Here is a 144179-nt window from a genome sequence, read left to right as displayed (position 1 = left end):
TATCCACACAGTACTGAAGGTGTGCGAGGCCGTTTTGTGATATTTACATAACATGTCTTTTAGCTAAACTGTAAAGAGATGCAAAAGTACAATCAAATCCACATCATTCACTTCAAAAATCCAAAGCAAACTAACTCCACTCCTGATGAATTTTATGTGGCACGTATCAGAGAAGACCAAGTAAGGTAACAATTCATTTTTTGTGTTTTTAATCTTTGATTTTAGGCCATTTATAGTCTGTCGCCGACTCACAGCGAGTGTATATTATATACAAAAGCTTGTGGAAATTTAATCATCTGCAGAAGCTTTAAGACAGAAATTTAAAACTGAGGACTGAGCAGGATGAAAGAATAACGTCAACAGTACAGACAGGAAAACATTTAACTGTGCTAAAGGAGCAACCAACAGCAGATCTTGTGATTGGTGATGTACCAAAAAGTTGTCCGTTTTGAGAAGGGGGTGGGAGGGAATTCAATAGGATTAAGGAAATACATTGAATGCCTTACAATTTTTTTTTTCAAACAATGCTCCACATTAGAGCGCATCATCATCAGGGATTGTCGCACGTTTTGGAATAACAAGTGAGCAATTAAGTGCAATCTGACACAAATTCACAACTGGAAGGCCAAAAAAAAAAAAAAAAAAAAAAAAAAAAAAAATGAATGAAACAAGAATACAGCACTCAGAAATAAAATGGGGAGTAAAAAGTTTCAAATCTAACACCACAGTCTCCCGTCACACTCCTTGATCGTGTCACTTGTTATGATACGTCAAATCCTGAGCATCGTTTGAAAAGCCGAGGCTTCATTTGCTTATTTCTGCTTTGGTGTGTTTACCTTTATATAAACATTATCCTCAAAAAAATTTTTCTGTGTACTTTCGACACAGATCTAATCCCATAGAACATCACTCATTACCTGCTGCTAACTGGGCACGAAAAACTCTGGGAACATCCGTGTCTGAAGGATAAACTGACTGAATGAAAAAAGCGAAGGGCAGCTTGTGGGACCTAAAAACAACAACGGGGATGAACGTTCATTCTGAGTGTTCCTTCACAATATTGTATATTTTTGACAATTTGAAACCCTTACATTCACCTCATAATCTCAATAAATGTTGAATAAGTGAGAACCGTTTCAATCTTCTCAGTAAGAGCGGATGGCAGGAGGGACGTGTGCACAATCCTTGCTCATCCAGAGAGCTGTCAATCACAGGACGGTATTCCAAAGTCACCTGTGTTCGGGCAACAGTAAAAGTATATCAGTTATTGAGAAACTACAAACAAAAACCCTACAATTTATAAAACGTCCACTACAGGTAACATGCCGTTTAGGTTCCAGTAACAGGTGACTAATGAGACGAGTTCAGAACCAGAACAACAAACCTTTCCAGTTTTATGGTCCATGTAGGACAGAGTGTGTTTCCTCCAATGCTGATCGAACTGCTTCTCTCCTGACCCTGCAGAGAGACCCTGAGATACTTAAACTCCTCCACTTGAGGCAACGACACTCCACCTACCTGAAGAGGGCAAAGCACCTTTTTCCGGTCAAGAACCATGGCCTCGGATTTGGAGGTGCTGATTTTCATCCCGGACGCTTCACACTCAGCTGCAAACCACCCCAGTGCACGTTGAAGGTCCAGATTTGACGAAGCCAACAGAACCACATCGTCCGCAAGCAGCAAAGACGAGATTCTGTGGTTCCTAAACCAGACCCCTCTACACCCTGGCTGCGCCTAGAAATTCTGTCCATAAAAATAATGAACAGAACCGGTGACAAAGGGCAGCCCTGGTGGAGGCCAATGTGCACTGGAAAAGGTTTGACTCACTACACAATGGCATTGTACCAAGCTCCTGCTGCGGTCGTACAGGGACCGGATAGCCCTTAGCAAAGGACCCCGTACTCCCGGAGAACTCCCCACAGGGTGCCCCGAGGGACATGGACAAACGCCTTCTCCAGAGCCACAAACACATGTGGACTGGTTGGGCGAACGCCCATGAACCCTCGAGCACCCGATGGAGCGTGTAGAGCTGGTCCAGTGTGACGCGACCAGGACAAAAACCACACTGCTCCTCCTGAATCCGAGGTTCGACCATCAAACGAATTCTCCTCTCCAGTACTCTGGAATAGACCTTACCGGGGAGGCTGAGGAGTGTGATCCCCCTATAGTTGGAACACACCCTCCGGTCCCCCTTCTTAAACAGAGGGACCACCACCCCAGTTTGCCAATCCAGAGGCACTGTCCCCGATCGCCACGCGATGTTGCAGAGGCGTGTCAGCCAAGACAGTCCCACAACATCCAGAGACTTAAGGTACTCAGGACGGATTTCATCTACCCCAGGAGCCTTGCCACCGAGGAGCTTTCTAACCACCTCGGTTACTTCGGCCTGGGTATTTGAGTACGCCTCTGAGTCCCCAGTCTCTGCTTCCTCTTCGTAAGACGTGACAATGGGATTGAGGAGATCCTCGAAGTACTCCTTCCACCGCCCGACAACATCCCCAGTCAGGGTCAACAGCTCCCCCCCCCCGTAAACAGTGCTGATGGAGAGCTGCTTCCGCCTCCTGAGGCGTCGGACAGTTTGCCAGAATCTCTTCGAGGCCGAACGATAGTCCTCCTCCATAGCCTCCCTGAACTCCTCCCAGACCCGTGTTTTTGCCTCTGCGACCGCACGAGCTGCGGCACGCTTGGCCTGCCGGTACCTGTCAGCTGCCTCTGGGGTCCCACCTACCAACAAAGATAAGTAGGACTCCTTCTTCAGCTTGACGGCATCCCTTACTTCCGGTGTCCACCACCGGGTTCGGGGATTGCCGCTGCGACAGGCACCAGAGACCTTGCGACCACAGCTATGAGCGGCCGCATCGACAATGGAGGGGGAGAACATGGTCCACTCGGACTCCATGTCTCCAACCTCCCCCAGGATCTGGGAGAAGCTCTCCCGGAGGTGGGAGTTGAAGACCTCGCTGATAGAGGGTTCCACCAGTCATTCCCAGCAGACCCTCATGATACGTTTGGGCCTCACAGGTCTGACCGGCTTCCTCCCCTCCCAGCAGATCCAACTCACCACCAGGTGGTGATCGGTCGACAGCTCTGCCCCTCTCTTCACTCGAGTGTCCGAGACACTTGGCCGAAGGTCAGATGATATGACTACAAAGTCGAGCATCGACCTCCGGCTCAGGGTGTCCTGGTGCCACTTATGGACACCCTTGTGCTCGAACATGATGTTTGTGATGGACAAACGGTGACTAGCACAGAAGTCCAACAACTGAACACCACTCAGGTTCAGATCGGGGAGGCCGTGCTTCCCGATCACCCCCCTCCAGGTCTCACTGTCACCGCCCATGTGGTTGTTGAAATCCCCCAGGAGAACAATGGAGTCCCCGGCCGGAGCGCTATCTAGTACCCCTCCCAGGGACTCCAGGAAGGTCGGGTACTCTGCACTGCTGCTTGGCCCATAGGCCGAGACAACGGTGAGAGACCTGTCCCCGACCCGAAGGCGTAGGGACACGAATCTCTCGTTCACCGGAGTGAACTCCAACACATGGCGACTGAGCTGGGGAGCAATAAGCAATGCAACCCCAATCCTCCGCCTCTCCCCGTGGGCAACGCCAGAAAAATGAAGCATCCAGCCCCTCTCCAGGAGTTGGGTACCAGAGCCCAAGCTGTGCGTGAAGGTGAGCCCGACTATCTCTAGTCGGTATCTCTCAACCTCCCGCACAAGCTCAGGCTCCTTCCCCCCTAGCGAGGTGACATTCCACGTCGCAACAGCCAGGGGCTGTGAGCATGGACCAGGCCGCCGGGCCACCCGCCCTCGACCGCCACCCAATCCTCTCTGCACCCAACCCCCATGGCCCCCTCTGCAGGTGGTGAACCCACAGGAGTGTGTTTTACTTCACATTATGAATTAAGAGCACCCACAATATTGTTTTAAACACACCCAGTGTTCACCTGCTAAATTTTCAACAAAAAATGCCAAACAAATGAAGGATAATGAAAACTCAGGTGGTGGGTGGATGAATTTGTAATTAAAAGTGGCAGAACAATATACAAAACAAACAAAAATTCTGCTACTTTGTTCAGTAAACATAAAATTATCTTACTTTAGTCTTTCACATGGCATTCGCACCATGTTTAATATATCAGTCCACTTATGGAACTTTCAAAATAAGACCAAAAGCATAATGAAAACCATTAAGTAAATCCTGTCAGTAAGGAGGCGTGGTCGTCATTTTAATTCCGGGCAAGTTAGTGATTTGCGTGCATAGAAGTTCAAGAAACAGGTGGAATATGCCGCAAAGCTGCGCCTGTTGGCAAAGCCACAAATGGAGGAACAAGGGAGACAATATTTCCTTCCATAAGTAAGTGGTTTTGGTTATTCTTGTCACTTTGTCCGTGATATTTGAATGATAAACAGCTGTATGTTTCCTGCCGTACCTGTGTCGCCCAATGACACGGACCATTAACTCTTCACTTATGTCTAGTTGATATTTTCCACTGCTAGACCAATGTCTAGTTAAAACTTGTCGTTAGTTATTAAAATTGCTCGACAAGACTGGGGATTTTTTTTTAATTTTTTTTTAATTTTATTTTTTTTTTAAATGGCACCTTAAAATAATGAGATTATAATGACCCGCACTGTGCCGCTCACAGTCACACCCACACATAGAGATGTGTTCCCACACCACTGACTTCATGAATGAAACTCGGTCAATAAAGGATAATTGTGTAAAAAAAAATAAAATAAATAAATATATATATATATATATATATATATTGTAATGGTTTTAGGAGCTGTGTTTAACAGCAGCTGCAGCAGGACGCCTCAGCTCAGCAGCTTGAACAGCGCAGATCCGTATAAATATCAACACTAATATTTGGGAATATGAGTGTGTCAGAGTAAGTTTAATACTTTCCTGACATAATTTAATGTCATTTAATTTTACTGGCTCGATAACCAGGTCAAAATGGCATTTTTTTTTTAACACGTATTTTGCGAGCATTTTTATGAGTGTGTTCAGTCACAAATCTCCATTGAAAATGCATTAACATCCGGGTACTTCATCAATATTTTGCCCAGTTAGGAGACGTCATGCTGTCCACGTTTTCGTTTCAAAGAAAAAAAAATATATACAGATATCAGGGTTCGAGCTAGGATAAAATTTTAGCGTAGTGGTAATGTCGAGGGAGTGAAGCGGCCGGGGTGCGGAAGGGGGGGAAGCTTTTGAAAATTCAAGGTAAAAATTGGCCATTCTAGGGGTACCCAAAGGGGAAAAGCCAGGTACGACAGCCCACGTCCCTTCATCATGTCCATAAGGCTGGGTAAGTTTGTTGAGTGGGCAATCTGATTCTGGGTTAGCCAGTACATGGCCCTCAGTGAGGCAGCCGGAGTCCGTGGACATTTTTAAGTCAAGACTTAAAACCTATTTTTAATTAGGTATTTGAATTTTTACGAGGGCTGTCCATAAAGTATAGGTCCTTTTTATTTTTTTCAAAAACTATATGGATTTTATTCATATGTTGTTACGTCAGACATGCTTGAACCCTCGTGCGCATGCGTGAGTTTTTCCACGCCTGTCGGTGACGTCATTCACCTGTGAGCACTCCTTGTGGGAGGAGTCGTCCAGCCCCTCGTCGGAATTCCTTTGTCTGAGAAGTTGCTGAGAGACTGGTGCTTTGTTTGATCAAAATTTTTTCTAAACCTGTGAGACACATCGAAGTGGACACGGTTCGAAAAATTAAGCTGGTTTTCGGTAAAACTTTTAACAGCTGATGAGAGATTTTGAGGTGATACTGTCACTTTAAGGACTTCCCACGGTGCGAGACGTCGTGCAGCGCTCTCAGGCGCCATCATCAGCCTGTTTCAAGCTGAAAACCTCCACATTTCAGGCTCTATTGATCCAGGACGTCGTGCGAGAACAGAGAAGTTTCAGAAGAAGTCGGTTTCAGCATTTTATCCGGATATTCCACTGTTAAAGGAGATTTTTTTAATGAAAGACGTGCAGGTGGATTGCAGCGTCGGCTCGCAGCCGCCGCGACACTCCGCCACAGGAAAAACACCTCCGTTGGAAGCCTTAAGGACAAGTTGGAACATGTCCAGCTGTTAAACAATTTCTCATATACTCACTCCACTGAAAGCCATCAAAAGCCGCCTGGATTTTACAAATGGTTATCAACACGGAGGTGTTTTTCCTGTGCTGCCGCACCGCGCCGGCTGTGTCCCGACGCGCGGACCCGTCCGTACGTCTTTCATTAGAAAAATCTCCTTTAACAGTGGAATATCCGGATAAAATGCTGAAACCGACTTCTTCTGAAACTTCTCTGTTCTCTCACGACGTCCTGGATCAATAGAGCTTGAAATGTGGAAACAGGCTGACCACGGCACCTGAGAGCGCTGCGCGATGTCTCGCACCGTGGGAAGTCCTTAAAGCGACAGTATCACCTCAAAATCTCTCATCAGCTGTTAAAATTTTTACCGAAAACCAGCTTAATTTTTCGAACCGTGTCCACTTCGATGTGTCTCACAGGTTTAGAAAAAAATTTGATCAAACAAAGGGCCAGTCTCTCAGCAACTTCTCAGACAAAGGAATTCCGACGAGGGGCTGGACGACTCCTCCCACAAGGAGTGCTCACAGGCGAATGACGTCACCGACAGGCATGGAAAAACTCACGCATGCACACGAGGGTTCAAGCATGTCTGATGTAAAAACATATGAATGAAATCCATATAGTTTTTGAAAAAAATAAAAAGGACCTATACTTTATGGACAGACCTCGTATTTTTATTTATTTATTTTAATTTGTTTATGTTGAACTGTTCTGTGTGAGGCAACTTGAGACGGCTTTTGTTGTAATTTGGCACTTTATAAGCTGATTAAATTGAAATTGAACAACATTTTATTGAGTCTTAAAGTAAATAAATATGAAATTGGTTACTGGATCCTTAAACTCTGGACATAATAAACTCTACATGGTGGATCCTTGATCTCTGGACATAAACAGAAATAAAATCTGTTAGTTTTTGTCAAAACATTTCCTTTCAGACATTATTATTGGCATGAATGTCTTTCCATACCTATGAGCTGAGCTCTTGCAGATGTGCTGCAGGTCAGGTTTATAAAGAATGCAAGACGTCTCATTTTGGGAGGAAAAAACGTTTTAGTCGATTGTAGTTTATCGTCTGTACTGGAACGTTTGTAAGAGGTGTCATTTTATTTAAAGCGATGATTCGTTTTGAAGTTATTAATTCTGAGCGTTATTAATTCAGAGAGCAGCGCAGCGTTTGAAGCTGTGACAAAACGGAGGACGATTCTCGTTTCTCGACTGCAACAACACCAGAGTCCCAGTTAGTGACTTTAATCCACACAAAAGTGACTCATGATATTTTAATGGCTTTCAGAGGGGTTAAGAACCGGACTTGCCGCTTCTGAAGAGCAGCAAATCAAAGAGCCACGAGCCACTGAATTTTCACACTTCAAACTGGAGTCGCGCTGCAGAAACGGTTGATTACAGACGGTGTATTGAAAATTGTAACGGTCCAAAATTATAGTGTAACGGAATGTAACGCAAGTTTGCACTAGCTAGAACCCTGGATAATATAAATGCATTAAAATTGTAATCCTGCGAAGTAATCCCCATTTTTACTAAATATACCTGTAATCTGAATACGTCTTTTCTGTAACTGTAGCGGAATAGTTACCTTTTTTTTGTTCAATTACGTAACTCCGTTACATGTATTCCGTTACTCCCCACGTCTGTGTGTGTATACATTATAAATTATATATATATATATATATATATATATATATATATATAAATTAGGGCTGGGCAACGTTAACGCGCTAACGTTGCGTTAATTATTGAGGTCATTATCGCCGACAATTTTGTTCCTCCCCTTAACACTCCGTTTTTTTTTTTTTTTAGCTTTCTATGACTGTTGCGCGTTGCCTTTTTTTTGAAAGCGTCAGTCGGGGGCGAGCTTATGCTGCTGCTTCCTGCTGATAGCTGAGTTCACACAGAAAACGACACGAGGATCGAGAAAAGTACAGGCTATGCAATGCACAACAAAACAAAATGCAGAAAGATGCCGAACTTTTGAATGGACATTTTCGGTATAAAGTTCTACAGGATCAGGCCCGGATCCAGACCGGTTTGGACCGATGCAGCTGCATCGATCAAATTTTTTTTTTTTTTTTTACGCATCGTTCGTCATCGGTAAAAAAAAAAAAAAAATCTTGAATAATCTCGAATAGCCGAACGTGTCCCCGCGGTGAACACAGCTTTTCGGTGGTTTTCATGTCAACCTATAGTCCGTAAATGATACGGATTTTTCCTAGTTTCAGAGTCATACGGACGTACAAATAAAGTCGGATATTCAGGGTTTGGTCTGTAATAAACTATTTCTGCAGCGCGGCTCCACTTTGAAACCATGAACCATTGAAGTAATGCTTCGATCCAGTAGCTCATTGGTTCTTTGATTCACTGCTCTTCAGAAACGGCAAGCCGCTTAACCCCTCGCAAAGCCATTAAAATATCGTCAGTCACTTTTGTGTGGATTAAAGTCACTAACTGGGACTCTTGTCTTGTTGCTGTCAAGAAACGAGAATCGTCCTCCGTTCCGTTCACACAGCTCGAAACGCTGCGCGGCTGAGACAGAGTCCGGTCGGAATTAATACTTCAAAATTAATCGCCGCTTTAAATAAAATGACACCTCTTTCCAAATGTAATACAGACACGAAACTACAATCGACTAAAACTTTTTTTTTTCCCTCCCAAAATGAAACGTGCTGTGTTTTCTTTTCAAATTACATCCTGAAGTGAAACACAGCAGCTGTAAGCTCAGCTCAGATATATATGGAAACACATTCATGCCAATAATGTCTGAAAGGAAATGCTTTTGACAAAAACTACAGATTTTGTTTATTCCTATTTATGTCCAGAGATCAAGGAGTCACCATGTAGAGTTCATTATGTACAAAGTTTAAGGATCCAGTGACCAAATTCATATTTATTTACTTTAAGACTCAATAAAATGTTCAATTCAATTTAATCGGCTTATAAAGTGCCAAATCACAACAAAATCTAAATATACTAAAACAATACATCACAACTGTACACATATCAAATTGTGGTAAGTGTACAATTGTGACATATTTGTTTTAGTACATTTAGTCATGGACATGAATATTGTTATTTTGACATGAAACAGGATAACAAATGGACCTGCCAGCGGTTTTATATTTGATTTCATTAGTGTTTCAGTTGAAATTTACATTTTCAAATTTATGCAATGTTCATTTACATTTTCAAATAAAACTGTGCTTTCTAAGCGGCTTTTGAATTCATTTTTGGGTTTCACATATACCATGCGATTAATCATGATTAATCACAGAAAGTCACTGAGTTAATGCGATTAAGATTTTTATGTTTGCCCACCCCTAATATAAATATATAAAACATACATACATACGAGGTCTGTCCATAAAGTAACGGTCCTTTTTATTTTTTTCAAAAACTATATGGCTTTCATTCATATGTTTTTACGTCAGACATGCTTGAACCCTCGTGCGCATGCGTGAGTTTTTCCACGCACCCGACCGTCCCTTAAAGGGGTCCTTAAAGCTGTAGTTAAAGTCCTTATTCTCTGTGAAGCCCGTAAAATTTTCACCGAAAGCCAGATAAATTTTTCGAATGGTTTCCAGGTGCCAGTCTCTAACAGCTTCTGAAAAATTCTGATGGAAAAAAAAGTCCTTTTCATTCCGCCATTTCCAAACAACGAAAATCCGATGAGGGGGGCAGGACCACTCCTCCCAAGGCGTGCTCACAGGCGAATGACGTCACCGACAGGCGTGGAAAAACTCACGCATGCGCACGAGGGTTCAACCATGTCTGGCGTAAAAATATATGCATGAAATCCATATAGTTTTGGAAAAAAAAATGTACGTTCGAGGAATTAAGTTTATGAATTAAGTTCGAGGAATGTGCTGGAGCATTGTCGTGGTGGATGTGCCAATTTCCTGTGGCCCACAACTCCAGTCTCTTGCGCCGCACAGCATTACGTAGGCGACGGAGGACATCCCTGTTGTACTCCTTCGTGATTGTTTGACCCTGTGGTGCGTACTCATGGTGTACCACACCGCAGGAGTCAAAGAAAACAGCATCACCTTAACGTTGCTGTGCACTTGGTGAGCCTTCTTTGGTCTTGGTGACGTGGAATGCTTCCACTGTGAGGACTGGAATTTGGTTTCCGGGTCGTACCCCTGCACCCAGGACTCACACCAGTGATGATGGTGTTCATGAAGTCAGCGTCACTTTTTGTGGAGTCCAGCTTGTCCTGTGAGACTTTAACATGAAGTTGCTTTTGCTCCGCAATTAGCAGCTTCGGCACGAATTTCGCCGCCACTCTCTTCATGCCCAAATCTTCTGTCACAATGGAATGTGCCGAAAAAGTGCTGATGTCCACCTCTTCCCCAATTTCTCGGACAGTCCACACGACGGTCCCGCATCACCACAGCGATCACTTTGGCAATGATCGTCATTTCGGCATGTTGATGGCCGACCTGAGCACGGCGCGCTCTCCACTGTTACGTGGCCGTCTTTAACCAGTTGTACCGCTCCTTAATCTGTGTGACGCCCATAGCATCATCACCGAAAGCCGTCTGAATCTTCTGATTGGTTCCACCTGGCTGTCGCCCAGTTTCTGGCAAATTGATGCAGTAGCGCTGCTCCACTCGTTCCGCCATTTTCCTTGGAATGAAAAAAACGGCGAGCGCACGACACACACCTCACACAAAGGCTTGCTTACCAGAAAATGATGCAATCGACAGGAGTGGCAAAGTTCACAGCATGCGCACAAAGGTTCAAGGTTTGCTCATGCAGCACACATGATTCAAATCCATCAGGTTTTTGAAAGAAAAAAAAAAGGTTGGAAACTTTTCGAACAGACCTCGTATACACAGACATATACACAGACACACACACACAAAATCGAGAGAGAAAGTATATTGAGTGTGGTTTACGGCAATGAGTGAAGTTGGAAACTGAATGGGTGATGATGAATGTCATCAGCGCATATGCCACAGGTAGGTTGTGAAGTAAAAGTGAAAGATGATTTCTGAAGTCAGCTAGATGCGGTGGTGGAGAGTGAACCCAAGCAGGAAAGAGTGGTGATTGGAGCAAACTTCAATGAGGATGTTGGTGAAGGGAATAGAGGCAATGAGGAAGTAATGAGTAGATTGTATCAAGGACAGGAATGTGGAAGGGCAGATGGTAGTTTTTGCAAAAAGGTTGGAAATGGCTCTGGTGAACACCTACTTCAAGAAAAGGGAGGAGCACAGCGTGACGTATAAAAGTGGAGGAAGGTGCACACAAGTGGACTACATTCTATGTAGGAGATGCAAGCTAAAAGAAATTACAGACAGTAAGGTGGTGGCAGGAGCGAGTATAGCTAGACAGCATAGGATGGTGATTTGTAGGATGACTTTGGAAATGGAGAAGAAGAGTGTGAGAACAAAGATGTTTTTTTTTTTCAATTTATTTTCATTATATAGCGCCAAATCACAAGTGTTGCCTCAAAACGCTTCACACAGGTAAGGTCTAACCTTACCAACCCCCAGAGCAACAGTGGCAAGGAAAAAACTCCCTCTGAGGAAGAACCCTCAAGCAGACCAGACTCAAAGGGGTGACCCTCTGCTTGGGCCATGCTACAAACATAAATTACAGAACAATTCACAGACAAATATACAAGAAATACTATTGTCGTACAGGATAGGAGGATCGCCAACACGAACACAACTCCCATCTCTGGATGGAGCTGCACCTTACACAGAGAGAAAAAACAGAATCAGGCATCAGAAAGACATAAAATACTGTATAATTTTGCCAGCATTAAACAAGAAAAACAGAAATACTAAGGTGATCGCCGGCCACTAACCCTAAACTTCACTAAAAGACCCAGAATTTAGGTAAAGTTGAGGCCGCAGCCCGCTCCAATTACTAATCAATCAATCAATCAATCAACTTTTTTCTTATATAGCGCCAAATCACAACAAACAGTTGCCCCAAGGCGCTCTATATTGTAAGGCAAGGAAATACAATAATTATGAAAAACCCCAACGGTCAAAACGACCCCCTATGAGCAAGCACTTGGCTACAGTGGGAAGGAAAAACTCCCTTTTAACAGGAAGAAACCTCCAGCAGAACCAGGCTCAGGGAGGGGCAGTCTTCTGCTGAGACTGGTTGGGGCTGAGGGAAAGAACCAGGAAAAAGACATGCTGTGAAGGGGGGCAGAGATCGATCACTAATGATTAAATGCAGAGTGATGCATACAGAGCAAAAAGAGAAAGAACAGTGCATCATGGTAACCCCCCCACAGTCTACGTCTAAAGCAGCATAACCAAGGCATGGTCCAGGGTCACCTAATCCAGCCCTAACTATAAGCCTTAGCGAAAAGGAAAGTTTTAAGCCTAATCTTAAAAGTAGAGAGGGTATCTGTCTCCCTGATCTGAATTGGGAGCTGGTTCCACAGGAGAGGAGCCTGAAAGCTGAAGGCTCTGCCTCCCATTCTACTCTTACAAACCCTAGGAACTACAAGTAAGCCTGCAGTCTGAGAGCGAAGCGCTCTAATGGGGTAATATGGTACTACGAGGTCCCTAAGATAAGATGGGACCTGATTATTCAAACCTTATAAGTAAGAAGAAGAATTTTAAATTATATTCTAGAATTAACAGGAAGCCAATGAAGAGAGGCCAACACGGGTGAGATATGCTCTCTCCTGCCAGTCCCCGTCAGTACTCTAGCTGCAGCATTCTGAACCAACTGAAGGCTTTTTAGGGAACTTTTAGGACAACCTGATAATAATGAATTACAATAGTCCAGCCTAGAGGAAATAAATGCATGAATTAATTTTTCAGCATCACTCTGAGACAAGACCTTTCTGATTTTAGAGATATTGCGTAAATGCAAAAAGGCAGTCCTACATATTTGTTTAATATGCGCTTTGAATGACATATCCTGATCAAAAATGACTCCAAGATTTCTCACAGTATTACTAGAGATCAGGGAAATGCCATCCAGAGTAACGATCTGGTTAGACACCATGCTTCTAAGATTTGTGGGGGCCAAGTACAATAACTTCAGTTTTATCTGAGTTTAAAAGCAGGAAATTAGAGGTCATCCATGTCTTTATGTCTGTAAGACAATCCTGCAGTTTAGCTAATTGGTGTGTATCCTCTGGCTTCATGGATAGATAAAGCTGGTATCATCTGCGTAACAATGAAAATTTAAGCAATACCGTCTAATAATACTGCCTAAGGGAAGCATGTATAAAGTGAATAAAATTGGTCCTAGCACAGAACCTTGTGGAACTCCATAATTAACTTTAGTCTGTGAAGAAGATTCCCCATTTACATGAACAAACTGTAATCTATTAGACAAATATGATTAAAACCACCGCAGCGCAGTGCCTTTAATACCTATCAACCATCAATCAATCAACTTTTTTCTTGTATAGCGCCAAATCACAACAAACAGTTGCCCCAAGGCGCTCCACATTGCAAGGCAGGCCATGCTCTAATCTCTGTAATAAAATTTTATGGTCAACAGTATCAAAAGCAGCACTGAGGTCCAACAAAACAAGCACAGAGATAAGTCCACTGTCCGAAGCCATAAGAAGATCATTTGTAACCTTCACTAATGCTGTTTCTGTACTATGATGAATTCTAAAACCTGACTGAAACTCTTCAAATAGACCATTCCTCTGCAGGTGATCAGTTAGCTGTTTTACAACTACCCTCTCAAGAATCTTTGAGAGAAAAGGAAGGTTGGAGATTGGCCTATAATTAGCTAAGATAGCTGGGTCAAGTGATGGCTTTTTAAGTAATGGTTTAATTACTGCCACCTTAAAGGCCTGTGGTACATAACCAACTAACAAAGATAGATTGATCATATTTAAGATTGAAGCATTGAATAATGGTAGGACTTCCTTGAGCAGCCTGGCAGGAATGGGGTCTAATAACATGTTGATGGTTTGGATGAAGTAACTAATGAAAATAACTCAGACAGAACAATCGGAGAGAAAGAGTCTAACCAAATACCGGCATCACTGAAAGCAGCCAAAGATAACGATACGTCTTTGGGATGGTTATGAGTAATTTTTTCTCTAATAGTCAAAATTTTGTTAGCAAAGAAAGTCATGAAGTCATTACTAGTTAAAGTTAATGGAATACTCAGCTCAATAGACTCAATAGACTAATAAATGAATTGAAAGAGTAAAACAAAACTGTACCAGTGTGCTTGCTATATGAAAGGGAAAATAAGTGCGTCTTAAGTCTGGACTTGAAAATCTCCACAGAATCTGACTGATTTATTGACACAGGGAGATCATTCCACAGAACAGGGGCACGATAAGAGAAAGCTCTGTGAACCGCAGACTTCTTATTCACCTTAAGGACACAAAGTAGTCCTGCACCCTGAGAACGTAAAGCCTGGGCCGGTACGTAAGGTTTAATTAGGTCAGCTTGGTAGGGAGGTGCCAGTCCATGAATAATTTTATAGGTTAGCAGCAGAACCTTAAAATCTGATCTCACTGGGACAGGAAGCCAGTGAAGGGATGCCAAAATAGGTGTAATGTGGTTGTACTTTCTGCTTCATGTCAAAAGTCTGGCTGTAGCATTTTGAACCAATTGGAGACCCCTAATGCTAGACTGCAGTAAACCAGAAAATACATCTAGAAGAGAATAAATGCATGGATCAGGGTCTCAGCATCAGCCATAGACAGGATGGGATGAATCTTCGCTATATTTCGCAGGTGGAAGAAAGCAGTCCTAATAATATTTCTAATGTGGAGGCCAAAAGACAACGAAGGATCAAAAATGACCCCAAGGTTCCTCACTTTGTCAGTGTGATGTATGACACACGAGCCAAGGCTGAGCATTAACTGGTGAAATTGATGCCGATGTCTCACTGGACCAAGAACCATCATTTCAGTCTTAGTGTTTAAAAGTAGGACGTTTCTAGACATCCAACTTCTCACTGCTGCAAGGCAATCTTCTAAGGATTTTATGTGAACGAGATTACCAGCAGTTATCGGCATGTATAACTGAGTATCATCTGCATAGCAGTGAAATGTAATCCCAAAATACTGCAATATGTGCCCAAGGGGTGCTATATAAAGGGAGAAAAGCAGGGGGCCTAAGACAGACCCCTGTGGAACCCCAAATTTCATGTCACTAAGTTTAGAGGTAGTGTTACTGTACAAAACAAAGTGAGAACGACTGGTCAAGTATGACGTCAGCCATGCAAGGGCACTCCCAGTAATCCCAAAATGATTTGCCAGCCTATCACGTAGAATATGATGATCCACTATCAAATGCAGCACTGAGATCTAACAGCAACAGAACCGTAGTGGTGTCCGAATCCATTGTAAGCAGAAGATCATTCACCACTTTAGTGAGAGCTGTCTCTGTGGAATGATATTTTCTAAAAGCAGACTGCAGTGGTTCAAAGAGATTATTCTCAGTAAGATAGTCTACGAGCTGCTATGACACCACGTTTTCCAGAATTTTAGAGAAAAATGATAGATTTGATATCGGCCGATAGTTTTTCAATACACTAGGGTCAAGATTAGGTTTCTTAAGTAATGGTTTAAATCACTGCAGATTTGAAACATTTAGGAACAGATCCAGAAGTTAAAGAAAGATTAATCATTTCCAGCACAGTCGGCCCAAGAGTGGGCCACAGGTCCTTGTTTTGTTGGTATAGAATCAAATAAACAGGTTGTGCTTTTTGTTGACATTACGAGTTTTGTCAGCATGCCTAGTGAGATACTATCAAATTCTTTAAACCTAGGTAATACCTCAGTAGTGGCGCCCACCTCAATAGCAGGGTGTAGTGGCTGGGTTAAGGCATGCTAGGATGTGTTTAACCTAATGTCTTCTATTTTCTTCCCAAAGTAATCCAGGAAATCTTGTGCTGTAAAAGGAGAGGTTGTCCATGCATAAGTGTTGCCACCGTGTCCAACAAGAACTTTGAGTTATGCTTGTTTTTGTTGATCAAATCAGAGTAGTAGGTCTGCTTTGTAGCCAATAATGCATGCTTATAGTCTAAGATGGCATCACGCCACGCAAGATGAAATACTTCTAATTTTGAAGGACGCCATTTCCGTTCTAGACCTCTTGATTTATGCTTGAGATCACGCAGATAATCACTGACTGTGATTTGAGGGAGCGTGGTTTTAACACAGGTGGTGCCATCATGCCGAGTGTAGTTTTGAGCACTGAGTTTAAACTATCCACAAGTCTGTCTACTGACTGGGTATTTGTCAAATGTGAAGCTAAGACATCAGGCAGTCTAGCTTCGAGTTCAGTCTTAGTTGAGGAGTTGATGCATCGTCGTAATGATATAAGGTTGTTGTTCCACTAAACACGGCAGCGTAACTGTAAACTAAATAAGTGAGTGATCAGACACCACTGATGTAAGAGGCATGATGTCATATTCGTGACAGCAATACCACGTGCGAGAACCAGATCCAGGGTATTTCCACTAATGTGCGTCGAATCCCGAATGCATTGCCGAAATCCTAATGCATCCACAATTTCCATAAATGATTTGCAGAGGGGATCAGAAGGCTTATTTATATAAATGTTAAAGTCACCAATGATCAGAATTTTATCTGCACTAGTTGACAAGTTAGAGATCACAAATTCATCTAAGAATTCAGAATATGGGCCAGGAGGCCTATATACAGTGACAAAGTAATATGACTGATTTTTATTCTTCTGACCTTGGCAATGTGTAATATCCTGAACAGAGCGGAGAATCAGATGCTCAAACGAGTTATATTTGTGACCCCCAACAGCTAATAAGCTAAACCGAGATTTATAAATAAGACGTGACTAAATGTATATGCTGGTGGGCAGGCCTCATTTAAGGGGAGGACAGCTGTAGGTTTAAAGTGGATATGACACCTAAAAAATTAGGTAAAACTGAAATAAATATCAAAATATACATACAGTATAGTAAGTTGAAAGTGGTTTTAATTATCATCACTGAGAAATATAGTTTGTACAGTTTCTCAAAAGTGTGTTTCTTGAAAAGCGCGCTGGTAGCGTTCCATCAGCAGTCACGTGATGCCATGACATCACAGCGTGAAGAGTCCTGTCTATCTGTTAGATTAACAACAGGAACAGATGGACCTCAGCATGGCCAGTCACGAGATCAAGAAATTTTCTGACTCCTCTTCAAGTGTGGATGATTATTTCTGACGGATCCTGAGGATGTCGCAGCAGTGATTAGACCCTACAGATTGGAGCCGTATCTTTCGGGCGAACATTCAAACCAGCATTCTGGCAGCGAAAATAATGCCGACGGTGTTTATGGCGGAGCCGAAGCAGAGGCAAGAGACGTGCCAATTCCGGTGGATTTTGAAAGGCTGCAGAATATGGAATGGTAAGGTAGGCTTTGATTTTTGTTGCTGCAGTTTATAACACTATAATTACAGTGGGATTACGCGGGAGTTACGTTCTAAAAATAACCCGCGATAAGCGAAATCCGTGAAGTAGTCAGCGCTATTTTTTGCAATTATTATAGATGTTTTAAGGCTGTAAAACCCCTCACTACACACTTTATACGCCAGATTTGGTGCAGTTCTGCACAGCAGACAGGAGGGCGGTGTGAGTGGCCCGGAGGCAGTGAGAGCAGTCGCGGTGATGTCAACTGGTGCCGCGACCAGCCCGCCTGATAAAGACACAGACCACAATGCGCTGTTAAAAAAAAAAAAAAAGCATGCAAAATTGCACAAAAAAATCCGCAAAACTGCGAGGCCGCAAAAGAACCGCGTTATAGCAAGGGACCACTGTATAGCATTTTCGATTCGAGCGTCTGTTTACTGCCTTTGTTATTGTTCCGGAGCCGTGATAGTGTAGCTATTACTTGCGGACCACCGTCATTACCTTCGGGTTTTTGCCGTTTTCAAGTGCCCGGCATTGCATTCATCCGTGTTTAGTTACGTTATTTTCACGAAGGAATAGGAAATAAACGGCGAAAGTTTCGAAAAAGATCACCGAAAACAACAGTGAACATGCCGCCGTGTTTACTACGCAAGTTCCTTGACCATTTCAAGATTATTGTGAACATATTTGGGGTTGACATTTTATGTGTTCCTGTGAGTGGTGCGAGAACATGGAGACGGTAAAGTGTCTGCTGTCGGGAGCAAATGCGTGTGTGCGAGCGGCAGCCTGAAATTTCGTGCATCGCACAACACCGCTGCTTTCTATCAATCTGCATGGACTTGAAAAGGCTAAAACCTTTCGCCCTTTTGTTTGTGCAATATGCTGTGACACACTGGTCAGGCATATCGACAAACAAGTCCCTGAGAGCTGTGTTTAATCAACGTTTCTGCTGCTGAAAAAAGTGTAAACAACGGCCGCCAGGCGCGCAAGCCGATACGGTCTACACGTAATGACATATTTTAGGCTGGTCACGGGGAATGCACATTTTCAGTGGCGGGACATTCAAATGTTATATATAATGGGAGAATCGCGTCCATTTTCCCAAAACGCTTAGGTTGACCGAATTATATAACCTTTGTTACATGTAATAAGACTATGTCTTTAAGTGTCATATCCACTTTAAGCCAGGTTTCACATAGCTCAATCATATCTAAGTGATGATCAATAATTATCATTGATCAGTGATTTTGAGGACAGTGATCTTATGTTAATGAGACCTAGTCTAAGGACCTCAGTGGGGTACAGTTGAACTGTTTGGGTTTTGGGGTGGTTTCAGAGTAGCATATATAAGATGCCTAGAAGTAGGTTTAGGTTTGAGACATTCCACGCACGTAGGTAGCAGACACAAAATCTTTGCTATTGCTGGAACAACCACTGGGCCATCCTCAATTTCAACATCATCCAATATAGTAATGGGTATTAAGTTTGGAAAGCATATCCCTCTATGATTTTTATGGGCACAACTAAGGAAGCAGGCCACAGTCGCAACTTGTTGAAATTCCCTCCCTGGCAAATAAACTATCACCATAGTGGATTTTCTGCACTAAATTCCCCACTAAGCTAATGGATTCCACACCCACATTTGTTATAAGCCTTGCAGGGTCTCTAATCACCTGCTCCGTGGCCTGCTAAAGATTTCTAATGTTACCCTCCCTGTAGAGCTCTATCTGTGTTCGCAGACAAGATGGCGGCACCTTCCTCAGTAGGGTGGAGGCCGTCCGGCATCAGCAAACCACGGCGGCCCCAGAACGAAGGCCAGTTATCAATAAAGCTAAAGCCTTGCTGTCTACAAAACTGCGCCAGCCACCTATTTAACGATGTCAGCCTACTAAACACCTCATCAGTACCCCGGGAGGGGACCAGAGACTATTAATCGATGCCGACACATCTTTCTGACAAGGTCACAAGTCCTCTCTATGTCCATTTTTGTGACCTCTGAGTGCTTCATCCTGATATCATTGATGCCAACGTGAATAACTATGTGACTATATCTCATGTCATCTTCCTTCGTCTGTCTTCCCTTCTGCAGCGTCAGCACCCTAAGATGAGATGCAATGTCGGGAGCTCTGGCCCCAGAAATACATTTAACATCAGCCGGCGTCTGTAACCTGACTTTGCGGGTGATAGAATCCCCCATCACTAAAGTCCAGTGTTTCGGCCTGGAGACAGGAGTGGAAGTCACTTGTGGGCTCAGAATTTACATCAGCCAAATCCAAGGGGGAGAACCGATTCACAGTTCGCACTGGTGAGTGTGATCGGTGTGCCACAACCGGGCACCAAGCCCTACGGGGCTTCCTCCGCCTAGCCACAGTCCGAGAGCCGTACTCCACAGCTGATGCTAATGGGCTCGTTAGCCGGCCCAACACTAACCTCACCTGGAGTGCCCGTAACATCTAACTCCACTGTGCTAAGAAGCTGCTCTAACTTATGGACGTGGCTCTCTAAGAGAGCCACCCTATCTTCCAGCATCACGCAGGATTTACGGAGGGTGTAAAGTAGGATTTGTAGTGTACTTTTGCACTAAGAAATTCAAGAATGTAGCCAAGCAAACACGAGCTAATCAATAATGGATAAGCTAACCACTCCTAAGGCTCACAGATGCAAATAAATTAAAATTCACAGCAGTTACACTGAAAAACTAACAGAAGTATTAAACAGGTAAAAAAGCAGCAGCTATAAATAACTAACAGAAGTATAAAAAAATGAAATGAAAAATGATGATGGGGGTCTGAAATAGCTAGCAAGTCGCAAGCTAACCGCTAGCGAAAATGCTAGCCTCTCCTAAGATTTTACACAGGAGTAAAATAATTACATAAAATTCACAGCAGTTCGACTGAAAAACGAACACAAGTAATAAACGGGTAAAAAAGAAGCAGCTACAAAAAATGACAATGGGGGGAGGGGAGGAGTTGACCTAGCTAGCGAAAGCTAACTTCTAGCGATTCACAACAGGACTGTTGTTAACGTTCAGAGTAGATAATTACAATTAATAACCAGAAGAGTGCTAAACAGAAATAAAAGAAACATATACAACTGTGTTCCGTGAAATGATGTTCAGAAAAGTATAAGGAGGAAGTGGCTGGCAAAAAATAATTTGGACTCTCAGAAAGATGAGTGCTGATGAAGAAGTATAGAGGAAGCCAAAACAAGTTACATTGTGTTTGTGGATTTAGAGAAAGCTTATGACAGGGTGACAAGAGAAGACTGCATAAGGAAGCCTGGAGTGGCAGGGAAGTGTGTGAGGGTGGTGTAGGACATGTACAAGGATAATGTAACAGCAGTTAGATACACAGCAGCAATTACATTGAAGTTGAAGGCGGGATTACACCAGGGATCAGCTCTGAACCTTTTCTTATTTGCAATGATGATGGACAGTTTGAGGAACAAGATCAGTCTACTGATTAAGATGTTTGCAGATGACATTGTAATCTGTAGTGAGAGTAGAAAACAGATTGAGATGAGTCTGGAGGGGTGGAGATAAACTCTGGAGAGAAGGGGAATGAAAGGGAATAGGAGCAAGACTGGTGGAGTAGTGAAATTACAAGAAGTGGAGGTGGTGAAGGTAAATTAGTTTAAATACTCAGGGTACAACTATGCAAAGTAATGGGAAGTGGTAGAGAGGTGAAGAAGAGAGTGCAGGCAGTGTGGAGAAGGGTGGCAGGAGTGATCCATGACTGAAAAATATCTGCAAGAGTGAAGGGGATGAGACCAGCTATGTTGTACAGCTCAGAGATGGTGGTGCTCACAAAAAGACAGGAGGCAGAGCTGGAGGTGCCACAACTTTCCTTGGGAGTGATGAGAATGGACATGATTGCAGGGACAGCAGAGGCAGGACTGTTTGGCGACAAAGTCAGAGGTGAGACTGAAATGGTTTGGACATGTGCAGAGGAGAGATCCAGGGTATATAGGGAGGATGCTGAGGATGGAGTCACCAGGCAGGAGGGGGATGAGGGCAAAGAGGAGGTTTATGGATGAGCTGAGGGAGATCATGCAGGTGGTCGGTGTGACAGAGGAAGATACAGAGGACAGGGTGAGATAGGAAGAAAAAAAAAAAAAAAAAATCAATCTACTGTGGCACCCCCTAATGGAAGCAGCTGAGAAGACTACTTTTATTTGTAACAAAATTTCAACCATGTGGTATTGTTGCTTCTTTTACTTTAGTAAAATATCAGAGTACTTTTTCCACACCAGCTAAAACATGCGCTGAACTGAAGTCATCACAGCTTTTTCTCTCTCGTGTTTGCTCTCTTCTTATCTGGTTAAATGCAGCTGCACAGAATGTGCAGGTCATGTTACTCATTTCTGATATCAGCTACAGAGCAGCTGCAGCTCAACATAACCACAGAAATCCTGCCCTCTGTCAGGTAAGAGGTAAAGCTGTGGGGGGAGAAAAAGTAGAAACAGGGGGGGGGGGGGGGGGGGGGGGGAGTGAGAGAAATAAAAGTTGCCCGTGCTACTGCTGCCCCCTGTTGTTTCACAAAGGGAACGCAAGAAAGACGTTTATAAGGGGGAGGTGATGGTCTAGTGGTTAAGGTGTTGGGCTTGAGTCCAGAAGATCATGGGTTCAAATCCCCGCCTGACTGGAAAATCACTAAGGGCCCTTGGGCAAGGCCTTTAATCCCCTATTGCTCCCGGTGTGTAGCGCGCGCCTTGTACGGCAGCACCCTGACATCGGGGTGAATGTGAGGCATAACTAAAGCGCTTTGAGCGTCTGATGCAGTCCATTTACCATTTATAAAAAACTGCTAAATATCTAAATATAGTCTATACTTCCCACCTTTAAAAATAGATGAGTACTTTGACATACTAAAATTATATACTTGTTTTGCTTTTTTCCATTTTTTTTTCTTTATAGTTGACAACTCTGCCATGTATCAAACAGTAGACAATAATGAAATTAATGCAGAGAATATTTGATCATTTTGTCTTATGCAATAAAAAAACCCCTCTAATTTTTAGTTTAATACAAATTATAAAAATTCTATCAAAATTCTTGGATGCCTAGAACTATTACACAGTATGGATCTCATGCAGACCTGGTTCTGTACAGGTGGGAAAGTTATGTCCACTAGGGCTGCTACTAATTGTTTATATATATATATATATACACTCAACAAAAATATAAACGCAACACTTTTGGTTTTGCTCCCATTTTGTATGAGATGAACTCAAAGATCTAAAACTTTTTCCACATACACAATATCACCATTTCTCTCAAGTATTGTTCACAAACCAGTCTAAATCTGTGATAGTGAGCACTTCTCCTTTGCTGAGATAATCCATCCCACCTCACAGGTGTGCCATACCAAGATGCTGATTAGACACCATGATTAGTGCACAGGTGTGCCTTAGACTGCCCACAATAAAAGGCCACTCTGAAAGGTGCAGTTTTATCACACAGCACAATGCCACAGATGTCGCAAGATTTGAGGGAGCGTGCAATTGGCATGCTGACAGCAGGAATGTCAACCAGAGCTGTTGCTTGTGTATTGAATGTTCATTTCTCTACCATAAGCCGTCTCCAAAGGCATTTCAGAGAATTTGGCAGTACATCCAACCAGCCTCACAACTGCAGACCACGTGTAACCACACCAGCCCAGGACCTCCACATCCAGCATGTTCACCTCCAAGATCGTCTGAGACCAGCCACTCGGACAGCTGCTGGAACAATCGGTTTGCATAACCAAAGAATTTCTGCACAAACTGTCAGAAACTGTCTCAGGGAAGCTTATCTGCATGCTCGTCGTCCACATCGGGGTCTCGACCTGACTCCAGTTCGTCGTCGTAACCGATTTGAGTGGGCAAATGCTCACATTCGCTGCCATTTGGCACGTTGGAGAGGTGTTCTCTTCACAGATGATGCGAAGGAGATGTGTTGCACTGCATGAGGCAAATGGTGGTCACACCAGATACTGACTGGTATCCCCCCCCCCATGAAACAAAACTGCACCTTTCAGAGTGGCCTTTTATTGTGGGCAGTCTAAGGCACACCTGTGCACTAATCATGGTGTCTAATCAGCATCTTGGTATGGCACACCTGTGAGGTGGGATGGATTATCTCAGCAAAGGAGAAGTGCTCACTATCACAGATTTAGAATGGTTTGTGAACAATATTTAAAGGGAAATGGTGATATTGTGTATGTGGAAAAAGTTTTAGATCTTTGAGTTAATCTCATACAAAATGGGAGCAAAATCAAAAGTGTTGCGTTTATATTTTTGTTGAGTATATATATATATATATATATATATATATATATAATGAGTCAATTTAGAAAAAAAAAAAAAGTTATCAGTTTTTAGTGTATTAAATTAAACTAATACCATTAGGTTTCATTTTAAGATCTTGTCAAAATTGGTTTTGAAGTGTATAAAACAATAATAATAAAAAAAAAATCTAGAATAAAACTGCAATTGCAAAACAATTTACAACTACCACATTTAAAACACTATCATTGTTTTAGAGCAGTTTACAGCAACCAATTATAAAAACTACTCAAACAATTCAAAAGCAGTTTTAAACCAAAGTCCTGTTCTTGATGTAGTGCAAACAAATATTTTTAGTTAAAAAGCTGGAGCAAGTCAACTTTTTTTTTTTTTTTTTTTTAAAACACACTTTTGACTTTTTCTATTGATTAGTTGTTTTTAAATTGTAGGCTCTGTGCATGACACAAAAAAATAAAATCTGATTCTGATACATAAACACTTTATTGAACACTTAACTGATAGAAAACACCAAAGCCATCGGAAATTTTACTTTAAGAGGTAAATTTAACTACCACTGTGGAGATTCAAATAAATGAAATCATTGTACATTGTTTTTTTTTTTCTGCTATATCTATGGTATAGCTGCTGATTAAATCACACGCAATAATGTACAAGTTTCTTTTTGAGTATCGAGACAATAAAACGGTTTGTGCGCTTCACTCTGAGTAATTATTTTCAGGCTCAGGAAACAGAAGGTTCAGGAACTGGAACAGCTTTTGCAGGAGATTCAAGCAACATGTTTTTACACCTGCAAGATGACAACCACGAGATGTTGCACACGATCGTGGTTAGAGTTTGTTCGACTATCCACACAGTACTGAAGGTGTGCGAGGCCGTTTTGTGATATTTACATAACATGTCTTTTAGCTAAACTGTAAAGAGATGCAAAAGTACAATCAAATCCACATCATTCACTTCAAAAATCCAAAGCAAACTAACTCCACTCCTGATGAATTTTATGTGGCACGTATCAGAGAAGACCAAGTAAGGTAACAATTCATTTTTTGTGTTTTTAATCTTTGATTTTAGGCCATTTATAGTCTGTCGCCGACTCACAGCGAGTGTATATTATATACAAAAGCTTGTGGAAATTTAATCATCTGCAGAAGCTTTAAGACAGAAATTTAAAACTGAGGACTGAGCAGGATGAAAGAATAACGTCAACAGTACAGACAGGAAAACATTTAACTGTGCTAAAGGAGCAACCAACAGCAGATCTTGTGATTGGTGATGTACCAAAAAGTTGTCCGTTTTGAGAAGGGGGTGGGAGGGAATTCAATAGGATTAAGGAAATACATTGAATGCCTTACAATTTTTTTTTTCAAACAATGCTCCACATTAGAGCGCATCATCATCAGGGATTGTCGCACGTTTTGGAATAACAAGTGAGCAATTAAGTGCAATCTGACTTTTCTTTGCAGTGGCTGAATGAGTCAAAACATACAGACACAAATTCACAACTGGAAGGCCAAAAAAAAAAAAAAAAAAAAAAAAAAAAAAAGATGAATGAAACAAGAATACAGCACTCAGAAATAAAATGGGGAGTAAAAAGTTTCAAATCTAACACCACAGTCTCCCGTCACACTCCTTGATCGTGTCACTTGTTATGATACGTCAAATCCTGAGCATCGTTTGAAAAGCCGAGGCTTCATTTGCTTATTTCTGCTTTGGTGTGTTTACCTTTATATAAACATTATCCTCAAAAAAATTTTTCTGTGTACTTTCGACACAGATCTAATCCCATAGAACATCACTCATTACCTGCTGCTAACTGGGCACGAAAAACTCTGGGAACATCCGTGTCTGAAGGATAAACTGACTGAATGAAAGAAAAGCGAAGGGCAGCTTGTGGGACCTAAAAACAACAACGGGGATGAACGTTCATTCTGAGTGTTCCTTCACAATATTGTATATTTTTGACAATTTGAAACCCTTACATTCACCTCATAATCTCAATAAATGTTGAATAAGTGAGAACCGTTTCAATCTTCTCAGTAAGAGCGGATGGCAGGAGGGACGTGTGCACAATCCTGCTCATCCAGAGAGCTGTCAATCACAGGACGGTATTCCAAAGTCACCTGTGTTCGGGCAACAGTAAAAGTATATCAGTTATTAGAGAAACTACAAACAAAAACCCTACAATTTATAAAACGTCCACTACAGGTAACATGCCGTTTAGGTTCCAGTAACAGGTGACTAATGAGACGAGTTCAGAACCAGAACAACAAACCTTTCCAGTTTTATGGTCCATGTAGGACAGAGTGTGTTTCCTCCAATGCTGATCGAACTGCTTCTTCTCCTGACCCTGCAGAGGTTTAGAGTAGTCATACTCATCGATACGATCCTGAGAAAAAAAAACATAAAACAAAAAGGGCAAATAAATAAGTGCAGAGTGAGAGAAAAGAAAATAACTGAAATGCGAGATTCCAAAAAAGTCCATAATGGACATTTTCAGAGATTAAGGCCGACCTTGATGTCCTCTCGTGCGTGGGCTCCTCGGCTCTCCTTTCGCTGCTCAGCAGCATGGATGGTCTGGACGGCGTTCAGCATCAAATTCTGCAGCTCCAGAGTTTCCACCAGGTCAGAGTTCCACACAACACCTGCAGGAGAGGAGAGGATGACTCGTATTAAAAGGAGGAACCTCATCCAACATCGGTCTGTTTTTGTTTCATAAGACAACAAATACTGGAGAAGAACACATGAGGTAAATGGAACTAAAAACAACAATGTAACAAGTTCACCAGCAGCAGTGTATCAGAGGCTGATTTTATGAATTGTACCAGAACACTCCAAACCTTCATGTTTCTGTTATAATTACTGTTTTCTTCTGATGCCACCTGAGAACTTGACCCATCTCTTGTCTTGTCCCCATATAGCAGTGTTTTTCATGGGTCCCTGCTTTAGTCCTTTGATAAAGAGTCAGTTTTACCTCAACAACATGCAATAAGTTTTCTATTTTAAAATGAGCAACATTAAAAAAAATGCATTGTATTACAAGGCTTGGATCACTGTATATATATATATATATACACATATATATATATATATATACACATATATATATACACACATATATATATACATATACATACATATATATATACATATATATATATACATATATATATACATATATATATATATATATATATATATATATACATATATATATATATATATATATATATATATACATATACACATACATACATACATACACACACACAAGTTTGGGAGGCCATGGGACTTATACTCCAGTGCCACTTGCATACCAAAAAAAAAAAAAATCACAAGTTTAGTATTAATAATAGTAATTATAATGACAATTTATATAGAAGTTTCCCAAAAATCAAAGCACTAAACAAAATAAAACTCCAATACTTTAAAAAATGGCAGTAAAAAAAAAAAAAAAATCCCAAATTAAAAAGCTCATAACAGAAAAAGGTACGATTATAGTCCACTGTGGCTTATACTTCAGAAAACACAGTAATCAGGACATCCACAGTGCAAACAGAGAAATAAAACATACATGATTTGGACTGCAATAACTGACGGAACATAAATGACATCATTCAGTATGTTTATGTTGGCTGTTTCTCTTATGACAACGATGCCTCGGCTATCTTCTTTGTTTCTGCTGTGTACATGTTTGAGTATACTGTCAGGTGTAATGATTTCTATCAGACGATGAGGCTTGACAAGCTGTATATCATGTAATCCTATCAAAGAAAAACATTCCCCCCCCCCCCCCCCACTAAAGTACCTCTGTCAAAGGTCTTGATGTCGTTCAGGGACTGATAAATGTCGTCCATCTTGTCACAGCCTTCCTTCAGAATGGATCCTGTCCGAAACACTGCAGCGTGCGTCTGCATCGTCTGGAAGATCAAAGCAGTGAAGAATCCTGGTTAGTTTACCTTCAGGCAAAGTGTGTGATGGCAACATAATGATCACATGACCGATGTCGCTCACCTTTTCAAAGAGACCCAACGTTCCCACATCATTCCCACAGTTTTCTGACACCGCCACACGCTAATGATTACCTTCTGCATGCTGAGTCTGATCTCAGACGTTCTCAAGCTTCCGTTGGCAAACCTCAACTTGTCCAGATTGGCTACAGACTCCTCTCCTGCGGTGGCCTTCAGAGGAGACAGTTTCTCTCCTGAAGAGAGAGAGAGCGAGAGAAAAAGGTATAAACTTATAACGGGCGATGAGAACAATGCCGAGTGGAACGCAGCGCTCTGATGAACATTCAGAGGTGCTCACCGGGTTTGTGCTGCTCGGCGATGGTGAGCGCGCAGGCTCTGCCGAACACCACCAGGTCCAGCAGGGAGTTGGCACCAAGCCGGTTAGCGCCGTGCACACTGGCACAGCCCGCCTCGCCGCAGGCATACAATCCTGGAACTACCTTGTCCTCGCCGTTGATGTGAGTGATGGCCTGGAAACATTGCAGTCAGTATGTTAGATACAGAGGGACTCACTTGCATGGTAAAGTCTTCCTACACTGACGTCAACATCACGGACACAGAATCAGAGTGTGAACAGTATACGTGTGTTTGAGGTACAGTCAGGTCAGTTAGTATTTGACCACTCACATAACGTCTGTATTTATACTGCTGGACGCCACCACAGTAGGGATGAAAGATAAAATGGTGCAGTCAGGACGTGCTTGTAGTGTAGCTGTTCAGCGATCACATTAACCATTTAGCAATCACAGCCATTTATACACACAACCCCTCCATTTTCAGAGGTCGTAAGTCGTTGGACAACTGACTGGCAAGCATGTGCATGGAAGAGTGTGGCCTGCTCCCTCATTATACCATGGCAAATTAATCAGACAAAATGTCTGAAGTTGATTCCACATGTTGTAATTGGATTTGGTAGCTGTTCTTTGGAACGTTCAATGTTAAATGTTATCAGGAGAAACTTTAGGAGTGATGAAATAAACATTTTGGCACATTCTTTAAAAAGACAGCATTTGATGGTGAACTAACCAATACCACAAGACTAAAAGACCACCAAAGACTAAACCAAGATGATCATGGCGGAATAATTTCCTTGGTGAAGAAAACGCTTTTACATCTATCCAATTCAAAACCACCCGAGAAGAGGTAGACAACTGCCAAAACTTACCATCAAGAGGCATCTTCATGAATGTAAATAGAGTTTATGACAAGGTGCAAACACCTGGTAACATTCAAGAACAGACTTTGCCAGAAAAACCTGCATAGTTCTGGAACAAGATGCCTTCAACAGGTAAAATGAAGATTAACTTGCATCAGAATGATGGGAAAAGTCTTGAGAAGGAAAGGAACAGGTCACGATCCAAAGTAGTGGTAAAGTGCACCATCTCTCAAACATGGTGGATGCAGTGCTGTGGTATCAGTATGTATGACTGTCACTACTACTGGATCACTGATGTTTCCTGCTGACGGAAGTCGCATCATGGCTTCTGAAGTGTATAGGGCTACTTTATCTCCTCAGATTCAAACAAATGCTGCCACAACAACAGGCTGACGCCTCAGTCTGGATGAATAATCATCCAAAACATACTGGCAAAGAAACCAAAGGACTTATGAAAGTAATAAGCGAAGACACGGAAAATTATTCAATTATTCAAAGTCAATCACCTGACATCAACCCCTTAGAGCATGCTTTCGCTTTCTGAAGACAAAACTGATGGCAGAAAGACCCTGAAACACAAAACAACTGAAGGAGGCTGCACTAAAAGCCTGGTAGAATTCAGCATTTGGTTATGTCCATGAGTTCCAGATAGTCATTAACAACAAAGGATTTTCATCCATGTATGAACAATAATCCTTCTATTTATAAATTCTGTTAATTTGGCCAATTTCTTATGGCCTCTGAGAATGGAAGGACCGCCTACACATGGTTCATGTGCTATTTTTGCTAAACCCTTTGAGCTAAAGCCAAAGGTCTACACTTTAATCACATCTTCATCATTTGGTTTCAATTCCACTGTGCTGGTAAACAGAGGCAAAATTCCAAAACCTGTGTCCAAATACTCATGCAACCGACTGTATGTTCATGACCAACCTGTCCCTTGTAGTTGGTGGGAACACCGCCCATATTGTAGTGAACAGTAGGCAGGACAGGAATCGGCTCTTTAGTGACGTCGACACCAGCAAATATCATGGCCGTCTCTGAGATACCAGGTAATCGTGTGGCCAACTGCTGTGGAGGCAGGTGATGTAACTGCAGGTACACGTGGTCTTTGTCTGGACCAACACCCCTGAGGAAGAGAGGTTGCTGAGAAAATTTTAAATGATTAAAAAGCAAAAATGTTGTTTGACCTCTTGCTGTTTAAGACTTTCAGACAATAAAACCCTGAAATAAAAAGTCCACTTCTGACTTTTACCTTCCCTCTCTTATCTCAATGGTCATGGAGCGAGACACTACATCTCTGGAGGCGAGATCTTTGGCGTTGGGTGCGTAGCGCTCCATGAAACGCTCCCCTTCGCTGTTGATCAGGATCCCACCCTCACCACGGCAACCCTCTGTGATCAGACAGCCGGCTCCGTAGATCCCTATAGGCAATCACAGATCAAAGGCATATCTGTCACATGACTTGTGTCTCAAGCTGCTCAATGTAAAAGATGAACATCCTCCAACATTTACAAATACAGCAACAAAATAATAATAAAAATTAAGAGTGCAACTGATTTCCATCAACAATATGTTAATTACTTTAGAATGAATGGTCTTATCTATAAAACGTCAAATATATATATATATATAAAAAAAAAAAAAAAAAAAACTAAAAATTGTATTCATCCAAAAGCCAAAAATGTTCAACAAAAAAGTTAAATCCTGCACTTCTAAAAGCTGTAACCAAAGTCTGACATTTTCAGAGAACATTAATCAATTGTATTCAAAACGGAATTATTTTTCTGCCAATCAGCTGACCACATAGTAGTTTGACATTTACTGTCACCCAAGAATTCATAAGGTGACTTTAAAACTAGCCAATAAAATCTAAGGAGTAAATTCATATTTGTGTAACAGCTTCAACCAAATGGCTAATAATTAGTTATCAAGGGTTCTTTGTTAAATAAGATGTGTGATTAGGTTATAAGGGCCCGGTCCCACTGGGGAGAGGATTAATTGCGCATGAATTGAGTAGACAAATTATGGGCGTTCATTGTCATCCGCAACAAAAGTGGCCAAAAATGACAAATATCCCAGGATGAATCATGGATATATTCATAATGTACAGCGAATATATGACAAACAATCATGGATGTATAATGCATGCATTGAGGAAACGGATCGGAAGCTTTGCGATTATCACGGCATTATTACGGATGTGTTGTGAATGCGTCATGCACGCGCAACTGCATTGCGGGCATAAAAGAAGCGCACTCAGGCCTTTCAGCATTACTATTCACACCAACACCACAGCCTCTGGAGCAATTGCTGGACTTGAACAAGTTTATTGTTAATGTAATGATCATAGAGTTGATGTTCATGTTGTCATGCAATTGTTAACTGTTGGTGAGTTTGGGGAGCGGGAGGGGGTAAGCCACTCTGGGTTGTGAGACGGTGTTCTTTTTTGACAGAGTCATGGAAAAAGAGTGAGTTGCGGCTGTAACAGCAACTCTTCCTTTTGTTGGTGTTAAATAAAAGTCCTGAAGAAAGGGAACCGAGGTCCACGGCTGACGTCTCTGCAGCTTGGATTTACAGTATGTTGTTGGATGACAGCAGCTATTACATCTTTGGGGCTCTCCACAGCTGGACTGGCACTGACTGGCAGGTATGTCGACTTCTGCCACATATAGTACTTTTGGTTTACGTGACGTGTTTGTTACGCATTCGCAGATTATCCGTAAATCAGAGGTAATAGAAACATTTTATTCGTGGCCACTCTGTATGCATTCGCCACAACTTATTTTAGTTCATGATGTGGACATGATAGGCATGCAATATATCTGTTTTACACACTGTCCCAGTCCGCTGGCAAGCTGCAAATCCCCATCAGTTGCAGATAAACAGCGCATAGCTTGAGTATGTAAGGCAGATGTCATCCGCAACCAAAGTTTTATGCAGCTCAAAAATCCTGGCAACGGACAAACATGCCTCTGTGGATAATCACACACGTGTGTGGGTGTCGGCCGACTCATACAAGCATATTTCACAGATATCGCGGCTGTTTAGCGAATGAGCCAATTTTGTGCGCAATCCATACACAAATCTTCCTAAATGCCAGTGGGACCGGGTCTTAAAAATGACCTTTTTCTCCGCTGCCCAACAGCTGTTGAAGTATTTTGTTTACCAAGTTAGCCCCTCCCTGTTCTTTTCCTCACCAGTGGGATGGAACTGAACAAATTCCAAATCCTGGCAGGGCAGACCAGCTCTGGTCACCATCGCATTTCCATCGCCTGTGCTGGTATGAGCAGATGTGCAACTGAAGTAAACCCGCCCATAACCCCTGGAGCGAAACACATGTAAGAAATTTATACAATCGTTTATTAAAAACAACAAAAGTCAAAGAATGCATCAGAAGTATCAAATCTCATTACAGCAATTAAATGAAAAGTGTCAAAATAGCTGCCCCCCCGCCCGCTCTTTCGCCTTCTGTTGCCTACCCAGTAGCAATGACAGTGTTCTGGGCTCGGAAGCGGTGAATAGATCCGTCTTCCATGCAGAGAGCAATCACTCCTTTACACTCTCCATTTTCCATCAACAGGTCCAGGGCAAAGTACTCCACAAAGTAACTGGTGTCATAGCGAAGTGACTGAAGAGAAGAAAGCACGACACACATGAAATTTAAAGTATGAATTTTGTTTCTGTGCGGTCAAAAGAGAGGCCCAAAAGATGATGTGTGGAGAAGAAAAAAAAACTAAACAAAACAAAAAAAACAGCATGAGTTTACCCTTCCATAAAGCGTATGAAGCAGTGAGTGTCCTGTCCTGTCGGCTACGCAGCAACAACGGTGGGCCTGACCGCCTTTCCCATACTTTAGACTCTGACCTCCAAATGCCCTCTGGTAGATCCTCCCATCGTCAGTGCGACTGAAGGGCATGCCAAAGTTCTCCAACTGAGAAAGACATGAAGCAACAGGAATTCACAACTTATTAAACCAAGAAAAACAAAATTACCCTTAACTGGAATAAGCAGGTTTTGAAAATGAACGAATGAATGAATATCCAGTCATAAGAAATTAACTCAACAAATGAATTACATTTATTTTGAACATAGGAAAAAAATAACAACAATGCTCTGGCGTGCAACTGGGGTTTTGTTTCCAAGCCACTGATGACCAGGTCGTTCGTTCTGGAATATAGTTCCAAATCAGGATTTTTTTTTTTGTAATCCCTCTCGTCAGGATACTGCAGACCTTCACCCCTGCTGTTTGGTCCGTTCTAAACTGGGTTTCCCCCACTTAAAGTTAGGTCTATTTTCAACATTTACCTCTCTTTTTCTGCCAGATGTGGTTTCTTACCTCCACCACTGCTGCAGGTGCCTGCTCTGTCATATAATGGATAGCGTCCTGGTCTCCCAACCAATCAGATCCCTTCACCGTGTCGTAGAAATGCCACCTCCAATCATCCTCCTCCATGTTACCCAATGCGGCATTGATCCCACCCTGTGAGCAAAAGTGAACAGTCAGTTGAAGCCAGCCTCTGATAGGCCAAAAGCTGCTCTCAGTCCTGCCCCCCCAGGTCCCACCACCACAGCATCAAACTCATGATCCACAACCAGGTACTTCAACAAAACTCAATGGAAAGGTTGCGATTGCTATTTATCTTTACATTATTTAACTGATATGTTAAACCGGGCGTTCCACAAATTACACGAGGTGGCAATTTGAAATTAGCAGGTGACAGCAGGCACGGTGAAATTGCAGCAAATTTAGAGGGGCATGCATGCCCCGCCCACCGCCACCCCATGGAAAATTATGGAGAAAAAAAAAAGTGATATTTAGAGGCTTGTGGTGCATTTATAGTTTTATTTTTGTCATCTTTATGTGCACATTACTTTAGCTGCACTTATACTTTAAACAACAATTCTTCTCATCTTCAAACACATTAACAATCTCATCTGTTGGATGAAACTAATAATTATTGTATTTGACGATCACCATGTAGAACTGCGATAACCTGCTCAGGCTGCCCTTTAGCGTGTTATGTTACTCTGTTAGGCTAATAGGTAAACCATGGAAATGCTTTAAAATTCACTGTTTGATGAAGTTGATAAAGCAAAGATGTCTGCTAAAACAGTGGATTACCAAACATTATCTTGATATCTACCGTTATCAATCAATAACTTGGTATTCTACTTTATTCAGCATGCGAGAGCCGCTTCGGATCAAAGCTTGGAAGATGGCTTCATGCTACAATCACCCTAGAACAGGGGTGGGGAATCATGTGCCATGAAGGGCCAAAACACTGCAGGTTTTCCTTTCTACCAATCACCTCAGCAGGTGATTTCATTGACTATCAGGTGTTTATGTTCAGAGGAGAATCTCATCAGCACCCACCTGCTGAGGTGACTGGTTGCAAGGAAAACCTGCGCTGTCTCGGCCCTCGTTGCCCACCCCTGCCCTAGAAGGTTAGCAGCAAAGTTTAAAGCACGGATGTATGCTAACAGTGGATTAGCTAAGGTGACCCTGATAACCAAAGTTATCAACCAACAACTTTATCGTAACTTAGCTAGTCCATGAAGCATCAATTCAAAGCTTTGGGGTACAATCTTTGTGTTGAATTATGTGACAGTGTGCAGCGTTTGCAAAAGTACACAGACAAAATAAGACAAAAGGAGCTGGAACATAAGCGCACAATCATTTTTTTCAGGGCGTTACAGCCAGAAAGGGGCAACAGTAGCCATGAGAGTGCAGTCACAGAAACACAGAAAGGGTGCTATGTGGACACGCACAGGACAAAAATCACAAACCTTTTTAAATGCTAGCTGTAATAGCCACGGGGTTTACATAGTGACTAAGTCAGCCGCTGCCATTAGGGAACACAGTGGTTAAATTTGTATTTACAACAATTTCAGTCTTTGAATAGCAAACCCTGAAGAATACGTCTGATATTCAGTTAGATGAGATGTAGAGGCATGATTGATTCTCACTTCAAGAAAACAGATTGTGTTGTTGCACCTGTGCAGCGACTGTGTGCGATCTGGTGGGAAAGAGCTTGGTGACACAAGCAGTGTTGAAGCCAGCCTCTGATAGGCCAAAAGCTGCTCTCAGTCCTGCCCCACCAGCTCCCACCACCACAGCATCAAACTCATGATCCACAACCGGATACTGAGTCGAAATCTGAAAACAGATTAAATGTACAACAAAACATTAACAATGAAAATTGAAAGACAGCAAATCTTCACAACGAAGAATGTTTTTTTCTTGTATCATTTAACAAAAACTCTCTTGTAACAATTACCAGACAGACAGACAGACAAATTCCACAATAGTAGGGCAGGTTGGTCATTGGATAAGGAGTGGGGCTACCCATACGCAGAGGTGGGAAAACCCCAGCTTTAGTGAGTAAAAGTCAAAACATATATGTGTTCCATTCACCTACTAAACCAGCTGATTCTAATTAATTCAACTCTTCAGGCAGGTAGGTGAAATAATTACCTATGTTAGGCGCATGGGTCGAAGCAATACATGGTAGGCTTTTTACTCACTGAAGCCCGGGTTTTCCACCTCTGCCAATACGTAGACCTGGTTGGATTCCCGCTCACCAGCTGTCTACGTCCTTGGCACCTCAGGGCCAATATACTGCAGGACGTTATACAAAATGGATGTAAAGTCTAAAAATGAAAGTACAACTCACGTCATTTGATACTTTGGCACTGTTCCTATTTCCATAGACTGAGAAATGCAAGTTCCTGCTACCCTGAACTGCTGCAACAGGTACCTGGAAAGAAAAATACATTTAAAAAAATAAAACCACTGATTACTCGTAGGTTCTTTCATTTGGTCCATTTTTTGCTTGGGGTCGCCACACCACCGATAATCATCATATGTACTATGTACTTATTGATGAATCACACCATTAACAACACACACTGACTGGTGGCACTTCAGCTGTAATGCACATGAACAGTAAGCAAAAGCAAAGGAAAATATATATATAATAGCCAAGTGGCCTCTGTGTGCATGCGTGTGTATGGCTTCGATCAAAGAGAAACTAGGGAGAGCTGACATTTGACGTTTGGTATGCTTATGTACAATGAGGCAAATAAGTATTTGAACCACTGTCAATTTTACAAGTTTCCCACCTACAAAGAATGGACAGGTCTGTAATTTATATCATAGGTACACCTCAACTGTGAGAGACAGAATCAGAGAAAAGAAAAAAAAAAAAAAAAAAAAAAAAAACAGCAAATCATATTGTATGATTTTTTTTAGTACCAAATATGGATTTTATTGTATGGAATAAGTATTTGATCACCTACCAACCATCAAGAAGTCTGGCTCTCACAGACCTATTAGTTTTCCTTTAAGAAGTCCTCTTATTCTGCACTCTTGACCATTATTAACTGCACCTGTTTGAACTTGTTACCTGTATTAAAGACACCTGTCCACACACTCAATCACACTCCAACCTGTCCACCATAGCCAAGACCAAAGAGCTGTCTAAGGACACCAGGGACAAAATTGTAGACCTGCACAAGGCTGGGATGGACTACAGGACAACAGACAAGCAGCTTGGGGAGAAGACAGCAACAGTTAGTGTAATTATTAAGAAACGGAAGAAAAACAAGATGACTGAGTCTTCCTCAGTCTGGGGCTCCATGCAAGATCCTGCCTCATGGGCTAAGGATGATTCTGACAAAGGTCGGGAATCAGCCCAGAACTACAAGGGAGGACCTGGTCAGTGATCTTAAGAGTTGGGACCACAGACGCAAAGATTACATTAGTAACACACTACTCAAGCCAGCACATGTCCAGGCCCATTTGAAGTTTACCAGTGACCATCTGGACTATGCAGAGGAGGCATGGGAGAAGGTCATGTGGTCAGATGAGACCAAAATACAGCTTTTTAGTATCAACTTCACTCACCCTGTTTGGAGGATGAGAACAACCCCAAGAACACCATCCCAACTGTAAAGCATGGGGTGGAAACACCATTTTTGGGGGTCCTTTTCTGAAAAGGAGAAAGGGCAACTGCACCACATTGAAGGGAGGATGGATGGGTTTGTGTATTGTGACATTTTGGCAGACAACCTCAGTCCCTCAGTACAAGCATTGTAGATGGGTCATGGCTGGGTCTTCCAGCATGACAATGACCCCAAACACACAGCCAGGGCAACTGAGGAGTGGATCCATAAGAAGCATTTCAAGGTCCTGGAGTGGCCGTGCCAGTCTCCAGACTGGAACTCAATAGAAAAATCTTTGGAGGGATCTGAAACTCTAAACCTGAAAGATCTGGAAGGATCTGTATGGAGGAGTGGACCAATCGCTCCCGCAGTGTGCAAAGTCTGTCAAGAACTACAGGAAACGTCTGACCTCTGTAATTGCAACCAAAGGTTTCTGTTTTACTTTTGTATTAAATACTTATTTCATGCAATAAAATGCAAATTCATTATTTAAAAATCATACAATATGATTTTCTGATTTCTGTTTCTACTGCGGTGTTCTGTTTTTTTAAATAATCACTTTGAAATTAGTTTAATAAGGCTGCCACAGCTAGCTGTCATATGCTGTTTCATATTAGCAAAAGCATTTCTTTAATCTTTTGTTTAAATCTTAGTTTTTTGTGCATATTATTTTAATAAATAATTTGGGTGTCGTTTCACTTCCCCATTGTATTTTTTTGACTAAACTGGTGTAAATTCAAATCAAACGTCCCTCTGCGGGCTAGCCCTACTAGCATAACTTTGCTTCCACAACCGCAAATAAACTACGTGTTCAGCCTAAATCTTGAAATGGGTTCTAATTGTTTAAAACTTCATGATAGTATTATAATATTTGCTTATTTTCCAGTCAATAAAGACTATGGCCAATTTTACCTTCAAGGTGTCACTTCCAACATGCTACGCTAAATGCTACATAGCACTTAAAGTGACACTGCAAAAAAAAAAAAAAAACCCGCGAACATGTCAACATACATACATATGTATATACATGACAAAGAGGGTAAGTGTTGCAGCTCACCGTTTTAATTTTGGAAAATATCCTTTTGGAAAGGAGTCGAGAAGCTACGCAGACACTCGCCATGACGTCATACAAGAACGGCGGCGGAGCAGAAACGCTGCTGCACCGGACCGAACCACTTTACAAACACGGGGGTGACACCACTGATCTCTATATAACACAGTTTTTTAAACAAACTTTATTGCAATTTACAAGACAACCAAGGGAAAACGCCAAAACAGCAGCCACACCGAAAACAAAGACCACAATGGCAGAATGAAACAAGCATACAAAATGCAAAAAAAAAAACAAAAAAAAAAAACACGCATTCAAAACCTTAGATAAGCGCACACTCAAGCCAATGCAAGATACATTAAAACAGCAACAATGTTGATACAGGGTTATACATATTTTTAGCCTTTTGATTCAATTTATTTACACATTTCAAAGATTTAAAGTAGTGGGTAAAATCACAGATGAAGGCAGAGAAAGAGGATCTGCAGCTCTTCCATTTACAAGTATAGATATGATATTTAGCCAGAATAACAAGGTTTACCAAGTCTGAAATATCAGTGTTTAAATTATCCATAAAATGAATTATGTTGTTACAGGTGAACGAGGGAATGCAGTCGATTTTCAAAGACAGCCAACTGTGGACATCAGACCAGAACAAGTTTGAGGACAGTGAAATAATAAATGATCAATAGTTTCTATCGCTAAAGAACAGAATGAACAGGGTTCCACCTCAAAGTTAATCTTTTGTTTCACCAGAGCTTTAACAGGGTAAACTGCAGAGGCAATCTTAAAGTATATAGCACTGGATCGCTCATTGGCCAATATTTTTGAAGCAAACCGGCCGCCATATTACCACTCCAATGTAAACGCTCCTCAACGCTCTATTTTTCTATTGATCTTTAATGAGGCGCACGCAACTTTATTCGTTGTAATTCTGTTTAAAAAATACCTTCATGTGCAGCTATAAACTGCGCAAATCGCCAGAACAAAGGCTGGGGACGAACAGTATGACTGAAGTGGTAAGTAATGAACAATAATTTGAAGAGTTCTATCCCTTATTCCACCATATATAGGCACAGATAATAATAATAATAAAAAGTAACTTACTAACTCAACATGTGTAGACACGTTTTGTGATGGACAAACTATTTTAAGACATTTATTAGGTCTACTTGTGCATAGTTTTAGGTTTTAGTTTTAGGTTTTAGGTGTTGTTGCTACGAGCTTTATTATTTATATTAGGCTGAAGCTCATAAAGCTGTGTGTAATAAATGTTGTCATTGCAGGGAAAACTAACTCTCCTGTAGCTAGTTAAGTGGTGTTTTATTCTATTGGTGCAACTATTTAAAAAATCCACTGTTTCTGTATCATGATATGGTACAGCACACACACACACACACACACACACACACACACACACATATATATATATATATATATATATATATATATATATATATATATATATATATATATATATATATATATATATATATAGGAAGGGAAGAAAGTGTCAAAGTAATAAAAGAAAAAAAAAAATCAAATAGCTAATCATGGCAGGCATAGATTAGAAGGGATCAATCTTACATTATCCGAAGGAAAAACAGGTAAATGAGAGAATCAGCTCAGTTACTATTTGAAATTGTTGACGTTCTAATAAGCTATGTGCGGTCTGCGTAAGTTGGGAGTGGTAAGATGGCCGCCAGTTTGCTTCAGCGGATTGTAAACGGGGAACACCATGAAACAGGGAACACCATGCCTTTAATTTTCCTGTAATAGTTAAGGTGCGCACAAATGTTAAAGTCAGCATTTTTAAAAAAATAGCTTGTTAAGAAATCTGTTCCATGAGACGTCCCCCGTATCAGCAGAGGTAATACTAAAGTTAGAAATTATGTCATCCGCATACAGCAGGAACAAATGTTTGCGTCATATACACATCTGGTGGAGGTAATGCTCCGTATATGTTGGTTGACAACCGCCATTAAACACACAGAAGAAGAAGAAGAAGAAGAAGAAGAAGAAGAAATGTTTACGTGACCCAGCCAAGGTGAGAACGTTAGAGTTTATATCGCACAAATATCCACCCCTACCCGAAATTGCGCTGTGTTATCTGAAATGCTCATAGAAGGCGAGCTAAGGTGTTAGCTGACAGCTGAGCCGTCAAACTCAAATCTCGTTCGGTTGCTGCTGTTATCGCAAAACTTTGTGAAACGCTAACAAGCTAATTGCTAGCAAACTTTCACGTATAATGTGTATTCGCAAAAACATATTTCAGCAGGTTTTTCATTGGTTCTTTCTTTAAGGATTCAGCTGTCTACTGTAGAGTGATTTACCGTAGCGTACAATACGTGGTTGATGTAAACGAAGTTCAAGAAAATGTTCATTAAATGATCATTTTCGCTTTTCCATCTGCATCAGACGCTCAAAACGCTTTACAATAATGCCTCACATTTACCCCGATGCCAGGGTGCTGCCATACAAGGTGCCCACTACACACCGGGAGCAACTAGGGGATTAAGGACCTTGCCCAAGGGCAGTAAATCCTTATAATTATTTTGTCCAATTACTTATGGCTTCTGAAATTAGAGGGGTTGTGTATACAAATGGCTCCTAAATTCCTAAATTGTTTGTGTAGTATTTGTTTGGTGTAGAGAAGCAAAAATACAAAAATTTTCTAACTGTCCAAATACTAACTTTGCCATTCATTCATGTGTTGGCAGCCCCCATGAACAACTTGAATGACCCCCCCAGATGGAACATACAACCGGACCCCAGAGGAAGGCGGGCAGGAGCCGGTGATGGGAACCAGTGGAATTATGCCTTGCTTGTCCCTATGCTTGGACTGGCTGCTTTTCGTAAGTTAACACAAGAACGCTTCTTTGAGTGCGTTTGTGGTTGAAGACATAATCAGTGGGTGATACCATTGAGTTATTAGCTCTGCTAAGGAGATTGTGTTGGCCCCCTACTTGGTATCCTGACCTGTTATGAGCAAGTTAACTCAAAAAGTCAGAAACTATTTATGAAACATGATGGAAATAATGGATGGATTTGTATTTTCAAAAAAAGGCATCAGAGGATTGATGCAATCCCTGCACACTGAACTTATATCAATCAATCACAAATCCCTTGCTGATCAATATAAACTTTAGATCATCTCTCTAGCTCTACTGGTTGCAGAGATACAGTAGAAAGTATTTTTTCCACCGTGTTTTTGTTAAATCGCGATCAGCTGATTTTGTTTAACGATTTTGTCAAATTGTTCTTGTGTGACATCATGGTGAGTGTCCGTGCAGCCTCTCCCAACTTCTTTCCAAAAGTATTCTTTCGAAATTAAAGGGCGAGAAGCTCGACTATCCGGTGTCGGGGACTCGGCGGTCTCCAAGTCTGATGATTCCTGTACACTAGTCTGCACATGCATGAAAATTGAGTGACCGCTGGGACTGTGGTATGTCACAGAAGTCCCTCCTGCTTAGGGATGGATATCAAGAACCGGTTCCTTTCGGATATCGTTAAGAAATGATTCGATCCACCGACATCAATAAGCTTTGTGCTTAACGATTCTGTTATCGGTCCTTCAGAGTGGCCGTTGTTTTGGCGGGTGTTTGTCAGGAAAATGATATTTTCTCTACATTGATTACAGACCCTGCAGCGGGTCCTTAATCAACTTTTCTGCAGCGCGACTTTGCTTTGAACCTTGAACCAATCGAAGTGTGGTTCGCAGATGGAAGCAATGCTTCGGTCGATTGCTTCGTTTATTTCTTTCTTTCGCTTAATTTTCCCCCGCTAAAACCCTAAAGAGCATACGTCTGTGAGTATTATTTACCTTTTCTATGTTAAACCGACCTGTTATGGTCTTCTGAAACAGTTGATAGATGTATTTTATAACTTAAAAACGGGAGCGATGCTAACGCGTTAGCATGTCTATGGCATTTTCAATGTTAAAAGTTAGCATTTAGCAATTGCAGCCGTCATCACGTTCGGGTGCATTTGTTTTCAAATTGTAATATTCCTTAAATTTATTTTTGCTTATATATTAATAATCCGATTATTATATACAATTTTAGAGAAAGAGACAAAAATAACCTGAATAGAAACACAACAGAAAATATATAATATCAACTAACATAAATAAATACAGAAATAAATGTTTCCTGTGAACACCTAGTGACTCTTACACCTCCATTTCATCCCTGTCTTATTTAAGTTTAATGACAGTTTGTTTCGGTCAAACCATATTTTCAGTTTGTTAATTTCTTCAGTGATTTCCTCCAGAACTATCTGCCAAACTAGAAAACTGCTGCATCCTAGTAAGAGCAGAATACTACTGGAATGAATTTGAATAAGGAAAGTTGTATTTTCTTTTTCTCACCTAAATGGATTCAGCACTCACTCCAGTTTATTGTCTGGAATAGTCCCAGATTGCATTTCAGAGCTTCTAGAATTCAAATATTTTCGTGCAGGTGGTGTTGGGGGGTAATTTTGGGTTTCAGCTTTTTTTGTTTTTCACCACTTTCATCCCTGAATATGAGTTGTGATTCACTTTTGTGCGGATTAAATTTACTAACTGGGACTCCTGTCTTGTTGCGAGAAAGAAATGAGAATCATCCTCCGTTGTGTTCACACAGCTCCAAACGTTGCGCGGCTCTCTGACAAGTCAAGATAGAATGATAGAATTCAGTCTGAATTAATAACTTCAAAGTGAAACACAGTTTTGTTTATTTTTATTTATGTCCAGAGATCAAGGATACAGTGACTGATTTCATATTTATTTACTTTAAGACTCAAGGAAATACATAGAAAACCTGTAAAGCCTACTTTTAGTACAAAATTAATGAGGTATCGATAAGGGAATCAATAAGGAATCGGATCGATAAGCAGAATCGATAATCAATCAATCAATTTTATTTATATAGCGCCAAATCACAACAAACAGTTGCCCCAAGGCGCTTTATATTGTAAGGCAAGGCCATACAATAATTACATAAAAACCCCAACGGTCAAAACGACCCCCTGTGAGCAAGCACTTGGCGACAGTGGGAAGGAAAAACTCCCTTTTAACAGGAAGAAACCTCCAGCAGAACCAGGCTCAGGGAGGGGCAGTCTTCTGCTGGGACTGGTTGGGGCTGAGGGAGAGAACCAGGAAAAAGACATGCTGTGGAGGGGAGCAGAGATCAATCACTAATGATTTAAGGATAGGTTTAAGGATATGATTCCTTCTTTATGTTCTCTAATGCCATATACCAACACAGTGCAGAGTAGCTACCTAAACTCTGTAAGTGAGATAGAGTATCTCGTCAGTAGTTTTACATCCTCATTGAAGACAACTTTGGATGCTGTAGCTCCTCTGAAAAAGAGAGCTTTAAATCAGAAGTGCCTGACTCCGTGGTATAACTCACAAACTCGTAGCTTAAAGCAGATAACCCGTAAGTTGGAGAGGAAATGGCGTCTCACTAATTTAGAAGATCTTCACTTAGCCTGGAAAAAGAGTCTGTTGCTCTATAAAAAAGCCCTCCGTAAAGCTAGGACATCTTTCTACTCATCACTAATTGAAGAACATAAGAACAACCCCAGGTTTCTTTTCAGCACTGTAGCCAGGCTGACAAAGAGTCAGAGCTCCATTGAGCTGAGTATTCCATTAACTTTAACTAGTAATGACTTCATGACTTTCTTTGCTAACAAAATTTTAACTATTAGAGAAAAAATTACTCATAACCATCCCAAAGACGTATCGTTATCTTTGGCTGCTTTCAGTGATGCCGGTATTTGGTTAGACTCTTTCTCTCCGATTGTTCTGTCTGAGTTATTTTCATTAGTTACTTCATCCAAACCATCAACATGTTTATTAGACCCCATTCCTACCAGGCTGCTCAAGGAAGCCCTACCATTATTTAATGCTTCGATCTTAAATATGATCAATCTATCTATATTAGTTGGCTATGTACCACAGGCTTTTAAGGTGGCAGTAATTAAACCATTACTTAAAAAGCCATCACTTGACCCAGCTATCTTTGCTAATTATAGGCCAATCTCCAACCTTCCTTTTCTCTCAAAAATTCTTGAAAGGGTAGTTGTAAAACAGCTAACTGATCATCTGCAGAGGAATGGTCTATTTGAAGAGTTTCAGTCAGGTTTTAGAATTCATCATAGTACAGAAACAGCATTAGTGAAGGTTACAAATGATCTTCTTATGGCCTCGGACAGTGGACTCATCTCTGTGCTTGTTCTGTTAGACCTCAGTGCTGCTTTTGATACTGTTGACCATAAAATTTTATTACAGAGATTAGAGCATGCCGTAGGTATTAAAGGCACTGCGCTGCGGTGGTTTGAATCATATTTGTCTAATAGATTACAATTTGTTCATGTAAATGGGGAATCTTCTTCACAGACTAAAGTTAATTATGGAGTTCCACAAGGTTCTGTGCTAGGACCAATTTTATTCACTTTATACATGCTTCCCTTAGGTAGTATTATTAGACGGTATTGCTTAAATTTTCATTGTTATGCAGATGATACCCAGCTTTATCTATCCATGAAGCCAGAGGACACACACCAATTAGTTAAACTGCAGGATTGTCTTATAGACATAAAGACATGGATGACCTCTAATTTCCTGCTCCCTGGGCCTGGTTCTGCTGGAGGTTTCTTCCTGTTAGGGGGGAGTTTTTCCTTCCCACTGTCGCCAAGTGCTTGCTCACAGGGGGTCGTTTTGACCGTTGGGGTTTTTACGTAATTATTGTATGGCCTTGCCTTACAATATAAAGCGCCTTGGGGCAACTGTTTGTTGTGATTTGGCGCTATATAAATTAAATTGATTGAATTGATTGATTGACTGTCTGAGGCCATAAGAAGATCATTTGTAACCTTCACTAATGCTGTTTCTGTACTATGATGAATTCTAAAACCTGACTGAAACTCTTCAAATAGACCATTCCTCTGCAGATGATCAGTTAGCTGTTTTACAACTACCCTTTCAAGAATTTTTGAGAGAAAAGGAAGGTTGGAGATTGGCCTATAATTAGCTAAGATAGCTGGGTCAAGTGATGGCTTTTTAAGTAATGGTTTAATTACTGCCACCTTAAAAGCCTGTGGTACATAGCCAACTAATAAAGATAGATTGATCATATTTAATATCGAAGCATTAATTAATGGTAGGGCTTCCTTGAGCAGCCTGGTAGGAATGGGGTCTAATAGACATGTGATGGTTTGGATGAAGTAACTAATGAAAATAACTCAGACAGAGCAATCGGAGAGAAAGAGTCTAACCAAATACCAGCATTACTGAAAGCAGCCAAAGATAACGATATGTCTTTGGGATGGTTATGAGTAATTTTTTCTCTAATAGTTAAAATTTTATTAGCAAAGAAAGTCATGAAGTCATTACTAGATAAAGGAATACTCGGCTCAGTAGAGCTCTGACTCTTTGTCAGCCTGGCTACAGTGCTGAAAAGAAACCTGGGGTTGTTCTTATTTTCTTCAATTAATGATGAGTAGTAAGATGTCCTAGCTTTACGGAGGGCTTTTTTATAGAGCAACAGACTATTTTTCCAGGCTAAGTGTTGATCTTCTAAATTAGTGAGACGCCATTTCCTCTCCAACTTACAGGTTATCTGCTTTAAGCTGCGAGTTTGTGAGTTATACCATGGAGTCAGGCACTTCTGATTTAAAGCTCTCGTTTTCAGAGGCGCTACAGCATCCAAAGTTGTCTTCAATGAGGATGTAAAACTATTGACGAGATACTCTATCTCACTTACAGAGTTTAGGTAGCTACCCTGCACTGTGTTGGTATATGGCATTAGAGAACATAAAGAAGGAATCATATCCTTAAACCTAGTTACAGCGCTTTCTGAAAGACTTCTAGTGTAATGAAACTTATTCCCCACTGCTGGGTAGTCCATCAGAGTAAATGTAAATGTTATTAAGAAATGATCAGACAGAAGGGAGTTTTCAGGGAATACTGTTAAGTCTTCAATTTCCATACCATAAGTCAGAACAAGATCTAAGATATGATTAAAGTGGTGGGTGGACTCAGTTACATTTTGAGCAAAGCCAATTGAGTCTAATAATAGATTAAATGCAGTGTTGAGGCTGTCATTCTCAGCATCTGTGTGGATGTTAAAATCGCCCACTATAATTATCTTATCTGAGCTAAGCACTAAGTCAGACAAAAGGTCAGAAAATTCACAGAGAAACTCACAGTAACGACCAGGTGGACGATAGATAATAACAAATAAAACTGGTTTTTGGGACTTCCAATTTGGATGGACAAGACTAAGAGTCAAGCTTTCAAATGAATTAAAGCTCTGTTTGGGTTTTTGATTAATTAATAAGCTGGAATGGAAGATTGCTGCTAATCCTCCGCCTCGGCCCGTGCTACGAGCATTCTGACAGTTAGTGTGACTCGGGGGTGTTGACTCATTTAAACTAACATATTCATCCTTATCATCATCATCATTCAACCTTATCAATACCCATCCCTACTCCTGCTTGAAGCTCCCATATCTGACTTGAATGATCACCAGCAGCACCAACAAGGAAAATACATGTAGTTGAGACACGAATTGTTACAAAACCTACCATACCTGTTTCATTTCAGAAAATATGAGCAGCAGCAATGAGGAAAGTATGTGTAGTTGAGACATGAATTGTGTAACAAAACCTGCCTTACCGGTGTCATTTCAGAAAATGGATTGCTAATTTCCATTTAAAAAAAAAAAAAAACATTAGGCCGCATAAAAAACAGTTTTATCATCCCTGCTTTCATGCTGAAATCGGCCCACGTCAAATTTTTGGGGGAGCAAATGTCATTGATGGCGGAACAGCTGGTGCACGAACCAGCACATCTGCTAGGTGGTGATAGAAAGGGGAGCTGCAAGTCCGGCCGAAGTTTATATACTGACCCACACATGCGCACTTGTAAATGGGAGCACTCAGACGTGGGGAGTGCAGATCTCATTAAACCAGCAGGGAGTCAGATTAGAGCCGCTGCTTCTTTGCATCAAAAGAGCCAATTGGGGTGGTAGTTCAGGCACCTGTTGAGGATGAATCCTGGTTGTCTCCTTAGGGAGGTCTTCCAGGCACGTCCAACTGGGAGGAGGCTCCCGGGGAAGACCCAGGACACACTGGAGGGATTAAATTTCCCAGCTGGCTTGGGAACACTTTGGGTTCCCCGGGAAGAACTACAGGACTTGGCCGAGGATAGGGAAGTGTGGGAGGGGCCGTTTGCAAGCGCTTGAAAATTAATTGAATGAATGTTTTGGTTTACCTTGTCTATAACTATTTTCTGATCCTCTCCTAAAGTTAATCATCTCAAGATATCAACCCAAGTAATATTCCCACCAAGTTTGGTGAAAATCTGTCCAGCCATTTTTTTTTTTTAACTTATCTTGTTTCGGTCCAGATGCTTGCCCAAGAGCTGATGGCAGTTTTCTGTAATCTTTCAGATATTTTGTTGTCAGTGAGTCAAAAATAAATGTAGAAGTCATTATATGTGTGGTAGGACTGTGATTCCCTAAACAGTGTGGTCTACATCTGGTTAAGGACCCGGCCATTAAAATGTTTGTCCCAATGTAGTACTGTATATAAATGGTTTTTAATATTCCAGGGTATAGATGGACTGTTGGGTCAGTTTCCTGCTGTATGTGTGTTAGAGTATGTACTGTATACACAGCGGGTAAAATAAGTATTAAACACATCACCATTTTTCCTCAGAAATGCAAAAGGTGCTATTGGCATGAAATTTTCACCAGATGTCAGTAACAACCAAAGTAATGCACAAATAAGTATAGAAATTAAGTTATGTGTAATAATGTGAAATGACAGGAAAAAATGTTGAACACATGATAAAAGGAAGGTGCAAAAAGGCATGGAAAGCCAAGACACCAGCTGAAATCTATCGATAATTAGAAAGCAATTCTGCCCCTTGTTAGCTGGTTCAGTCCCAAATGATGGCCTATAAAAAAGCCTCATTACTAAGATGTCACACAAGAAACATCTCCTGATGGGGGGGAAGCAAAGAGCTCTCAAGATCTTTGCAACCTTATTGTTGCAAAACATACTTAAGGAATTGGTTGCAGAAGGACTTCTAAACTTCTGAATGGTCTAATGATCACTGTTGGGGCCATAATCTGGAAGTGGAAAGTTAATCAATGGATAAATTATGTAGTAGTGGCGTGCTCAATATTTTTTCCATGTGTCATTCCATTTTATTTTTCATAATTTAATTTCCGCCCTTAATTGCTTTGATTTCTTTGTATGTGTGGATTACTGACATCTGATGAAAATTTAATGTCAGCAACACCTTGAGAAATAAATTTACTGATAAAAATATTGATGTGTTAAATACTTATCTTACATGCTGTATGATTTGCATCACTCATCAGGTAGCATGATGGACAGTCGTGGAACCTGACCCGGGTTTATATGGGTGTAGTCCATCTCATCCTACAGAGCCATCTGCTTTGCAAAAAAAAGATGGATCATTTGTTTTATTTTTAGCAGCTGCCAGTGCTGCGTTAAATGCATTATGTGGAAGACAAATGGGAGTTGCAGGTGGTGTGACCGTCAGAAAACCCAAATGATTGCTTTGATCTCGTTTCTCACCATTCCTTCCTTCAGGTTGGATCTGGACCAGAGAGTCTCAGAGGGAGATAGAGAAAGCCAAAGCCCAATATGACAAGGATATGGTCATAATCAAAAGTGAAATGGAGGCAAAGTACCGGGAGACCCTGACAGACAGGAGCAGGACAGCTGCAACCCTGGAACTGGAGCTAGAGAAGGAGAGGCAGCGGGTCACAGGCTACAAGCAAGCTCTGGTTTCACAGACTCAGAGGCTGGTAGAAGAACGGAAACAGTTACAACAGGTAACATTACAGTAGGCACTACTGGTGGCTCATCTTCTCGTCTCTCTTTCTTCTGTCCAAAGGAAAAACCTGAGTGTATTTTTTATTATTTTTTTCAAAGGAGCGTGAAGCTTTAGAGAACGAGAAGCAATGGCTGGTGGAGTCTGGCGCCGCAGGTGCAGCTCTCCATCATGCGCTGGAGCGAGAGAACGACTGGTACCAGCGAGCTACAGCCACTCTGAAGGAGCTGGAAGGTCAGCTTGTGGAGCGACAGAATGCCTACTGTTCCGCCATTCACCCTAAAAAGTATCGTCAAGAGATGGAGAATAACATCCTGCTTAAAGCTGTCAAAGAACCGATCGCGCAAGACCTGGATCTAGAGGCAGGTCTCAAGGACATTTTTAAGCGAGATAAACATTGTGCGGACTTGCTAAACATGGACAAGAGGAAGAACGGAAGTCTCATGTGGGTGTATCTCAAATACTGGCAGCTGCAGGTCACGGTCCAGAAACATAAGCGAGCAGAAGAAGCTATTTTAGGAGGGAAGATTCAGTCTCACACACACCGACCATAAACAGAGAAATTCTACTTTCCCCATGTGGAAAATGAGCTGTACTTGCTGTATGTAGTGCAGGAGCTAAGGCTAGCCCGGTACTAAGATCGTGCGTTTTTGGGTTAAAAGCATGAATCTTGGCACAGTTATTGTGTGACCCCAGGTGAATATTTCTGGATATGGATACATTCTGGCAGAGCCCCCTGGTGGCCACAGCTGGAACTAATATTTAAAGAAATAGGCGATGCCATAGAAATTGTCAGATTTCTGATTGTGATGCTACAACCCCTGGCAAAAATTATGGAATCACTGGCTTCGGAGGATGTTCATTCAGTTGTTTAATTTTGTAGAAAAAAAGCAGATCACAGACATGACACAAAACTAAAGTCATTTCAAATGGCAACTTTCTGGCTTTAAGAAACACTATAAGAAATCAGGAAAAAAAATTGTGGCAGTCAGTAACACTTACTTTTTTAGACCAAGCAGAAGGAAAAAATTATGGAATCATGAAAAACAAAAGAATGCTCCAACACATCACTAGTATTTTGTTGCACCACCTCTGGCTTTTATAACAGCTTGCAGTCTCTGAGGCATGGACTTAATGAGTGACAAACAGTACTCGTCATCAATCTGGCTCCAACTTTGTCTAATTGCTGTTGCCAGATCAGCTTTGCAGGTTGGAGCCTTGTCATTGGACCATTTTCTTCAACTTCCACCAAAGATTTTCAATTGGATTAAGATCTGGACTATTTGCAGGCCATGACATTGACCCTATGTGTCTTTTTGCAAGGGATGTTTTCACAGTTTTTGCTCTATGGCAAGATGCATTATCATCTTGAAAAATGATTTCATCATCCCCAAACATCCTTTCAATTGATGGGATAAGAAAAGTGTCCAAAATATCAACGTAAACTTGTGCATTTATTGATGATGTAATGACAGCCATCTCCCCAGTGCCTTTACCTGACATGCAGCCCCATATCATCAATGACTGTGGAAATTTACATGTTCTCTTCAGGCAGTCATCTTTATAAATCTCATTGGAACGGCACCAAACAAAAGTTCCAGCATCATCACCTTGCCCAATGCAGATTCGAGATTCATCACTGAATATGACTTTCATTCAGTCATCCACAGTCCATGATTGCTTTTCCTTAGCCCATTGTAACCTTGTTTTTTTCTGTTTAGGTGTTAATGATGGCTATCATTTAGCTTTTCTGTATGTAAATCCCATTTCCTTTAGGTGGTTTCTTACAGTTCAGTCACAGACGTTGACTCCAGTTTCCTCCCATTCGTTCCTCATTTGTTTTGTTGTGCATTTTCGATTTTTGAGACATATTGCTTTAAGTTTTCTGTCTTGACGCTTTGATGTCTTCCTTGGTCTACCAGTATGTTTGCCTTTAACAACCTTCCCATGTTGTTTGTATTTGGTCCAGAGTTTAGACAGCTGACTGTGAACAACCAACATCTTTTGCAACATTGCGTGATGATTTACCCTGTTTTAAGAGTTTGATAATCCTCTCCTTTGTTTCAATTGACATCTCTCGTGTTGGAGCCATGATTCATGTCAGTCCACTTGGTGCATCAGCTCTCCAAGGTGTGATCACTCCTTTTTAGATGCAGACTAAGGAGCAGATCTGATTTGATGCAGGTGTTAGTTTTGGGGATGAAAATTTACAGGGTGATTCCATAATTTATTCCTCAGAATTGAGCGAGTCCATATTTTTTTTCCTTCTGCTTGGTCTAAAAAAGTAACCGTTACTGACTGCCACAATTATTTTCTTGATTTCTTATAGTGTTTCTTAAAGCCAGAAAGTTGACATTTGAAATGACTTTAGTTTTGTGTCATGTCTGTGATCTGCTTTTTTCCTACAAAATTAAACAACTGAATGAACATCCTCCGAGGCCGGTGATTCCATAATTGTTGCCAAGGGTTGTAGTTTAGGTTTTGCATTTACTATATTTACAGAGGAAACAGTGACTACAATAGTTGTTTATAATATTTAGGCCCTGGTGGCCACTGTTTGATTTTTTATTTTTTTTTTGTTTATTAATGTTTTAATGATAGCCAACAAATACCAACAGTAACTGTATTTTGTTTAATATTAACAATCATGATATTACATATTTTATTATAATACAACTTGGTAATATTATATGCAGATATAAAAAAAAACACATTGAGAGACATTATAGAATAAATACTGGTGAATTGCTGCGATTTCCACTGTGGGGTGTCGCCAGTGGTTTCATGTTTTCAGTAACTCTCACCAGGGAAATGCACTTGGCCATCATTTTATGGTTGGATGTCTTGTCAGCTGTTTGATAGGTGTTATTAGTAGCTACATCTATAGTGTTCATTCCAGTTTAGTAACATTTATTGTCAAATGTAGGCCTATATAGAGCTATATAGTTACAACATTAAGGAGGTTGAAGTTTCATTATGTCATTTAAGATAATTGATGATCCAATCCCAGGTCCTTCTGGTCCAACTGAGCCCACACCAGTGGGTCAGCAACAGTATGAGGCATATGTTGTTGAGCGGTTAGTTCCTCAGTCCAAGTCTATAATGCAGCCAATCAAGAAAAACAAGTTGTCCTTCTCGGGATCTCAAGTCACAAACAAAGCAGAAAAGCCAGGTCTCTGCTCTGAAAGATGACTGTACTTTGTTTTCAAGACTATACATAGCATGTCAGTCTAGAGAGGGAAACGTAGAAGAGTTTTTCAAGTATGAAAACCAACCATGGCCACCTTCACTCCCAAAAACTGGAGAAATGAGATCAGGAAAGAAGGCTGATTTGTTGTCTCCCTTGGAAGCTTTACTTGAGTCGCACAACGCAGCACCTGCGGTGACTTCAATTGTACTGGATGGTGCCATGGTAGTCCATAGTCTAAGAACCATCACATCCAAGACATTTGCTGACTACATTGCAGAGGTTTTTTTCCCTCACATTGAGAAAATCTTGCAGAATGTGGACAGAGTTGATGTGTTTGATGTCTATGATGCAAAAAGTCTAAAGGCCTCAACCAGAGAGAAAAGAGGTACTGGCGTGCGTCGAAGGGTCACTCTCTCAACTCAGATTCCTGGTAACTGGCAAAGCTTTCTGAGGAACAATGGGAACAAAACAGAATTGTTCACCCTCCTTGCTGAACAGGCAGCAAGCATTAAAAAAGACAAGCAGATTCTCTGCACAGTGAACAAAAATGTGATCTGCAATTCAGCAATAACAGATAAGAGAATGTTAGAGCCATCTTCACATGTATTGGATGCTGCCACAAAAGGTCATGCAAGTATCATGATCAGAACAGCTGACACTGACGTTGTCATTCTTGCAGTAGCTTTCTTCCACAGATTTGGAGTTCCTGAATTGTGGATCTCCTTTGGCACAAGGAAAACTCAGAGGTACATAGCAATCCATGAGATTGCTGGTGCTCTTTCTGTATCCAAAGCACAGGCATTATTTTTCCATGCATTTAGTGGCTGTGACATGACATCATTCTTTGCTGGAAAGGGCAAGAAGAGTGCATGGGATACATGGAATGCCTATCCTGATGTTACAAAAGCGTTCTTGTCTCCGGCATCTGCAGAGGAGCTGACTGAAGCCTCTCTGTGTCTAATCGAGAGATTTGTTGTACTCTAGTATGATCGCACAAGTGAGCTTTCCAGTGTCAATGATGCAAGGCAGCATATGTTCTCTAGGAAATCTAAATCTCTTGAAGGCATTCCTCCAACACAAACAGCATTAAAGCAGCACATTCTGAGAGCAGCTTTCGTAGCAGGACATATATGGGGTCAGTCATTAAAGAAAGAACCACAGCTGCCAAGTCCATCACTGTATGGCTGGGAATGGAATGAAACTAATAGAAAGTGGATACCAAGAGGGACCACCCTTCAACAGGCACATGAAATGTGCTATGAGCTAATACACTGCAAGTGCAAGAAATCTTGCAGGGGTCTATGCAAATGCAGCAAAGCCCAGCTGAAGTGGACTGCACTTTGCAACTGTGAAGGAAACTGCTTTCAAACATAGGTTAGCCCCCCCAGTCAAATGGTGCCTTATGCCGGTTTAGTGTGTGTGTATATATATATATATATATATATATATATATTGTTTGTTTGTTTGTTTTGGCAGTCAACAAAGAGAGGTGTTTGGATTTATAAGTAGTTTATTAGGTTTAAAAATAGATTAACCTCAGGAGCAACTCATGCTCCCTCGTATGGCGTCTACGAGGCCGCCCCAAAGGACTGGATCGATTTGTGATTCATTACCTAAACTTACTCTGATATACTTAGTATTATTAAACTAGTCTTATGCATTTTAGTATATAATTTACATATATATAAAACGTGATTTATTTACTGAAGTAGTGTTATTTCGATGGGCACACTTAGTTCCAGCTGTGGCCGCCAGGGGGCTCTGCCAGAATGTATCCATATCCAGAAATATTCACCTGGGGTCACTCTATAACTGTGCCAAGGTTCATGCTTTTAACCCAAAAACGCACAATCTTAGCCTTAGCTCCAGCACTAATGTTAGAGAACTTCTAAAAGCACTGCAGAAGTAACGAAAACAAGTTCAAACTCTGAACTAAAAACAAAGTTTAAATTAATATAAAAATATATAATGATAAATCTGTAAGAAGATGCAGGTTGTATCTATGCTGGATACGCAACCAATGTTCACTGAGAGACCATTTGCTTCATTTAGCCTGTAACGCTTACTAGTGCCATGATTTTATTTTTTTTTATTTTTTTTTCTGGAGCTGTGCAGTTTTGTTTGGCTCTGGTATGAATGGGTTCTTTGCATTTTTTTAATCTGGCCATGCAGTAGTACCCACAGGAACAATAGCACGAAGAGCTGTGATGTCTACGTCGGACAAAAGTAACACCAATGTGTTCACCTTGTTTAGGATAGAGTTTCCTGGTCTTGATGGTTCAACCCATCTGTGCCTGGGTTGAAGCAGGTATAGCAATTGTGAAATGGTGAGGCCACCATCTTGCTCTTACTCTGACCATCAGGCACTGATTGCTTGCGAGCTCCTACAATTGCCATCATTTCAGTTATTGCACAAGCACAGCAACAACAGAAGAGAAAATTATTTGGGATGTTAATGGAGATAGACTATCATCGAGTACCATGCAATTTAAAATTAAAATGTTTTTGTTGTGCAACTCCATCACAATTTCCAGTAGAGTGCCCATATACAGAAAGTGGTAACAAGTAGCAATTTGATGCCATGCTGTTTCCTTGCTCATTCCATTGAACACTGCATTGACTATTTGTACAGGGCCTATATTACAACTTGGCCAAGGATAGGGAAGTGTGGGATGAGCTGCATGTTCTGCTGCAACTGTGCCCTGGCAGAAAATGAATATATTTCAACTCTATAGTCATCACACCTGTTTTATCATCTCCAAGTAGGGTTCATTTAGATCTGGAAAACACATTTGTTAGTTTGTTGTTTGAGGTCAGCAACTGCGTTTAATTAACGATTGTTTAAGGCCTAATGAGCATTTCACCGTAAAACTCTACTTAGCACATGCGCACACACAAAAGCCCACATTATAGACCTCCTTATGACATTTATTAAAGCAAGTTACTTCAACAAGAAAAGCAATTAACAGATGTTTGACTTGTATGCACAGCAGAGCAACAAATAATTAGAACATAGCTGTTTATCCCGCACCTTTCTGCCAATGCACTGAAGTCAATGATTTCCAGAATAATGACATTTGGTGGTTGTTTTTCATTGGTGCCATTAAAAATACGTACTTCTGGCCCGGCACTGATGAGATTAATTGAATTATAATTTTTTGACGTGATAGACTAAATAAGTAATCTAAATTACATTATTTTGATAGCCATAATTATGATCTAAAAGCCTGAAGGGCTGGGTCTACGCATTGTAGAAGCTTGATCATGGACTTGCCTGACAGAGACATGAGCTGAACGTTGCTTTCCATCCAATTCTCTTGACCATGTTTTCCCATATTTTTCTCCTTTCTGCAGTTGCAGGGTATGTATACATCTTATATCTGTTTTTGGTTTAATTTTTGTATTATATGCACAGCATCCTGTCATTGTGAAACCTGCTGTAGAGTAAAACCACACATCCAACTCCCCCTCTGAGGTGTGTGTGTGATGTGTGGTACAATCAGTGTGCGATCACTCTCGAAACAATATGGCACCTGTCAGTTAAAACAATGGGATGCCAAAGGTGCCACTCGGTATCTACCAATATAAGCAACAGGTTGGTTGTCATCATGTCCCACAATAGGATTTTGCAAGGAGCTCTAGTATTAGCTACCAATCAAACAGTTGGACAAATGGGAAAGTGTGTCCAAACCTCTGGTACTCCAGGCACTCTGAGTTCCCATAGATTGCAGTTCTCTTTGATCATCACCAGATTTCTGTGTGTGAGTCCATCACAGACTGTGGAAATTTGACCTTTGACTTGAATGATCTTGACCTGAATCTCTAATCTTTGGTTGACCTTAAGAAAGCCATTTTGGAGTCCACCTACATTTGAGACATTTGGTCCAAATTAGGAGGAAAATCTAATTCCATGACTTTGACCACATTGACATTTGCTGAAATGAACCCTTTGAGGGCAATTCCAGAGTCTGCAAACAACCAGACATGACCTGGACCCCAGTGATTGACCTTTGTCAAATTTGACATCCCCTGGGCAGTTCAGGAAACCACATACATGTTTGGTGGAAATTGTGACCTTTAATCCCAATGACCTTTACCAAAAACAAACCATTTAAGGGTAATTCCTGTGTTGACCCTTGACTACAGAGCAAGTTTGGTGGAAATCAGCCAAAACACTTGGGAGGAATGTACCAACAAAAATGACAAGCTGTACTAGATGATGCACATCTGGTATCAGCATCTGCTGATAAGTAAATTTCCTTCATAATAATCGGACAAAACCACTGTGCTGAACACAGCAGCCATGAAATAAAAACACCTTGTCAGAAACACTTTTTTTATGTGAATTTGGTGATGGGAGTATTTGGTATGATTATGTTTGGGGGGGTCTTTTTGTTCAGTGTTTTGTGTACTGCTGCTTACAATATGTATTGAAAGCAGTAGAATGTTTGTGGTCTTTGTTGACTTTATTCTGTACTGTCCCGTCTAGTTTTCAATGAAAGTTAACAGGAGCTTTGTAATGAATAAGGAAACATGAATGTATGAATACTTTGCATGTGTGCTAAAGTCAGTGGTGGGACACTTCCGATAATCCGATAACAGATAATTATCGAAGATAATGTTTTCATTACCGGATTATCTTTTTAGATAAATTTAAAAACCATCATTGGAGTAATTATCTTCCGATGAATTACCGTCCGATAACTTTTAGACCGATAACCGTACTAAACTAAGATGAACAGTGAAAAACGTTTTTAAAACTGTTAAAACCTACCTGTTTAAAGTTTCTTAACAGGCAGGTTGTTCTACCCTCTGCAAATAGAACCCAATCTGTTTGTAATCAAAGGAGAACTAGTAACAAAAAAAAAGTTATTTCCTTTAACACCATAATACAATCGCAATGTCACCAAGTCATCCAGCGGCATACATGTTTAACTTATGGTTCAAATTTTAACCACTCATTTTAGACAAGTTATTTAAAATTGTCATGTCTGAAGTTTATAAAGTGAAACTATCACATATATGTTTTCGTTTTAAAGTAATGTGCTTATTTTTAAGGTTGTGAGCACATGCTGTGCCAGGCAGCAATGCATTATGGGTAGCATAAGGTAATCTCAGACGTTCACGACAGGACAAATGCATTTCAGACACTCTGAATGAACATCCTCCGAGGCCGGTGATTCCATAATTTTTGCCAGGGGTTGTACATTTATAGAGTGGAAAAATGTCATCAGGTGATGTGAGCTCAGCATTGGTCCCGTTACACAGTTATTCCTAAAACATGAGTGTGTGTGTATATATAACTCAGCTTATCATCTCCAGTTAATAGTCTATGAGCCAGTCACCAATTTGGACCTAATCAGTACCACATAAGGTGACGAAACGACACTTAGAATCCAGCCTCAGTGTACCATAGCCTACACAAAAAATGTACAATAACCACCCCAGGGTGGTAGCTGTAGCCAGGGAGGGGGCAATGAAGAATTAGACAGAGGTCAAAATGGAAAAATGCTTCAACCGTGTTGAAAAATATACTACATTATTTGTCTGATTGTAACTATTCCAAAAAGGTATAGTTTGGATTATCTACGACTGAATGTTATAGAGTTATGGGGTAAAAACAGCAAAAATGGTGACAGAGGTCAGTTTCAGTTTGGACAGGGGTCAAAAGTTAATTTCAGTAAAAAATGATGCAAGTTATTGGTTGAAATAAAACAAATAAATGAAATAGTTTTGACTGTGTTGAATGTTTGGTCTCCAAAGTAAAGGTCAAACAAGGTCGACATCCATTGGATTCTATGACGTGACATTATGTTGCCCTGTAACATGACAACTAAGCATGACACAAGACACAAACCTCAACCTCCAGTTACCATGTGAACAGGAGATGGTCTTCATCTCACTTCTTCTGGAATAAGTGGGTTCAGAAAACAGATGGCAGGAGGATTCCCTAGGAGGTGGGTGTATACATTTATTAATAAAACTATGTGTGTGGGTCATAGATTTCTATTTACTCAGTAGATGGAGGATCAGGGTGAACCGCTCATTTGCTGGTTGTTGCCAGAATGCTGCCATCTTGGTTAGTGTCTTACAGCCACACATAAATAGAAATCAATCAATATAGAAATTTGCTCTGACAGAATATTGCTGTTACAGGGCCCTTAGTGATTTTCCAGTCAGGCTGGGATTTGAACCAAGGATCCTCTGGTCTCAAGCCCAACGCTTTAACCACTAGACCAGCATCACCTCCCCTAAACGCTGCACAAAACTGCATTTAATCTAAAGCCTGACGATGAGGAATAACGAACGCTAAGCAAGATGGCAGCTGCTGGCAACAGCTTGCAAGCTGCATCCACCATGTAGTGGATTAAATAGAAATCAATGGTGTGGGCCCCAGCCTCCTGGTGGACCACAAAGGGACTGCAGGTGGACCATAAGAGGTCATAATAAAAATAGACATTACTGTTGCAATAAAATTTTGAATTTCCTCAAAATTATAATAAACTAACCCTAAATGATCATTCATCCATCCATCCTACTATTCTTATTTATACCCATGGTTTAAAATCCTGCAAAATCTGACAGCCGGGCAATATGCTTTGAGATGATTAACATGGTAAACAAGGAAAACATTGGGAGAGGGGGGAAAAAAAAATATCAGCTTCATGAAACCACAACCGGTTCTGGCAAATGATGACTTGAGATAAGTGCAGGTTGCTGCTCTTTAAAACCAGATTAAAGACGCAAATACAGGATTCTCGTGGGCCATAACCCACACAACCAGGTGGAAAGGATTCTTAGTAATAATTACTTGGATTTATTGAGCACTTTTCAAGACATGCAAAGCGCTTTACAAGTTGCATTATTCATTCATTCACACACATTGGTGGTGTTAAGCTAGTAGTGTAGCCATAGCTGCCCCAGTGCAAACTGACAGAAGCGTGGCTGCCATTCTACGCCTACGGCCCCTCCAACCACCACCTCATTCATACACAGGCAAGGTGGGTTAAGTGTCTTGCCAAAGGACAAAACGGCAATATGCAGATTTTTTGACTGGTTGGGAGCCGAATTCGAACCGCCAACTCTTCGGTCATAAAACAGCTCCATCTACCAACTGAGCTATTGCTGCCCCACATGTTCCATTAATTTAGCCAACCCCCCCAAAAAAGTAGGGGGAGTCAGTTGAGACATCATTTATGCACAGAAATCAAATAAATCAGACAAATAATTATTTATTTTCTGTGTAAAAAATGTTTACATTGTCAAACTCAAATTCACACAACCCTGATTCAGCCGAAGGAGACACTTCATTCTCTAACCGCATGGTTTTGAAGTTACACGCAGCTTGAAATGAGCTCGTATATGGACAAAATTACCCAAGTCAATGTCTTACTAATATGTAGTAGTTCTTTTAAGTTTAGGGGTTAAAAAAACCGAGACATATTGCTACAGTGGAGGAAAAAAAAAGTTTATTTTTCCAACAGATATAATTTTAGCCTCAATTAAATGTTATTTATTTACCTTAAACAGAAAGGTGTGTTCAGAGATAACTGACCTGTAGCACGTTTCCACTGACAACTGATGCATCGTTCCTTCCTGTACTGAATTCTCGACTTTTACTACAATATGTTTGCGCAACAACACATCCAGCTGTTGTAAGCAGTCAGTGGAACCAGATGGGACGTTTCCTGGGTCTCTCCACTATCCTCTTGTCTTTGTCTTTCTCGCTCGGAGTTTCGCCCTCGTACATGATGACAGTCTCGACCGTTGGCGCTCTCAGAGGGCCGCCTTCCATCTCGGCGATCTTCTTACGGATTAAACCCGTCTCGATACGCACTTTTTCGTAGCAGAAGCTACACAGGATGTGCTTCTGTTTCAGGTGGCCACACTGTGGACACACCTCAATGTTGGTCTGAGAGAGAGAGAGAGAGAGAGAGAAATGGATGCAAAGAAATATAGAGCTGTTTTGTGGACAGTCAGAGATGCAACACATTAGTACCAAAGACACAGAGGGAATATGCAGAGGTTTTTTTCACCTTTGGTAGTTTAAGCCACTGAGGAGCGAGTTTGATGCATCAACTTAAAAGGTTAAATATGTGGTAAGTAAGTCCCTTCGGCTGCTCCCTTGTTTGCACTCGGGGTCGCGACAGCAAATCTAAGGTGGATCTGCATGTTGAATTGGCACAGGTTTTACACCAGATGCCCTTCCTGATGCAAATCCACATTACATGGAGAAATGTGACAGGGGTAGGATTTGAACCTGGAACAATTGACATTTCCCAGCTCAGCAAACAGCTTTCTGTAGAATGGATATGCAAATTAATCCTGTGGATTGCACCTACGCTTGGAATGGCAAATTATCCATAACACAGTAATGTACCTCCCAATATTGTATTAATAGAATACAAAAATCGGTCCGAATAGATGGCATCATCTTGTACCGTCTCCAGCGTCAAAAGACAAACAACGGCGGATAAACCGCTTAAAATGTGGTGAACTTTGATACATGAGATCAATCAGAAAAATCCACTTTGTTTAGTCGATAGTAATAACATTACATAGGTAATGTCCCATAAACATGTCTGACACCCGCTGGTTGCAGTGCACGCCATCACATGTGCCAACAACCGTGCAGAGAAACACAATATTTTCTATGCAGCTGAATACAGAATGAAATAAACAGGAAAATAAAACCCAAAATTAAGTGTTGGGTAGTTTGTGAGAATGAGGACGATACAATTTTTTCATCAGTACTACAAATTAGTTATGGTAAGGCAGTCTGCTCTGTGTAAGCCTGAGCCCATCAGATCTCAGAAGCTAAGCAGTGTGGGGCCTAGTTGGTACATGGAAAGGAGACATCTTTGGAACACCAGGGGCTGTGTGTGTTTCTGCAGATAAAACTGGAGTTGGGTCAGGAAGGGCATTCGGTGTAAAACTTGTGCCAAATACTACTGATGTTATGCTTGAAGCAGACGGCTCAACATTATTGATCTTTAAAAGCAGAACTGTTGCTATAAAATGTTTCGATGCCTCGCTTCACCCTGCAAAAAATGATGCGACCCCCTCAAATGAAGCTTTGTTACGCCACACGCGTATCTGCGATGCGTCACACCCATTTGAATTCAAGGCGGGACTTGTCAAATTCTCGCAGTGCTTACAAATGGGCACAATCCCTCTATTCTTAATGGGTTATTTGAGAGGAGCGTTCTGACGTGCATTATTACTATAGTTTCCACAAGTGACAACAAGACAGCGAGAGCGATATTTAGGTCAGATTAGCATTTCATTAGATAAATCATTATACATTTATACACTCACTTTAGCACATAGATATTCAGACATTATACATACTGATTTACACACTTACACATATTAAGTACAAATACAAGGAAAGATTAGTAGGTTAATTAGTGGATAAGTGTAAAGTAAGCGCAAGAAAATTAGAAAGAGTTTGTGTGATAGTCTGTATAGTGAATGTCTGAGAGTGTGTGGAAAGGAGAGATAGGGAGGGTGGAGGCAGCTGTTTATCCAACTCTTTACAAGCTGCCCAAAATCTATCTTTATATGCCACCAACTTCTGTGCCATGTGAGAGGGTCTTCTCCAAAACTGGAGATGTAGTAACAGAGAAAAGGAACAGACTTGAGCCAAATACCACTGAAATTACCTTGTTTTTAAATAAAAGTCTTTGAAGTGCCCAAATCCCCATCATTTTGTACAACTATTGTCATAACAGTCTCTAGTTGCACAAGGATTTCCAAATTTATCTCTCTGTTACATACAGTAGAAACAAACCAAACAAACTGAAAGGCATGTCATCATATAGTTGACACACTCCTTTAAGATGATGCATCAGGGGCCCGCTACAGTACCTTGACTTTAATGAGTTTGGACTCAGATCTCCTCCTGGTACGGTTGACCTCTATACTGCGCCTCGATTTGGGTGCTGCCATCCACATGAAGCCATCCAGAATGCCAGGGGGGTGCTCGGGACTCTCCTGCTCTTCTTGATGCTGAGGATGGATCTGAGGTTGGAGACCGGGACCATTCACTGCCAGTGACGGGACTGAACACAAGAAAGTATTTTCACCTCATAAGGGCTGCAAGTAATTATTATTATTTATTAATTAATGGGTTGATTATAATTCCACAAAACAATAATCAGTCTGTAAAATGTAGAAGAACTAACAGCCCTTCTTATTTCCCAGAGCCAAAGGTGGCAGACAGTCTAAAACCCTAGAGACAACTAATTTCCAAAGATACAAGACAGACAAGAAGTTAAAGTTCTCCCTTCTGGAAATGACAGGTTGTGGAGTGCAAAAGCTTGTCCATATTCTAATTACTACACAGAACACTCACTCATCAATCGCTTCTCCAATGAAGGGTCGCCAGGGGGGCGGAGCCTATCCCAGCAGTCACAGAACGTGAGGTGGGGTTCACCCTGGACAGGGTTGCAGGGCCACATATAGACAAACAAACACATTCACACCCACATGCACACCTACGGACAATTTAAAGTTTCCAGTCCACCTAACCTACATGTCTTTGGATGTGGGAGGAAGCCGAAGCACCAAGCGGAAACCCACACAAACACGGAGAGAACACGCCAACTCCACAAAGAAAGGCCACAGGTGGGAATCCCATGACCTTCTCGCTGTGAGGCAACAGTGCTAACCACTAAGCCACCGTGCTGCCGATACACAGAACACATTATTCAAAAAATATTTAAATTCTGCTTGAGAGGTTCTGAGTGAAGTCAATAATCAAAATACTTGTCAATTTTTCAAAAATCAAAAGGATTCTTTCAGCTCCAGTTTAAAGATTGTTTTGTTTGATGTTTCCGACACATTTACAGGCTGCATCCCAAAAACACCAACATGACGGCCAGCAGCTCCTCCAGCAGATAAATATCAATGTGCCTGCTGTCACCATGAGATACTGGAGATTAAACTGTATCAATAAAACGTAGTGTATTAATAATAAAAAAAAAGTCAAATGTTTCAAGAATTTTATACACTTGTCTGTATTTATTATTGGTCTTGAACTACATTTGATCCAACCTCGTTGTGACTTATTAATATTATTGTTTGCCATGCCAATAAAGCTTTTTTGAAAAATTGAAGAGAAAAGCAGTACGTTGAGCATTTTTTCTAAATAATAACTTGACAGTTATTTAGTTAAGAAATTTCAAAATAATTAAAAATAACTAATTTCAGGGGATCCAAACAATGTATGAATCAGAGACGAAAAAAGGAGTGCTGTGGAAGTGTTTAAAAACAAACAAACAAAAAAAACGTCTGCTCGTGTTAGCATCGTTTAGCTAGCCGCTAACTCACCCGGATGTGGCTCAAGCGCCGCTGCCTGCAGAATCCGCCTTTGAGTCCGCAGAAGCCAACATCTCACACCCTGCACTAAAACAACCAAATTCGCCATTTTTTTTAAAGCCTTTTTCACGTTACTTTTAAAGCAGCATGTCAAGCTGTTCACGGTCACTGAAGTCGGCTCTATGATGTCATCGCACTGCGACAGCAGTCAACCTCACCCACACTCACGAGCGCCACTAGCTTAGTTTATGGCAAGCTAAAAATGGACACTCTCGTTTTGGCCGAACAACTAGCCAGTTTCTGGGTATGCTGTGTTAGTACGCGCCCGCGGCCGACGTACTTGATGAATTCCTGCGCAATGTAACACGTGCAGAATGTGGCTTGGCATTGTCTTGCTGAAATAAGCAGGGACGTCCCTGAAAAAGACGTTGCTTGGATGGCAGCATGTGTTGCTCCAAAACCTGGATGTACCTTTCAGCACTGATGGTGCCATCACAGATGTGTAAGTTGTCCATGCCATGGGCACTAACACACCCCCCATACCATCACAGATGCTGGCTTTTGAACTTTGCGCTGGTAACAATCTGGATGGTCTTTTTCCTCTTTTGTCTGGAGGACATGATGTTCATGATTTCCAAAAACAATTTGAAATGTGGACTCATCAGACCATAGCACACTTTTCTACTTTGCATCTGTCCATTTCAAATGAGCTCGGGCCCAGAGAAGGTGGCAGCGTTTCTGGATGTTGATGTTTGGCTTTTGCTTTGCATGGTAGAGTTTTAAGTTGCACTTGTAGATGTAGCAACGAACTGTGTTAACTGACAATGGTTTTCTGAAGTGTTCCTGAGCCCATGTGGTAAGATCCTTTACAGAATGATGTTGGTTTTTAATGCAGTGCCGCCTGAGGGATCGAAGGTCACGGGCATTCAATGTTGGTTTTCGACCTTGCCGCTTACGTGTAGAAAGTTCTCCAGATTCTCTGAATCTTATTATATTGTGGACTGTAGATGGGGGAATCCCTAAATTCTTTGCAACTGAACATTGAGAAACATTGTTTTTAAACTGTTGGATTATTTTTTTCATGCAGTTGTTCACAAAGTGGTGATCCTCACCCCATCTTTGCTTGTGAACAGCTGAGACTTTTGGGGATGCTCCTTTTATACCCAATCATGACACTCAGAATTAGTGTCCTCAGTTTTCAAACGCTTATTAAGCGTTGTTAGAAGGAAAGGTGATGTAACACAGTGGTAAACATACCACTGTCCCAGCTTTTTTGAAATGTGTTGCAGGCATCCATTTCAAAATGAGCAAATATTTGCACAGAAACAAAAACGTCTATCAGGTTGAACATTAAATATCTTTGTGGTGTATTCAATTGAATATAGGTTGAAGAGGATTTGCAAATCACTGTATTCTGTTTTTATTTACATTTCACACAATGTCCCAACTTCATTGGAATTGGGGTTGTACTTTCTTAACTGACTGCCCATAAAGATTAATTGGAATTGGTGGATAATTACACATTTTGGAGAAACACATAGCCTGTGTTTTATCCACAGAAAAACGGAAACTCCACTTATTGCCCCACTGTGCTGAGAGCTGCCTGAAGCTTTTTCCCAATAAATGCAGCATTTTGACCCTTAATCCACAATGCACCATCATCTGCATACACAGACCTTCCAGGACTAACATCTACAGTAGTGTTCAGAATAATAGTAGTGCTATGTGACTAAAAAGATTAATCCAGGTTTTGAGTATATTTCTTATTGTTACATGGGAAACAAGGTACCAATAGATTCAGTAGATTCTCACAAATCCAACAAGACTAAGCATTCATGATATGCACACTCTTAAGGCTATGAAATCGGGCTATTAGTAAAAAAAAAAAAAAAAAGTAGAAAAGGGGTGTTCACAATAATAGTAGTGTGGCATTCAGTCAGTGAGTTTGTCAATTTTGTGGAACAAACAGGTGTGAATCAGGTGTCCCCTATTTAAGGATGAAGCCACCACCTGTTGAACATGATTTTCTCTTTGAAAGCCTGAGGAAAATGGGACGTTCAAGACATTGTTCAGAAGAACAGCATAGTTTGATTAAAAAGTTGATTGGAGAGGGGAAAACTTATACGCAGGTGCAAAAAATTATAGGCTGTTCATCTACAATGATCTCCAATGCTTTAAAATGGACAAAAAACCAGAGACGCGTGGAAGAAAATGGAAAACAACGATCAAAATAGATAGAAGAATAACCAGAATGGCAAAGGCTCACCCATTGATCAGCTCCAGGTTGATCAAAGACAGTCTGGAGTTACCTGTAAGTGCTGTAACAGTTAGAAGACACCTGTGTGAAACTAATTTATTTGCAAGAATCCCCCGCAAAGTCCCTCTGTTAAATAAAAGACTCATGCAGAAGAGGTTACAATTTGCCAAAGAACACATCAACTTGCCTAAAGAGAAATTGAGGAATATTTTGTGGACTGATGAGAGTAAAATTGTTCTTTCTGGGTCCAAGGGCCACAGATAGTTTGTGAGACAACCCCCAAACTCTGAATTCAAGCCACAGTTCACAGTGAAGCATGATGGTGAAAGCATCATGATATGGGCATGTTTCTCCTACTATGGTGTTGGGCCTATATATCGCATACCAGGTATCATGGATCAGTTTGGATATGTCAAAATACTTGAAGAGGTCATGTTGTCTTATGCTGAAGAGGACATGTCCTTGAAATGGGTGTTTCAACAAGACAATGACCCCAAGCACACTAGTAAACATACAAAATCTTGGTTCCAAACCAACAAAATTAATGCCTCGCAGATGTGAAGAAATCATGAAAAACTGTGGTTATACAACTAAATACTGGTTTAGTGATTCACAGGATTGCTAAAAAAGCAGTTTGAACATAATAGTTTTGAGTTTGTAGCGTCAACAGCAGATGTTACTATTATTGTGAACACCCCCTTTTCTACTTTTGTTTACTAATAGCCCAATTCCATAGCCTTAAGAGTGTGCATATCATGAATGCTTGGTCTTGTTGGATTTGTGAGACTCTACTGAATCTACTGGTACCTTGTTTCCCATGTAACAATAAGAAATATACTCAAAACCACATGCCCATATCATGATGCTTGCACCATCATGCATGCTTCACTGTCTTCACTGTGAACTGTGGCTTGAATTCAGAGTTTGGGGTCGTCTCACAAACTGTCTGCGGCCCTTGGACCCAAAAAGAACAGTTATACTCTCATCAGTCCACAAAATATTTCTCCATTTCTCTTTAGGCCAGTTGATGTGTTCTTTGGCAAACTGTAACCTCTTCTGCACGTCTTCAACAGAGGAACTTTGCGGGCGATTCTTGCAAATAAATTAGCTTCACACAGGCGTCTTCTGTCACAGCACTTACAGGTAACTCCAGACTGTCTTTGATCATCCTGGAGCTGATCAGTGGGTGAGCCTTTGCCATTCTGGTTATTCTTCTATCCATTTTGATGGTTGTTTTCTATTTTCTTCCACGCATCTCTGTTTTTTTGTTCATTTTAAAGCATTGGAGATCATTGTAGATGAACAGCCTATAATTTTTTGCATCTGCATATAAGTTTTCCCCTCTCCAATCACCTTTTTAATCAAACTATGCTGTTCTTCTGAACAATGTCTTGAACATCCCATTTTCCTCAGGCTTTCAAAGAGCACCCCCTTTTCTACTTTGTTTTTTTTACTAATAGCCCAATTTCATAGCCTTAAGAGTGTGCATATCATGAATGGTTGGTCTTGTTGGATTTGTGAGAATCTACTGAATCCCATGTAACAGTAAGAAATATACTTAAAACCTGGACTAATCTTTTTGGTCACACAGCACTATTGTTATTCTGAACACTACTGTACCTGTGAGAAAATATTACTCATGCCCACAATTTCATAAGATTCTCTTGAAAGTTTTTATTTTATTTTATTTTTATTTTTGTATATGATACATCTAATAGTAAAAATAAATAAATAAAAATCCTAAGTTTAACATACATTGCACTGCACCTTGTGGCAAAAATTTATTAATATCCTTCATAGATTTTTCGATATCACATACACAAAAAATATTTCTGACAGATTGAATACCTTGGTAGTATTCTACCACACACACACTGAATGTCACTTTAAACAGACCTGTTTGCTGACAAATACCATATTTGTGTATTTGCACAAAAAGAAGCTCCACACTATCACTGAAGGAATCAAAAACCCACTGTATGAACAACTGCATTTATTATGGAATTACAATCAAGAACAAAGCACAACAAAAGCTAGAGAAACACTCAGAGTACAAACTTGCGCCAAAGAAATGTGCTTAACGTTTTGTTTGCTTTTTCCGGGGAAAGGGGGGGCACATTAAATAAAATGGTTTAATACAGTGTTTCCATGTGCTCCTGAATATTAACAGTTACTTCTCTTACAACAACAAGCATTTCCACCAAGTGTCACCACAAAAATAGTTTTGGGGTTATCCTGTTTAAATAAACACAAAGTCTTCTTGGCAGAGGTAATAATCCACAAAGTTGGCACAAGCAACTTTAACTTTTTATGTACAAAACAAAATATTAGTGCATTAAGACATTACTGGTCACATTAAAAAGTGTAATGTGTGAGGAAACAACAGAATTGAAACAAAAAGCAGATATTATCTAAAGAAATGTGCGTCCACGTGGTCACAGTATCGTTCTGTACTCATCAAAAATGAAACTGGGCACATGAGCTTCAACCACCTGAGGAATACAGAAGAGGAGAAAAACTAAAAATAAATGTAGTAATTAAACACCAATTGAACAAATGTAATAAAATGTCTTCATAAACTCAACATTTAAAGAAGATTAACCCATTTCTGTTATTCAAAATGTGCACAGTATATGTCATAAAACAAGAGCTAAATTAGTAAGTCCCTTCAGCTGCTCCCTTGTTTCCATTCAGGGTCACCACAGCAAATCCGAGATGAAGCTGCATGTTGAATTGGCACAAGTTTTACACCGGATGCCCTTCCTGACACAACTCCACATTACATGGAGAAATGTGGCAGGGGTGGGGTTTGAACCGGGAACCTTCCGCACTGAAACCAAGCATACTAACCACTTGGCCACCACCCCTACACAAGAGAGCTAAATTATTGATTAAAAATACAAACACTACCAGATTAACCACATTCCGACAAAATAATGTGACTGTGGTTTGTCAACCTACCTTGCGTGACAGTTTGGTGTACTTCACATAATCTTCCAAAAACATCAGTGCTGCCACCACATCAGACGGCATGTCAGGGATCTTCTGACTATAATGGAGGCAAGTGTTCCAAAAAAAAAAAAAAAAAAAAAAAATGCACAGATTCAAACAGCCATAACTGATGACACCAACTTCAGACAGGATTAGTTTCCTATGGAGAGGTGGAGTAATGTGAATTTACCACAGAAGAGTCTTTGTATATTGATGTACCAGTATAAATGACAGAGATGGGAGTGTCTACTCAATAAACAGTCCTGACACACTGCCATCACTTCTCCAAATAAATAAATAAATAAAACAAAAGTTAAAAAAAGGAAGGAAGAAAATTACTAGGCTGAATAGAATGGATTCATCTTTGAAGTAATTTTCTATCATCTAGTTTCTGTCTTGTCTTACAGCGGTGTGCGCTTAACCTCTCATACAAACACAAAACAAACATGTCACATGCCACAGAAGAATGACAGAAATAGTGCATTTGGACTGGATAAAACTCTCAGATGAAGTCTGGTAATGATAATCTAATTCCACCTGAACCATATAAAATGAATCCCGTCTGAATGTGGCTAAACTGAAAAACTGGAGATAAAAGGAATTTTAAGTTTTTTAAATGTGTGGAACATCGTGTCTGTTTCTGTCACCTGGTACACTGCTCCATGATGGAGCGGATGAACTGCCCAATGAGATCCAAGAACTGGTGTGTGTATCTGGAGTGGAACTGCTTGAGAAGCGTGAGCAGCCCGAGCACCAGCGGCGGCCAGTCAATCGGGTCGGTGGCTTTTCTGCAGGTCATACCTGAGGAAACATCAGCTGTGTGGTGACGACACGTGGATACAGCTGAGCACAAAACAGCAACTAAAATGTCTGTGTGCTCCAAATAGACTAACTACATTCTGAGCTACAGATGAGTGTTTACATCACTGAAAAGTACATTTTATTGTCTTATGGAAAATACAGATTACAAAAAAAGGAAAAAAGTCACTATGTTGTAGCTTCTGAAGACTAAACGGGAAGCCTAGTTACATTTCCTAGGCTTTTAATGCTGTAAGTGAATGAGTGAGTGTGGAGGTAGATAGACAAATGAATCAATACCCTCTAGTTTGTTAATGAAAAAGCAATACATGATATCATCTTGCACATCTCCAAATTAAAAGGCCACATAATGACGAAAAATTCATTAAAACCCGGTGGACTTTGATGCATGACATCAATCTAAAAAGCAACTTTGTTTTGCTTGTGTTTTGGCTGCCACATGCTGAACACTGCCACCTGCTGGATAGCTGGTGATGAAATTAGGAGTAGGTGTGGTTCACAGTCTACTTTTTTTTTTTTTTAGACCGCCATTTACTTTATCCTTAAGCTGCACAGTCACTGTTTGGTGTACTTGTATTTTCCAGAGTATAAGTTGCTGTATTTGTTTATTTACTTATTACTAGTTAGAGGAGGTCCTACAACTTATACACTGAAAAATCACATTTTTTATTATTATTAATAATAGTACTAATAATAACAACTTCCTCTCTCTCTCTCTCTTCAGAAGGCATGTTTTGACCGATGCGACTTATAGTCTGGAAAATACGATACTGTGATTTTTATTGACCTAAATCCTTTTTTACAACATTAACACTCAGTGCAGCAGTCCAGATATTGTCTTCAGATGTTGGTTGTATTTAGGTCAACTCCCTATTAGTAGTAATATTTACATATAGTTCGTCTGCCCCCTGCTGGACAAATCTGGGCTTGTTGCATGGAATGGGCATTAGGAGCTGATGTGGTTGAAAATGCACATATTTTGGAATGAGCTTGTTTGTCAGTTTTGGTCTGGTGGCTGCTTGTGAATAAACATCTAAATATTTCCTACCTGGATGAATTTCATTTTTGTTTCTCAACAGACAGAAAATCTCTCATACAGTCAGAAGGGAAAAAAAAAAACACTTGCCTTGGTTTCTGTTGTACTGAAGTTTAGGAAGCTGAGCAATAAAGAAGAGGAAGCTGACGGTGGGAAAGTAAGGCAGGCGCTTTGTGGTGATGTAGATCTGTGAGATGTGGGGGGAAAAGTTCACATCTGCTAATTTATAACAACATAAAAGTAAAAAAAAAAGTTAAACAACCAAGGGTCCAAACCTTGTTGAGCGGGTTGTGGATACCAGCAGCCTCCAGATAGGCCGTGATCTCATAGAGAAGTGTGTTTTCCTCTTTAGGGTACGGCAGAGACGGGTCCTGGTAGTGGGCTTCAATGTCTGCCAGCAAAGACCTGAGAGTGGACACAGAAAAACACAGAGGGTGAGTGAGTGAGTGAGTGAGTGAGTGAGTGAGTGAGTGAGTGAGTGAGTGAGTGAGTGAGTAAATGAGTGAGTGAGTGAGTTAGTTCATCCCAGGCAGGTTGCATAAGATCTCAAAAACAGCAAAAGCTATCATCATCTAACTCACCAAATTAAAAACGAATAAACAATGAAGATGAACTGGTTAGTTTGTGGTTTTGTTTGATCCATCAAATGAATCCCAAAAGGAACTTTGTTTTCCTTATACAATATCCCATAGACATGTCTGCCACCTGCTGGATTGTTAGTGGATGTGCTGGAAGGATTACGAAAAATTTCCAACTGAGTATGTTGTGTGCGCCACACTTCATGTTAGCATCAGTTGACAAGCTATAAATATAGGCCAAAATACACAACAGAAAGGGAACATGAAACTGGAATTAAAGAATAAGTAGAAAGTTTGGCTGAAGACGGCAGCGTTAACACCTTTTTTTGTATGCTGCAAATTAGTGATGGCTAATTCCAAACACTGCTTCGAATCATTTTGATCATTTTGAAATCACATGCGGTGCTGCTCCCCAGTGAACACTGACACTCACTGCACACTCCAGGAATGTGGATCCATATCAACATAAGTTTATATTTAAAGGCTACAGTCAGTACATGGTTTGTCCGTGTACCAGCACAAAGTGTATGTTGCTCGTCTGTCACTGGCATTTAATTTGTGTTAAATCAGGTGCATTTTCTATCTTTGCATCACACAATAATAAGGCAATAATCTCTGAAAATTCCAATTAGTTATTAAAGCTACAGTGTGTATGATTTGGTGCCATCTTGTGGTTAGTTTGCAGATTGGATTATGCAGTCACTGGTCATGATTTTGTTTTATTTCATGTTTTCACACTGTTGTTGATGGGAATTCATGCTTCCTTGTATTTATTCTCTTGTGATAAGCAATATGCTCTAATCCTCCACTTCATACACCCCTAAATCCTGCACACTGAAACTTTAAATTCCAACCCAGTTTCTGAGGTATTGGTGAAGCTGTACACCCTCTATTCACTAGAAGAGAGTTAAGACTGACTTGTTGAGGTTATCAAGAGCAGCAGCCAGGTGTTTGGAGTCAAACTTGCAGGAGTAGTTGAGCTCATTGGCAATCTGCTGTCTGAGAATCTGCATCTGGCCGACCTATGACAAACACACACACACACACACACAATCAACGTTAGTGAGAAGTCCAACTTGGACTGGGTTTCAAAGCCCACACTTAGTCTTCTGTTGGATCCATACCTTCATGATGGCCTCCAGGTATGTGCCCCAGATCTTCTGGGTTTTGGTCACAACACTGGTGTACACTTTGTTTGCATTAGCTAATACAGGGGGAACCACATGTATTTTACTCAATGGACAGAATTATTTTGGCAGTAAATGTGATTTTTTTTTTTTTTTTTGCACAGTGAATACTTACCCACAATGCCCTGGATTGGATGGACAGCAGCCAGCAAACCTTTGAAGACATCTACCACCGCTTTGTCTTTTAGGATGTTCTTCTGAAGCAGCATGAGGAAGTTCTGATGATGAAAGAATTTGGCTCAAGTATCTCATTTGGCTAAATTTAAAGAAATTAAATATGTCACAATTAAATTTAAGTTTTTTTTACCGTTATGTTATGACTTGCAGCTCAGAAAATGAGCATCAATCTTGAAATCATTTCAGGCATTAATATGTGATAACACAGTTCTGATTGTAGCTTGTCTCAATCTGTATTACTGTATTTTCTGCATAATAAATCACTTTTATTTAATTCTGTATTTTTTGGGGGGGGGGGGGGGGGGGGGGGTTGCTGCACCTGTAACTTACATGTTGATCTGAACAGACTTACATGGGAAAAAAATGCATCATCATCTATGGCCACAAGATGGCACCATCTACATGCATCACAAGTTGATCCTACTGATCTGAAAGAGGTACTGTGATTCACACTCCTGAATCAAAAGTAGCGTAATGCCGTTAAGCTGAATGCAATCTGCTGTGTGGAAAAAAGTTCTGAATGAGGTGTACGTACATGGTGGGTCTTACAGAACAAGTGAAATTAATAAGTCGTACTTTCAAACTGAAAGATCATGGTCTTGAATAAAGAGGGAAAATAAGATTCATACTACTTGGCACTCCACTCGTGCCACTTTGTGGGACATACACAAGATCAACAAGGAGAACAGACAGGCTAAAGTAAGGCTAACTATAATGTTTTTAAAAAATGTATAGGAGTTTTAAAATGTTTCATTGTATTTAGTGAGGTGAGCATGCACACGTTTAGCTCTAAATAGATGCTTCAGTCTGTTCCGTGATGACAAGGAGCAGTTTTCTTAAGTTCTTTGTCTCATACTATAACATTAATTAGTCCGTTAGCTTGTTTGTCTTATAAATAAATAAACAATGCGCCAGTGTCTTTGCTTCTTGTTGCATGATATATAAACATGAGCAACTCTGAGCAACCAAAAGTAGGAATTTATAAATTCCACAGCGCACGCACGCACGCACGCACGCACGCACGCACACACACACACACACACACACACACACACACACACACACACAGAGTTCTTGTAGCTTTCTTTCATACCCTGCTAGATTTAAGTTTTTGCTGACTTATTAACCTGTAGCTCTTTGACAATCATGAAGCAGAGCAGACGGTCCAGACCGTTGAGGCCAAAGGTGCCCAGAGTGTTCTTGATCTCAGAAAACAGCATGTTGTTGGTCACCTCCTGATGATTCTTCAGGTCGTACCAGGTGTTCATCTGGTCGATGTAGCTTGTTACCCTGAAGATGTTCAAAAGAACCAACGTTTGTCAGAAAGCTAATAGAAGAGACATGATTTGGTCAATACAACGATAACAAGCTACAATACTGTTACATACAAAAACACTACGGCTAATTCGTGCTCTAGTGTGACGGGGGGTCACACTAGAGCACGAATGCCGTACGAATCACACAAATTAAAAACACAAAAGTCGAGATGCATTTATTCGTACGAGACAGACAATTAAGGAAATTCAAACGGCAGTCGTACAGCTGTGTACAAATGTTCGATTACCCAGAATGTGGTTCAAAGCAGGCTCAAGTGATTTGTGCAGGTCGCATGCGGCACAGCACGAAAAATGAAACATGCCAACATAACAAAATAAAAGGAAGGCTGAAAATAATGAACCCAGGAGGAAACCCCACATTGCCGGCAGTATGCAGCAAGCATACGCTGGAAGCTCGCTCTCTCGTCCTCTGTCAGTCCCTCTCTGGGAATCAGCTGTTTGGGGGGGTGTCGCAGGCGATCACTGTGCTCTGCTGTGTGTGTCACTCCCTCACTCTCTTTCTCACAATTTCAGTTTCCATTTTCTATTACAATGGAGCTTTACTGACATGGGAAATATATGTTTACATTGTCACAGCAAGTGAGCAATAACTGAAATTGAGCAATTAATAAACAACCTCTCTCTCTCTCTCTCTCTCCCTCTCTCTCTCGTGCGGCTCTGACACACACAGACTCCCTGATGCAGCACCTGTTATCGCGGCATAATGTCCAGGATGAGAATGTACTCACACATCCATTGTCAGTCCACCTCATGTGTCAGACAATTCATCTGTATTATCATGTCATCATGGCTGTCAGACCCCGTCCACACAGCCGCAGTGTGCAACAGCGCGTCACAGAGACGTGCAGATTCGCTGTGACACACGTTGTATTCCATGTGATTGCGCAATGTTCACGTCTCATGCACATGCACTACATGTGAACGTGACTGCATGCCACAGACTTTGCACATCACAATATTTCCTTTGTGCACAAACACGATGCGGGGGGGGTCTGGCTCGTGCCGACGTGATCAGGCTGCTCTGAATACTGGTGGGTTGCCATTTCGGATGCCAGTTTGAATGCCATTTGAGCTAGCAGTCGCACAGCAGTACGACCGCCGTATGAATATTCCACAGTTCGACGGCAGTCTGACAGTAGTATGCATGCTCTCTACATTTGTGCTGGCCTGCCAATTTGGTGTATTTTCCCAAGCGCCACATGAATGCTGTCCAAGAAATTCGAATGCAGCACGACTTGCACAACTGTCGAATGTTAATTCGTACAGCATTCACGCAATTCATGCTGCAGGTCGAATTGCACAAATGACGTCTGAATGTCCATTCTTACAGCAGTACGACTGATTCCACCGCAGTTCGGATGTTTTCCAGCACGAGCGACACACGACTGTGCCGACTGCTGTTGGAATGCTGTATGAGGCGTTCAAGTACAGTATGAATAAGGCACAAATTTGTGCTCTCATGTGATGGGGGTGTAAGAGCTTCACTCCTCTAGGAAAAAAAAAAAAAATCCTTTTTCTTACCAACCGACCAACGAACAAATGTCAACAGAAAACGTAACATTAGTAAAAATCACTACATATAATCAAGTTTTGATTTCACTACAATGTAATTACACATTTTACTTTCAAACAATTAACTGTATAATCCCAAGTTTTTTATAATGCTATAATACTACAGTTATACTGACAGTACTGTTAGACGACACTGTGAGCAAACTGACTTGGGATCAGTGATCCGAAGGATCTCTCTGCAAAGCCGACCAATGAAAGTGGCAGATTCATCTACTGCAGGGAACTTTGGGATGGGGATGTGAGTTGACTGGTAAACACTCTCCCAGTCCTGAATCTGGTTAGAAAGAAGGAAAAACTAATCAGTCAGTAGCTGTTAACTGACAAAGAAGCAACAATCCAAACATTTAGAATACTGGAAGTAATGAGAAAGAACCTTGGTCCTGAGGAAGCTGTTACACTCCTGTTCGACGTTGTAATTGACAATTCTTGATACTTCCTCCTGCCAGATTTTAAGGCCATAAATGCTGACGTAGTCCTGGATGTACTCAAAAGACCTGTAGAAACCGTCCATGGTGGCTCCCATGTCCTTCAACTTTGGCATGAGCTCACTCGACTAAGAGAGTGAAAGATCAGTCTTGTTTAATTCTAGCTGAATTCATACTATTACAAGAACATGTGCCTGTTCATAACATCTTATATAATGAAAACATAATGAACAAGAGTACTCTGAGAGCACAATATGCCCCACCAGCAAATGCTGCTTTGGTACAAGTGGTTGCTACATTCTAATAATATTTCCAGAACTTCTACTGAATTTCACAAAATTCATCCTAAATATGTGATAGCTGATTTCAGAATGCAGGCACCAACTCATGAAACTGGCAGTGTCTAGATTTGTTCATCAAGGACTATAATTCTGCCAAAATGTGTCAATCTTGTACAATATTACAATATGTGTATTATCAACCCGTAATAAAGATTTCTACCAAGTTACATGAAATTCTATCTGAAGGAGTTGATTTCAGAATGCAAGCATCCAAGCATGAAACTGATGGAGTCTAGCTTTGTTAATCAAGGTCCATAACTCTGGTAAAACAACCCAACTCAAATGATATTAAAATATGTGTACTACCAATTTATAACAAGGACTTGTACCAAGTTTCAAGAAATTCCTCCCAAAAATGTGAGAGGAGTTGATTTCAGAATGCTTCTACCCTTTTTTAGACAGACGAACGGGCGGGCGACAGACAGAAATCGTCACGACATACAAGTAATCCCCCTTTGATCCTTCAGCCAGCAGGGGATAAAAATGGTATTCTATGGGTAAATCTCTCAATTAGTAAACTCATAGTTTTTAAAAAATAATAGTCTATTTCACTCATGGAAACATTATAACCCATAAATACATTATCAAGATGTAACAGTTCTTTTTCTCCTCAACAAGACAATGAAGAAAATTGATGTTTTGGGATAATTGCTATCCAGAGATTAGTAGCCAAGGCATTATTTGTCCACTATTCAAAGAACGTAGGCGACAATTCTGTGCCTTGAAATGAATTGTCATTCGATTCCCGTAACAGCAGCAAGACCATAAGAAATTAAATACTTCACAATTCACTGTACAACAGAAATGTAAAAAATGTACAGCTATCAAATTTAAAGATATCTCCTCTACTATTTCTGGATTTAGCAGTATGACAAAAACAAAGACTCTCAGGAGGTGTACAGTCTGACCTTAGCTTTGGGGTTGAAGATCAGTCCTTTGTGGAGAGCATAAGCTACCCTTTTTACCAGCTCTTTCCTGATGCCATCCTCCAGAAGCTGCTTAGGATCCACCTGAAGCATGGCAACAATGGTAACAGCTCAACAGAATGATAAATGTGCTTTAAATACATGCTGGAAAGCAAGTAACAGACTAATGATGTACAGCTTTGACAAAGTGTTTGAATGTCAAGACAAGTCCTTTATCACATCATCTACCTTAATAATTCCAACCAGAGTGGTCTTCATCATTAGGATGCCCTCAGTAAAGATGGAGATGTCGTGAGTGAGTTTAGCCACCTATAAATAAATTAAAGATAAGGCACAAAAAAAAAAAACACATTTTCACGAGTCTTGTAAACACGGTGCTCAGTTATTATAGAGAATCAGTATAAACTGTTCTGGACAGAAAAGAAGAGATTCATGTCAGCAGTGGTTGTCTGTGACACACAAAGTCAGCTGTCAAATGTTCTGATCTCTACCATGAGGATTGTGTTGTTGCCTTCTTCTGCTTGTTGGATTATTTGCAACATTACTCAAAATTAAGTACATTTATTGAGTGCACTAATCTACAAACGAACACTGAAGTAAAAGATTTGACCTGGATTAGGTTTATGCTGTACTACTTTTTTTCCTGGTTATAGTGTGAATGATCAAATATCTGTCTATCATACATCAATTTTAACTTCAAATCTTTGGGTTCTTGTTGGATCAGTCTGAATTTCTACCATGGAACATAATCACATGGGGCCACAAACATTTGGAGCTGTAATTTTGAATTTTTATCTATAATTTACACAGGAAGTGGGAATAGTGGAAATTAAATCTAAATTTCAAATCGCTACTCCTCCAATGATTCCTACTGATTCCTCCAGGATTCCTACTGGATCAGAAAAATAGGCTTGTAGGGCCACAAACCAAGAGGAAACATTCAAAATTTGGTCAAAACTTCATATTGCTGTTCCTCCATTGGTTCTTATTCAATCAGTCTGATTTATTTATTTATTTATGTAAAATAGGTCTATAATGCTACAAACTAAAAGTAAGAATTTTGAATTTACAGCCATATTCACCAGTCAGCAGAACTTGATAAACTGAGCCAAAAATACAAAATGTTACTTCTCCTATGGTTCCTTGTAGGATTCCTACTAGAACCATCTGAGTTTTATAACATGCAAAATAGGCCTGTAGGGTCACAGACAGACCTGGAATTTCAAATGTGTTAATTTGAGCAGGAAGAGGAAATATCAGAAATCCAGTCAAACTGTTAAATTGTCCACCAATGGTTCTTATGGGACCCCTCTGATTTTTTTTTTTTTTTTAACCATGCAAAATAGGCCCATAAGGTCTTAAGTGAATTAGAAATGTTTTTTCCATCCCCATTTTCCACAGAAAGTATAACTTGATGAATTCAGCCAAAATTGCAAAATGCTACTCCACCAACAGTTTTCACTGGGGTTGGTTTGGTTCATAACCAGACATAAACATAAAACCCCATTTATCCTTTTGAGCAGTCAAAGAAGAACATGGTGCATTACTATATATTGTACAGGCATTTACAAAGATCACCGGTAGCTTTTTATTAAACTGAACAAAAGAGATAAAAAAAAAAATCAAATAAAAAAAATCTGAAATTGAAATTCAACCTAAATGTTAAAAGGCTATCACTCTATAAATCACATTTCCTTTTTAGACTTTCATGGAATTTCATGGCTGACAAATTCCAAATCTACATTTTGATTTCATTTTCAATATCAAGAAGCAAATTTTCTCTGCGAGAATAATGTATTTATCTGCATCAATTGTTGCACATTAATTATGATTGTAAAATTCCAAAATAATATTTTACTTATAACTGAAATACATGACTATATGAAACCTAATAACTCAGCCGCATCTCTTGCAGCAACTGTAATTTGATATACTGCACTAATCTCTGAAAATCTGTATCTTTAGTTTTGCAACATTATGAAATCAAATCTAACACCAGACAGTTGCTTTACTTCATAGCGAGCCCCCAGCTGGGAGTAGTCCTTCAGTTTGTCCTTGTCCAGCCGTGTGGGCACCTCCATGATGTCGTGGATCTGCAGCTTGATGATCTTGGCCAGAGAGGTGAACATGCTCTCTGGGATGATTTGCAGCACCTACAAAACAGGATGATGAAATTCTAAAAAAAAATGAGCACAGACATCAGTCATCACTTGACAGATTTTAAGATGGAAAAGTCAAGGTTCATCTCCCAAAGCAGATGCTACACAGCGTTCTGGATGAAGAATCTGGTGTGCAGCCAGCAAGAACAAATTCTCTAAAGGGACACAGCATGTGGCAGCTGACAGCAGAAGGTAACAGCATCTTAAAGTTCACATCCACAAAGCAGCTCTTTCGGGGATCGATGTGCTCCACAGATGGCTGCGGAAACATTAATTACGGCTGCAGCTGTTGCAGTGACTGGAAATCATTTGCAGCATGCAGAGCTCATTTGTTAATGTTGGAAACTAGGCTGAAAATGTGCCTGGGCACTGTGGGAAGTTTCAGAAAGTCTGATTTATCAGCTGCAAACATGGAAAAATGAAAGAGACTTTTCAATGTACCTTCCTGACGTAAGACACCAGCTCCCCAGAGTAGAACTGTGAGACACTCAGCAGGTCAGCGCTGTTGGCCTGGTTGATACGCAGCAACGGAAGATCCAAAGCAGATGCCAGCTGGTCACATATTAAAAAAAAAATGAACATGAGTTTACCATCACAGGTTTTAATTCTTGAAAGCAACGCTCTCAGAGCTCAGCATGCGCACGTGTTTATATGCGTGTGGGGCTCAAGTGGTCCTCACTTTGAGAAAAGTTGCTCTCAGTTTGGTTACCATGGATGGGTTGACTCGGATGCTTTCTTGCATAATTGATGTGAAACTGGACAAAACAGAAAACAATGTTAATCATGAGTCAGTAAGTCATAAGATACATATGATAATTAACTTAACGGTGTTCTCCTTTGGCTTCATTTGTATATAAATATCAATAAGTACCTGTCAATTATCTGCCATGCATATGACAGATCTCCAACTATCTGCATAGTGATGAGGACTTCTTCTTTGATGTTGATGGTGCGGATCATTTGATGAAGGAACTTCCTGGTGTCCTGCAGAAACTGACACACCTGCAGGTTTGACTCCAGCTGGTGGAACTCCTGCACCTGAAGACAAAGACAGAACATTTTATATACATATGTACCTGCACAGAATACACACAGAGCTACATTCTAATGCCTGTCCAGGGATTATGTGAAATCAAGAGCAGGTCTGGTCTGGAAGGATGTCCTAGTGCTGCACATCACTGCATCCCTATGAAATCTCCCTAGGTCCTGGTTGGCAACCACCCAAGCAGACAATCCATCTATCCCCACCTCCAGAAAGTAACCATGTGTCTGCTGCAGCCAGGTGATATGTGGGCATCACCTTGGCCTTTTCCTCAATGCTGGGTTCCTCAGCACTGAGGCACCTGCATGCTGGATGATGCAGAGAAGTGTGCCACATGGTCATAGATTCATAGCAGATGTTCCCTTACAATATAAAGTGTATGCCTCATCTGACCTAGTCTTCCTTGACTTTACTGGGCTATGAATTGCTGGATCCTAGTTTCAGCATGCAGTGTTGCACCATTGGACTTTGGATTCAAAAAACAGTTGTGTCATGAAGATACCAATCATGTTGTCAATGAAAGACACTGCAGACACCTAAATATATAGGTATATAGGAGTGCCTAGTATGTCAACTCTGTCCACAGACGTGTAGCCTTCCTAATAATTCAGTTATCAGTAAGTTCCACAGAGTACCTTTGCTTTGGTTTCCCAGATTTAATGTTTGACTTCTTCCCAGTCTGGCTAATACTGAAGAAAATGTTAGCTGATTTTGACTTTGCAGAAGATGATGTAATGTTTTTGTAATCAATGCTTGCCTGTTTGCAGCACTTGAAAAGCTTGGTAAAGTGTCAGAGAGTCTAAATTTGCGAATTGTTCTGGATCAAAATTAAATCCAGGCTTTCAATTACTTTCTGGATGCAGATCTCAGAAGCATATGCGTGTGTTTGTGGCAAAAGTATTGAACATGTGAGAAAGATGAATGTATCTCAGTAGTGACAGTCATGTGTCAGAAACCTTGGACTTTCAGACTGAGAGTCATTTGGGAAAAACCTATAGAGTCATGACGTTGCTGGACACAGGTGTTTAGTCATGCCAATCCTCTCTGTACTGTGAGGAAATGTTAACTACTTTATTTTTGCCCTATGGCGCGCTTCTCTGAGCCTGCTCTAACACACAGATGCCTCAAAACCCCCAGCAACTGGGAAAGGCCAAGAGGACACCCATGTTTCACCTGGCTGCAGCACGCAGGAAATTTTATGAGGTGGAGATGACCAGCTGTCTTCTTGGGTGGTTGGTGATCAGGACCCAGGGTGGTTCCATTGTGTGATGATGCCACAATGTGTGGCACCAACACATGCTCCCAGACCTGACATGATGTCATGAGACTGAACCCACGCTATCCCATGACAGCTGATCAACACTGTCAGTTCACTGTAATGTTAAAATGGAAAGTCAGGATGAGTCTTCATTCTGACACTCACCTCAACGAGTGCCTGGATGAGCTGGACAGTCTTCCTACCAGCTGCTGTCGAGTCCTCATAGTTCAATGACTCAATCTGTTTGGAGATTTCTCTAAACCAGGCCTGTAGGTTCTCTGTGAAAAGTGTTTGGAAACACTTGGTATGACTGATGTCATGTTAATCCACCTCTCTTCATACGCTTTATTTTTCCTGCGAGTCCACATTTTTAACTTAGCACAAACATTCTGTGACATCCATGTGTGACACCAGCATTAACACACCATTCTTCTCCACCCTGGTGAGGGGTTTGACCCCAGAGAAGACTTCAGCTAGCTCTGTCATTCTCTCCGATCCCTCTGTCTTGTAGCTCTCCCATTTGATCTGCTTCTCTGACAGCATCTGCTTGAACATCTGTTTGAGGGACAACACAGACGTTGAATCAGGGAGGAAGGATTAGTCAGATGAAATTTGTAATGACAGCATTAAATATGTGTCCTTTCTAATGATAGACTGAGCAGCCAGATGTTGCTTCACGAGATGCTATTAAACAGATCAGACACATCGAACATAGACCACAGTCGGCTGCAACAACACAGAAATCATTATCAACTTTGTTGTTCAACTGGAGTAAATGGCTGCAACTCCTGCACTCGCAAAAACATTTTTCAGTTATTAATTAAAGACTCGTACCTCTTTGAATGTGAACTCAAACTGAGCCGTATCGAGTAGCAGCTGGAACAAGATCTTTGGGTTGAATCTGGAGTCGTTTAACACCTGATCCTTATCTGACGCAGCCGTTTGTTGTTTGGGTCATAAGCTAAAAGACAGAAGATGAAACCATTTGAATACACAACAACTAATAAGTTATGCTAAAACAGTCATTTTCCTTAACACATCCTGAAAAAGCCAAATAAATAATGAATTTGGAAGTCACAACTACAGTTAGGGGTCATTCATTATTTTCAAGTTAGTACAAAAAGTACAATGAAGATGGAGTCAGTCATAATGTACATCATTTAAAGTGCAAAATGATGATTTGTTCATTCATTCATGTGTGTCCGGTTTTTACATTTTATACATTGCAACTGAACATCTGGAGATAAGTTTTTAAAGGTATTCCTACTCATGCCAAATGTTCATGTATTTTACGTAATGACGTTTTACTGAAGTGAAATATAAAATTAATAGAATTATGATTGGATGGATTCAAATATTAATTATCACAATAATTATTATTGTTATCTCCCCCTCTAGCTGCCACTTTATCGTGGTGGGGGAGTCTGCGTACCCGGATGATCCTAGGAGCTATGTTGTCAGGGGCTTTGTGCCCCTTGTAGGGTCTCCCAAGGCAAACAGGTCCTAGGTGACGGGTCAGACTAAGGGCAGTTCAGAAGCTCCCATGACCAGAAAAAAATCAAGGACCGAGACGTTGCCCGGTATGGCGGAGCCGGGGCCCCACCCCGGAGCCAGGCCCAGGGTTGGGGCTTGCGTGCGAACACCTGGTGGTCGGGCCTTAGCCCATGGGTCCCGGCCAGGCTCAGCCCGAAAGAGCAACGTGGGCCCGCCCTCCTGTGGGTTCACCACCTCCGGAGGGGGCCATGGGGGTCGGGTGCAGAGAGGACCGGGTGGCGGTCGAGGGTGGGTGGCCCGGGGGCCCGGTCCGTGCTCACAGCCTCTGGCTGTTGGGACGTGGAATGTCACCTCACTGGGGGGGAAGGAGCCTGAGCTTGTGCAGGAGGTTGAGAGATACCGACTAGAGGGAGTCGGGCTCACCTCCATGCACAGCTTGGGCTCTGATACCCAACTCCTGGAGAGGGGCTGGACGCTCCATTTTTCTGGCGTTGCCCACGGGGAGAGGCGGAGAGCTGGGGTCGCATTGCTTATTGCTCCCCAGCTCAGTCGCCATGTGTTGGAGTTCACTCCGGTGAATGAGAGGGTCGCATCCCTACACCTTTGGCTTGGGGACAGGTCTCTCACTGTTGTCTCAGCCTACGGGCCGAGTGGCAGTGCAGAGTACCCGACCTTCTTGGAGTCCCTGGAAGGGGTACTGGATAGTGCTCCGACTGGGGACTCCATTGTTCTCCTGGGGGATTTTCAACCCCCCCGTGGGCTGCGACAGTGAGACCTGGAGGGGGTGATCAGGAAGAACGGCCTCCCCCGATCTGAACCCGAGTGGTGTTCAGTTGTTAGACTTCTGTGCTAGTCACAGTTTGTCCATCACGAACACCATGTTCGAGCACAAGGGTGTCCATAAGTGCACGTGGCACCAGGACACCCTGAACTGGAGGTCGATGATCGACTTTGTAGTCGTATCATCTGACCTTCTGCCACGTGTCTCGGACACTCAAGTGAAGAGAGGGGCTGAGCTGTTGACCGATCACCACCTGGTGGTGAGTTGGATCCGCTGGGAGGGGAGGAAGCCAGTCAGACCTGGCAGGCCCAAACGTATCGTGAGGGTCTGCTGGGAACGACTGGCGGAACCCTCTTGTCATCGAGGTCTTCAACTCCAACCTCCGGGAGAGCTTCTCTCCCAGATCCCGGGGGAGGTTGGAGACATGTCTGAGTCTGAGTGGACCATGTTCTCCACCTCCATTGTCGATGCGGCCGCTCGCAGCTGTGGTCGCAAGGTCTCTGATGCCTGCTGCGGCAGCAATCCCAGAACCTGGTGGTGGACGCTGGAAGTAAGGGATGCTGTCAAGCTGAAGAAGGAGTCCTACTTGTCTTTGTTGGTAGGTGGGACCGCGGAGGCAGCTGACAGGTACCGGCAGGCCAAGCGTGCCGCAGCCCGTGCGGTCGTTACAGGCAAAAACTCGGGTCTGGGAGGAGTTCGGGGAGGCCATGGAGGAGGACTATTGGTCGGCCTCAAAGAAATTCTGGCAAACCGTCCGACGCCCTCAGAGGTGAAGCAGCTCTCCACCAGCACTGTCTACGGTGCGGGTGGGGAGCTGTTGACCCTGACTGGGGATGTTGTCAGGCGGGTGGAAGGATACTTTGAGGATCTCCTCAATCCCATCGTCACATCTTCCGAAGAGGGAAGCAGAGACTGGGGACTCAGAGGCAGACTCATCCACTACCCAGGCCGAAGTCACCGAGGTGGTTAGAAAGCTCCTCGGTGGCAAGGATCCTGGGGTGGATGAAATCCGTCCTGAGTACCTTAAATCGCTGGATGTTGTGGGACTGTCTTGGCTGACATGCCTCTGCAACATCGCATGGCGGTTGGGGACAGTGCCTCTGGATTGGCAGACCGGGGTGATGGTCCCTCTGTTTAAGAAGGGGGGACCGGAGGGTGTGTTCCAACTACAGGGGGATCACACTCCTCAGCCTCCCCGTGGTAAGGTCTATTCCAGAGTACTGGAGAGGAGAATTCGACCGATAGTCAAACCTCAGATTCAGAAGGAGCAGTGTAGATTTCGTCCTGGTCGCAGCACACTGGACCTGCTCTACACGCTCCATCGGGTGCTCGAGGGTTCATGGGAGTTCGCCCAACCAGTCCACATGTGCTTTGTGGATCTGGAGAAGGCGTTTGACCATGTCCCTCAGGGCACCCTGTGGGGGGTGCTCCGGGAGTACAGGGTCCGGGGTCCTTTGCTAAGGGCTATCCGGTCCCTGTACGACCGCAGCAGGAGCTTGGTTCGCATTGCCGGTAGTACGTCAACCTGTTTCCAGTGCACGTTGGCCTCCACCAGGGTTGCCCTTTGTCACCGGTTCTGTTCATTGTCTTTATGGACAGACATTTCTAGGCGCAGCCAGGGTGTAGAGGGGGTCTGGTTTGGGAACCACAGAATCTCGTCTCTGCTGTTGTGGACGATGTGGTTCTGTTGGCTTCGTCAAATCAGGACCTTCAGCGTGCACTGGGGCAGTTTGCAGCCAAGTGTGAAGCGTCCGGGATGAAAATCAGCACCTCCAAATCCGAGGCCCTGGTTCTCAACCGGAAAAGGTTGCCTTTGCCCTCTCAGGTCGGTGGAGTGTCCTTGCCTCAAGTGGAGGAGTTTTAAGTATCTCGGGGTCTTGTTCACGATGTGAGGGACGGATGGAGCGTGAGATCGACAGACGGATCGGTGCAGCATCTGCAGTGATGCGGTCGCTGTATCGGACCGTCGTGGTGAAGAGAGAGCTGAGGTAGGGGCGCAAGCTCTCGATTTACCGATCGATCTATGTCCCGATCTTCACCTATGTTATGAGATTTGCTCATGACCGAAAGAATGAGATCGGAGTACAAGCGGCCGAGATGAGTTTCCTCTGCAGGGTGGCTATGCGTTCACCTTAGAGATAGGGTGAGGAGTCGGAAGTCGAGCGCTGCTCCTCCACATCGAAAGGAGCCAGTTGAGGTGGCTCGGGCATCTTTTTCGGATGCCCCCTGGACGCCTCGTGGAGAGGTGTTCTGGGCATGTCCATCGGGAGGGAGGCCCCGGGGAAGACCCAGGACACACTGGAGGGACGAAATCCCTCGGCTGGCTGGGAACGCCTTGGGGTTCCCCGAGGAGCTGGGGGAGGTGTGTGTGATCGGAAGTATGGGCGGCTTTGCTTGAGGCTGCTGCCCCCACGACCCGACTCCAGATAAAGCGGAAGAAAATGGATGGAGGATATTATAATTATACAATATTATTGTATGATAATATTATATGTTCCAAAGTTTTCATTTATCCATTAGCATGTTTATTAGTTAATCCGTGTTAGAATGTGACAGCTTTATGACATGCCATACATGGTTCGCTCAGCAGGGCCGGTCATAAGGGAATTATTCCCAAATAAGCAGTCACTGTTTTTTTTTTACCCTTATCTGTGATGAACTTGTGCGATGTTGAACTTGCGTCATTTGAACAAACCTTGATGCTGCCGTTTATGAAGTGCAGTTTCTGATCAGTTATATTATCATTGGTACAGTTATACTTGTTAGCATGTGTTACAACACCTTTTATAATTTCACAGTATGGGTATAGACTTTTAGAATTTTTTTTTTTTCATTTCCTTTTTACATTATTTTCCCATTTTATATTTCAAAAGTATTGAGGTTTTTTACTGACATAGTGTGGAATGTTTCTGGCTTTGAGCCGGAAAAGGGGGGAATATGTCAGGATTTGGATTCCTGATTAAGCTGCTCTCCTTCACAAGGACAGAGTGAATGACGACAGTTAGTAACGCCACATAGTAGATAGTGTGTCTCTAGTCACATAGAGCAAGGCCCTAGTGCTATACTATAAAAATCAGAGCACGTTATCAGCTCATGTCTTCATTTCTGTCCACCTGGGGTGCTCACTCCCATGGCTGAATAACTGTGGACCCGCTTGATGCCCTATTTTCTGTCTCTTGCTGTATTTAAAATACAACATAATTGCTTGAATTCGGTCTGGAAAAAGTGTATGCCACCTGGATTTCACATGGCAACATACTCAATTGAGTAGATTGAGTAGTAGGTAAATTATACAGTATTTTTTGTCTTTCTGGTGCCCTGATTGTTTTTTTCTCTGTTTAAGGTGCAGCTCCATCCAGAGATGGGAGTGTGTTTGTGCTGGTGACCCTCCTGTAGGTGTTTGGAGTCAAACTTGCAGGAGTAGTTGAGCTCATTGGCAATCTGCTGTCTGAGAATCTGCATCTGGCCGACCTATGACAAACACACACACACACACACAACAACGTTAGTGAGAAGTCCAACTTGGACTGGGTTTCAAAGCCCACACTTAGTCTTCTGTTGGATCCATACCTTCATGATGGCCTCCAGGTAGTGCCCCAGATCTTCTGGGTTTTGGTCACAACACTGGTGTACACTTTGTTTGCATTAGCTAATACAGGGGGAACCACATGTATTTTACTCAATGGACAGAATTATTTTGTGCAGTAAATGTGATTTTTTTTTTTTTTTTTTTTGCACAGTGAATACTTACCCACAATGCCCTGGATTGGATGGACAGCAGCCAGCAAACCTTTGAAGACATCTACCACCGCTTTGTCTTTTAGGATGTTCTTCTGAAGCAGCATGAGGAAGTTCTGATGATGAAAGAATTTGGCTCAAGTATCTCATTTGGCTAAATTTAAAGAAATTAAATATGTCACAATTAAATTTAAGTTTTTTTTACCGTTATGTATGACTTGCAGCTCAGAAAATGAGCATCAATCTTGAATCATTTCAGGCATTAATATGTGATAACACAGTTCTGATTGTAGCTTGTCTCAATCTGTATTACTGTATTTCTGCATAATAATCACTTTTATTTAATTCTGTATTTTTTGGGGGGGGGGGGGGGGGGGGGTTGCTGCACCTGTAACTTACATGTTGATCTGAACAGACTTACATGGGAAAAAAATGCATCATCATCTATGGCCACAAGATGGCACCATCTACATGCATCACAAGTTGATCCTACTGATCTGAAAGAGGTACTGTGATTTCACACTCCTGAATCAAAAGTAGCGTAATGCGTTAAGCTGAATGCAATCTGCTGTGTGGAAAAAGTTCTGAATGAGGTGTACGTACATGGTGGGTTCTTACAGAACAAGTGAATTAATAAGTCGTACTTTCAAACTGAAAGATCATGGTCTTGATAAAGAGGGAAAATAAGCTTCATACTACTTGGCACTCCACTCGTGCCACTTTGTGGGACATACACAAGATCAACAAGGAGAACAGACAGGCTAAAGTAAGGCTAACTATAATGTTTTTAAAAATGTATAGGAGTTTTAAAATGTTTCATTGTATTTAGTGAGGTGAGCATGCACACGTTTAGCTCTAAATAGATGCTTCAGTCTGTTCCGTGATGACAAGGAGCAGTTTTCTTAAGTTCTTTGTCTCATACTATAACATTAATTAGTCCGTTAGCTTGTTTGTCTTATAAATAAATAAACCAATGCGCCAGTGTCTTTGCTTCTTGTTGCATGATATATAAACATGAGCAACTCTGAGCAACCAAAAAGTAGGAATTTATAAATTCCACAGCGCACGCACGCACGCACGCACGCACGCACACACACACACACACACACACACCACACCACACACACACACACAGAGTTCTTGTAGCTTTCTTTCATACCCTGCTAGATTTAAGTTTTTGCTGACTTATTAACCTGTAGCTCTTTGACAATCATGAAGCAGAGCAGACGGTCCAGGACCGTTGAGGCCAAAGGTGCCCAGAGTGTTCTTGATCTCAGAAAACAGCATGTTGTTGGTCACCTCCTGATGATTCTTCAGGTCGTACCAGGTGTTCATCTGGTCGATGTAGCTTGTTACCCTGAAGATGTTCAAAAGAACCAACGTTTGTCAGAAAGCTAATAGAAGAGACATGATTTGGTCAATACAACGATAACAAGCTACAATACTGTTACATACAAAAACACTACGGCTAATTCGTGCTCTAGTGTGACGGGGGGTCACACTAGAGCACGAATGCCGTACGAATCACACAAATTAAAAACACAACAAAAAGTCGAGATGCATTATTCGTACGAGACAGACAATTAAGGAAATTCAAACGGCAGTCGTACAGCTGTGTACAAATGTTCGATTACCCAGAATGTGGTTCAAAGCAGGCTCAAGTGATTTGTGCAGGTCGCATGCGGCACAGCACGAAAAATGAAACATGCCAACATAACAAAATAAAAGGAAGGCTGAAAATAATGAACCCAGGAGAAACCCCACATTGCCGGCAGTATGCAGCAAGCATACGCTGGAAGCTCGCTCTCTCGTCCTCTGTCAGTCCCTCTCTGGGAATCAGCTGTTTGGGGGGGTGTCGCAGGCGATCACTGTGCTCTGCTGTGTGTGTCACTCCCTCACTCTCTTTCTCACAATTTCAGTTTCCATTTTCTATTACAATGGAGCTTTACTGACATGGGAAATATATGTTTACATTGTCACAGCAAGTGAGCAATAACTGAAATTGAGCAATTAATAAACAACCTCTCTCTCTCTCTCTCTCTCCCTCTCTCTCTCGTGCGGCTCTGACACACACAGACTCCCTGATGCAGCACCTGTTATCGCGGCATAATGTCCAGGATGAGAATGTACTCACACATCCATTGTCAGTCCACCTCATGTGTCAGACAATTCATCTGTATTATCATGTCATCATGGCTGTCAGACCCCGTCCACACAGCCGCAGTGTGCAACAGCGCGTCACAGAGACGTGCAGATTCGCTGTGACACACGTTGTATTCCATGTGATTGCGCAATGTTCACGTCTCATGCACATGCACTACATGTGAACGTGACTGCATGCCACAGACTTTGCACATCACAATATTTCCTTTGTGCACAAACACGATGCGGGGGGGGGTCTGGCTCGTGCCGACGTGATCAGGCTGCTCTGAATACTGGTGGGTTGCCATTTCGGATGCCAGTTTGAATGCCATTTGAGCTAGCAGTCGCACAGCAGTACGACCGCCGTATGAATATTCCACAGTTCGACGGCAGTCTGACAGTAGTATGCATGCTCTCTACATTTGTGCTGGCCTGCCAATTTGGTGTATTTTCCCAAGCGCCACATGAATGCTGTCCAAGAAATTCGAATGCAGCACGACTTGCACAACTGTCGAATGTTAATTCGTACAGCATTCACGCAATTCATGCTGCAGGTCGAATTGCACAAATGACGTCTGAATGTCCATTCTTACAGCAGTACGACTGATTCCACCGCAGTTCGGATGTTTTCCAGCACGAGCGACACACGACTGTGCCGACTGCTGTTGGAATGCTGTATGAGGCGTTCAAGTACAGTATGAATAAGGCACAATTTGTGCTCTCATGTGATGGGGGTGTAAGAGCTTCACTCCTCTAGGAAAAAAAAAAAAAAATCCTTTTTCTTACCAACCGACCAACGAACAAATGTCAACAGAAAACGTAACATTAGTAAAAATCACTACATATAATCAAGTTTTGATTTCACTACAATGTAATTACACATTTTACTTTCAACAATTAACTGTATAATCCCAAGTTTTTTATAATGCTATAATACTACAGTTATACTGACAGTACTGTTAGACGACACTGTGAGCAAACTGACTTGGGATCAGTGATCCGAAGGATCTCTCTGCAAAGCCGACCAATGAAAGTGGCAGATTCATCTACTGCAGGGAACTTTGGGATGGGGATGTGAGTTGACTGGTAAACACTCTCCCAGTCCTGAATCTGGTTAGAAAGAAGGAAAAACTAATCAGTCAGTAGCTGTTAACTGACAAAGAAGCACAATCCAAACATTTAGAATACTGGAAGTAATGAGAAAGAACCTTGGTCCTGAGGAAGCTGTTACACTCCTGTTCGACGTTGTAATTGACAATTCTTGATACTTCCTCCTGCCAGATTTTAAGGCCATAAATGCTGACGTAGTCCTGGATGTACTCAAAAGACCTGTAGAAAACCGTCCATGGTGGCTCCCATGTCCTTCAACTTTGGCATGAGCTCACTCGACTAAGAGAGTGAAAGATCAGTCTTGTTTAATTCTAGCTGAATTCATACTATTACAAGAACATGTGCCTGTTCATAACATCTTATATAATGAAAACATAATGAACAAGAGTACTCTGAGAGCACAATATGCCCCACCAGCAAATGCTGCTTTGGTACAAGTGGTTGCTACATTCTAATAATATTTCCAGAACTTCTACTGAATTTCACAAAATTCATCCTAATATGTGATAGCTGATTTCAGAATGCAGGCACCAACTCATGAAACTGGCAGTGTCTAGATTTGTTCATCAAGGACTATAATTCTGCCAAAATGTGTCAATCTTGTACAATATTACAATATGTGTATTATCAACCCGTAATAAAGATTTCTACCAAGTTACATGAAATTCTATCTGAAGGAGTTGATTTCAGAATGCAAGCATCCAAGCATGAAACTGATGGAGTCTAGCTTTGTTAATCAAGGTCCATAACTCTGGTAAAACAACCCAACTCAAATGATATTAAAATATGTGTACTACCAATTTATAACAAGGACTTGTACCAAGTTTCAAGAAATTCCTCCCAAAAATGTGAGAGGAGTTGATTTCAGAATGCTTCTACCCTTTTTTAGACAGACGAACGGGCGGGCGACAGACAGAAATCGTCACGACATACAAGTAATCCCCCTTTGATCCTTCAGCCAGCAGGGGATAAAAATGGTATTCTATGGGTAAATCTCTCAATTAGTAAACTCATAGTTTTTAAAAAATAATAGTCTATTTCACTCATGGAAACATTATAACCCATAAATACATTATCAAGATGTAACAGTTCTTTTTCTCCTCAACAAGACAATGAAGAAAATTGATGTTTTGGGATAATTGCTATCCAGAGATTAGTAGCCAAGGCATTATTTGTCCACTATTCAAAGAACGTAGGCGACAATTCTGTGCCTTGAAATGAATTGTCATTCGATTCCCGTAACAGCAGCAAGACCATAAGAAATTAATACTTCACAATTCACTGTACAACAGAAATGTAAAAAATGTACAGCTATCAAATTTAAAGATATCTCCTCTACTATTTCTGGATTTAGCAGTATGACAAAAACAAAGACTCTCAGGAGGTGTACAGTCTGACCTTAGCTTTGGGGTTGAAGATCAGTCCTTTGTGGAGAGCATAAGCTACCCTTTTTACCAGCTCTTTCCTGATGCCATCCTCCAGAAGCTGCTTAGGATCCACCTGAAGCATGGCAACAATGGTAACAGCTCAACAGAATGATAAATGTGCTTTAAATACATGCTGGAAAGCAAGTAACAGACTAATGATGTACAGCTTTGACAAAGTGTTTGAATGTCAAGACAAGTCCTTTATCACATCATCTACCTTAATAATTCCAACCAGAGTGGTCTTCATCATTAGGATGCCCTCAGTAAAGATGGAGATGTCGTGAGTGAGTTTAGCCACCTATAAATAAATTAAAGATAAGGCACAAAAAAAAAAAAACACATTTTCACGAGTCTTGTAAACACGGTGCTCAGTTATTATAGAGAATCAGTATAAACTGTTCTGGACAGAAAAGAAGAGATTCATGTCAGCAGTGGTTGTCTGTGACACACAAAGTCAGCTGTCAAATGTTCTGATCTCTACCATGAGGATTGTGTTGTTGCCTTCTTCTGCTTGTTGGATTATTTGCAACATTACTCAAAATTAAGTACATTTATTGAGTGCACTAATCTACAAACGAACACTGAAGTAAAAGATTTGACCTGGATTAGGTTTATGCTGTACTACTTTTTTTCCTGGTTATAGTGTGAATGATCAAATATCTGTCTATCATACATCAATTTTAACTTCAAATCTTTGGGTTCTTGTTGGATCAGTCTGAATTTCTACCATGGAACATAATCACATGGGGCCACAAACATTTGGAGCTGTAATTTTGAATTTTTATCTATAATTTACACAGGAAGTGGGAATAGTGGAAATTAAATCTAAATTTCAAATCGCTACTCCTCCAATGATTCCTACTGATTCCTCCAGGATTCCTACTGGATCAGAAAAATAGGCTTGTAGGGCCACAAACCAAGAGGAAACATTCAAAATTTGGTCAAAACTTCATATTGCTGTTCCTCCATTGGTTCTTATTCAATCAGTCTGATTTATTTATTTATTTATGTAAAATAGGCCTATAATGCTACAAACTAAAAGTAAGAATTTTGAATTTACAGCCATATTCACCAGTCAGCAGAACTTGATAAACTGAGCCAAAAATACAAAATGTTACTTCTCCTATGGTTCCTTGTAGGATTCCTACTAGAACCGTCTGAGTTTTATAACATGCAAAATAGGCCTGTAGGGTCACAGACAGACCTGGAATTTCAAATGTGTTAATTTGAGCAGGAAGAGGAAATATCAGAAATCCAGTCAAACTGTTAAATTGTCCACCAATGGTTCTTATGGGACCCCTCTGATTTTTTTTTTTTTTTTAACCATGCAAAATAGGCCCATAAGGTCTTAAGTGAATTAGAAATGTTTTTTCCATCCCCATTTTCCACAGAAAGTATAACTTGATGAATTCAGCCAAATTGCAAAATGCTACTCCACCAACAGTTTTCACTGGGGTTGGTTTGGTTCATAACCAGACATAAACATAAAACCCCATTTATCCTTTTGAGCAGTCAAAGAAGAACATGGTGCATTACTATATATTGTACAGGCATTTACAAAGATCACCGGTAGCTTTTTATTAAACTGAACAAAAGAGATAAAAAAAAAAAATCAAATAAAAAAAATCTGAAATTGAAATTCAACCTAAATGTTAAAAGGCTATCACTCTATAAATCACATTTCCTTTTTAGACTTTCATGGAATTTCATGGCTGACAAATTCCAAATCTACATTTTGATTTCATTTTCAATATCAAGAAGCAAATTTTCTCTGCGAGAATAATGTATTTATCTGCATCAATTGTTGCACATTAATTATGATTGTAAAATTCCAAAATAATATTTTACTTATAACTGAAATACATGACTATATGAAACCTAATAACTCAGCCGCATCTCTTGCAGCAACTGTAATTTGATATACTGCACTAATCTCTGAAAATCTGTATCTTTAGTTTTGCAACATTATGAAATCAAATCTAACACCAGACAGTTGCTTTACTTCATAGCGAGCCCCCAGCTGGGAGTAGTCCTTCAGTTTGTCCTTGTCCAGCCGTGTGGGCACCTCCATGATGTCGTGGATCTGCAGCTTGATGATCTTGGCCAGAGAGGTGAACATGCTCTCTGGGATGATTTGCAGCACCTACAAACAGGATGATGAAATTCTAAAAAAAAATGAGCACAGACATCAGTCATCACTTGACAGATTTTAAGATGGAAAAGTCAAGGTTCATCTCCCAAAGCAGATGCTACACAGCGTTCTGGATGAAGAATCTGGTGTGCAGCCAGCAAGAACAAATTCTCTAAAGGGACACAGCATGTGGCAGCTGACAGCAGAAGGTAACAGCATCTTAAGTTCACATCCACAAAGCAGCTCTTTCGGGGATCGATGTGCTCCACAGATGGCTGCGGAAACATTAATTACGGCTGCAGCTGTTGCAGTGACTGGAAATCATTTGCAGCATGCAGAGCTCATTTGTTAATGTTGGAAACTAGGCTGAAAATGTGCCTGGGCACTGTGGGAAGTTTCAGAAAGTCTGATTTATCAGCTGCAAACATGGAAAAATGAAAGAGACTTTTCAATGTACCTTCCTGACGTAAGACACCAGCTCCCCAGAGTAGAACTGTGAGACACTCAGCAGGTCAGCGCTGTTGGCCTGGTTGATACGCAGCAACGGAAGATCCAAAGCAGATGCCAGCTGGTCACATATTTAAAAAAAAAATGAACATGAGTTTACCATCACAGGTTTTAATTCTTGAAAGCAACGCTCTCAGAGCTCAGCATGCGCACGTGTTTATATGCGTGTGGGGCTCAAGTGGTCCTCACTTTGAGAAAAGTTGCTCTCAGTTTGGTTACCATGGATGGGTTGACTCGGATGCTTTCTTGCATAATTGATGTGAAACTGGACAAAACAGAAAAGAATGTTAATCATGAGTCAGTAAGTCATAAGATACATATGATAATTAACTTAACGGTGTTCTCCTTTGGCTTCATTTGTATATAAATATCAATAAGTACCTGTCAATTATCTGCCATGCATATGACAGATCTCCAACTATCTGCATAGTGATGAGGACTTCTTCTTTGATGTTGATGGTGCGGATCATTTGATGAAGGAACTTCCTGGTGTCCTGCAGAAACTGACACACCTGCAGGTTTGACTCCAGCTGGTGGAACTCCTGCACCTGAAGACAAAGACAGAACATTTTATATACATATGTACCTGCACAGAATACACACAGAGCTACATTCTAATGCCTGTCCAGGGATTATGTGAAATCAAGAGCAGGTCTGGTCTGGAAGGATGTCCTAGTGCTGCACATCACTGCATCCCTATGAAATCTCCCTAGGTCCTGGTTGGCAACCACCCAAGCAGACAATCCATCTATCCCCACCTCCAGAAAGTAACCATGTGTCTGCTGCAGCCAGGTGATATGTGGGCATCACCTTGGCCTTTTCCTCAATGCTGGGTTCCTCAGCACTGAGGCACCTGCATGCTGGATGATGCAGAGAAGTGTGCCACATGGTCATAGATTCATAGCAGATGTTCCCTTACAATATAAAGTGTATGCCTCATCTGACCTAGTCTTCCTTGACTTTACTGGGCTATGAATTGCTGGATCCTAGTTTCAGCATGCAGTGTTGCACCATTGGACTTTGGATTCAAAAAACAGTTGTGTCATGAAAGATACCAATCATGTTGTCAATGAAAGACACTGCAGACACCTAAATATATAGGTATATAGGAGTGCCTAGTATGTCAACTCTGTCCACAGACGTGTAGCCTTCCTAATAATTCAGTTATCAGTAAGTTCCACAGAGTACCTTTGCTTTGGTTTCCCAGATTTAATGTTTGACTTCTTCCCAGTCTGGCTAATACTGAAGAAAATGTTAGCTGATTTTGACTTTGCAGAAGATGATGTAATGTTTTTGTAATCAATGCTTGCCTGTTTGCAGCACTTGAAAAGCTTGGTAAAGTGTCAGAGAGTCTAAATTTGCGAATTGTTCTGGATCAAAATTAAATCCAGGCTTTCAATTACTTTCTGGATGCAGATCTCAGAAGCATATGCGTGTGTTTGTGGCAAAAGTATTGAACATGTGAGAAAGATGAATGTATCTCAGTAGTGACAGTCATGTGTCAGAAACCTTGGACTTTCAGACTGAGAGTCATTTGGGAAAAACCTATAGAGTCATGACGTTGCTGGACACAGGTGTTTAGTCATGCCAATCCTCTCTGTACTGTGAGGAAATGTTAACTACTTTATTTTTGCCCTATGGCGCGCTTCTCTGAGCCTGCTCTAACACACAGATGCCTCAAAACCCCCAGCAACTGGGAAAGGCCAAGAGGACACCCATGTTTCACCTGGCTGCAGCACGCAGGAAATTTTATGAGGTGGAGATGACCAGCTGTCTTCTTGGGTGGTTGGTGATCAGGACCCAGGGTGGTTCCATTGTGTGATGATGCCACAATGTGTGGCACCAACACATGCTCCCAGACCTGACATGATGTCATGAGACTGAACCCACGCTATCCCATGACAGCTGATCAACACTGTCAGTTCACTGTAATGTTAAAATGGAAAGTCAGGATGAGTCTTCATTCTGACACTCACCTCAACGAGTGCCTGGATGAGCTGGACAGTCTTCCTACCAGCTGCTGTCGAGTCCTCATAGTTCAATGACTCAATCTGTTTGGAGATTTCTCTAAACCAGGCCTGTAGGTTCTCTGTGAAAAGTGTTTGGAAACACTTGGTATGACTGATGTCATGTTAATCCACCTCTCTTCATACGCTTTATTTTTCCTGCGAGTCCACATTTTTAACTTAGCACAAACATTCTGTGACATCCATGTGTGACACCAGCATTAACACACCATTCTTCTCCACCCTGGTGAGGGGTTTGACCCCAGAGAAGACTTCAGCTAGCTCTGTCATTCTCTCCGATCCCTCTGTCTTGTAGCTCTCCCATTTGATCTGCTTCTCTGACAGCATCTGCTTGAACATCTGTTTGAGGGACAACACAGACGTTGAATCAGGGAGGAAGGATTAGTCAGATGAAATTTGTAATGACAGCATTAAATATGTGTCCTTTCTAATGATAGACTGAGCAGCCAGATGTTGCTTCACGAGATGCTATTAAACAGATCAGACACATCGAACATAGACCACAGTCGGCTGCAACAACACAGAAATCATTTATCAACTTTGTTGTTCAACTGGAGTAAATGGCTGCAACTCCTGCACTCGCAAAAACATTTTTCAGTTATTAATTAAAGACTCGTACCTCTTTGAATGTGAACTCAAACTGAGCCGTATCGAGTAGCAGCTGGAACAAGATCTTTGGGTTGAATCTGGAGTCGTTTAACACCTGATCCTTTATCTGACGCAGCCGTTTGTTGTTTGGGTCATAAGCTAAAAGACAGAAGATGAACCATTTGAATACACAACAACTAATAAGTTATGCTAAAAACAGTCATTTTCCTTAACACATCCTGAAAAAGCCAAATAAATAAATGAATTTGGAAGTCACAACTACAGTTAGGGGTCATTCATTATTTTCAAGTTAGTACAAAAAGTACAATGAAGATGGAGTCAGTCATAATGTACATCATTTAAAAGTGCAAAAATGATGATTTGTTCATTCATTCATGTGTGTCCGGTTTTTACATTTTATACATTGCAACTGAACATCTGGAGATAAGTTTTTAAAGGTATTCCTACTCATGCCAAATGTTCATGTATTTTACGTAATGACGTTTTACTGAAGTGAAATATAAAATTAATAGAATTATGATTGGATGGATTCAAATATTAATTATCACAATAATTATTATTGTTATCTCCCCCTCTAGCTGCCACTTTATCGTGGTGGGGGAGTCTGCGTACCCGGATGATCCTAGGAGCTATGTTGTCAGGGGCTTTGTGCCCCTTGTAGGGTCTCCCAAGGCAAACAGGTCCTAGGTGACGGGTCAGACTAAGGGCAGTTCAGAAGCTCCCATGACCAGAAAAAAATCAAGGACCGAGACGTTGCCCGGTATGGCGGAGCCGGGGCCCCACCCCGGAGCCAGGCCCAGGGTTGGGGCTTGCGTGCGAACACCTGGTGGTCGGGCCTTAGCCCATGGGTCCCGGCCAGGCTCAGCCCGAAAGAGCAACGTGGGCCCGCCCTCCTGTGGGTTCACCACCTCCGGAGGGGGCCATGGGGGTCGGGTGCAGAGAGGACCGGGTGGCGGTCGAGGGTGGGTGGCCCGGGGGCCCGGTCCGTGCTCACAGCCTCTGGCTGTTGGGACGTGGAATGTCACCTCACTGGGGGGGAAGGAGCCTGAGCTTGTGCAGGAGGTTGAGAGATACCGACTAGAGGGAGTCGGGCTCACCTCCATGCACAGCTTGGGCTCTGATACCCAACTCCTGGAGAGGGGCTGGACGCTCCATTTTTCTGGCGTTGCCCACGGGGAGAGGCGGAGAGCTGGGGTCGCATTGCTTATTGCTCCCCAGCTCAGTCGCCATGTGTTGGAGTTCACTCCGGTGAATGAGAGGGTCGCATCCCTACACCTTTGGCTTGGGGACAGGTCTCTCACTGTTGTCTCAGCCTACGGGCCGAGTGGCAGTGCAGAGTACCCGACCTTCTTGGAGTCCCTGGAAGGGGTACTGGATAGTGCTCCGACTGGGGACTCCATTGTTCTCCTGGGGGATTTCAACCCCCCCGTGGGCTGCGACAGTGAGACCTGGAGGGGGTGATCAGGAAGAACGGCCTCCCCGATCTGAACCCGAGTGGTGTTCAGTTGTTAGACTTCTGTGCTAGTCACAGTTTGTCCATCACGAACACCATGTTCGAGCACAAGGGTGTCCATAAGTGCACGTGGCACCAGGACACCCTGAACTGGAGGTCGATGATCGACTTTGTAGTCGTATCATCTGACCTTCTGCCACGTGTCTCGGACACTCAAGTGAAGAGAGGGGCTGAGCTGTTGACCGATCACCACCTGGTGGTGAGTTGGATCCGCTGGGAGGGGAGGAAGCCAGTCAGACCTGGCAGGCCCAAACGTATCGTGAGGGTCTGCTGGGAACGACTGGCGGAACCCTCTGTCATCGAGGTCTTCAACTCCAACCTCCGGGAGAGCTTCTCCCAGATCCCGGGGGAGGTTGGAGACATGTCTGAGTCTGAGTGGACCATGTTCTCCACCTCCATTGTCGATGCGGCCGCTCGCAGCTGTGGTCGCAAGGTCTCTGATGCCTGCTGCGGCAGCAATCCCAGAACCTGGTGGTGGACGCTGGAAGTAAGGGATGCTGTCAAGCTGAAGAAGGAGTCCTACTTGTCTTTGTTGGTAGGTGGGACCGCGGAGGCAGCTGACAGGTACCGGCAGGCCAAGCGTGCCGCAGCCCGTGCGGTCGTACAGGCAAAAACTCGGGTCTGGGAGGAGTTCGGGGAGGCCATGGAGGAGGACTATTGGTCGGCCTCAAAGAAATTCTGGCAAACCGTCCGACGCCTCAGAAGGTGGAAGCAGCTCTCCACCAGCACTGTCTACGGTGCGGGTGGGGAGCTGTTGACCCTGACTGGGGATGTTGTCAGGCGGTGGAAGGAATACTTTGAGGATCTCCTCAATCCCATCGTCACATCTTCCGAAGAGGAAGCAGAGACTGGGGACTCAGAGGCAGACTCATCCACTACCCAGGCCGAAGTCACCGAGGTGGTTAGAAAGCTCCTCGGTGGCAAGGATCCTGGGGTGGATGAAATCCGTCCTGAGTACCTTAAATCGCTGGATGTTGTGGGACTGTCTTGGCTGACATGCCTCTGCAACATCGCATGGCGGTTGGGGACAGTGCCTCTGGATTGGCAGACCGGGGTGATGGTCCCTCTGTTTAAGAAGGGGGACCGGAGGGTGTGTTCCAACTACAGGGGGATCACACTCCTCAGCCTCCCCGGTAAGGTCTATTCCAGAGTACTGGAGAGGAGAATTCGACCGATAGTCAAACCTCAGATTCAGAAGGAGCAGTGTAGATTTCGTCCTGGTCGCAGCACACTGGACCTGCTCTACACGCTCCATCGGGTGCTCGAGGGTTCATGGGAGTTCGCCCAACCAGTCCACATGTGCTTTGTGGATCTGGAGAAGGCGTTTGACCATGTCCCTCAGGGCACCCTGTGGGGGGTGCTCCGGGAGTACAGGGTCCGGGGTCCTTTGCTAAGGGCTATCCGGTCCCTGTACGACCGCAGCAGGAGCTTGGTTCGCATTGCCGGTAGTACGTCAAACCTGTTTCCAGTGCACGTTGGCCTCCACCAGGGTTGCCCTTTGTCACCGGTTCTGTTCATTGTCTTTATGGACAGAATTTCTAGGCGCAGCCAGGGTGTAGAGGGGGTCTGGTTTGGGAACCACAGAATCTCGTCTCTGCTGTTTGTGGACGATGTGGTTCTGTTGGCTTCGTCAAATCAGGACCTTCAGCGTGCACTGGGGCAGTTTGCAGCCAAGTGTGAAGCGTCCGGGATGAAAATCAGCACCTCCAAATCCGAGGCCATGGTTCTCAACCGGAAAAAGGTGCTTTGCCCTCTTCAGGTCGGTGGAGTGTCCTTGCCTCAAGTGGAGGAGTTTAAGTATCTCGGGGTCTTGTTCACGAGTGAGGGACGGATGGAGCGTGAGATCGACAGACGGATCGGTGCAGCATCTGCAGTGATGCGGTCGCTGTATCGGACCGTCGTGGTGAAGAGAGAGCTGAGTAGGGGCGCAAAGCTCTCGATTTACCGATCGATCTATGTCCCGATCTTCACCTATGGTTATGAGATTTGGCTCATGACCGAAAGAATGAGATCGCGAGTACAAGCGGCCGAGATGAGTTTCCTCTGCAGGGTGGCTAGGCGCTCCCTTAGAGATAGGGTGAGGAGCTCGGAGTCGAGCCGCTGCTCCTCCACATCGAAAGGAGCCAGTTGAGGTGGCTCGGGCATCTTTTTCGGATGCCCCCTGGACGCCTCGCTGGAGAGGTGTTCTGGGCATGTCCCATCGGGAGGAGGCCCCGGGGAAGACCCAGGACACACTGGAGGGACGACATCCCTCGGCTGGCTTGGGAACGCCTTGGGGTTCCCCCGGAGGAGCTGGGGGAGGTGTGTGTGGATCGGAAGGTCTGGGCGGCTTTGCTTGAGCTGCTGCCCCCACGACCCGACTCCAGATAAAGCGGAAGAAAATGGATGGATGGATATTATAATTATACAATATTATTGTATGATAATATTATTATGTTCCAAAGTTTTCATTTATCCATTAGCATGTTTTATTAGTTAATCCGTGTTTAGAATGTGACAGCTTTATGACATGCCATACATGGTCGCTCAGCAGGGACGGTCATAAGGGAATTATTCCCAAATAAGCAGTCACTGTTTTTTTTTTACCCTTATATGTGATGAACTTGTGCGATGTTGAACTTGCGTAATTTGAACAAACCTTGATGCTGCCGTTTATGAAGTGCAGTTTCTGATCAGTTATATTATCATTGGTACAGTTATACTTTGTTAGCATGTGTTACAACACCTTTTATAATTTCACAGTATGGGTATAGACTTTTAGAATTTTTTTTTTTTCATTTCCTTTTTACATTTATTTTCCCATTTTTATATTTCAAAAGTATTGAGGTTTTTTACATGACATAGTGTGGAATGTTTCTGGCTTTGAGCCGGAAAAGGGGGGAATATGTCAGGATTTGGATTCCTGATTAAGCTGCTCTCCTTCACAAGGACAGAGTGAATGACGACAGTTAGTAACGCCACATAGTAGATAGTGTGTCTCTAGTCACATAGAGCAAGGCCCTAGTGTATATACTATAAAAATCAGAGCACGTTATCAGCTCATGTCTTCATTCTGTCCACCTGGGGGTGCTCACATCCCATGGCTGAATAAACTGTGGACCCGCTTGACTGCCCTATTTTCTGTCTCTTGCTGTATTTAAAATACAACATAATTGCTTGAATTCTGGTCTGGAAAAAGTGTATGCCCCCTGGATTTCACATGGCAACATACTCAATTGAGTAGATTGAGTAGTAGGTAAATTATACAGTATTTTTTGTCTTTCTGGTGCCTGATTGTTTTTTTCTCTGTTTAAGGTGCAGCTCCATCCAGAGATGGGAGTTGTGTTTGTGCTGGTGACCCTCCTGTCCTGTGCACCAACAGCAATTCTTGTATATTCGTCCGTGAATTGTTCATTGAATTATTTCTGTAATTTATTTTTGTAGCATGGCCCAAGCAGAGGTTCACCCCTTTGAGTCTGGTGTGCTTGATGTTTCTTCTTCAGAGGGAGTTTTTCCTTACCACTGTTGCTCTGGGGGTTGGTAAGGTTAGACCTTACCTGTGTGAAGCGCCTTGAGGCAACTCTGTTGTGATTTGGCGCTATATAAAGGAAAATAAATTGAAAAATAAATTGAGTAGATATTGACTCAATCATTTTGAAAAAAAGGTTGACTTCTGCCCATGAGCTATTTTATTTAATGAGGCATGCAAAGTAATGTACAGTAACAACTGAAAGCAACTGCAGACCTTTAATTTGCTGGCCTCTGAATGAAAGAATGAACAAATAACACACACCTGGCTCAGTAGCCAATTCTCCAAATACTTTTGCACTTTTAATATTTATTCACCCACTGTGGATGTAATCACCATCAAATTAAAGCTGGTAGTCTACACAACAAGGTGATATAGAGGATTTGCTTTAAACTACTATTTTAAAAAATCCTAAATAACAAAAACTTAAGTCAGTGTCTCTGTATGGCTGTAACTGTAGCTGAGGCAGTGGAGGACAACAATGAATTTCCTGCTTCCAAAATAACAGCTCTCATTCTTCACCAAAGCTATACATCAACTCTGAAACTCTGCTCTCTCTCAGCCGCTCTCACCTGACTCTGCAGTGTGGAGCATCAGCCAGCGGATAGCAACGTTGCAGTCCCTCAGACAGTTGAGCAATTTGGGAATGTTGTCGAGAATGATCTCATCTCTGAGGAAACCCTCCTTCAGCAGCTGCTGCACCTGAGGCCGAAGACTCTCCATGCTAGCTGCACACCGACTCGCCTAAACACACGAGGACAGAGGTAGTGTGGGAGGAGACGTGGTTAGAAGCATCTTTTATCATTGACCATTAAATATTCAGTCATTCATAACCACGAGTTGCCACTACTGCAGAAAGAGTTACAAGAAATGGGGACAAAATGCAAATTCTAGATCAGTCTGTCGTTGCCATCATCATCGGCCTGTGATAATAATCCTAATAATTATCATTTGGAAGAGTATGGCTATTTAAGAGGGAATTTCATGAGTGATTTTCCCCAGAAAGGCACCTGGAGGAAACCTCAAGTTTATCTTAGATTAATGAAGGATGAAGAGCATTCCGTCATATGATGGGCCACTAGCGTGCCTTTCTCCCCTCATGCCCTTTAAACAGCCTGAGCCCAGCGCTCTAAGTTCTTTTCTTGTGTTTCAGTTACATGTTGAGCTTGTGCCTCACTGATGAATTGACAATTCCTCACCGAAGCCAATCAATAATAAGACTAAATCTGATATCCTGGTACCTGTTCTTTGATGTTGGCAGAGTCCAGGGTGTAGTTGAGAGCGGTCTTGGCAGCTTTATATGGTTCCCAGGCCTCCATAAGGTTGACAGTGATACCCATGTAGATACTGATAACCTGCAAACAGATAAGTCATAAATGTCTGAAGACAGCGACACCTCAAAAAAAGAAGAGGTACACTAAAGCACAACGAAAATAAACTGTTTATTTCAAAGCAGCACGTCATCTCACCCAGTTGTCAGGGAAATATTTGTCCACTATCTCCCTCATCTTGGCCTGCTGAGTGTACAGTATGGGGGGGCTGAAGTAGAGACAGACATACAGCATGGCCGCCTGGTTAGCCAGAGCTGTACTTCGATGCTCTGGTAGCGGGTAAGCAGACACCTGATGGACAGGAGGAGAAATTCTTGACCATCTTAAAAATATGACTACACACAAAATGAGGAGTTTGTTTAACAACAGTTTCTGTGTGGGAACAGGCTGGAGGGTTAACCACAGACATAAGCACTGAGTTGAAGCACAACAGAAAATCTGTCCGCAAGGCAAAAATGTCAATGTGGGAAAACAGCAATCGCATTAAGCAGCAAATCAAACAGAAGTGTGAAATCAGGCATGGAAGCTAGACAATCTGGCACTAGAGTGAGAGGCTGTGAATCTCTATATACTGCATGACTCCATTAAAAAACACAGGAATGTACGTGTATGTAAACTGGAGACCCGAGTGCCGATAGAAAGGAAGTAAAGCAGAGGAAAAGAACAAGGAATAAATGTGTCAAAATAAAAGCTAACCAAAAGTAAAGCCACGATAACAAAAAACAGAAGTAAAGCAAACATGCCAAAAACATATTTAAAATATATCAAGACAAACTTAAAAAAAAAAAAATGTGTGTGTGTATATATATATATATATATATATATATATATATATATACACGTATATATATATATATATATATATATATATATATACACGTATATATATATATATATATATATATATATATACACGTATATATACATATATATATATATATATACACACGTATATATACACACTTTTTTTTTTTTTTAAGTTTGTCTTGATATATTTTAAATATGTTTTTGGCATGTTTGCTTTACTTCTGTTTTCTGAATATATATATATATATATTCAGAAAAATACTGTACTAGCAAATATTTTAAGTACTTGTAAATATTTTATTTGGCAGGAGGAGTAATCATGAAATATGCCTCAATATTTTTCAAGGAACAATTTCAGATATTTTGCCTCCAGGAATGATCAAAACTATTATAACTGAGAAGACCTTTTAAGAGTTCCTTGCTCAAACAGTATGTTTAGTGTTACATGTAATTTATTGCATAACATGCCATGTGTTTGCAGTAAAAATATTTAGTGCTGTTAATAATTTACAATAAATTTTAAAACAGGTGCTTTATACTTCTCTCCAGCAATGACAAAATCTGTAATTCTATTTAATTATAACTTTAAATTTGTGCTCAACATGTTTCTCACTTGGTTGTAGATGTCGTCTGAGCGAAGCCTCCCAATGACCATGCTGACGAAAGTAGAACTGATGGGAACCCTCTGGAAGTAGCTTTCCGGGTAGTTGGGCGGCCGTTTGGCTCCAGGCTGACTGGAGTAGCCAGTGCTACGGAGGAGCTTGCAGATATCATCTAAGTTTGAATCAGCTGACGAACGGGCCGCACTAAAGAAAATGTGAAACAATACAGGAGGCATTTTTGATGCATATCCTTTTTGCCAAAAAGGTAATAACACATTAAGAATGATATGAGTTTGAAGACTGAGGCATATAAGCATAAAGTGCTGCCAACACACTATTTCCTGGTATATGCTGCAGTCCAGACCACCTAAACCAAGACGCAAGTCGAGATCAAGACCAGAGTGTACAGAGACTGAAACAAGGCCACGGGCTAATCCCAATACTCCCCCTTTACCCTACCACTTCACTTACAAAAATGAAGGTTAAAGGGCGAAGTGGTCAGGGGAAGGGAGCGTACTGGGATTTCACTCAATAATTTGAGGAGCTGAGACCAAGTTAAGACCCTGACCAGACCAGTGCAAGTCCCACACTGCATGACACAATTAAAATAAAAAGCGGAACAAGCAAACCAGAAACATAACTAATCTAAAAGATCCAGATTCCAAGAAAAACACCCGCATACAAACAAAGACTAAGAGCTAAAATCAATTACGTGATCTTTATTCAACACTAATTTTCCATGTCTTACCCTACAATAAAAAAGGACACTTGTTTCAGTTGAAGCAGGGTGTTTTGCATCCAACTGCGATGATGAGGTTAACAAATAAATCAGACAATGCATAGGAACTTTAGCCATATCCTAGCCAATGTGGTCTTGATAAGTGCTGAAATAAAAATCCTGAGCCCTCTACGTCGGAGGCAAGAGCGAGTAAAAATGCAGCTGATTCTGAGCAAAGACCTACAAAAGGTGTTGTTGAGCCTGGTCTCGAGTTCCACAATGCTAGTATTATGCAATTAAATACATGTTGACATACAGAAGTGTTCAGAATAATAGTAGTGCTATGTGACTAAAAAGATTAATCCAGGTTTTGAGTATATTTCTTATTGTTACATGGGAAACAAGGAACCAGTAGATTCTCACAAATCCAAGAAGACCAAGCATTCATGATATGCACACTCTTAAGGCTATGAAATTGGGCTATTAGTAAAAAAAAGTAGAAAAGGAGGTGTTCACAATAATACAACCCCTGGCAAAAATTATGGAATCACCGGCCTCGGAGGATCTTCATTCAGTTGTTTAATTTTGTAGAAAAAAGCAGATCACAGACATGACACAAAACTAAAGTCATTTCAAATGGCAACTTTCTGGCTTTAAGAAACACTTTAAGAAAGAAATCAGGAAAAACAATTGTGGCAGTCAGTAACGGTTACTTTTTTAGACCAAGCAGAGGGAAAAACATATGGACTCACTCAATTCTGAGGAATAAATTATGGAATTTATTCCTCTAAATTCCAAACCCTGTAAATTTTCATCCCCAAAACTAACACCTGCATCAAATCAGATCTGCTCGTTAGTCTGCATCTAAAAAGGAGTGATCACACCTTGGAGAGCTGTTGCACCAAGTGGACTGACATGAATCATGGCTCCAACACGAGAGATGTCAATTGAAACAAAGGAGAGGATTATCAAAATCATCACGCAATGTTGCAAAAGATGTTGGTTGTTCACAGTCAGCTGTGTCTAAACTCTGGACCAAATACAAAAAACATGGGAAGGTTGTTAAAGGCAAACATACTGGTAGATCAAGGAAGACATCAAAGCATCAAGACAGAAAACTTAAAGCAATATGTCTCAAAAATTGAAAATGCACAACAAAACAAATGAGGAACGAATGGGAGGAAACTGGAGTCAACGTCTGTGACCGAATTGTAAGAAACTGCCTAAAAGAAATGGGATTTACATACAGAAAAGCTAAACAAAAGCCATCATTAACACCTAAACAGAAAAAAACAAGGTTACAATGGGCTAAGGAAAAGCAATCGTGGACTGTGGATGACTGGATGAAAGTCATATTCAGTGATGAATCTCGAATCTGCATTGGGCTGGAACTTCTGTTTGGTGCCGTTCCAATGAGATTTATAAAGATGACTGCCTGAAGAGAACATGTAAATTTCCACAGTCATCGATGATATGGGGCTGCATGTCAGGTAAAGGCACTGGGGAGATGGCTGTCATTACATCATCAATAAATGCACAAGTTTACAGTGATATTTTGGACACTTTTCTTAACCCATCAATTGAAAGGATGTTTGGGGATGATGAAATCATTTTTCAAGATGACAATGCATCTTGCCATAGAGCAAAAACTGTGAAAACATTCCTTGCAAAAAGACACATATGGTCAATGTCATGGCCTGCAAATAGTCCGGATCTTAATCCAATTGAAAATCTTTGGTGGAAGTTGAAGAAAATGGTCCATGACAAGGCTCCAACCTGCAAAGCTGATCTGGCAACAGCAATCAGAGAAAGTTGGAGCCAGATTGATGAAGAGTACTGTTTGTCACTCATTAAGTCCATGCCTCAGAGACTGCAAGCTGTTATAAAATAAAATAATAAAATACTATATAAATAATACTTATATAAAATACTAGTGATGTGTTGGAGCATTCTTTTGTTTTTCATGATTCCATAATTTTTTCCTCAGAATTGAGTGAGTCCATATTTTTTTCCCTCTGCTTGGTCTAAAAAAGTAACCATTACTGACTGCCACAATTTTTTTTCCTGATTTCTTAGTGTTTCTTAAAGCCAGAAAGTTGCCATTTGAAATGACTTTAGTTTTGTGTCATGTCTGTGATCTGCTTTTTTTCTACAAAAGTAAACAACTGAATGAACATCCTCCGAGGCCGGTGATTCCATAATTTTTGCCAGGGGTTGTAGTAGTGTAGCATTCAGTCAGAGAGTTTGTCAATTTTGTAGAACAAACAGGTGTGAATCAGGTGTCCCTTATTTAAGGACGAAGCCAGCACCTGTTGAACATGCTTTTCTCTTTGAAAGCCTGAGGAAAATGGGACATCCAACACACTGTTTAGAAGAACAGCGTAGTTTGATTAAAAAGTTGATTGGAGAGGGGAAAACCTATACGCAGGTGCAAAACATTATAGGCTGTTCATCTACAATTATCTCCAGTGCTTTAAAATGGACAAAAAAACCAGAGACGCATGGAAGAAAATGGAAAACAACCATCAATATGGATAGAAGAATAACCAGAATGGCAAAGGCTCACCCATTGATCAGCTCCAGGATGATCAAAGACAGTTTGGAGTTACCTGTAAGTGCTGTGACAGTTAGAAGACGCCTGTGTGAAGCTAATTTATGTGCAAGAATCCCCCGTAAAGTCCCTCTGTTAAATAAAAGACATGTGCAGAAGAGGTTACAATTTGCCAAAGAACACATCAGCTGGCCTAAAGAGAAATTGAGGAATATTTTGTGGACTGATGAGAGTAAAATTGTTCTTTCTGGGTCCAAGGGCCACAGATAGTTTGTGAGACGACCCCCAAACTCTGAATTCAAGCCACAGTTCACAGTGAAGACAGTGAAGCATGGTGGTGCAAGCATCATGATATGGGCATGTTTCTCCTACTATGGTGTTGGGCCCATATATATCGCATACCAGGTATCATGGATCAGTTTGGATATGTCAAAATACTTGAAGAGGTCATGTTGCCTTATGCTGAAGAGGACATGCCCTTGAAATGGGTGTTTCAACAAGACAATGACCCCAAGCACACTAGTAAACGAGCAAAATCTTGGTTCCAAACCAACAAAATTAATGCCTCGCAGATGTGAAGAAATCATGAAAAACTGTGGTTATACAACTAAATACTAGTTAGTGATTCACAGGATTGCTAAAAAAGCAGTTTGAACATAATAGTTTTGAGTTTGTAGCGTCAACAGCAGATGCTACTATTATTGTGAACACCCCTTTTCTACTTTTTTACTAATAGCCCAATTTCATAGCCGTAAGAGTGTGCATACCATGAATGCTTGGTCTTGTTGGATTTGTGAGAATCTACTGAATCTACTGGTACCTTGTTTCCCATGTAACAATATGAAATATACTCAAAACCTGGATTAATCTTTTTAGTCACATAGCAATACTATTATTCTGAACACTACTGTATAGTAACATCTACATGTAGCTAAATGTTTCACAGCAGTGGAAAAAAGATCAACAGAAAATAAGTTATATCTAACTGAAGCTCCCCTACATTTAAATGTTTACAAGACTAGTGGTTGTACTAAAAATAAGAAAGGGAAAGATGTGCAAGAAAGCAGGTACCTTAGCTTAATGACTAAGCGCACTTGCTAACAGAACGTACAGCGTGCAAGTGAGAAATGTGATTATTCTACATGGCACAAACTCACCTGTATCTATAGTAGGAAACAAGCATCCTCTCTCTGACCTCACCTTCAATTTTCTGGTCAATAACCAGCAACATGACTCCGTACAAATACAGAGCTTCACACTGGGTAACAGATTAAACACATACAATCAGTTTGACTGCAGACTGTAATCCAGCAGTTAAAAACAGGGGAGGATATATCGACACATTGACTGTGCACCGGAAAAAGAAGCTTAAAATACAGTGCTTTACCCATTCTAAGCACTGATTCCAGAATCTATTTTGTATTAAAATGTGACAACAAAATGAGAAATAAAACTGAAATAATTAAACAAATTAATAAAATTGCTTTAGCAGTATTTCATGTGGAATTTTAAAGGTTCCATCTTGAACACACAACAGACACAGTAAATTCTCATATAAATTCAACAACAATAATGAACACTTTTTATGCTCTTTCCTGTAGCTACTGCTACAAATCTTCAACTGATTTACGTTTGCGTTACTTACGAGAAGCTGTTTTCCGTCCTCACTGAGAAGCACAGTCTCCAAAGTCTGCTGAATATAAACACCCTCATGTAGGTCATCCAAATATCTACAGATAAAACAATGAGAATAATGTTGCAATGCAGAGATTTTATCACGATTTTTGAGGTCTAGAACAGTAAAACAGGGATGGCTGACATAACATAAGATCAGGAACAATCTTTGAACCAGCTCATTTTAAATTTATTCAGACAGTTACATTTTGTTTCAACAGGTTAAAATTGTGATTTTTTGGGGTTTTTTTTTGTATGGGTCAGTACCCATTTTACAGCTGGGACAATGTAGGTGAAATGTCTTGTCCAAGGCTACAGACTGGTAGCTGATCAGGAATCGATAGCAGAGCTAGTAAGTTCAGCTCCTATCCCACTGAACTACCTACTTTGCTTGACAATGTGGGCTGATAGTGAAATCATTCTAACAGCCACTGAACAGCCTCGTCGAGTTTTACCTGTTAAGATCCACTATGTATTTGTGGACACTCTCAAAGGCCAGATAGAAACGTGATAAAATTTCAATGTTGTTTTCTCTAAACTCTTCATCCAGGTCCTGTAGGTCAGGTTTGGCTTCCAGCTTCCCTTCATAATACTCTTGACCCTGGAAAAGAAAGAGTATAACAGTAAAAGTAAAAGAGTAAAGCAATGGAAGCATAATCTGTACCTCCAATAAAATAAATAGACTTCTGGGTCTATACAACAAAACAAGAATGTATAATTCTGCTCATTTCCTCAAGTCTAAAGAATAAAAAAATGACATTTGGTAGCATGAGCATGTCACTGTAAGATTCAGAATAAGTGTAAGAGACTGAAACCCTTATCTAACTCATACCTTAAAGTAACTGAAATCACATATAATATCTCCATATTTCTGTTGGTCATTTTTGTCCTTCAACCTGAAAACTGCAGGGATGAAATCAGAGAGGCGCAAGAGCTCTGCAATGATGGCGTTTCCCCTGGAAACAATCCTGAGGATGGCCTGGCCACACAGATTGTTCTCCGCTAGGAAATCGACCATTGTGGCCAGAAGAAGCGGAGATGAAGGTTGTGTAACAGAGCCACACTGTGACCTTGTAAATTTGCAGTGATCACAGTGTTTGGATAGTCCTGTTAAAAAGAAAGAAAAAGAAAAAAGAATGTTATTGTAAGCTTTATGCTTGTGCAATGAAGCATTCAGTATTGTGAAGTGTATCTGAGCAAACACAACACCTGCCAGCTCCTGAACTGCTAATACATTCTCCTTTAGGCTTCTCCTGTGTTGCTCGGGATTGGCATTGCAGATCCAGTAGGAACATTGATTTGGCTCAAAATTTTATGCTAGATGCCCTTCCTAATGTGTAACAGAAAAGTCAGTCAAGTATTCCCCCCGCCAGGCAGCAGTGTATCACTGTGGAGACAGCGATACATCACATTTGTATTTTTCCCTGAAATAATTTTACATTCTCTTAGAAAGTATTTGTGCAGACACGCAGTGGGTTTTACTCATTCATATCCCTGGAAAAATAATATTTTCTTCAGTAATATGATCTGCATTCATAATCATCCACTGAACGGGGCAGTTGTTAAGCACAAAAGAAAATCAACTTCATTCTGCAGATAAATTCTTTATAGAAAGTCTCTGTGCAAAGCTGAGCATAATCAAACTGATTACATTTCCACGCTTGGAAAGCAACTTCAAGAAACTCCAAGCTGCAAAGTGGGGGACGTTCTATAAAGACCCTGAGGCCCGTTGGGGCCAGTGCTCATCTCCGGATTCCATAGCGTGAAGCAGGTGAGAGTTTACAACTTCCCCTGGACGGGACACCTGTCCAATGCAGGTTACGTCCCCAGCCAAGGCTGGTACCCACTTACAGCTGGGTGGACTGAGACAATGCAGATGAAGCGTGTTGTCCAAAAACACAGATAGGTATCATGAGCAGGATTCAAATCCAGGTCTACATATTGGCAGGCCAGCTTCTGACCCACTAATCCATCTGCTCTACCGAAGCTGAAAGAACTAAACAAATTAATCAACAAACATCAAGAAAAGTGCTAAACTGACTGATTGTAGCTGCAGGAATTATTCTGTTACCTGTTTTAAAACATTACAATCAAACATGAACTATTAAACACATTATACACAGCTTAATCGGAAAAAAATGAATTGTCAGTTGCAGACCTCAAAATCTAGTGTCTCACATGAAATAAAATAAATGAATAAAAACTTTAATCTGTCTGACATATGTTGTGGCGTGCAGGTGATTTCTGGCTTGCTAAGGGAATAAACACACCTGTGACACTGAACTGAAAGACAAACAAAAATAGTCCTTTACCTTTGTCTTAATGCAGACTCTACTATACTGTTGTACATCATTACTAAGCTAATGTTAGCATGCAGCTTGCTAGCATGCTTTAATAAACCTTGACGCCGTACACAGTAGCTTGTGTGGAGGCAAAACATCAAACAAGACATGGAGAAGTAACTGCTAAAATTTAATGTTTAACTTCAAAAGAAGAAGAAACGTTTAAAGTTCAACGTTACACTAAAGTACTTGCCTCTTTGAATCTTCCACTTTCCGTCGCTGTTTACTTCCTCATGACAAACCACCTGACTGCTGCCGGATGAGTTTGATTCAAGAAACTCTGCACGCCGGAGGAGGGCGGTGTTATCCCCAAAAAAGCCCACAAACAACAGCAACAATAATAAGAATAACCTACTTATTTTAATGTTATTTTAAAATTGTAAGTGTTGCTATGAGTTTTCTGTGTGTTTTATGTATGGTCTGTGTTTGTTGTGATTTGGACCCTGTGTCTGGCAAATAAAGTGATGCTGATACTGAATAATAATAATAATAATAATAATAATAATAATAATAATAATAATAATAATAATAATAATAATAATAATAATAATAATAATAATCAAGGGCGCAATTTAGAAGTAGAAATTGGGGGGACAAAGTGTGAGGCCCACAGGGCCAAAGCCCATAGGGCGGGGGTCTGGGGGCCGCTTTAGGCCCCCAGAAGCCAGCGGTTTCTAGATAAGCTCAGATGCATTCTGAGCATCCAGAACAGTAATTTTAATGTTTTGAGAAGACCATAAAGTGGTCACCATTTGACTTATGCAATTTGAAACTGTGGATATAAGTACTTTATTCTGAGAATAGCCAGCATTGATTTTATTAACATCCTGGTGTAAATAAGGTATCACCACATGTGTAGAACTCAAAAAGAATGATAGGTTGAGTTTTCATTAAAAAAAAAAACAACTGCAATGTGGTAAAATGTATTCATAAATATGAAATAACAGGCTCTTAATAATTATTAACTATCGCATACTGTATTTTTTTCTCAAGATTTGTTTTTGCATAAGTTTGAAAAACCAACAGATCATAAGTTTAGGATAAATTACTTATCATGAATTTAATTTTCAAAGTGGCACTAATGACAACACTCATACTGAACATAATTTCGCTTGCATAGACTGATTTTGGAGATCAAGCAATAACTGCAGATGGGCTTTCTGAGGTCCCAGATAGCTTTTCTGATTTCCTTTTGTAACTTTCAGAATTTAGTAAATTAGCATATGGTCCATTGATACTTATGTGTAGACACTAGTCCCTCGAGGCAACTATTTTTGGTTTCAAATCTGGACAAATGCAGTCCCAGAAAATTCCAAATGTGACAAACAAGAAACAGGTGTTGTAAACAAGTCAATGCTGCTAAAAATACAAACTTGCAGAAACAAAGATACTATTCTGACATGGTTTGCACATAAGACTGGCATAGCATGTTTCAAGTACACACATATATGTCAGAAGGTGGGGGGGACATACCATTTTCTGTCCCCCCGGTTGAAAAGGTGGGGGGACATGTCCCCCATCCCCCCTATCCCCCACCAAATTGCGCCCATGATAATAATAATAATAATAATAATAATAATAATAATAATATGAGCGAAAGCTCACTCATGGTACAGGGTGTCCTAAACAGGAAGTGCCAATTTTCAAATCCACAGTAAAACAGGAGATGTTCAAATGTCAAACACTTCCTGGATTGACAGATGAGCTCCCATGGAATCTCGCGGGAACTCAGGGCCAAGATCACACTCAAACAGGAAGTGCCAATTTATCAGTCACAGTGAAACAGGAAATGTTCAAATGTCAAACACTTCCTGGCATGGGAGGAGCTAGAGCGGAGGCTGGGGTTTCACTGGACTCTGAAATCTGATTGGACACAGATGATTGACATGTCACGGCACCACACGTCTGGTTGAAAGACCTGCATTTTCAAATCAGTGAGTCACATTGACTGCTAGGTTCCTCCTGCCCAGTAGTTTGCGCTGTGTACCACAAAAGTTTTAATCAACCTTAGTAGAAGAAGAAAAATGTTTGCTTCAGATTTGAATTGAGCACGTAGTTTGAACTATGGACTTCTAATCACACCAAACGTATGGTGAGTAAATGACTGTATTTTATGCCAGAAACGAGGTCCGGGTTATTAAAAGCAGCATTTCTCCTTTAATTTGGGTTGCCTTACATACACATGTTTAAGCTAACAGGCAGCAGCTGGTTCATGCTCTGTTGGCTTATTAGTGCAGCAGATAACTGAAACAATCCTTCAAATGGTGATACAAGCATCAAATTCAGCACAAATACAGCTAGAGCAAAATTAATGCAGCAACTTTAACTTTTGACCCCTGTACAAACTGAAACTGACCTTTGTCACCATTTTTGCTGCTTTTACCTCATACCTCAATAACATTCAGTCACAGATTGTCCAAACAATACCTTTTTTGGAATCTTTATGATCAGGCAAATAATGTGGTGTAGTTTTCTATATGATTGTAGCATCTTTTAATTTTGACCCCTGTGTAATTCTTCAATTGACCCCTACCTGGCTGTCTATTGAAAATTCAAGTGGCCAATCAGTTTAATCAATCAGCCAATCAAGAGTTAATGGCTATGGATTATTTGTGCCAGATTTGATGCTTGTATCACCATTTGCAGGATTCCACTCTAAATATTCTCTTATCTGCTGCACTATATATGAGATGTAAGATGCTGCTCCTCAGTGTTTCTGAGTTGCCCTCAAAAGTAGTGGAACACTTGGTATTTCACACATTTTAATTTGTTTATTCCATTTCAAATACATTTTGACTTTTAGAAATTCATATTCATATTTCTGAATTTTAGAAATTCATATTCTTTATTTTTTTTGTATTTCTTATATTTAAAAATGGCATAAACAAATTAAAATGTGTGAAATTCCAAGTGTTCCAATACTTTTGGAGGGCACAGTATCCTAACCTTATGATGAGTGCAAAATGAGTGGGTATATTACTGTTTTGTTTAACAATGTTTAATTTTCACTGTTGCTGCACTTTGTGTCAAATCATAGTCATATAGTATATCATATTGATATGAAAATTCAGTAAGGTATATCTTCTATTATACATTCCAAATCTAAGTTGGAACTGTACTAGTGTTTACTAAGGTACACCTAAATATCTTTAAAGAAAAAAAAGAAGAAAAGAGCCACTTAGGTACCTGGTCTTGAGAACCAGGGATGGTAGGCTGAAAAGCTTTTTTATCCCATGGGAACTGTCCCTACCCACCTAAACGGCTCAAGAATATGGACAGCATGTATATAAGTGACATTTACATGACAATTTATGTGACAATATTGAGATACGATAATTTGGCCATATTGTACAGACCTACTGTCAATTAGCTGAAAACTTTGAATATTAATTTACATCTACATTTAAAAAAAATGCTTAAGGTGGCAGGGAGTTGTAATTAGGGGGACCAGCTGAAAAGCATAAAAAGAAAAATGCTTAAAAAGGTGGGGAGTATGGGGAGCAGAGCCACTCCAGAAGCTAAAAGGTTTTAGTCATGCTCATGCTCCCGAGAACCATTTCACTGAAAAAGGTCTGAAGGACCTAAAGGACATGGTTAGATGGCGAGGAGCTTTTCCAGGCATGTGAGAGGCAAATAAAGAAAAATGCTTAAAAAGGCGGGGGGGCAGAGCCCCACCAGAAGCTGAAAGGTTTTTGACATGCTAATGCTCCTCCGAAGCATTCACTCAAAATAAAGTCTGAAGAACCTAAATGACATGGTGAGATGCTGACGAGCTTCGCTCGTTCATGTCCACGACATTTGCATATTACTGAATAATAATAATAATAATAATAATAATAATAAAGTTTATTTATTTGTTACGCACTTACAATATTAAAAACAAAGTTTATTTGTTTATTTACTTTAGGTTTGTTAAGTGCTCTGTAAAAACAAGCGTGTTTGGTTGAAGCTACAGTCTACACTGCAAAAAGAGGTGTCGAAATACAAGATAAAAAACACTAAATCTTAGGGAAATTATGTTGCTGCATGGATAGATAATTTCACTTGACAAGATGTCTTGAATGCTTGTTACATCTAGCTATAAGCATTTGAACACTTACAATATGAAATTAACACTTAAAACAAGATAAATTGTCTAACACTTATAAATCTAAAGTTTTATCTTGGTACACTGCAAATTATTTGGTTCTTACCAAACAAAAACTTTGAACAGTCTTCAAATCTTGAAGGTTGTGTGGAACTCTTCTATGAACGCTGATCTTTAGTCTTACCATAGATTTTCTACTGGATTCGAGTCAGGTGATTGGCTGGGCCATTCTACCAGCTTTATGTTTATTCTCTGAAACCAGTTGAGAGTTTCCTTAGCTGTGTGATTGGGATCACTGTCTTGCTGAAATGTCCGCCCTTGTTTAATTTTCATAATCCTGGTAGATTTTTAGTCAGGAATGTCTTGGTACATTTTTCCATTCATCCTTCTTTTATTTACAGTTGTATGCAAAGGTTTGGGCACCCTTGATGATTTCCATGATTTTCAGTTAAATATATCATATAGCAGACAAACACACTGATATTTGAGAAGTGAAATGACATTTCTAGTATTTACAGAAAGTGCAATAATTATTTAGGGTTGGCTCTCACTGCGGTATTGTATCACTTCCTGTTCCGGAGCACAGCGGTGTTTTGCTGTATCTGTTAATTTTGGCTCTCTGTTGGGACTGTTTACACAGAGACTGCTACCTGCTGCTTTGGACTTTGAACTAATAGTCTTTTTCAAGACTTTTTTACTTTTTTACCTTTTTATTTTTTTTTTTTTTTTTTTTTTTTTTTTTTTTTTTTTTACTTTTTTACTTGACTCTACTGGTGGTCGGCTCTCACTGCGGTATTGTATCACTTCTTGTTCCGGAGCACAGCGGTGTTTTTCTGTATCTGTTAGCTGTTTGATCTGCGCAGTTAGATTGATCTAGTTATCTAGATTACGATTTGTTTCCCAGTGTAATCTTTACGTGCCTTAACTAAAGCACTCCTTCTGCTGAATCACCTCTAAATTATTTACACATTATTCGCTTTGCGTGTTTTTAGGAATCCGCTAGCTTAGCGTAGCTACTAGCTCTTAGCCGATTTAGCATGGCGGCTTCTCCTGTCTCTCCCGCACTTTTCTGCTCTGGGTGTGAAATGTTTAGTTATTCCTCGGCCTCCTTTAGCAGTAATGGTACTTGTAATAAGTGTAGCTTATTCGTAGCTTTGGAGGCCAGGCTGGGCGAATTGGAGACTCGGCTCCGCACCGTGGAAAATTCTACAGCTAGCAAGGCCCCTGTAGTCGGTGCGGACCAAGGTAGCTTAGCCGCCGTTAGTTCCCCCCTGGCAGATCCCGAGCAGCCGGGAAAGCAGGCCGACTGGGTGACTGTGAGGAGGAAGCGTAGCCCTAAACAGAAGCCCCGTGTACACCGCCAACCCGTTCACATCTTTAACCGTTTTTCCCCACTCGACGATACACCCGCCGAGGATCAAACTCTGGTTATTGGCGACTCTGTTTTGAGAAATGTGAAGTTAGCGACACCAGCAACCATAGTCAATTGTCTTCCGGGGGCCAGAGCAGGCGACATTGAAGGAAATTTGAAACTGCTGGCTAAGGCTAAGCGTAAATTTGGTAAGATTGTAATTCACGTCGGCAGTAATGACACCCGGTTACGCCAATCGGAGGTCACTAAAATTAACATTGAATCGGTGTGTAACTTTGCAAAAACAATGTCGGACTCTGTAGTTTTCTCTGGGCCCCTCCCCAATCAGACCGGGAGTGACATGTTTAGCCGCATGTTCTCCTTGAATTGCTGGCTGTCTGAGTGGTGTCCAAAAAATGAGGTGGGCTTCATAGATAATTGGCAAAGCTTCTGGGGAAAACCTGGTCTTGTTAGGAGAGACGGCAGCCATCCCACTTTGGATGGAGCAGCTCTCATTTCTAGAAATCTGGCCAATTTTCTTAAATCCTCCAAACCGTGACTATCCAGGGTTGGGACCAGGAAGCAGAGTTGTAGTCTTACACACCTCTCTGCAGCTTCTCTCCCCCTGCCATCCCCTCATTACCCCATCCCCGTAGAGACGGTGCCTGCTCCCAGACTACCAATAACCAGCAAAAATCTATTTAAGCATAAAAATTCAAAAAGAAAAAATAATATAGCACCTTCAACTGCACCACAGACTAAAACAGTTAAATGTGGTCTATTAAACATTAGGTCTCTCTCTTCTAAGTCCCTGTTGGTAAATGATATAATAATTGATCAACATATTGATTTATTCTGCCTAACAGAAACCTGGTTACAGCAGGATGAATATGTTAGTTTAAATGAGTCAACACCCCCGAGTCACACTAACTGTCAGAATGCTCGTAGCACGGGCCGGGGTGGAGGATTAGCAGCAATCTTCCATTCCAGCTTATTAATTAATCCAAAACCCAGACAGAGCTTTAATTCATTTGAAAGCTTGTCTCTTAGTCTTGTCCATCCAAATTGGAAGTCCCAAAAACCAGTTTTATTTGTTATTATCTATCGTCCACCTGGTCGTTACTGTGAGTTTCTCTGTGAATTTTCAGACCTTTTGTCTGACTTAGTGCTTAGCTCAGATAAGATAATTATAGTGGGCGATTTTAACATCCACACAGATGCTGAGAATGACAGCCTCAACACTGCATTTAATCTATTATTAGACTCTATTGGCTTTGCTCAAAAAGTAAATGAGTCCACCCACCACTTTAATCATATCTTAGATCTTGTTCTGACTTATGGTATGGAAATAGAAGACTTAACAGTATTCCCTGATAACTCCCTTCTGTCTGATCATTTCTTAATAACATTTACATTTACTCTGATGGACTACCCAGCAGTGGGGAATAAGTTTCATTACACTAGAAGTCTTTCAGAAAGCGCTGTAACTAGGTTTAAGGATATGATTCCTTCTTTATGTTCTCTAATGCCATATACCAACACAGTGCAGAGTAGCTACCTAAACTCTGTAAGGGAGATAGAGTATCTCGTCAATAGTTTTACATCCTCATTGAAGACAACTTTGGATGCTGTAGCTCCTCTGAAAAAGAGAGCTTTAAATCAGAAGTGTCTGACTCCGTGGTATAACTCACAAACTCGTAGCTTAAAGCAGATAACCCGTAAGTTGGAGAGGAAATGGCGTCTCACTAATTTAGAAGATCTTCACTTAGCCTGGAAAAAGAGTCTGTTGCTCTATAAAAAAGCCCTTCGTAAAGCTAGGACATCTTTCTACTCATCACTAATTGAAGAAAATAAGAACAACCCCAGGTTTCTTTTCAGCACTGTAGCCAGGCTGACAAAGAGTCAGAGCTCTATTGAGCTGAGTATTCCATTAACTTTAACTAGTAATGACTTCATGACTTTCTTTGCTAACAAAATTTTAACTATTAGAGAAAAAATTACTCATAACCATCCCAAAGACGTATCGTTATCTTTGGCTGCTTTCAGTGATGCCGGTATTTGGTTAGACTCTTTCTCTCCGATTGTTCTGTCTGAGTTATTCTCATTAGTTACTTCATCCAAACCATCAACATGTTTATTAGACCCCATTCCTACCAGGCTGCTCAAGGAAGCCCTACCATTATTTAATGCTTCGATCTTAAATATGATCAATCTATCTTTGTTAGTTGGCTATGTACCACAGGCTTTTAAGGTGGCAGTAATTAAACCATTACTTAAAAAGCCATCACTTGACCCAGCTATCTTAGCTAATTATAGGCCAATCTCCAACCTTCCTTTTCTCTCAAAAATTCTTGAAAGGGTAGTTGTAAAACAGCTAACTGATCATCTGCAGAGGAATGGTCTATTTGAAGAGTTTCAGTCAGGTTTTAGAATTCATCATAGTACAGAAACAGCATTAGTGAAGGTTACAAATGATCTTCTTATGGCCTCGGACAGTGGACTCATCTCTGTGCTTGTTCTGTTAGATCTCAGTGCTGCTTTTGATACTGTTGACCATAAAATTTTATTACAGAGATTAGAGCATGCCATAGGTATTAAAGGCACTGCGCTGCGGTGGTTTGAATCATATTTGTCTAATAGATTACAATTTGTTCATGTAAATGGGGAATCTTCTTCACAGACTAAAGTTAATTATGGAGTTCCACAAGGTTCTGTGCTAGGACCAATTTTATTCACTTTATACATGCTTCCCTTAGGCAGTATTATTAGACGGTATTGCTTAAATTTTCATTGTTACGCAGATGATACCCAGCTTTATCTATCCATGAAGCCAGAGGACACACACCAATTAGCTAAACTGCAGGATTGTCTTACAGACATAAAGACATGGATGACCTCTAATTTCCTGCTTTTAAACTCAGATAAAACTGAAGTTATTGTACTTGGCCCCACAAATCTTAGAAACATGGTGTCTAACCAGATCCTTACTCTGGATGGCATTACCCTGACCTCTAGTAATACTGTGAGAAATCTTGGAGTCATTTTTGATCAGGATATGTCATTCAAAGTGCATATTAAACAAATATGTAGGACTGCTTTTTTGCATTTACGCAATATCTCTAAAATCAGAAAGGTCTTGTCTCAGAGTGATGCTGAAAAACTAATTCATGCATTTATTTCCTCTAGGCTGGACTATTGTAATTCATTATTATCAGGTTGTCCTAAAAGTTCCCTAAAAAGCCTTCAGTTAATTCAAAATGCTGCAGCTAGAGTACTGACGGGGACTAGAAGGAGAGAGCATATCTCACCCATATTGGCCTCTCTTCATTGGCTTCCTGTTAATTCTAGAATAGAATTTAAAATTCTTCTTCTTACTTATAAGGTTTTGAATAATCAGGTCCCATCTTATCTTAGGGACCTCGTAGTACCATATTACCCCAATAGAGCGCTTCGCTCTCAGACTGCAGGCTTACTTGTAGTTCCTAGGGTTTGTAAGAGTAGAATGGGAGGCAGAGCCTTCAGCTTTCAGGCTCCTCTCCTGTGGAACCAGCTCCCAATTCAGATCAGGGAGACAGACACCCTCTCTACTTTTAAGATTAGGCTTAAAACTTTCCTTTTTGCTAAAGCTTATAGTTAGGGCTGGATCAGGTGACCCTGAACCATCCCTTAGTTATGCTGCTATAGACGTAGACTGCTGGGGGGTTCCCATGATGCACTGTTTCTTTTTCTTTTTGCTCTGTATGCACCACTCTGCATTTAATCATTAGTGATCGATCTCTGCTCCCCTCCACAGCATGTCTTTTTCCTGGTTCTCTCCCTCAGCCCCAACCAGTCCCAGCAGAAGACTGCCCCTCCCTGAGCCTGGTTCTGCTGGAGGTTTCTTCCTGTTAAAAGGGAGTTTTTCCTTCCACTGTAGCCAAGTGCTTGCTCACAGGGGGTCGTTTTGACCGTTGGGGTTTTACATAATTATTGTATGGCCTTGCCTTACAATATAAAGCGCCTTGGGGCAACTGTTTGTTGTGATTTGGCGCTATATAAAAAAAATTGATTGATTGATTTAAACAAAATTGGGCAGATGCATAAATTTGGGCACCCTTGTCATTTTATTGATTTTAATACATTTAACACTAATTATTGAAACACAAAATTGGTTTAGTAAGCTCACTGACCCTTGACCTCCTTACACAGGTGAATCCAACCATGAGAAAGGGTATTTAAGGTGGCCATTTGCAAATGTTTCCCCTCTTTAAATCTCGTCTAATGAGTGGCAACATGGGGGCCTCTAAACAACTCTCAAATGACCTAAAAACAAAGATCATTCAACATCATGGTTTAGGGGAAGGATACAAAAAGCTATCTCAGAGATTTCCACTGTGAAGAAGATAGTGAGGAAATGGAAGACCACAGGCCCAGTACTAGTTAAGGCCCGAAGTGGCAGGCCAAGAAAAATCTCAGATAAGCTGAAGTGAAGGATGGTGAGAACAGCCATAGTCAACCCACAAACCTGCTCCAAAGACCTACAACATGATCTTGCTGCAGATACTGTCTCTGTTCATTGTTCAACTACACAATGCACTTTGCACAAGGAGATGCTGTAATTCAGAGGAAGCCTTTTCTGCATACACGCCACAAACAGAGTCACTTGAGGTATGCTAAAGCACATTTGGACAACCAGCTTCATTTTGGAATAAGGTGCTGTGTACTGATGAAACTAAAATTGAGTTATTTGGACAGAAAAAGAACACAGCATTCCAAGAAAAACACCTGCTACCTACAGTAAAATTTGGAGGAAGTTTCATCATGCTGTGGGGCTGTGTGGCCAGTGCAGGTACTGGGAATCTTGTTAAAGTTGAGGGTCACATGGATTCCAGTCAATATCAGCAGATTCTTGAGAACAATGTTCATGAATCAGTGACAAAGTTGAAGTTGCACTGGGGCTGGATCTTTCAACAAGACGACCCTAAACACTGCTCAAAATTTACTAAGGCATTCATGCAGAGGAACAAGTACAACGTTCTAAATGGCCATCTCAGTTCCCAGACCTGAATATTATTGAAAATCTGTGGTGTGATTTTAAGTGGGCTGTCCATGCTGGGAAACCAACAAACCTGAGATGTTTTGTAAAGAAGAATGGTCCAAAATACCTTCAACCAGAATCCAGACTCTCATTGGAAGCTATAGAGGCTGTTATTTCTGCAAATGGAGGATCTACTAAATACTGATGTATTTTTTTCTGTTGGGGTGCCCAAATTTATGCATCTGCCTAATTTTGTTTAAAGAATTATTGCACACTTTCTGTAAATCCTAGAAGCTTCATTTCACTTCTCAAATATCATTGTGTTTGTCTGCTATATGATATATTTAACTGAAATTGCTGATCCAAACAACCAATGATTTATAAAGGAAAATCATGGAAATCATCAGGGGTGCCCAAACCTTTGCAAACAACTGTATATGAAGTTTGCCAGTGTTGTCTGCTGAAAAACAGCCCCACACTGAGATGTTCCAAACTTCACTGTTGGTGTGGTGTTTTTTGGGTGATGTGCAGTGACATTTATGGTGTGTATTACAGCATCCAAAAAGTTCAATTTTGGTCTCATCTGATGACTACACAGTATTCTCCCAATATTTCACAACCTTGTCTAAATGTTGTGCAACAAACTTTAAATGAGCTTCAACATGCTTTTTCTTCAGCAATGAAGTCTTGCATGGTGAGCGTGCATACAGGTCACGGCAGCTGATTGCATTATTTATTATTTCCTTTGAAACAATTGTACTTGCTAATTCCAGGTTTTTCTGAAGAGGTCCTTGGCTCTTGGACAACTCTTCTGATCATTCTTTTCAGTCCTCTGTCAGTAATCTTGTGAGGATCACCTAGTCTTGGCCGGTTTATGGTTAAATGATGTTCTTTCCACTTCCAGATTATGATACCAACAATGCTCACTGGAGCATCCAAAATTTAGAAATCCTTCTGCAACCAGTGGCATCAGTATGTTTTGCAATAATAAGCTTGTGAAGATTTTGAGAGAGCTCTTTGCTTTTACCCATCATGAAATGTTTCACTTTCTTGAGACACCTTTTTATAGGCCATCAGTTGGGACTGAACTATCTGATATTAATTTGCACTGACAAGAGGCAGGATTGCTTTCTAATTACTGATAGATTTCAGCTGGTATTTGCTTGTACATTTATATTGTGATGTGTAGAGAGTGCATTTATTCTAACTTTTTATTATAGTTTTTACATTTTGCTAAGTTTTCAGTTGGCTTAATACTTAGTTTTCTTTTCAGTTTAGTTTTTATTCAGCAAACCTGGTCTAATTAACTTTTCAGAGCTTCTCTATCAGTTAGTTTTACCCATCCATCCATTTTGTATACCCGCTTACTCCAGTTAAGGGTCACGGGGGCTGGATCCTCTCCCTGCAGTCATGGGGCGTGAGGTGTGGTACACCCTGGACTAGACGCCAGTCTGTCGCAGGGCCACATATAGACAGTTAAACATGTTAGTTAGTTTTATGTTTAGTTCATTTTTGGATAACATCAGCTTTGTATGAACATCCAGTTAACTTTATATTGTGTGAACTTTGTATTTAATTAGATTTTAGATCCTGCCAATTTTCCCGTTAGCTTTGTATTTGGTTGGCTTTATATTTAATTTCACTGATCCCAATATCCAGACGGTTTTATGTTCACTGATACAGATTGTTTTTAATCAAATTGGCTTGGTTTTCAGCCTTGTATTCAGTTTCATGTTGACCTTTATATTCAGCTATAGTAACTCCTACAGAAAACCTTTCTTGTTATAGTGATATTTTTCACTTTTTTATAACAGCGTTGCACTGTTTCATTCAGTAATCTTTGAAATAGAATCTGCTTTTTCACAATGAAATTAAATATTTTAGGTTTGCAGTTTAAAACAGCCACAAGTGACCAGAGGTGGGACGAAGTCACTGTCAAGATCATTTTCAAGTCTTCAATCTGCAAGGGTCAAATCAAGTCTCAAGTCAACTTGCAAGCAATTGGTGGTCATTATGACTTGAGACTTCACTTGGGACTTGCATATTGATGACTTGAGAGTGACTTGCTGGTGACTTCGCCCCACCTCTGCAAGTGGCAAAACACAATCACATTATTTGGAAGATGTGGTTTTTTCTGCATATTGTCATTAAAGGTCATTTTTATTTGCACAGGGACAGGGCACAATAAATCAGTGATGTTGTATAAAACAAGGTGAGGTTTTTGCACCAGGTTTTATGAATCTACTGTTTTCCTGCTTGTCATCCCTGGACAGGTAGGTAGAACAACACATTAATGTACACCTAAAGTTAAATTACATAACCTTCAGAACTCAAACATCTGTATGTTGTAAATTAAAGTAACAAGAAATAATGGTTTTCCCACTCTGTATGCTTTCAATTTTATTTGAAAATAAATCAAGTATAAAATATAGTCTTCTGATCACAGCTTTGATCATGAAAAGAAAATACAGACATTTTACATGAGAAATAATGACAGCGTGACAGTGACAACTTTTGAAATAACTGTTTTGCACAGTATGCAAAAGCGGATATTCTTGGAATATTGGGAATTACTGAAACAGAAAGCCACTTCCAAAAGGGGGCTGCATGTTTCCGGATTCAGAAAGAAGCTCAAAGCTGATGTGTCTCAGTTGTTTCAAAAACCATTCAAACAACTTTCACGTTAGGTGTCATATTAAAGCTCCAGTGTTAATTTCTCAGAAATTCACTAAAGGTTTGGAAAGTTAGACAGTGCTTCAGCTTTGTGCACTTCTGGAAGTGTTGCTGTATAATAGAATTTCAATTTGATCCATGTCTGTTTTTGGAGTTTTCCACATTTGCACACTCCGTCCTCTACCTTAGTACTGGTTTGAACAACCCAGTCTCATGAGTTTTTTCATGCTCCCGTCACGAAATGATTCAAATTTTTGTGACAGGTTTTTTTTTAAACTTACTCTTACTAACCCTAACCTTAACCATAACCTAAACCTACTCCTTCCCCTAACCATAACTCCCCCCCAGACCCCCCTCTCCCGCATCACTTTTCATTTTGCGCAGCCGTCACTAATGTATTAGAATAAATTTGTGCTCCCATTACAAAAAAATTTGCACTTTTCTTGACAATATCGCAAACCAATAGATTAATGTATATTTCGTGATGCTGAATCACGACATGCCATTAGATATGGGAGCTCATGGCATGTCGAGATTCAGAATCATGGAATATACATTAATCTATTGGTTCATGATGTCTCGGGGGTTATGGCTAGGGTTAGGTTATGGTTAAGTTTAGGGTTAGTAATATTAAGTTTTAAAAAAATTGTCACGAAAATTTGAATCACTTCATGACAGGAGCACGAAAAAACTCATGAGATTGGGTTGGCCATGAGATATGGTAGGGTTTGAACCATAATGACACACAAAACAGTGTTACAATCAACAAATTCAGGGGGGGCATCAATTGCTTCATCAGATATACTGTTAGTTTATCTCTAATATCAGTAGTTGTAACAGCTGTAAGTTCATTTGTAATAGTAGGTAAGTCCTTTAGGCTGCTCCCTAGTTTTTCACTCCAAGGTGGATCTGGATGTGGGATTTTATGCCTTCCTGGCGCATCTCCACATGGAGAAATGTGGCAGGGGTGAGGCTTGAACTGGGAACCTTTTGCACTGAAACCAAGCGCACTAACCACTTGGCCAACACCCATGTTCAAAGAGTATTTTTCCAATATGTACTGCTCACTGAATAAGGTTCCTCAAAAAATATGGATGTTTTGGAAATGCACTTTAGGGTAATTTGTTGTGCCATGGTGGAAGCATGCAGTCTATGAAGTGTCCCTCGAGCTATAAATTAACTTGTATTGTCGAACTACACACAAGACATGGCTTCTTGCAGCGATGTAACTAACAAAATTTAAGTTTGCAGGGGCCAATAAAATGCTTTATGGATAACAAATGTCCAATAAAAATCATCTGATGCATTTTAATTTCATGTTGTGGTTTCATTGCCTGAAATAAATTCCTCAGAAGGATTTGGAACTATGATTTAGGTTTTCAAGCGGTTAAACAGCTCCAGCTGTAGTTGCCCCAATTATAATCAGAATAATAGCAATGATGATGACGGTGAGGCCGATTCCCAGGGCCACATGGTTTAAAATCCTTGCCGTCCTGCTGCTACTCTCCGCCTTTGCCTGGTCACCTGCACTGTTGGCATCCCGAGTCTGAAAAAGAGAGACGGGATGCAGATGGAACAGAGTAAAATCATAACAACATTCATTTTATGCTTAATAACAAGCTCAACAAGTCCCTTTTAAAGCCACCTACATGATGAATAGCCAAGGTAGCTGGTTTTGGTGAATCACCCGTTTAACTTTGCTACCCTACTAGCTTGGTCAATGCATGAGGAACATGTTCAGGAAGGAGAATGCATTTGTCACACAACTGCTTGCAAACTATGCTGGCCTGTTTGTGGAAGTACGTGGCATTGCTTTTATAACACCAATAAACCCCAATTGTCATAGTTTGCATAATGTCGCTAAGCGCCGTTCGTGCCGTTTTTCCAATCCACCACGCTGATACAGTACGTGGTATCAGTCAGTAACAGTCTGTGGCAGCTCAAACATTCAAACACGCATTACCACATCACTGCTGCACTCGAGGGCTAACGCTCTACAATGATTCCTTCTTAGATGTTGCCATTTTGGGTCCATATGAGTATCTACAAGGGAAAATTGCAATTCTTCTAATGACTTGTACTATAAAAGTTTCAATGATTCCACAGAAGATAACACCTGGAATTCCTCAATAATCAGAACACACGTCTGTCACATGAGAGGCCAAACTTCTTCTAAATACACCCCGACATGGATGACCGAGAAGAGTAAGTAAGTTTATTTGGCTTCTCCCTGGAGTCACCACTCCACACTGCATGAAGAATGGACACATGTTTTTTTGCACTGGGTACATCCTGTTCTGGCAACAAGTGCACTAATTGCTTGGCCACCATGCTGCCTGGAACAAAAGTTCTGTGAAACTGTCAAGGTCAAAGTTAATTTATGGCCATATGACCATAACGAGACACTGATAAGATTTACATGTACTGTAAAGTGGGTAAATGACACACACTTTTATCAACAGCCAAGCCTTTTTCCAGTAAGTTTCATTGATTTTATAAGGGCCAGTAAACCGAGCTGTCCTCGTTTTAGCCTCTTCCACATGACCCAGAAAGTGCATCGTAAAAACACATTTTCATGGCACACCAACGAGAACTAAACGTTTGTTTATTCTTATAGTTTTCAAGGTGGAGAATTCAAATTTTAATGTTTTTACCTCCTATTCCCTGCAATATTTGAGGTATGGGCGATTAAAGGTGCACTCCTGCTGGATTATCTGCAATTTAAAAAAGGCATGAACAATGGTTTGGGAGGCAAATGAACCCAGATAAAAAGATTTGAGGAGAATAAAAAAAATGTTCCCTTGAAAACTGAAGCTAAATTATTTTCCTTACGTTTCTTTTTGTGCGCAATTATTTAAACGTCACGTCAGCTTCTTCCCTTTTCCCTCCACTCAGTGTTGCTACAGTAAGGTGCTATTATTGCACCAGTAATTGCAAACTTTGGTACATGTAAGAAAATTAATTTCTGTAGACGAGCTAATTTGGAACAAAGGTGACAATAACATATGTATGAGAATATAATTAATCCAACAATAGAAGGATAGTGTGGGGCTGGTAGATGCAGAAGCCAAATCAATTTTTTTGTTGTTGTTTTAATCCTGAGCTTGATCATGTGCTTTTAGGTGAAATTCACACCCACAGACTGCAGTTATATAACACTTCTCCATCAGAATATCAAAGCACTTTGTAACAATGCCACACACATAACCAATGTCAACTGAGATTGTCCAAGGACGCTTATTGATTCCCAATTAAAGTGGCAATAAAAAACGGCAGTGGTCCTCTCATCTTGCATACCCCCCCTCCCCCACACACTCAAATTTGTTTATTGGATCGTCCAAACTAAGCTACCTTAGTACCTTGACTATCCAAGACCTTGTTATGAACTGATAAGGTTCAATATCAAGGTAACGTGGTAATCCACTATGTTAGGAGACGTCTGCTTTTAACTGTGCTGCTAACCAGTGGGTTTTCTAGCATGAAGCACGCTTCGAAGCTTTCATTCCAAGTGTCAAAACAAGATCCAGTCCAAACTAAACTATAATACCTAATTATATGAGGGATAACATGAGATACCAAAGAAATATTTGGTAATCCACTGTGTTAGTAGATGTCTGTGCTTTAAACTGTGCTGCTAACTGTCTGGACAACTTTGTCAAATGATGCGTTTTAAAGCATTTCTGTGCCTTAAATGCATTTGCCTAACAGAGTAATAATAAATAAGAATAACCTATAATTAATTTAAATGTTATATATATATATATATATATATATATATATATATATATATATATATATAAAACATTTAAATTAATTATTAAAATGAATTTTAATATTAAAATTAATTATTATTATTATTATTAAATTAAAATTTGTGGAACACCAGAGAATTATTTAAATTTGGCCAATGTCTATTAAATAGTGTATAAAATATGACAAGATAGATGTTTCCTGAAATGGTATCATCATTTGGAATTAGGAGTCCAGGTATACAACATGTATTCCTGGAGGTGGACCGCCTTGCCCACCTCATGATTAATGAGGTGGACAAGGCGGCACAATCTCAGACTGTGTTAACTCTTCAACTTAAACGCAAATTGGAAATCATCTCAGAGCAAATGTCTGCCCTGCAAAGGAACTGATGTTGGAGACCAGTGAATATTCACAATTGGATCTGGACGGTTAAAGAGAGGCTGTACTGGAACTCTGTGCTTCTCTGCCTAACCCTAACATGGCAGCCTCATCAGCTACCAAGGACAAAATGCCCCGTTTGTTTTCCTCCAGAAGGATTCCAGCAGACTTGTTGAAGCATCTGGTTCCTTTTCATTTGCCGTCCCCTACGGTCTGTGGTCATCAAAGCCACTCCAGACTCGATGCATACACAGACAGAGACTGATATGAACTCATCTGCACATGCAACCAGTGTTGCCACAGTTACTTTGAAAAAGTAATACAGTTACTGATTACTCCTTGAAAAAGTAACTTAGTTACTTTACTGATTACTCAATTGTAAAAGTAACTAAGTTAGATTACTAGTTACTTTTTTAGTTACTTTCCCCAGCTGCTGACAACAACCCTCTGCCACCTCAACATGACAATGATACTGGTTTTGCCAAAACTCACTTTATAGTCACCCTTTCTTGACTTCAATGAAAATAAATATTTGTTTTATAAAAAGTAAAATAAAGACCTCTTTCTTGACCTCATATTTAACTGTTGACAGCACTGTAACAGTAAAACTTGCCATTTGTAACCTACATTGTTTATAAATGTAACTATTAAATTCTTTCTCACATTTTTCTAACATTTAAATTCTCTCTAAACATTTTACTTGTCAAAATTATTATTATTATAAGTAGTATTAGTAGTTGTAGTAAAAAAAAGGCTTCAAAACTGGACCTTTAATCTAGGGGTGTTGTGGGGGGGCACATCCCTGCCCCTCGCCCCCATTCCAGCTGGATTTGCCCCTGCTTTGGTGTTTGAGCACAAAGAATGGATAACATTTATTTATGCAGAAAACATGACCAGATTTACAGGTAAGAAAGTTTTATTGCGTTTTCACATCATGTGGTCCTCAGAAAGAGAGTTTAGGTGCATTTGAGTGGAAAATAGTGTTAGTTGTTGACGCGTCGCGGAGGATCAGCTGTTTTTAACGAGCAGATACGGAGCAGCTCAGAATTCTAAATAAAGGAGAAAAAAAACATAAAAATGTCTTTGTAAAGCTCAGTACAGGTGTGCTGTTGTCACCGCGCTTTAAGAGGTGAGGACGAGTCGTAGCTGCTGCAGAAAACCGCGGATGAAAAGATCACAGCTTGCTGAAAGTGGGCAGTTCAGTCGAACCCCGACCCCCTGCCCATGGACCAAGTTTAATGCTGCTATCGACCCACAATGCAAAAATAACAGTAACACACAGTGACTTGGAGAAGTAACTTTAATCTGATTACTGATTTGGAAAGATTAACGCGTTAGATTACTCGTTACTAAAAAAAAAAAGTGGTTAGATTAGAGTCATGTGCGTCACTGCACATGACGCACGCAACCCCCAACCCTTCCCCCCCCTTGTGTTTCTGTCCCCACCCCGGCCTCCACTCTGCCACTCCCCGTGAGCTCAGCCGCGCGGCGGAAATGCTGCTGCAGCCTCCTACACACTCATTGCCTCAATTTGGATGACACACTGTTTCAAAGCTTAGCATACATAAACGAATCAAATGTATATGTGCGGTTGTTTTAATTCTGATGTGTGCCATTATTACGTTCAACTAGTAATAATTGTGGATTAATTGCTGTGTTTTTGTTTGAGGTAATTGGATGTGAGGATGAATTGCCCTTTTAGGGATCAATAAAGTTGTTTGAATCTTGAATCTTTGAATGCAGGTTTATCACGTTATCTCTATGTGTCGAAAACTTAAAAGGCTGAAGTTGTGTGTGAAACAATGGGTCAATTTTTAATGGATGTCAGCCAGTAACATTTTTTTTAAAAGGTGTGTGTTTGTGGGTGGTGGGTGAAACTCAAATAAGATTAATGGTTGAATAACAGCCTGTGTTCCATTTGTAAATACCTATCCTGTTGGCCATGAATTATAAATTAAAAATTGCTGGCCTCCATCATGGACTTTGTTCATGTTTGCCCAGTAAATGTCCTGAGCCCTACTATACTGTAGCAGACATGACTGATAAGAAGAGAAACCCATAAAAGCAACAGCCATGCAAACAGTAGCTTCACACACAGTGACACTGTGAAACGCACATCTCCAGACTATCATTTTCAACAGGAAAAGGGAGTATTTGCTGAATATGTACAACAACCAGATAGTCATGTGCTGCTGCAGACGTGTCACAGAAACATGTTCATCATCTGCAAACACTCTGACATAAAGTTCACTCAAGGTTTACTCTTATCTGTATGTGCATATACATACTAGAGGTGTAACATACCCACCCACCCAATGCTTCAGTACAAATCACAGTACATTGCTGTTAGGTTTCCTCATGTGGGTATAGAACAAAACATACAAAATTAAAAAAATTTATAATGTCAATTGAACTGGTCAATAACTGACTTGAGGAGCTACAGTTTCCAGATCCTGAACATTGACAGTATGTTTTGTTGTTAAAAACCAACATCTGAATGTGGCAATATAATTCATAGACTCAGTGTGTTGCACAACTCAGATTTTTAATGGTTCACAGCATAGTATATTACTATGCTTTTTACTCTTTTAATAGATTTTATTAGGAAGCGGAGCGTGCTGCGGCCTCAATGTTATTTAAATTCTGGGTCTTGTAGTGAAGCTTAGGGCTAGTGGCCAGCAATCATTTTAGTATTTCTTTTGTTTTTCTTGTTGCTTAATGCTGACAAATTATACTATATTTGTTGGCTCTCTGATGCTTGATTCTGTTTTTTTTTTCTTCCTTTTCTCTCTGTTTGAGGTGTGGCTCCATCCAGAGGTGGGTGTGGTATCTGTTCTGGAAACCCTCTTGTCCTGTGCACCGGCAACATTTCCTGTATGTTCATTTTGTGAATTGTTTTGTAATTTGTGTCAGTCGCATGGCCCAAGCAGAGGGTCACCCCTTTGTGTCTGGTCTGCGTGAGGTTTCTTCCTCAGAAGGAGTTTTTCTTTACCACTGTTGCTCTGGGGGTTGGTAAGGTTAGACCTTACTTGTGTGAAGCGCCTTGAGGCAATTTTGTTGTGAGTTGGCACTATATATAAATGAAAATAAATTGAAATTGAAATAAATTGAAATTGAATTTCACAGCTGATTAGGGGTGTAGCAATTCATCAGTGTGAATTAGAAGTTGTCTTCAAAGTTGAAGACGTGACGACATCAATACAAGAACCTCTGAAGTGATTTAAATGTACCAGAAACTGGTCGATGGCTCAGTTTTAATGTGATACACCATTTGGGTTAAGCTGTTATGTGATGGTTACGTAAAGGTCATCATATCACAAAGAATCATTCCATAATAAGTGTTGCCCCTGAATCATATTTTAGCCCATGTATATAGAGGTGTATCAGATTGTTTTTTAAAAGAGAAATGCACAACTCTACAGCACATGGTTTGGTAAGTAAAATATTGTCTTTTTTCTTTTTTTTTTTGCTGGGGGGGGGGGGTGCTTTTTAATGTTCCTCCTCTAATACATACATACTTTTAAAGGCAGCAAACAAAATGTTAGGGAAAACTCAAGATGAAATCTTAACCATAAGATAACCATAGTCTGTAATTAAGTGAAAATAACTCACTGAAATGGAGTAGATGAGGGCAGCAATTCCCAGGGGCAGACAGCAGCACAGCATGGTGAAGATGGAGTAGCCCAGGTAGTCGTTGGCCGGGTTACCCAGGGGTCTCTGTGTCACATAGACAGTGGGCTGGACACCAACCATAACTGGCTGATGTCCAGCACCCACAGTGTATGGCTGTTGTTGTCCATAGGAGGCACCCTCATACTGCTGCTGGAATCCAGATCCCCACGGGAATTGTGTTTACAGTTAAAGAAAACACACACACACACACACATCATGTAAGTCATAGATTCAGTTGATGAAGTAATCACAGAATTCTTGGCAGAAAAGTAGTATTCTGAAGGTTATAGACCAACATGTTATAAAGGCACTCAGAGTCCTGTAATTATATTCGTACATCTGCCATTCAGATGACCAATCCAATCTTTGTGATGTCATAAAGCAATTTTGTTTAAAATAAAAATTCAGGCAGGTGATTTTTCTCATGATGGGCAACATACCGCCTATAACCAGGTTACCGGCTTTAACTTTAAGTTCGGATCACAGCTTGTGAATACCGACGTCCCAGTTCAGAATGGAAAAGTCTGTTGGGGTTCTGTGTATTTTTTTTACTATGTTTTATATGATCTTACTTGTGCAATTCTTCATTTGGAAGCAATAAAATTCTACTAAATTCTGTTTAAGTGCTTGTTAAAGGGGCTGTCGAGGCTTATGGGTGTACAGAGACCTTTTGATGCACTGACGCACACCACTGCCTCATAACAGTGCGTCAACAAAATAATAAAGAAAACTGAAAAGTTCATTGTGACATCAGACTAAAAACACAGATGAGTTTAAGCATACATGTGGACTTAATGATGTATGAAGGCTGAAAGCTCCGGAGTACTCATTTATCAAAGAGGTAAATTAACTGTAAGTTGTTCTTTTAAGCTGTACACCCTTTCGGTTTTATCATGAAAAGAATTTTCATGATGACTAGAATTTTATTCCTCAGCATTTAAATTAGGGATTCAGGGCATGATATTGCTAATGTGATAAAAAAAAATTTTACTGTCTGGAAACAATTTAGAATTTATCCCCCTGAAGGGTACAAATAAATAAATGAAATTATAGTCACTTTCTCACCAGACAATTTGACATACTTATCTCTTGTATTTATTTATTTATTTATTTATTTTATGTGTTGTTTTTAGGCGGGTTACTCACCTGCTGAGGTTTTGGGTATGTGAATCCGGAGGGTGTCTGTGACATGCTGGAGTCCAACCTGGAGCAACTTTAAATTTGGAATTTCAAAAGAAAAAAAGAATTGCTATTGCCTCTTTCTTTCTTTCTTTCTTCTTTGCCCACGGTAACCCCACTAACACCACCTCTCTAGCAATCCTCAACTCTGACTAAATAACCCACCAACAGAGGACTTCAGATAAAGGTTTACGCGCTCTGTAACGGGAAAACACGCTTTTAAACCAAACCTCCTGCCACAACCTTCGCAATAAAAGTTGACTCACATGTGCTGGTAAGAGGGTGAGGCTTGTCCGGGAACAATTTTTTTTTAAGTTATACATTTTTCAATAAGGTGCACAGAACAAGCATAGAACAAAAGAACTAATGACACAAACATGCAGAAAACCCCCCCAGAAAATATCCAGTAATCTTTTGGATTTATCCACTTTTTGTTTTGTTTTGGGTTTTTTCTTTTTAATTTAAATTATTAATAGTAGTTAAATATAATGTAAAGTCTGTAATTTGGAATATATATATATAGCTAAAATGTTGATTAAAATGGTCATATAAATTTCATCTGAGCTAAAGTTAGCATCAGTGAAATTAAGCAAAATGTCAGTCATCATAAAGAAACCATTTTCTGCTAAATTTCTGGATAATTTTCTCTGTACTAAAACATTCTGCAGGTGTAAAATGCTTATTTGATCTCTGTTATTGCTAGAATTGCCTAACCAGTTGGTCACCCCCTTAAGTCTGGTCTGCTTGAGGTTTCTTCCTCATAACAAAACAACAAAAAAACATCCGAAGTTTTTCCTTCACTGTTTAGTTTAGTTTAGTTTATTCATTTAATTGAGGGACAGTGTACAGCATCATTAAGTTCATCAAAGCAAAGATGAATTATACCAGATTATAGCTAAATAGCTAATTTCCATCTGCAGTCCCTAGGTACATCAAATAATGTAACCATAAATAAATTAAAATTCATAAATTACAGTATATTAGCGCAATGTTCTAAAATTCAAGTTCTAAAATTGCTCTGCCACAATAAATCACTCTCACAGGTGCCATATCATGATATCACAGTCTATCAGTCAGCCACAAGCATATAAAACCATCCCCCATATAAAACCATCCCCCTAAAGACTGTACTGTTGCACATTTAAGTCTAAGTGTTGCCCCTGTCCTTGCTCAGGGGGGTTGGTCAGGTTCGTCCTTACCCTTGTGAAGCACCTTGGGGCGACTTATGTTATCATTTGGTGCTATACAAATTGAATTATGCTAAATAAATGCAAAATGCAAAATACATGGAAAAGCTTTAAAAAGCTTTAAAAAGCTTTTCCATGTATTTTGCTTTCATATATATATATATATATATATATATATATATATATATATATATATATATATACACTCAACAAAAATATAAACGCAACACTTTTGGTTTTGCTCCCATTTTGTATGAGATGAACTCAAAGATCTAAAACTTTTTCCACATACACAATATCACCATTTCCCTCAAATATTGTTCACAAACCAGTCTAAATCTGTGATAGTGAGCACTTCTCCTTTGTTGAGATAATCCATCCCACCTCACAGGTGTGCCATATCAAGATGCTGATTAGACACCATGATTAGTGCACAGGTGTGCCTTAGACTGTCCACAATAAAAGGCCACTCTGAAAGGTGCAGTTTTATCACACAGCACAATGCCACAGGACGGCCACTGCGACGCGCGGAATTCCGCTCCTCTTTCCATGACAAAAACTCCTGTAACAGTGGAATGTGCCGTTCATTTCTAAACTGGACGCTGTCTTGATCCGGTATGTCGTCTGACTAGCACAGGAATTGTGAAAAGACGTGGACATCAGCACTTTTTCGGCACATTGAGACAGACGTGCAGAGGAGTTCCGCGTGTCGCGGTGGAGCCGCATGGCGCAAAGCAACGCCGTGATGAAGCTTCACAGGACATGTTGGGGCATGTCCAGCTCATGCTCAATTTCTCAGATAATCACACGACTGAAAAGCAACCGACAGCCATCTGAAATCCACCTGAAAGCCGTCATGTGAGACCAACACGGAGGTGGTTTTGTGCCGCGTAATGAACGGCTCCGTGGCACGTCCCCCCGCTTTTCTTTCCATGAAAAAAACTCCTGTAACAGTGGAATGTGCCGAAAAAGTGCTGATATCCACACCTTCTGCCTTTTTGTGAAAGTCAGACGATGTCCCGGATCAACAAAGCCTTCACGTTGGAAATGATCTGGTTGTTTCAGCGGGGTTTGAGCCTGTCGATCGGCGCTCGGAGCGCGGCGCGCTCTCAGCAGTTGTGGGCTGCCTTTAAACCGTCTGGATCACTCCTTAATCTGTGTAATCCCCATAAAATCATCCCTGAAAGCCATATTAATTTTCCGAACAGTGTCCAGCTGGAGGTCTCTCACAGTTTCTGGAAAAAATTGATGCAGCAAAGCTGCAAATCGTTCAGATATTTATTTGCAATAAAAATCCGACGAGAGGGGTGGACCACTGCTCACTCAAAGCCTGCGCACAGGCGAATGACGCAACCGACAGCGTGAAAAAACTCACGCATGCGCACGAAGGTTCAAGCTTGGCTGATGCAATCACACGTGATTCAAATCCATATGGTTTTTGAAAAAATAAAAAGGTCGGATACTTTTCTAACAGACCTCGTATAGGTGTTTCTCAGTATATCTTCAGGGCCTTACCGAAACAGGGACACATCACATTTACAACACAAGTAACATATCTTCATAACAGCCTGCTAAGAAACTGAACTAATATTTGAGCAAAAGCAAATCTTAGAACAAAAGCAACTGCAATCATAAACATAACATACCTTTAATTTGGTACACACAATACACAATTCAACAGCATACAAACATATATTTCAAAAATATTTGAACATATAGATATAATGTAATTAACCTTAGCTATTGATTACATGTTTAATAACCATTGATAAATATTGATCACTATGAGCATATGAGTAATATATTCTTCAACAGCAACAGGCTCTATTAATATATAAATGATCACTTCCAAACAATATATTCTTGGCTCAATAAAAGATGAAGAATAATAGGATGATTCTGAATGGGGGAAAAAAAAAAGCACAAATGGTTAATGCACATTTAAGCACATTTAGGATATATTACTTCAGAAACTACAAAAATAAAATCAGATAAACCAAGGACAGTAAATTTATAATTCATAATCTTTCAGACTGTTCAATATATTTGTGTGTTTAACTCTTGTTTTCTTTGGTATTAAAGTAGTTATTTTACTTGGGATTGTATTCTTAGTTTCATATACTTTTCTATGTTATCTGTTGCAATGTGCATGTCGAACTGGATTTAACCGGTTTTACCGCTCAGGACAAAGTGATTAAGGATACATTATAAATCATAAATGTCCTGTTATCACGCAGGTCAGTGGCAGGGGGCGGGGCCTTCCTCAAATGCCCACGGGGACCAATAAGGGAAGGATTTTGCGAAATAAGGTCAGTCTTTGTTACACCCATGGAGTGTTTTATAAAACTGTCCATCCATTAAAATCCATTATTCTTGGTTCTGATCTCATGTGTGAGAGAAGTTCTTCAGAAACCAGGCCTGATTTCCATTGTGACTGAATTAATTTAAAAGTGCGGAATAGTTTGAGTTTGTACTTTGTGAGGGGCAGTGTTACAGAAAGAGCCAGGAAAGTACCAAGACAATAAAAACAAACTTTGTCCTTGATTGACCAAAAAAAGGGATAATCATGCACTTGCTAATATCCAAGCAGTAACTGAGAACCCAAAAAACCCCACAGTGCTAAGAAGCGCAGCTCAGTGTCACCCGCTGCAAATTGAGAAAGGGAAATGGCACAGAACAAATAAAATGAACACTAATAAACAGAAAAACGCAGTTAGTCCGCACTCACAAGACACACTCCCAGCTGTTTCAGTTCTAATAATATATATATAAAACATTGTTTGGCCCTGATTGACGTCCACATTCCAAATATGAGGTAATTGAGTCCAATTGTACACAACTGCAGTCTACACTTGTGCGTCACACAGTTCCCTCCTGATCCCTGCTGATTACAGTTCAACGCAGCACCGTGTACCATGTGTGTGTGTGTGCGTGTGTGTGTGTGACAGTGAAAAAGAAAACCCCACCTAGTTGTGAAATGTGTTCTTAAACATTTCTCAACTTCTGTTCTTTCCTGTCACTGCAATAGTGGGAGTTACTGACTGTAATCAGTAAGTAGTCACCGGTGCAAAAGCTAGTGTTCATCGTCCCAGTATGATGGATGAGGAGAGGAGGAAACAACAACTTGTGTCAGAAAATAGTGTCATACAAATTACACTGATTCCCATCACATCTGTTTGTAAAGGTGCGTTTACACATAACCAAGATGCGTTACGAATGTCATTTTTCTGTCATTCGTGACACATTCCTGACATTCTTAATGTGACTTAACCCATCTGAATAGGTTTTGTTAATAGTGCGTGTTGGTGCGTGATGTTCTTGATATTCATGGAGCATGTTTTTGCCTGTCAAAAAAATCTTCCACGAATGTCACACACACCACCCTCGTTTCGTCTCACGTCGTGGAGGACGCAACTGAGCGTATTGATCTGTCTTGATGAGTATTGATCCTTAATAGAACGTGACAACGTTCGTAGTGGTTCCTGTGATGGTTCTTGGAGCCCAAACTGTCACGCGTTATTACAAAGTGACACGGAAACTGTCAAGTTTTGACACGACTTGTAATGCGGCGTCACATTTCACTGCGCACCACGACGAATCAGTTTTCTGTCACGTGCGCACAATTAAACTCGGCTCCAAGTGTCGTTCCACAGTTCCTGCTGAAGCTCCTCAGGACACTCCTGCAGGTGTTCCACCTGCTGTTGTAACCGATGAGCGGGAGAATGAGTCTGAGGAAGAGGAGCAAGAGGAGACTCACGTGCAGCCAGACATCTCTGCACCTCCTCCAGTCCAGTGGAGGAAGAAGCGTGCGCACAATTAAACCCTGCTGCACCGCATTCAGTTTGATTGCTGACACCAAGTTGGCTAAAAGTCTAATTTCAGTGCTCTTCAGCGCGCTCCTGCAGGTGTTCCACCTGCTGCATGTGCCTGATGTTTGGGAAAATGGGCGAGACGAGAGCCGCATGAAGCCACACATCTGGCTCAGTCCTCCTCCTCTCTGCGTCACTCCATGGCACAGAGCCCAACTACGCATGCAGTCACAAAGTTCTTCTGAAAAACTGGACCGATCTGAATTCGGTTGGATGAATATGGGTGTGTGTGGAGACAATTCACCTCGTTCACAACGTGACAGAACTTAACGATGCGCTGTTGCGAGCAACAACACGGAACACTAGTCTTGACCATGCGTAATGGTTCCTGATAATTCTCCAGCAACACGTGCCATTAATCGTAACGTGTGGTAACAGGTTGCAGCAGTTCCTGAGGACACCTGACGCCTCTGCCCCGAATCATCACATTCGTGATCAGCGGCCAAGAATGTGTACTTCGTGGCATTCGTGACTTGTCGTCGTTATGTGTAAATGCAGCATTAGTGGAGAAGTTTGAATCATCATGAACATGTGATGGACAAGATCAAGATGATAAAGAAGGACGATATGCTGGAAGGCTCCATAAAAAGGGTACAGGAGGGTGGCAGTTATTACTGTAGGCGATGGTCGACGTTTTAAGAACGCAAAAATCTTCAAAATCATCAAGAATAAACTATGAAAACAGCTTTTCCAGAAAGGCCCTACAACGGTATAAAATCTAGAAAAGGTGTGTGTGTTTGTGTGTGTTCTGCAGGTGAGTAATTGTTAATTGTTAATCGCTATATGCTATTCCTCATTCAGTGTTTATTATTCATTTATTCATTCATTCTACGTATACCCATCTAATTAAGGTTCACAGAGGAGCTGGAGCCTGTCCCAGCCGTCATTACCCTGGACAGGCCGCCAGTCAATCGAAGGGCCACTGTCAGGTTTCGTCCAGTCTGGCCCAGTCATGTTTTCTCCCCTATTGTTTTTATCTGGTCATTATATTTTAGGTATTAATCTCGTCTCGTCATACTTTGGTTCTGATTATCTTGCTCCTGTGTGTGATACTTTTGTCAGTGGTTTTATTTTCTGTTTCAGTTAATTCCTGTTTATATTACTTTAGTCATGTGACCTAGTTTCAGTCCTACCTTTGTATATTCATTAGTTTTATTTCCTGTTTGCTTTTCTTTTGTCTTATCTTGTCTTATTCTGGTTTGGTCTTAGCCTTTATTTTCTTGTTAAGCTCTTTTCAGTTCTCACATTTGTTTCATGGTTTAATTCTTTGTTCCTTCATGTTGGGTTTTCTTTATTTTATTTCTTGTTTATTGGGACTTGGGTTTTGTTCATTTTTTGTGTTGGTGTTTTATTTTGATCACTGTGGTTAGGTTCACCATCTTGTCAGGTCCTCTTCACTTTGCATTTGTCTTACTACACTATCTTGCACCAGCTTCTCTCACCTTCATTGTAATTCTGCACTCTCTGGACTACTGTCTCACCTCTGTCTCATTTCACCAAGCCCCTTCCAGAACCTTCCCTGACACCTGGGTCTTGTTTCCCTAATTATTACTGCACCTGTTATTTAAGCCCCTCACTTTCTCCACTCCCTGCCAGTTCGTTGTGATTTCTTGTCCACGTTCCAGCCTTTGTTTTTTGGTCTGTATTTGCCTTGCCGTTTTTGACCATGCTTCATTTTTTTGACCTTGCTCCTGCCTCATCCCATGTATTGTGTCTCCTGATATTTTGGAACTGTGCTTGTTGTTGACTACGCCTCTGATTGACCCCTGCCTGTACCGCCACTTCTCAGACTGCCTTCCTGTGTACCAAACCCCTGCCTGATTTCTGAGATAAAGCCTTTAACTTATACCTAAGTATTTTGAGTCTGCATTTGTGTTCAACCTCCTTCTGTGCCATGCCTACCCAGCTCATGACAGCCACATATAGACAAACACATTCACTGTCAGTTTAAAGTTTCCATTTCTCCTAACTGAAAAATAAAGTTCTATATGGGCATGGGGCCTAAGTCAATTTTGAGTTATCTGTAAATAAATAAATGAATTGTGCTCAACTTTACTCTTGCAAAGTTTGTCAAATAGCAGTAATGTCCCACTGAATATGTGAAAAATGCTGTTATCACTAGGTGTCAGTATTTAGTAGGGTTGGGTATCAAGAACCGGTTCTTTTCGAGTATCATTAAGAAATGATTCGATCCACCGCTATCAATAGCCTTTTTGCTTAATGATTCCCTTGTTGGTCCTTCAGAGCAGCTGTTGTTTTTGAGGGTGTTTGTCAGGAAAATGATCATTCCTCTATGTTGTTCATTCCTCTATGTTGACTACAGACCCTGCACCAATGAAGCAATGCTTCGATCCACTAGCTCATTGGTTCTTTGATTCGCTGCTCTTCAGAAATGGCAAGTCCGCTTCTTAACCCCTGTCAAAGTCATTAAAATATCGTGAGTCACTTTTGTGTGGATTAAGGTCACTAACTGGGACTCTTGTCTTGTTGCAGTCAAGAAAGAAGAATCGTCCTCCGTTCCGTTGGCACAGCTCCAAACTACGAATAACTTCAAAACAAATTGCCGCTTTAAATAAAATGACGTCTCTTACAAACTTTGTGATACAGACAAGAAACTACAATCAACTAAAATGTTTTTTCCTCCCAAAATGAGACGTCCTGCATTCTTTAGGAATTACATCCTGACCTGCAGTGCAGTCAGCTGTAAGAGCTCAGCTCAGATGTATGGAAAGACATTCATGCCAATAATGTCTGAAAGGAAATGCTTTTGGCAATAACTACAGATTTTTTTTTATTTCTATTTATGTCCAGAGTTCAAGGATCCACCATGTACAGTTTATGTACAGTTTATGTCCAAAGTTTAAGGATCCAGTGACCAATTTCATATTTATTTACTTTAAGACTCAATAAAATGTTCAATTTCGATTCAGTTTCAATTTAATCGGCTTGTAAAGTGCCAAATCACAACAAAAGCCGTCTCAAGGTGCCTCATATAGAACAGTTCAACATAAAAAAAAATAAAATAAATAAAAATTTAAAAATTCAAATGCATAATTAAAAACAGAAGCAAAAGAATAAAACAGATAAAAAATAAAAAAAACATTAATAAGAAAGAGAATTAAAATAGGCTTAGGTCTTGGCTTAAAATGTCCATGGACTCCGACTGCCTCACGGTCGCAGGAAGACCGTTCCACAGAGTGGGTGCATGATAAGAAAAAGCTCTTTGACCCGCTGACATAGAAAACCTGTAAAGCCTACTTTTAGCACAAAAAAAATTCACAAGAGGTATCAATAAGGGAATCTATAACAAATCGGATCGATAATGGTATTCATATTGATACCCATATTGATACCCATCCCTAGTATTTAGTCACCTCGAGATAAAGTGCCTCAAGTGTATAAATAAGCTGATGCTTCACCCTACCCCTTTTCGGACATGTTGGGTACACAGTAGGAACTTTTTTGTTGTTGTCTTTACTGATCTATCTTGTAATTGTTGTTGTATCAAATGTTCGAAATAAACAGTTTTCATTCATTCATTCAAGTGTAGCTCAAGCTAAGCAAAAGAAAATGTCTATGCATTGTAGTTGCAAACATCCTCACTAAAACAGAATTTTAAGTTGACCACCTGTCTCACGGTGATCATAAGATGCACTATAAAAAATGCACTGAAGACCATGTTTTGACATTCAAATGTGATTTTAATGGAGTAATCACCCACAAGTTTTTGTGTGCAACTCAAAAACACATCTTCCACTCTCACTGATAGATACAATCTGTCTTCATGTTCTCACTTGACACCTAGTTTGTCCCTTATGTTCCCATGTACCTGGTCAAATAAACCTGTCACCACTGCTGGAGGTTTGCTTTGAGGAAAACTGTTTGAAGTTCAAACCATGAAACCAAGAGTTGTAGCTAGACGTTGAATAAAGAATGTACGCACAAAACTACAGTATAGGCAAAGACACAAGATGAACAAAAATACAAAACTTCACGATCAACAAATTTCAGGACGTTTAAAATCTCAAAATTGTATTCTAATAGATCATCTGTTTCGTTTGAGTCATACGCGTTATTGTTGGCTGTACTGTGTTCCTGCTGGATCTTCTCGGACATGGAGTCTTCAGAAAAGGCGTTTGGGTCTGATATCGCATCTGATTTTACTACAAGATCGCTTTCTAGATTGAGAATTTTCCCACAGAAGACATCGATTTCTCGACCGATCTGCTGCTCCTCTTTGGTGAGTTTCTCCTCAAGCTTGACCAAAGCTGCTTTCATTGTCTCCACACGCACACAGCTGTGGGCAATAATCTCAGACCAGTTCTTGTTGGGTTTGGAGGTGGATGAGAAGGCCATGAAGCTCTGGATGAGTTGGATGTGATCTTCAGTTCGAGAGAGTTCATCCAGCTTTGTGCTTCTCATCCGAAGGTTACTTATTTCTTGCTCCAGCTCTTTGACAAACATCTCTGTCTGTCTTTCTGCTGCCATCTCCTCAGCCAGCTTGGCCTTGTGTCTTAGAATCATGCCAACCAAAGTAGAGAAAACTTCAGAACTCTTTATGAGCACCTCATCTTTATCTTTCCTTTGTTTCTCCATTTCTCTTTGCACCTCATGAATCTTCTTTTGTCTTGCTTGAATCATC

The 144179-nt window shown here is 40.9% G+C and overlaps 5 protein-coding genes and 1 long non-coding RNA gene across 8 annotated transcripts; 2 read left to right on the top strand and 4 right to left on the bottom strand.

The window, feature by feature from the left end:
- Positions 1–25428: 25428 nt before the first annotated feature.
- sdha (succinate dehydrogenase complex, subunit A, flavoprotein (Fp)) lies at positions 25429–38000 on the bottom strand. 2 transcript variants are annotated; one of them, XM_034175303.1, is made up of 16 exons: positions 37891–38000; positions 35564–35647; positions 34885–35046; positions 33226–33369; positions 32656–32820; positions 32369–32517; positions 32087–32211; positions 30142–30310; positions 29820–30015; positions 28029–28200; positions 27806–27924; positions 27529–27640; positions 26235–26365; positions 25996–26109; positions 25709–25843; positions 25429–25620 (listed from the first exon to the last, which is right to left on the bottom strand). In XM_034175303.1, the coding sequence occupies exons 1-15, from the start codon at positions 37951–37953 to the stop codon at positions 25757–25759; spliced, it is 1992 nt and encodes a 663-aa protein (XP_034031194.1). In that variant the 5' UTR covers positions 37954–38000; the 3' UTR covers positions 25429–25620; positions 25709–25756. The 2 variants fall into 2 exon arrangements, with proteins under 2 accessions (XP_034031194.1, XP_034031193.1); XM_034175302.1 differs by having other exon boundaries at positions 25429–25843.
- A 1811-nt stretch (positions 38001–39811) lies between these two features.
- On the top strand, positions 39812–49651 carry ccdc127a (coiled-coil domain containing 127a). Of its 2 annotated transcripts, none has more exons than XM_034175301.1 (4): positions 39812–39931; positions 40605–40739; positions 48499–48743; positions 48844–49651. In XM_034175301.1, exons 2-4 carry the CDS (start codon positions 40610–40612, stop codon positions 49294–49296), a joined length of 828 nt encoding a protein of 275 aa, XP_034031192.1. In that variant the 5' UTR covers positions 39812–39931; positions 40605–40609; the 3' UTR covers positions 49297–49651. The 2 variants fall into 2 exon arrangements, with proteins under 2 accessions (XP_034031192.1, XP_034031191.1); XM_034175300.1 differs by having other exon boundaries at positions 39890–39927; positions 40583–40739.
- A 9728-nt stretch (positions 49652–59379) lies between these two features.
- Positions 59380–63455, bottom strand: mrpl32 (mitochondrial ribosomal protein L32). Its single transcript, XM_034175299.1, has 3 exons — positions 63267–63455; positions 61803–61996; positions 59380–59844 (listed from the first exon to the last, which is right to left on the bottom strand). The coding sequence occupies exons 1-3, from the start codon at positions 63361–63363 to the stop codon at positions 59596–59598; spliced, it is 540 nt and encodes a 179-aa protein (XP_034031190.1). The 5' UTR covers positions 63364–63455; the 3' UTR covers positions 59380–59595.
- A 4032-nt stretch (positions 63456–67487) lies between these two features.
- washc5 (WASH complex subunit 5) lies at positions 67488–112637 on the bottom strand. Its single transcript, XM_034175298.1, has 29 exons — positions 112561–112637; positions 110862–111099; positions 110485–110630; positions 110001–110085; positions 109513–109613; positions 105098–105290; positions 103816–103968; positions 103588–103701; positions 102919–103090; positions 97336–97463; positions 96926–97055; positions 96666–96778; positions 95071–95237; positions 94879–94954; positions 94640–94750; positions 94054–94194; positions 92269–92349; positions 92023–92124; positions 75582–75761; positions 75358–75482; positions 73427–73589; positions 72238–72340; positions 72060–72139; positions 71854–71957; positions 70633–70762; positions 70448–70544; positions 69150–69303; positions 68473–68560; positions 67488–68003 (listed from the first exon to the last, which is right to left on the bottom strand). Exons 2-29 carry the CDS (start codon positions 111045–111047, stop codon positions 67947–67949), a joined length of 3480 nt encoding a protein of 1159 aa, XP_034031189.1. The 5' UTR covers positions 111048–111099; positions 112561–112637; the 3' UTR covers positions 67488–67946.
- A 13612-nt stretch (positions 112638–126249) lies between these two features.
- On the top strand, positions 126250–137974 carry LOC117514737. Its single transcript, XR_004561952.1, has 3 exons — positions 126250–126414; positions 129692–129694; positions 137962–137974. It is a non-coding gene; the product is annotated as an uncharacterized LOC117514737 (long non-coding RNA).
- Positions 126538–134666, bottom strand: LOC117514736 (synapse differentiation-inducing gene protein 1-like). The gene is made up of 3 exons (XM_034175297.1): positions 134449–134666; positions 133243–133467; positions 126538–127045 (listed from the first exon to the last, which is right to left on the bottom strand). Exons 1-3 carry the CDS (start codon positions 134491–134493, stop codon positions 126887–126889), a joined length of 429 nt encoding a protein of 142 aa, XP_034031188.1. The 5' UTR covers positions 134494–134666; the 3' UTR covers positions 126538–126886.
- Positions 137975–144179: the final 6205 nt, after the last annotated feature.

The sequence above is a fragment of the Thalassophryne amazonica genome, chromosome 7, assembly GCF_902500255.1.
Source record: "Thalassophryne amazonica chromosome 7, fThaAma1.1, whole genome shotgun sequence".
Taxonomy (NCBI): Eukaryota; Metazoa; Chordata; class Actinopteri; order Batrachoidiformes; family Batrachoididae; genus Thalassophryne; species Thalassophryne amazonica.
The sequence above is the reverse complement of the archived record's forward strand: the minus strand, read 5'-3'. Positions and strand labels throughout refer to the sequence as shown.

Bases quoted from the DNA above. Each gene is read 5' to 3' on its own strand.
- sdha (XM_034175302.1), bottom strand. From the start codon at position 37,953: ATGGCGAGTGTCTGCGTAGCTTCTCGACTCCTTTCCAAAAGGATATTT. The intron at 26,366-27,528 runs GTACTTTAGTGG...CCTCTCCTGCAG, and splicing joins CATCAAGACCTTTGACAGAG to GTGTTGTGTGGAACTCTGAC. The intron at 25,844-25,995 runs GTTTGTTGTTCT...GCCCGAACACAG, and splicing joins TGGACCATAAAACTGGAAAG to GTGACTTTGGAATACCGTCC.
- ccdc127a (XM_034175301.1), top strand. From the start codon at position 40,610: ATGAACAACTTGAATGACCCCCCCAGATGGAACATACAACCGGACCCC. The intron at 40,740-48,498 runs GTAAGTTAACAC...TCCTTCCTTCAG, and splicing joins GCTTGGACTGGCTGCTTTTC to GTTGGATCTGGACCAGAGAG. The intron at 48,744-48,843 runs GTAACATTACAG...TTTTTTTCAAAG, and splicing joins AACGGAAACAGTTACAACAG to GAGCGTGAAGCTTTAGAGAA.
- mrpl32 (XM_034175299.1), bottom strand. From the start codon at position 63,363: ATGGCGAATTTGGTTGTTTTAGTGCAGGGTGTGAGATGTTGGCTTCTG. The intron at 61,997-63,266 runs GTGAGTTAGCGG...TCTTGTGTTCAG, and splicing joins GGCGCTTGAGCCACATCCGG to TCCCGTCACTGGCAGTGAAT. The intron at 59,845-61,802 runs GTACTGTAGCGG...TCTCTCTCTCAG, and splicing joins CCAAACTCATTAAAGTCAAG to ACCAACATTGAGGTGTGTCC.
- washc5 (XM_034175298.1), bottom strand. From the start codon at position 111,047: ATGGTCGATTTCCTAGCGGAGAACAATCTGTGTGGCCAGGCCATCCTC. The intron at 94,751-94,878 runs GTGAGGACCACT...ATATGTGACCAG, and splicing joins TGAGAGCAACTTTTCTCAAA to CTGGCATCTGCTTTGGATCT. The intron at 71,958-72,059 runs GTATGGATCCAA...TGTTTGTCATAG, and splicing joins ACCTGGAGGCCATCATGAAG to GTCGGCCAGATGCAGATTCT.
- LOC117514736 (XM_034175297.1), bottom strand. From the start codon at position 134,493: ATGTCACAGACACCCTCCGGATTCACATACCCAAAACCTCAGCAG. The intron at 133,468-134,448 runs GTGAGTAACCCG...CAATTCCCGTGG, and splicing joins CATACCCAAAACCTCAGCAG to GGATCTGGATTCCAGCAGCA. The intron at 127,046-133,242 runs GTGAGTTATTTT...TCTCTTTTTCAG, and splicing joins CCCTCATCTACTCCATTTCA to ACTCGGGATGCCAACAGTGC.